At 39.1% G+C, this 121,896-nt stretch overlaps 1 protein-coding gene across 3 annotated transcripts; it reads left to right on the top strand.

Moving 5' to 3' along the window:
• Positions 1 to 21,724: 21,724 nt before the first annotated feature.
• On the top strand, positions 21,725 to 86,099 carry HDAC2 (histone deacetylase 2). Of its 3 annotated transcripts, XR_007519047.1 has the most exons (17): positions 21,725 to 22,024; positions 35,415 to 35,527; positions 36,645 to 36,762; positions 38,237 to 38,311; positions 38,864 to 39,002; positions 40,334 to 40,475; positions 42,906 to 42,998; positions 43,079 to 43,187; positions 49,702 to 49,842; positions 50,078 to 50,186; positions 50,783 to 50,913; positions 51,693 to 51,848; positions 54,453 to 54,510; positions 56,399 to 56,465; positions 59,932 to 60,024; positions 70,718 to 70,791; positions 85,618 to 86,099. XR_007519047.1 is itself a non-coding variant. In XM_049899263.1 (14 exons), exons 1-14 carry the CDS (start codon positions 21,973 to 21,975, stop codon positions 56,427 to 56,429), a joined length of 1,467 nt encoding a protein of 488 aa, XP_049755220.1. In that variant the 5' UTR covers positions 21,725 to 21,972; the 3' UTR covers positions 56,430 to 57,112. The 3 variants fall into 3 exon arrangements, 1 of the variants encoding a protein (XP_049755220.1); XR_007519048.1 differs by lacking the exons at positions 56,399 to 56,465; positions 85,618 to 86,099 and having other exon boundaries at positions 70,718 to 73,207; XM_049899263.1 differs by lacking the exons at positions 59,932 to 60,024; positions 70,718 to 70,791; positions 85,618 to 86,099 and having other exon boundaries at positions 56,399 to 57,112.
• The last annotated feature ends 35,797 nt before the right edge of the window (positions 86,100 to 121,896 follow it).

Raw genomic sequence — 121,896 nt, 5'->3', positions numbered from 1 at the left:
AAAGCTTTGATTTGCTCTATCTTCACCCATTGATCCCTCTTCCTGTTGCACAAATATTACACGCATTTTTCCTCTTCTAATCCTTTCCTCCTACATTAACTCAGTCTAGAATGCTCGACTTCCATCTCCACCTATCAAACTTCTACCAACATTTTAAGGCCCAACTCAGAAGCTATTTCCTCCCATCCTTTTGAAGTAAGTTTTCTCTCCCCTTTCTCTTCCCATTTTACTTTGTGACTCTCTTTGAGCACACGGTCTGCATTGTTTCATGATTATTTATGAATGTTTCATATCTACAATACTCTAAAACCTCCACTGGACACTATTTTTTCTTAATACAGTCTAAAATTGCATTAACTTTTCAGGTAGCTACTTCATATTTTCATCCCAAATTGAGTTCTGTGGTCAATTTAGACTCTAATGTTTTAATCTTTGAGTATTTAGCTCCAGGGCATGCTGGGGCCTCAGAAGCTGGCTGGTGAGGAAATGCAAGGGAGAAGCCAAATGGCAGTGGGCAGAGAAGAATAATGGAGGAAACTTGGTATCATTCTGGCAGTGTTACCCTGGATTGATCTAGTGAGAGGAAAATACTAAACAGTTGTAATATCTTGAGCCACTTGGCTTACTACTCTGTGGTTCAAGGGCCCATTAGAATTGGAGCAAAAACCTAGCCAAGGGGGTTTGGAGAACAAGCCCCAGGACTGGACATCTAAGAAGGGTAATTAAGGGCAGGTTGGGGCCCTTTGGGGCTCAGCAGTCAGATAAGTAAGGCAGGAGAAGCACAGACTTTGGAGACAGACAGCCCTGGGTTCCTATCCTGCCTCTGCCGTTCACTAATTATGATACTTGGTACAAGAGACTTCATTTCTCTAAGCCTCCATTTTCTCACCTGTAAAATGAAGAAACAAATCCCTGCCTTTTGCAGAATTGTTGCGAGATTACCTGAAAGAGGGAATATAGACCTGGCCCATAAAAAGCACTAAACATATATTAATTTCTATTACAGTAAGGGCTAGACAAGGTTTATGTCTGAGCCTGGGCTGTGTTCCAGGCAAAACCCTGCCCAGGGAAGGAACCAGAAATCAGTAAAAGAACCAAGGCTGACAGCCAGACATGTAGACTAAAGCAGCAGGTGTTAGACACTCAAATAGAAAACAGGGTAATTAAATGAATGTCAGTTCCCACCAGCTGTTGAATCATAAATACAAATCCAATGGACACTTTTCAGTACCTTTGGTACATGATCACTCTGTTGTATCTGACACTGCCAACCTCTCCAGGCTCCTCTTGGCTTCGTCGGCTCTTCTGGCACCATGCACTCCTGTGTCCTCCTCCCTCGCTGGCTGCTCCTTCACAGTCTCCTCTGCAGGTGCTTCCTCATCTCCTTCTATAAAAATTGGTGCTCCTCACAGTTCTGTCCTAGGGCTCTTTCTGCTCACTTCACATATTTTCCTCAGGGATCTCATTCTTATGGCTTTGGTTTTCAACTATTCTCTGCTGATTCCCAGATCTTCTTCTTCAGCTAATCACTCTCAGCACAAAACCCTTCCAAGTTCTCTTGGAGCCTTGAGATTAATTTGCATTGGAACTACATTTATCCCTTTATCCTTCTGCCTGCAGTCTCCTTACTTTTCCTGAAGAACTGAAGCTCTGGCTCAGAAATGATTATTGAGCTTGCCAAGTCATCACTGTCTTCACTGTAATCAATCTCAGCACCAGGGTGTTTTAAACTATGGATCATGATCCATTATTAGGATAAGAATTAATTACATATGTCACAACTAGCTTTATAAGGAATAGAATGGAATGGAATGGAATGGAAATAGCAGAATAAATGCCTCCATAGTAAAGGTTAGTATTGTTTTAAGATTTTTTGGTTTTCACTGTGTGTGTACATTGGGTCATAATAAAAAGTTTATGTTTTACTGTGGTTGCCACAGACAAAAAGCTTGATATCCTCCGCGTTAGACCACTATCTGTTCCAGAGCATCCGAAGTCAAACTATGGGAGGAGTGATTTGAGAATTAAATTGCCTGAATTTAGTCACAGACTCCAGTGCTTAGTAGCTGTGTTTTCTCAGGCAAATTACTTAACCTTTCTATTCCTCAACTTCCTCATCGGTAAAATGGGTATAAAAGTAGTACCCCTTCATGACCCTATTGTGAAGAGTAAATGAATTAATATAGTTGTTGCTTGACATAGAGTGAGTACTTTCTAAGAATTAGCTACTCTTAAACAATAAAATATATAGGAAGCCCTGGTGGCATAGTGGTTAAGAGCTACGGCTGCTAACCAAAAGGTCAGCAGTTCAAATCCACTAAGGGCTCCTTGGAAACCCTATGGGGCAGTTCAGCTCTGTTCTATAGGGTCACTATGAGTTGGAATTGACTCGATGTCAACAGGTTTTTTTGTCGTTGTTGTTAAACAATAAAATATCTAAATACTTTATTAAAGGTGTTAAATTTACTGAAGTATGTGAGAGATATTCATACAAAGGCATATTGTATATGAGAATATAAAAATTCATCACATTGTTTCACCTAAAATTTAACCCCACTGTGACAGGTATTGCATTCATTTGGTGTCCTTTTTCTGCTTAGGAATGGAATGGTATGGGATGGCATTTTTAAGATTTTTTTTCAACGAATTATTTTAAGGAGGCTTTAATTTTTATAAAGTCTAATAAATGATTATCAGATTTGAATCATTATTAGCCACATAATTTATGTGTATATACTATATCCTGTGGCTCTGTGGTGAACACTGAGGTTACCTACCCACCATCCACGCCCCCTTCTTCCTTTCTACCAGAAACCTGATATTAGTGAGAGACCTACCCCTGCTCCACACAGCTCTATGCTTTTAGAAAGGGACTCCACCCTTCATCTAAAGACAGGGTGCAGGGGTCCTAACTAGTTTAAACCAGTGCCTTCCACCCTTTTTCATGATGTGGCAAATGTGGAAAATGATAGTGTTTTTATGGCACCATAGGGTAAAGAGAAGAGCCTGCTCTGGCTGGGGATGTTGGCCAGACATGATGGCAGCTTCTGGGCAGGAGTAAACAGCAGCTCCAAGGGCTGAAGGATTCAATTTCTCTCCAGCTGTAACACGTTCTCAGCACAAGGTGGGAAGCTCGGGGCTCTAAGCCAAGGAGGGCATGAATGTCATTCCCAGGGCCACAGTTACCAGTTCAGGGCAGGTCTGTGATCAAGGTTGACCAAGAAGACTGGTAAGAACTTATACTCCATTGTTGTAAGAGAGATTTCTTCTCTCTCTCCTACAAGATGAGAAAAATGAAGCTTATTTCCCAAGTTTGTGCCAGCCTTAGGGTGGGGCTGACTCTGTGGATAGCAGAGAAAACGATCCAAGGAACCTGGTCTCTGAAGACATAGCTGGGCTGCTGAATCAACCAACCCTGAAGCCTGCCTATTCTAAATTCCCTGTTAGAGGGATAATAAATGTCCTTATTGCTAAAGTTATTCTGAGTTATGATTTCAGTTACATTCAGCCTAAAGCATCCTAACTGATTCAGTGTCTTGTTCTATTTTGTAGAGTTTTCAACACCATAACTCATAGAGTAGTACTGGATTATGAAACACTAAGTGTTACACACCACTTCCGTAATCAATACCACAGAACACAGATAATCACAAGTGTTTACGTTTGGGGTTTCAGGTTCTTCTCAGATTGTCATTAACCCTTCCATGGCAAAGACTGCTGCTAACCAATAATCTAATGACTTTTTCCCCACATCTGTATCTCATTTAGATTTTCCCACTTTTTGGTAGGATTGAGGAACTTCCATAAATTTAGATAATTTCAGGGCATAAGCTGATAAAGCCACAGTGCCACCTTTCAGTGTAATTGCTTCTCTTGGTAGCCCATAGGAAACTCTGTCACATCACGGACCTCCTGATATCATGTGATGCAATCAAAAGAACACAAAATCACTTCTGTGGTATTCTTGCCAGCAGTGTAGTCTAATAAAGAAAACAAAAGACAAAGACATTTTACAAAATAACTGTCCCATATTATTAAAAAATGACAAGGCTAGGAAAGACAAAGATGAGAAATTATTGCAGATTAAAAACCTACAATATGAATGAGTTACCTTTGTGTCAACTCCCACTCATGGCAACCGCACATGTGTCAGAGTAGAACTGTGCTCCATAGGTTTTCAGTGGTTGATTTTTTCTGAAGTAGATTGCCAGGCTCTTCTTTCAAGGAGCCTCTGGGTGGACTCAAACCTCCAACGTTTCCTTTAGTAGGCAAGTGTGTTAACTCTTTGTACCACCGAGGGACCAGGAAACTAAAAGATTTGACAATTAAATGTAATGTATGATCCTGAACTGGATCTCAAACTGGGAAAAAGCTCTAAAAGATATTGAAATACTTGATAAAATTTGAATATGGACTGTGGATTAGATAATAGTATTATACGAATATTGTATTTCCTAACTTTGATAATTCTACTACGGTTCACTAAGAGAATGTCATAATAAAAGACCAAACCCATTGCTGTCAAGTCAATTCCAATTCATAGCTACCCTATAGGACAGAGTAGAACTGCCCTATAGGGTTTCCAAGGAGCAGCTGGTGGATTTGAACTGCCAACCTTTTAGCAGCCAAGCTCTTAACCACTACACCACCAGGAATGTCCTAATTGTTAGGAAATGCACTAAAATGTCTTTACTTACTTTCAAATGGTTTTGAAAAAAAGTATGTGTTCGTCTGTACATGTATGTGTGTGTGAATAATGGTTGGATCTAGGAGTATGGCACACATACTATTCTTGCAAATATTTTGAAAGTTTCAAATTATTTTGAAATAAAGTATCTTGTACCTCCCGTTAAAAAAAAAGATAAGGGCCTAAGTGTTCATGGAATGGGCTGGTTTAGGCACAAGCGATATTTGCTGCTAGAAGTTCCTCTGGATCCAGCAATCCTCACAGGCTGGTTGCGCTTTAGGAAACAATGGATGACCCTGGGAGAATAAACGATAGAGGGATGTCCTGGATATCTGAGCAGGGCTTTGGAACAGCAAGCGTCTCCTCATAGCAGAGGGTGGTCAGTTTGTAAAAGCTCTTCCTTCTGTGACACCTCGTGGCAGTAAAGAGCTATTGCAGACTTTAGTGCCATCTCTGCTTGTCAGGATTCATCTCCTTTGAACTAAATGGTCTCCCAGGGTTCTTGAACAATTTGAAAAGAAAGATGTCAAGGAGGTGGCACTAGCCTTCCTAATAATATGGCATGTGAGTGTTCAAACTAAAGAGTAGAAAATTAAGAGACGTAACAGAATTTGTATCCTGAGTTTACGATAAGTGATACCAATCATATTAACTAGCTTCATCTGCTCCTGCACAAAAATTGTGCCAAAAACTATACAAGTGTCTTGGAGTGATGAGAAACTTTTGGAAATAGATAGTGGTGAAGGTTGCACAAGATAGTGAATGCAATTAGTGTCACTGAACTGTACAAAATGGCAAATATTTTTGCTATATGTATTTTACCACCATAATAATAATAATAAAACTATGCAAGTGCTGTGAGAAGATCAGGGAAATGCAACAGGATAAATTCACGCTAATGGGAAAAGTACAACTACAAAACAAAGTTATATATTAATATCTTTGTATAATATTTGTTCCTGAAAAGGTATAATAAAATTGAACTTTTGTAATTGAAACCATATATTTTAATGCACCATGAGAACAATTTTAAAGAATATTACAGAATATGTGAAGTCATACCCACGTGAAAGCATGTTTTTAGCTTTTTTAATCCAAATTTCCAGTTTTTAAAAAAGAAAAAACCATGTTGTTTACAGCACCATATTCCTACAAAGTTGGATGTTTAAATAGGTGGAGGCTAGTGATAAATCATATAAGCTTGAGAGCAGTAATTCCATGTTTTAAAATAGATCGTCTAGCTATTAAAATCATTCATTAATAAGCCTGGTAGATTTATTTTTTTATACCACTTCATGTATTAATCAAGGATGTTTTGGTTATAAGTAACAAAGATCCAAATCGACTAGTATAAGCATATGCAAAAAAGGAATTTATTGGCTTATATAACCAGGGAGTTCAGATGTAGTGCTAACTTTCAAACATGAGCTCTAGAGGCTCAACTGATGTTCTCTCTCTTTCCCTCTTTTTTTTTTTTTTTCACTTTTCTTAATATTTCTCTCAGTTGCCCTTTGTACATACAGCTTTCTCCTTGAGGCCAAGGAAGACAGCCAAGAACAGATAAAATAAGTCTTTCCAATTTGCTCTATGAGCAAAGTCTGGGAGAATACTCTGGTCCAATTTGGACCATAGGCACATACCTGAAGGGGCGTAGGCAGGCCATGTGATTGACAGCCCTGTCAGTATCATGGACGAGGGTGGGAACAGAGTGGAGTGTTGGGAGATACAGTTCATCTAAAGAATTAAAAGATGAAAGAAGTAAAAAAGTGGTAGGCAGGCAAAAACTGTAGCTACCATAGCCCCGATGCTGCATAGATTATGTCCATAACATAATTCTCATGGACCTAAACATGGAGAACTATATATTAAAGCTTTTTAAGGTAAATATTGGACAAGTGTACAAAGATGCATGTATAACAGAGTAAAAGAAAGTGCTGTTTATAACAGTCAAAGAATTTAATAATCTAATAGGGTTTGGTTAAACAATTCTTACTCTAGTCGTAAAATGTTTTGCATTTATTTAAATACAAATTCATTATTGCAAGGGGAAACAAATATAAAACACTATATATAATAAGTCCCTATATTTGTTTTGGAGCCCTGGTGGTACAGTGGTCAAGAGCCTGGCTGCTAACCAAAAGGTCAGCAGTTCGAATCCACCAGCTGCTCCTTGGGAACCCTATGGGGCAGCTCTGCTATGTCCTATAGGGTCGCTATGATCGAATTTGACTCAATGGCAATGGTTTTTTTGTTGTCATTGTTATATTTGCTTTAAATGTATTTTTTTTTTCCTGTTTACATTGATATATATGCATAAAAATATGTAGAGAAGGTTATGTAACAAAATGTTATCACAGGGATCTTGGACTGCAAAAAGACAGACGATAGATGAGTTTTTTCTTCTTGCCTCTTTATGCATTCTTATACTACCAAACTATATATAAAACAAAACTCTAGTCCCATAGAACTCACAAGTGACATGCACTCACCTTTAGTTACAAATCCTCTCCATTCCAAAGTAGCAGGGTGCTTAGTGGCAATTTCACAATGGTGGCAACTGGTAAGGATCTGAACCCACTAGCTTGCCCTAGTTAACATGGGCTAACTGAATCAGTTAATGAGAAAACTTTTTCTGAAAAACTCAGTGAGTGGGCTGCAGCTGACCCACAGGAAATTGTTTGAATGCCGAGCCTTAGTAATGTTTCTCCATGAGTGGATCCTAGGCCACCCGTATCAGAAGTACTTGAGAAGCTTACGAAAAATGAAAATTTCCTGGCTTCATTCCAGACTTTCGGATTTTGAAATTTAGGAAGTAGGCCTAGGAATCAGCATTTTCAAAAAAGTTCACCAGTGGATTTTTATGCACACTGAAGTGTGAGAATTTGTTCAGAGATTGTATGGTAGGAACATACAAGAGGGAAGAGATTGTGCTGCCAAGAGAGGACTGCCATACATCCCAGTGCCTTTGTTTTATGGTTGTATTAAAGCACCGTTCTTCTAACATTTTGACTATGAACATTAACTGAAAAATCATAGGACAGGGTAGAACTGCCCCATTCCAAGGCTGTAAATCTTTGTATGGAAGCAGACTGCCATATCTTTCTCCCACGGAGTGGCTAGTGGGTTCGAACCGTAGACCTTAGCAGCTTGAGTGCTTTAACAACTGTGCCACCAGGGCTCCCCGTCATTATTAATAACAGTTTTTGATTTGAAAAAGTTGAAAAATTTTATTGCATGTAAGATTTAACATTTCTCCCAGTAGAACGATCCCAAAATTTTAAGGATGAAAACCACAAAAAATTCACACTATAGAATCTATTCTAGGATCACCACCATATTTTAAGCTAAAAAAAAAAAAGTTTGAAAGTACAGATAGGTCTGAGAGCAACAGACAAGGATAAAAAGGAGGAAGGGAAGAAAAATTTCCTAGAGTTTTTTCTGGACATCTGCTAAGTACTTAAGGCAAGCACTTTTATAATTAGAAAATTCCATCAAGGTTATTTTCTGAATAAGTTAAGTATAATCCTATATTCCAAAGCTTAAGATGCAGATTAACTCATGAACAGTCTACAGTTTTAGGTGTTTCCCATTATCCTAAAATTCTGGCAGAATGATAATCAAATGAAGAGATAAAAGTAAGATAAGTAATGAACCCTGCTTCAGGCTATCTAGCAAGTATTTTAATGGAAAACAGTGAATGATAAAGGAAACATTTCAATGGAAAACTTTTGTTTAATAGAATAAATGAGCTAAGCTAAATTCTGGCAAATCTTTATTATAAAGACAGTGAATAATTTTCCACTGAGAATAGCAAAAAACTTTATTACCAAAGTCCTTGGAAATACAGCGTAAGGGAAAAGTCAGCAAAATACGTAAATTAAATTACCTATGCAGTTATTTCCTTCTTTAGTTTCTATGGTGTTCTAACAGTTGAAAGAAGGAGAGCTAAACTGCACTAGATTTCACCAGTTTATTCTTAAGCGACATAGTATTCACCCAAGTAATAAGACCAAACACGTTTTTCTAACAGTAATTTTTAAAAATTTTATCTAGAAATAGTTCACTTTCCAACTGAAAAATTATAATCGGAATTAAAGGTTTCAATTTGTTTATGAAAAGAAAGAGAAACTTCCACTATAATAAGATAGAGAAAACCATCAGAGTTAAGCATACCCAACATCTCTATCAAGAGGCTAATACAGTTTTTGGCTGCCTAACATATCAGCCCTCTTGCTTATGTTAGGCAGTCCGCCAATGGTGCGCTTTGATGGGAGCCTGGACCCCATCTCCCTCCTGAAAGGCCAGGTACTTGCTCCTGTTGATTCCAAACAGCTACAGCATATGACCTAAGAACAGCTTATTGGATGTTCCTGCTCCAGACTTTTATCCTGAAGTAAATGACACAGAGAAAGGAGGCAGGTTAGAATTTATCCTGATGCTGTGTGTCATGGATTGAATTATGTCCCCCAAAAACGTGTGTATTAACTTGGTTATGCCATGATTCCCAGTATTGTGTGGTTGTCCTCCATTTTGTGATGGTAATTTTATGCTAAAGAGGGTTAGGGTGGGATTGTAACACTCTTACCAGGTCACATCCCTGTTCCAATACAAAGGGAGTTTCCCTGGGGTGTGGCTTGCACTACCTTTTATCTCTTAAGAGATAAAAGGAAAGGGAAGTAAACAGAGAGTTGGGGACATGATACCACCAAGAAAGCAGCACCGGGAGCAGAGCACGTCCTTTGGACCTGAGGTTTCTGTGCTGTGCTGAGATGCTCCCAGGCCAAGGGAAGACTGATGACAAGGACCTTCCTCCAGGGCCGAAAGAGACAGGGCCCTGAATTCGGACTTCTAGCCTACTGGACTGTGAGAGAATAAGCTTTTCTTTGTTAAAGCCATCCACTTGTGGTATTTCTGTTATAGCAGCACTAGATGATGAAGACAATGTGAGTGGCTGCAGACTCTGGAGTCCAGACCTGGAGGTGGTGGTAATGGTAGTTTCCAGTGCCCCATTGCTGGAGCAGTATCATAACCAAACTCCTCACATGAAGATATTTAGCTATGGTTCAGCCTGCCTTGCAGACTGGTTGGTTCTGTCAGTGTTCCAAGTGTATTACTCTGGCTTTCCTATCAATTTTGTGAGCTACCTACACCATTCTAATATATTCCTTTTATGCTGTGTAACCAGAATTGACAAGCAAGAAGACTCACAAGTACAATACTCTTTTCTAGAAAGTTTCCAGGAAAGTTATTATGATATATTGTATAAAGTAGTGGTAGAAAAGTAGAGTTTTTTGATATCTTACAAAGTTTGGATTAACCTCAGAACATAATGACCTGTGTACATTTATATCAGTCAGCCAAAATCCAAACGTCTACGGGGGCCAGACAGATGAGGTAATTAAGTGAAACAAGCAGGTTGTGTTCTTTTGGGCTACACCCACTTTGGATGCATCTTCAACATATACATATGCTTTAAAAAAATGCTTTACTTCTACTTTACAATATTCTTATCACATGTAACACTGTTTACCATTAATTTACTCACTTTTGACAGAGACGTGGTTCAAGAAATATTTCATTTTCCTCTTAATCCTGCTATCAAAAACAAAACCAAACCGGTTGCTGTTGAGTTGATTCCAACTCATAGCGACCCTATAAGGCACAGTAGAACTGCCCCGTAGAGTTTCCAAGGAGCACCTGGTGGATTCGAACTGCTGACGTTTTGGTTAGCAGCCACAGCACTTAACCACTACACCTCCAGGGTTTCCAATCCTGCTATAGGAACATAGTAGTCCAAGTGTGATGCCAAATGGCAACTGCTGCTCAGTTCAAGTGCCAGGGGTACAACTGAAAGTCATGGGGACTGTGGTAAATTAGAGTTTGTACCATCAGCCCCTGCTCCACTCCAGCTGATTATTCCCCTATGGTAATTAAAGTCTGGGTATGCCCAGATCTTTTTTTTTTTTTTTTTTCAAGACAAGCTGAAAATCTGGACTTTTATAGGAAATTAAGAATTTAAACTAATTAAGAATAATTTTAATAAAAAAACTTATTAGTTACCAACATTTTAAAATTAAGAATTTGAAATGTTGGCAACTAATAAAAAGTTTTTAAACACAGTTTTTAAGAAAGTATATCTGAAGTCTAGACATGGACTGTGAGTTGCCTCTCTATGACCTCTGAATTCACTCTTGCGATACAGATACAGAGAGAGATTACGACCCTTATTAATTTTTGCATTTCCTTAGAAACAGGGTATTTGTGGCAGCATGATATGTGGAAAGAGTGGAAGACCAGAGTCCTATAACCTGGTTTAAGGTCCTGGCTTTGTCACTTTGTAGGGCAAATCACTTAACTTCCTGTTTCCTGAGACTTTTGCTGTACAAAATGCATTTGCTAATAATAACCAAGATATATTGAGCATTTGCTCAGTGCCAGACACTGTGCTGGGCAGTTTATACGCATTGTTTCATCTAATTCTACAGCAGCAGGCCTGTGGTGGCTAAGGTTGTGTGTCATCTTGGCTGAGCCATGACCCTCAGAGGTTTGGCAGTTATGATGTAGTTTGGCTGCTACATAATGATGTAGTCACCTCCATAACAAGACTTGATACAATGTAATCACTTCCATGATGAGATCTGCTATGAGCAGCCAATTAGTTGAAAGGGAGTTTCCTTGGAGGTGTGGTCTGCATTCAATATATGTGGACTTTCTGGTACAGCTCGCTGGCTTTTGCCCACTCTGGATCCCCATCTGACCGCCAGTTCTTGAGACTTGAGCTAGCAGCTTGACTGCTGATCTTGGGATTCGTCAGCTTCCAAAGGCTGTGAGCCAGCAGCCTGCTGTCTTACCTGCTGATCTTGGGTTCATCAGCCCTGCAGCTACATGAGTCAGGAGAAGTTTCCAGCCTCACCTATGGACCTGGGACTTTCCAATCTCTACAACTGCGTGAGCCATATTCTTGATATAAATCTCCCTCTCTGTCTTTTTCTCTTTTTCTCTCTCTCCCCCTCCCACGACATATCACTGTCCCCTTTCTGTCTCTGTATGAACATATACACACTTCACTGGTTTTGCTTCTCTAGAGAGCCCAGCCTAAGATAAGCTCTATGGGTAAATACCTACCTGTTTCAGTTAAGAATGCATTTGTGTACCGATAACAGAAAACTAATAATAAAAAACCTGTTGGCACAAAGAAGCCCTGGTGGTACAAATGGCTAAGTATTCAGCTGCTAACTGAAATGTTGGTGGTTTGAACCCACTCAGTGGCTCCATGGGAGAATGACCTGGCAACCTGCTTCTGTAAAGACTACAGCCAAGAAGACCCTACGGAGAAGTTCTACTCTGTCACATGGAGTTGCTAGGAGTCAAAATTGAATCAACAGCACCTAACAACAACAACAGAAAACCTGACACAAAGTATCTTAAACTACCAAGGCACTTATTTCACTCACGCATCAAGATATCTGAGGTGGGTAATCCAGGGCTGGTGCAGCTGCTCCAGCAAGTCCTCCAGGATGTAAGGTTTCTAGCTTTCTCTGCCATTCTTAGAATGTCGCTTCTTCACGGTCATACTATGGTTGCTGTACCTTCAGGTATCACATCTACCTTCAAAGCAGGAAAAAAGGAAAGACAAAGGAGTAAAGGATGAGATGTCACAAGAGCCTGTCCCTTTTTATCAGGAAAACAATAATTATTTCAGAAGCCTCCTTCAACAGACATTTGCTTACATCTCATTGCCCAGACTAGGCCATCTTTAACTGCAGTGGAGGCTGAATAAGTGAATATTTTTAATAGGGCATATTTCTGTCCTAAACAAAATTAACCAAGGTTCTCTGAGTAAGGAGCACCTGGTGGATTTGAACTGCCAACCTTTCGGTTAACAGCCATAGCACTTAACCACTATGCCACCAGGGTTCCCCTTAGTAAGGAATAAACTCACCATAGGTAAAAGGCAGGTAAGGGTGTCTGTCATAGTGTCATTATGATCAAAATAATTTTATAGATGCAGAAACTGAGATGAAACATAAAGTTGAGAAACTTGCTAAAGATTCTACAGTAGCTACTAAATGACAGATGCAGGATGTGAACCCAGAGCGTCTGAGTCCAGCATTTGGAGTGCTAGCCATTGCAGTACAACTGTCCAACCGACTTCAAATCATGGCTGTAAAATTCCAATGATGGGGAAGAGAAGTCACATTTGTGGAGGGCTTATTGTGAAGAGCCAAACCTTTTGCCATTGAGTTGATTTTGACTCATGCCAACCCTATAGGACAGAGTAGAGCTGCCCCATAGGGTTTCCAAGGAGTGCCTAGTAGATTCGAACTGTCAGCCTTTTGTTTAGCAGCTGAGCTGTTAACCACTGTGCCACCAGGGTTTCTGTGAAGACCAGGTACTGCTGAATTTAGTACTTCGTATTCATCGTTCCATTTAATTCTAACAACAACCCCAGGACACTGGAACTATTTTCCAGACTTTAAAGGTGAGATTCGAATTATTTCCAACAATTTAAATGCTGAATAGCTCACTCAAGCCTAATCAGTGGGTAAGCAAGGATATTCTGGCCCGATGCTCTCTGACCAGAAACCCTGCTGATGTAGTGGTTAAGAGCTATAGCTGCTAACCAAGGGGCTGGCAGTTCAAATTCACCAGGTGCTCATTGTAAACTGCATGGGGGCAGTTCTACACTGTCCTACAGGGTCGCTATGAGTCGAAATTGACTTGACTGCAGGTGGGGGGCTCTCTGACTGCAAAACTTCTACCCTATCCACGATGCCAGCCTGAGCCAAATAAGGTAATGAGGTTTTTCAGATGGAATGTGACAATATAAATGAAGCAACTCTGAGAGTGTGTTCGTTAATTGATAAATTAACTAAAACATTTCTAAGGACCCACCAGATACCAAATACAGTGTCAGTTAGTGTGCCAGGAGTGGCAATAAAAGGACAAATAAGACAAGGTTCCTGCCTTCTAGGATTTTACAAACTTGAAAAAGGAGATAAATATGTGAATAAATAAATATGAAAAAACATATAGGTGCTAAAATATCAGTTGCGTAGGTTTTTTAGAGGGTAGTGGAAGCTAAACTTACAGAGTCATGAAAAAGAGTTTAGGAAATGTTATATAAATTCAGGTATTATTTATGTCTTATTTTTAGGCAAGATCTTTTCTTGAACCTCATGTAAATACTGATTGTCTAAGCTTAAGAGGAAATGGAAATTTTTTTTGCTAATGACCCGATCATCATCACTGAAATGGAAGTCTTTACACAAAATAAAAACAAACTATAAAGGAACTGATAGGAAGAAAATAAAAACAAGCCTCAACAACCTGTTTAAAGTTTTGCCTGAAAAATACTTTCTAACATGCTAACAAACCAACAAATGTGAGCATTCACTATGTCAACATATTGAATATAAAACTAATATCGAATCATCCCATAAAGCAAGGTGGTCGAATTATGATGATACTAGGCTACTATACCGAATATCCTATGAAGAAAGATTGATATTAGCACAGCTAAGGACAGAATCCTCTGTGAAAAGGAAAATGCTTTAGAAAACATGAAAACTTTATTTTAGATGAAGAAAGGAAGAGGCAGTGGCACTAGAGGATGGAGTCTCTATGATTATTCACGCTCAGCTGGAAAGTTATTGGTAACCTTAAAGAAGGTGCTTTAATATTTTGAAGCACAACATTGAAAAATTTGGATACAAAAGAAAAGAAGGTCAGTTAGAAAAGAGAAAGAAAAAAATGAAGAAAAAGTCAGTGGGCATAACCTAGCCTCTAGCGTCGCTGAATAACATCTGTCCTGGGTTAGCAGAACTCCATGTCTATGTTCACACGAAAAAGACGTTGAATCTTCAATAATCTGTGATTTTATTCAGTTTAAGTGCTTTCGATTAATACCTTAACTTCTTTGTATTAAATTAGCACAAATGGGATAAGAACATATCCATTCTTCTCTATTAACTGCCGATAGAAGTGGTCAGAGTATCAGCATTATTTTTTGTGCTGGCGCCCTGAGCCCCAATTTCTACACGCCTGCACGAAGAAGGTCAGATGATATCTGTGCTCACAGTGAGTGGCATTACAGGAGAGGAGTTTATGGAATCTGTATCTTTTATAATGGGTAGGAGCATGCCTTGCCTTTGTTCCAGAGGGAGTTATCTCTGTCTTCCAGAGCTATTTACTATTACAAACACCTTTGAAAAGATAGTTTGGAACAAAGAGCTGTCAGTATCTATCTCTCAAAATATTCAGAAACCCATGGAGAGTTGTTTCACAACAGAAACCTATAGTTTTAGTAGAAATTACCGGAACCCACTACTAATTCCTATTTTGTAGGATTGTATTCAGATCCGTACAACAAAATCCTGACTACAGTGGTTTAATCAAATGTGGTTGTTGTTCTTTCTTTCTTTCTTTTTTTTTTTTTCCTGCATGTAACCAAAAGGCTGGCTGTGGACAGTCCAAGTATGAGGTCATCAAGGACCTAGGTTCCAATCTTTCTGCCTAATTCGCCCTCACCATTTGGGTTTATACTTCATGGCCACAAGTGTACTCCACCTTCAGGCAGCATCCATGTTCCAAAAAGGAAAAAAGGAGAAAGAGCAGAGCACACTGTGCTCATCAGAAAAACAAAAGCTTTTTCTGCAGTCTCACTTCACAGACTTTTGCTTATACCTCATTGGCCAGAATTATCACCAAAAACCCAAACTAAACCCATTGCTGTCAAGTCGATTCCGATTCATAACGACTCTATAGGACAGAGTAGAACTGCCCCCATGGGGTTTCCAAGGAGCAGCTGGTGGATCTGAACTGCCGGCATTTTGGTCACAGACCTCCCCTATTTCAAGAGTGCATTTAACTGGGAACGTTGCCACTCTGAGCAAAAGCAAGTTTGATGGAGACAATGGTTATCGAGTAAGGAACTAGCAGTGATTGTCACAGGGGTTATTTACAAAGATGAAATTTTAGGCCATCTTATAGACTGAGTTGAATATTTGGGTGCCATGATAAAAAATCAATCTGTCATGGCTCTGTCACCTGATCTTTTTTTTTTTCTTTTTTGTGATGAACTATATATAACATTTTCCATTTCAGGCATTTTACATGCACAATGCAGTGACATTAATTATATTCACCATGTTGAGTGTCTATCACGTTAGCTTTACTTCTTTTGGTGATGTAATTAAGTGTTAATCAAGACTCAGAAGAGCAAGTCCTTAATGGAGCTCCTTTATTCTTCCAGGTAGCAAACGTTCTTTGAGTTAGGATACAAAGCTGAATAAAAAGCAGCTTGGACCGGGTAAGAGCTTACAAACTCCAGTCACTGAAGTACCTAAAAATGTAAACAAATTAACACACAGTGTGACAAAGTCAAAAGACAAATGTAGGCAAAGTTGTCAGGGAACAGAATTAAGGAATTCAAGGATGTGTCATCTGAGCTAAAAGGAGGTCCACAAGGAAGAAAAGAGGCAACAGAGGAGAGAAAATTCTAGGCAGAGGGAAGGATAGGCACTAATGTATAAAAAAATATGGATTGTTTGGGTGAGTGCCCAGTTGTTGGTGTGCCTGAAGTTTCCAAATGTTAAAATATGAATTCGAAAAGATGTCCTAAGCATAGGAGTGTTAATTAGATTTAGAAAGTTATTCAGGTGAAGGTGTGTAAGAGTGAATCAGAAGACAGATGTGAAGTTACTGAAATTATCCTAAAGGAGATAAAAAGGGCTTGAATAAAGGCTTTCCTGGTATCTGGTCAGACTCAGGCAGGATGGGTTTGGTGTGGAAATGAGAAGCCCATGAGGAATACGAGGTTTCTACTTCAGCATCTGGGTTGATGGTGTTGCCATTAACTGAAAACAGAATCCAAGGAGAGAGGAGGTTTGAAAGAAGACAATGGATTTGTGTTTTGGTCATATTGACTTTGAGATGACTATGTAATCCAGTTTGAGACATACAGTGGAGAGTGGGCAGAGCATAGAAGAGAGTGAGGGCTGGAGATGGTGATGGAGAGAGTTACCAGTGAACATGCTCATTGAGTGGGTGCGAACATGTAGGGAGAGTGAGCTACAGCATGACAGAAGGGCCGGGGACTTTGGGAAGTAGCATTTAACGTGTAGGTGGAAGAAGACTTGTTATAGGTGAGAGAGAATGAGCAGAGACTGCGAACAGGTGCAGGAGAGATGGTGAGCGGCAGGTTATTGACTCAATTTAACAAGCTTTGAAAAAGCTCTCCACATTAATAGCGCATCTGTAGAGTTCTAGTGCTAGCTGGAGAAGAATGATGACCAGATTTAATAGGAAGTTTTAAAAATTGGAATAAGAAGGAGGAAGAACTAAGACACACATGGTGATGAGGAAACACTGGTGAGTAGATTCTCCCAGGCATAGTCCGAGAGTAGCATTGTATCATAAAATTTGTGCAATTAGGTGGATGGGATCAAAGTGATACTGTGTTTTGAAGGTCACCAGCAAAGCATTAATCAATAACAACAGTAGTGCCTTAGAAAGTTTAAAGTAACTGAATGAATTAGTAGATAATTTATGGTTCAGAAATATATATTGTTTTCTGTAAATGGATAATCATTAAATTTTGTTAAACAAAGGCACAGTTCAAATCACATCATAATCTCTCATGTTTGGCGTGCTGTTCAGGTTTATGAGTTACAACTTGTAGTAAACCAAAAAACCTGTTGCTGTCAAGCTGATTTCAACTTGTAGTGGCCTTAGAGGACAGAGTAGAACTGCGCCACAGAGTTTCCAGGGAGCACCTGGTGTATTGAACTGCCGACTTTTGGTTAGCAGCTATAGCTTTTAACCACTACACCACCAGGGTTTCCAAATAGTCACCGTGCCTCTGAAGTGATCAGAATTCAGCTTGAGACTGTTTTAGTTTGTAACAACACCCAAGCATCAGTCGCTATGCTCCTCTACCTTCTGTATTACTTTATAGAATTACTGCACAGAATTTAACACTAAGAAATCTAAATTTCTTTAGAGTAGAAACAAGATTATATGAAAAGCTCTTTTATAGCAACTAAAAATTAAACTATCTGCTATAGTTGGTAATAGGGTACAATTTTTAGGGAAAGCTCAGGCAATCTGTTTTTAAACAGTCCTGGTTTAAATAATCCCTTTAGGTTTAACAGATCATTTTACTGAATAAGCTCAAAGCACCAAACATCTTTGAGACTGAAAAAATAAGTTTATATAGACAGAGCAGGAACTAAAGCAAAATAGTTTAAGGATGAAGACAATCTTCAATTATGAATTCTATCAATTATTCACACTCTCAGCTTGTTTTCTTTTATTGCATATCATCTTAAACTTTCTGTTTTCTAATGGAAAAAGGGTTGATGGAGATGTTTCAATATGGGAAATGAAGTTTGGAGTTTATCAAAGGGTTCCAATAATGGATCCTTCTTTTGACCTTAGTTCTCATGATCTAAAGTTCAGTATAGATATTTAGGAGCATAATTCTCATGGCCAGCTCTTATCACTGGATCGAACTGCTGCAGTACTGATTCCAAAGGTAAATTCATTTGCTTCTATTTGTTTCAAATAGTTAGATAACAAATAATATAGCAAGGTCCGTGTCGTGGATTGAATTTTGTTCCAAGAATTTGTATACCAATTTGGCTGGGCCATGATTCTCCGGTAGTGTGTGATTTTCCTATATATAGTAAATCCTGCCTCTATGATGTTAATGAGGGAGGATGGGCAGCAGTTGTGTTTCTGAGGCAGGACTCAACCTACAAGACTGGATTGTGTCTTGAGGCAATCTCTTGAGATATAAAAGAAGTAAGCAGAGAGACAGAGGGCCTCATACCACTAAGAAAGCTGTGCCAGGAGCAGAGCATGTCCTTTGGAAACAGGGTTCCTGCGCAGAGAAGCTTCTAGTCCAGGGGAAGATTGATGAGAAGGCTGAGAGAGGAGGACAGTGAAAGCTTTCGCCTGGAGCTGACACCCCGAGTTTGGACTTTTAACCTACTTTACTGTGAGAAAATAAACTTCCCTTTGTTATGCCATCCACTTGTGGTATTTGTTAAAGCAGCACTAGATAACTATTACTGTCCTTAACCAATCAAGATTCATGTTCAGGCTCTTCTCAAAAGGTCAAGGCTAGGTGTTGTGAATGTAAATGACAAAAATTATTATTATAATAATTTGTACTATAAGAATAATCATAGTTGCCCCTTATATTCACATACTTCTTTACAGTTTAAAATGTCTCCATATTAATTCTTATTTGAATCTGTCAATATTCATATAAAAAATTACTCTCCAAGTAATGCTATCATTTTACAGATAAGGCAATTCAGAGTGGAAAAAAAGAAGTTTAAGTGACTTGCCCAAAGTCACACAGGCATTAGAAATGTAATTATGAACAAGACAAACACAGTCCCTCTTCTTACAAAGTTCTGTTCCAAAGGGACATTCTGATAAGTGGGCAACATGGACACTATAACACGGTGAACGTTGAGCTAGAGGGGCTACAGGGCCCTAGGGAGCATGTAAAGGGCACAGAGAATAAACTTAGGAGAGGGGATCTGAAAGAAGTGGAGTCTCATTTCAGACTTCATGAGGTTGCCTATGGGGGAGAACATTAGTTTTCACTAAATTAACTTATTCTGTTCTCAGAATCTACCAAATTGAGTTTGGACTCGTTAGAGCAACACTTAGAAAGTCAATGCCATGTAATTGACTTTACCTCTAAGCCAATGTTTCTCACACTGTGGTTCCTGTATCATGGGCATCAGGCACCTGTGGTACTCGTTAAAAATAAAGATTGAGGGTGGGGAGAAGGTCTACCTTGGACTTACTTTTACTAAACCTCTTGTGTGTGAGGCCCAGGAAAATTGCTGCTGTACAGATGAATACCCTGGGAAGTTTCAAGTCATATAGCAAAACAAAATGCAAGTTTTTGATAGTAGCTCCAAATAGCTCCTGCTTCAGTTAAAGGGTGTGTGGGAGGGAGTGTGCATTGTGGGGACAATTGCAAATGATATAGTTGGGATAAGAGTGTTATACGGGGCTCTTTTAGAGTAGGTCCCTGATACATGTTAACTTAATGACCTGGGGACAGAGGTATTTATAACTTATATGAGTTTGTAAAGTCCTTTCTCTTAGGTTGCTGCTCCAATCTTCCAGTATCCAGCCAGCAACAGAATTGGTATAGTGTAGCAGCTAGGGGATGTGGATCTTAGAGAAAGACTGTTGTTGGGTGTCATCAAGTGGATTCTGACTCATAGCGACCCCATGGGATAGAGTAGAACTGGCCCATAGCATTTTCTTGGTTGTAATCTTTACAGACGCAAACCATCAGGTCTTTCTCCGGAAAAATGCCAGGTCTTTCTCTAGCAGAGCTGGAGATTTGAACTGCCAACCTTTTGGTCATCAGCCAAGCGTTTATCCTTTGCATCACCAGGGCTCCTTGGTGAAAAACTAAACTAACCCCCCCCCCCAAAAAACACAAAAAACGAAAAACCAACCCCCTTGCTGCCCAGTCAATTCTGACTCATAGCAACCCTAAAGGACAGAGTAGAACTGCCCCATAGGGTTTCCAAGGAGCAGCTGGTTAATGTGAGCTGCCCACTCTTTGGGTAAGCAACCTGAGCTCTTTCCACTGCACCACCAGGGCAACTACCTGAGTCCAAATCCCCAGACCACCAGTTAGCAGTTGTGAGGATCAGGTTCCTTAATCTGCCTCCGTCTTAAATAACAGAAATAGTATTTACATCCTAGCGTTGTTGGGAGTCTTAAATGATATAATAAGCCCAAAACCAAACCCATTGTCTTTAAGTCGGTTCCTAGTGTCACTTTTTTTTTTTTAGTGTCATAGTGACTCTATAGGACAGAGTACAATTGCCCCATAGTGTTTTCAAGGCTGAAATTTTTACTGAAGTGGACTGCCGTATCTTTCTCCGGCAGAGCAGCTGGTGAGTTCAATGAGAACATAGACAATTAGGTTGGCAGCCGAGCACTTTAACCACTGCACCACCAGGGTTCCTATAATGATATAACATGTATCTATTGGTGGAGCAAAGCCCTAGTGGCACGGTGGTTAAGCCTTCAGCTGCTAAACAAAAAGTCACAGTTCAAATCCACCAGCCACTCCTCGGAAACCCTATGGGGCGGTTCTACCCTGTTCTATAGCGTCGCTAGGAGTTGAAATCAACTGACGGTAACAGGTTTGGTTTGTTTTATTGGTGGCGCAGTGGTTAAAGCCCTCAGCTGCTAACCGAAAGGTTGGTGATCTCATGGAACCCACCAGCTGCTCTGCAGGAGAAAGAAGTGGCAGCCCGCTTCCGTAAAGTTTAAAGACTTAGAAACCCTATGTGGCAGTTCTACTCTGTCCTACTGGAATGGACTTGATGGCAGTGGATTTGGTTCTTGGTTATTATAGGCAGAGATGAAATATAAACACAACTGCTTAGAACCGTGCCTTACACGTAAACGTTCCCTAAATGCTTATTCAAACCCAGCCAGTACACTGTTCTTGACATTTTTATTGGATTCTTAACAGGCCAGTACCTCAGACCAATTAACAGCAAAAAATGAAAGAATGAATGAACAAATGAGGAAATCAAGAGGACCAAGTACATCGGCCGTGGGCAGCACTTCTCTTCCCGCCGGGCTCACGGCACGTGGTCGGCTCGAGCGGGAGCTTCGCGACAGTGGGGGAGGGCAGCGGCGTGGGACAACACCGAGGGGGTCTAGGCGGCGAAGGCTACGGTTGGGAAGGCGGCGACTGCGCAGGCTCGGGACAGGCGCAACGACTGTGCTAAGATCCGAGGGGGAGAACGGCAACCTGTCTCCAGGCTCCCTTTATCCACCTGCGGAAAAAAAGCCTGCCTTTTTTTCCTCGTTTCGTGACGGTACTTGGCTCCGCCCTCCGCAAATAGTTTGTTCAGGGTTAGGGCTCTTAACGTAAGAGTGAGTGGACCATCTTTCTCTAATCGTGCTCCTTGCTCCCCTCTAGAGGCCACAGTGGACGCGTCCCACCTCCCCACGGCCCCCGGAGGTGGTTTAGCTGCCTCCGCCCCCTCCCCAGTGTCGCTAGTTGGCGCCTCTGCCACCCCCTTCTCGGAGTGCCTGGCCCCTCGGCTGGGTGGTACCGACCCCTCCCGACACCCCCTCCTATCCTCCCTCCGGCCTGCCCTTCCCTGAGGGACTGCCACCTCCACCTTCGCCCCTGCTCTGTTCTCTATCCGCCGAGCCGCGGCGGCAGCAGCAAGAGGAGGAGCCGGTGCCCGGAGGCGGCGGTGGCTGAGGAGCCCATGGCGTACAGTCAGGGAGGCGGCAAAAAGAAAGTCTGCTACTACTACGATGGTGAGAGGCCGGGAGGGTGGGCGGGCAGAGCTGAGGCTGCAAGTCCGGGCCGCGCCAGGCCCGGCACGGTGGCCGCGGTCGCCAGTGGGCGCCGGTGCTGGGGGTGTGAAGGAGGAGGGACAGACGTTTGACTGAATCTTAACCCGTTCCCGACCTGGCGCTGCCAGTGGGAGATCTCTCCGCCGCGACCGGCCCCGCGGACGGGAGCTGGAGGGACGCCCCACTTCCCTTCTGCTCCCCTTTCTCTGGCAGTGCGGCCCACTGCCCCGAAGGTGGCTGCTTCTGCGGATGGCGCCGGCCTACCGCGGCTTAGTGGTAGTGGGGAAGGGGACAGCCCTCCCTCGCGCCTCTCACGCTTGCCACTCGTGGGAGCGGAGGTTTGGGGTCCCTTGCTCTGGCCGTCTGCACCCGATCCCTCTCCCGTCCCCCCCAGGTCAAACTGTCTACCCCGGTCCTGACTGCACACAAAGCCCTGCGGCCGCGGGAGCCCCGCCCCTCCAGCCCCCTCTCTGTCTGCAGTCCCCGCCCGCCTTCCCCTCCCCTCCCCAACCTCCCCTCTTGCCCCCGCGGTGTCAGCCCGGTGCGTCTTCTCCTTTCTCCTCCTCCAGCCTCCCCCCCGACCCGCCGACCCGGGGGTTGCTCCTGAAGAGCAGTGAGTGAGGATGTGGCCCCTAGTACGGCTTGTGGCACACTCCCACCTGTGTTATGCGTGGGCTCAATCCCTCTCCTTTGTTCACTGGGCTCTTTGAGCGCCACTTTCGCGGGATTCCAATGAAAGGGCTCCACTTCTGCAGGAAAAATTAGGGTTTTCGAGTTTGAGGCAGTTAGCCTTCCCGGGAAATAAGAGGAGGTGGTGGGGAAACGTGGAGCTGTTAATGCTTGCGTTGTAGCTCAGCCTCGTTGGGTCCTGGCTTGCCTCTGTGAGAGGTGGTTCCCACCCACTCTTTGTTGCTCTTTGTTCGATCAAGAATTATACCGTGCTTTGGGGTTTTGGAGAGCTTTGGCATCTGGCTTGAGAAGGCTGTCCTAGGTGAAAGGAATCCTGGTGTAGGAACACTTGGAGGAGTAGTGCAGAAGTACTAAAATTTTTCATCAGGTAAACTGGAACTCACAGTACAGTGAATTATAAAAGTTGGATAATTCAGTAGTTTCTGAATCCTATTTCCTGTGTCACTCTAAAGTATACTAAATGGAGTAGCAACTTATTTTACAGATTTAAGCAAAAACGTTAACTTGATAGTTTCTAGTACATGACGCTTGAGAAGAAATTTCAAAATTTAACAGAGGTGAGCCTCAATCGCCAGAAAACCCTTCCTGATTTGTGTGAGGCACAAATTTTGGATGCTGCTTCCTCCATTTGGTGTATTGTAAATCACAAAATCTTACAGTTGGAAAAGACCCTAGAGGATTAAAAAAAAAAAAAAATTAGAGGATTAGGTGAGAATAAATCTGACCTTAACTTGAAAAGAGCCATATCATGTATCTTCAGTGAGCAAGGATTAAGTAGTCTTTATGCCTGTTCAATGTAAAATAACCTCCTTTGTTGTCTGCAGAAAGATCTGATATCAAAAATCTAAATTGTCTGATGTATGGTAGCTAGTTGGTTTTATGGTGGGTAGTACAAAACAGAAACAGCCATATTTAAAAAAAAATTGTTGAGAGGATTGCATACATGTGTAACATAAATTGATGTGAAATTATGCAATGTCGTAGGGGTGGAGATGGGAGTACCTTTTAATTTTATCACAAATTACATTTCTGAAAGTTTGTTGTTTAAGAATCATGCATATTTAGGTTACTGGTGAAATCCAGGCTCTGCCTTCCCTGGTCAAATTGAAAAGTAAGTTAATTTTTAAATGATTTTGTTTCTGATGTTCTTCTCAAGGCTTTGGGGAATGGGGAAAACTTTAAAAGGACAGAGAACCTGAGGTAAGGCTCCTCCTGCAGCTGTTAGTTACTGTTGGCAGTGGTGGGCTCTGATGGAGCAAGCTGACTTACGACTTCTGGTCACCGGGCTTGAACTGTAGAACCAGGAGGTTCACTTGAGTAGCAGTTTTCTGAACAGCTGTTTGTTCCTGGGTCCATCTGTGATGAACCTTTGTTGAAGGAGCAGGGACAAGATGGGTCCTAGGGCAGGGTGCAGACTTGATAGGCTGAGAATATCTGAGAGTCTCATGATTGTGGCTTAATACTTTATTGTAGATCATTCAACTGCTTTACCTGAAAGGCCAACAACCAGGTGTTTAACTGACAGAGTTTGGAAAAATCTTTGGTGGGTCATCTGTCTTTTGTCTGTGGCTCTTACGTGACTCTTCATTTTTAGAAGGGGATATTTAGTTGCTTACACTTTAAATATTTGTGGAAAAGAGTTCCTTTTGTGTGTATGTGTCTGATACAATATTTTGCAGTTTTTTTTAATCGGATAAAAGCCATTATGCTAATTATTAATATGAGCGTATGCTAAATGGCACAATTCCAGAAGCTTACATTTTCATTACCAAAAAACTCTATTTAGTCAACTTATAAAGGTAGTAAATAATACTTTTTTCTTTTCTTTAAATTATAAAGAAATAGTATACAAGTAAAACAGCTTCCGCTCCAAAGAATTATATGACCTGAAAGTATGAACGTGTATAGAATTGTGGGTGGGGAGTTATCAGTAGTAATAAGCCTGAATAATCTTCTAGCCTAATTTATCTAGTTTTAACTTATTTGTAAAAAAAAAAGTAGAAAAAAGAACGATAAAGAGGAAAGCAGAGAAGTGACACATTCTATGACTATAGGATGCCTACCTTTAGATTTTACAGGGGACGTTATGCAAGCTCTGTGAGCCTCTTGGAAACCCTGGTGGCTTGGCGGTTAAGAGCTATGGCCGCTAACCAAAAAGTCGGCAGTTTGAATCCAACAGGCACTCCTTGGAAACTCTGTGGGGCAGTTCTACTCTGTCCTATAGGGTAGCTGTGAGTCGGAATGGACTCGATGGCAACAGGTTTGGTTTTTTTTTTTTTTTTTTTTGATGAGCATCTTGAGGATATAGAGAGAATGTCTCCCGTTGAGACTGTGTGCATCTCAGTGAAAGGAACCTCTAAAGACAGTGCATTTTTTGTTGTACACTTTAAACCCTTTAGATCACTTGGATACTGGTTCCAAGTGAACCTTTCTTTAGGCATTGATGGATGAGGTATCCTTAAACCTTTGAAGAAAAGTAAGAGATGTTCTTCTCTGTTAACTCATGCCTCCAAAGTTTCCAAAAACCTTTCTAAAAAATTAATCATTCTTGTACATAACTGCAAGGTTATCAGGTAATTGTAAAATGATGTGGCTAGTTCGTCACTGAGGTTCATTATGGCCTTAAAACTATGATTGCTGTACCTAAATCTGGAAACCCTGGTAGTGTAGTGGTTAAGAACTAAGGTTGCTAACCAGAAGGTCAGCAGTTCAAATCCAGCAGGCACTCCATGGAAATCATATGGGGCAGTTCTACTCTGTGCTATAGGGTTGCTATCAGTGGGAATTGACTTGACGGCAGCGGGTTTATGGGACCTAAATCTAATTAGCAAAGCAGGTATGTTTGGTGTAAGCTTTGATTACAGTAGTCACATACTGTTTTAAATTAAGCTTGAGGACTACCACATTTAGTGTGTTTAATGATGTATACAATATAGTAAGTAGGGTTGTGTGTGTATATATATCTACATAGATATCTATATATTAAAAAATATGTGTATAATTTATGGAATTATAGTGTATTGCTCTGTACTCCATGTTTTCCTCCTTTGATAGGGATACATAATCAGAATGTTTAGAGACCAGTGGTCTACAGAAAAGCACTGGACACTGCACAAAGATAGAATATAAAAATTACCAAGACTGTGGCACTTAGTATACTCCTAACTTACTCTAGCAAATTATAAGGATTCTACTTGGCAGCCAACTATAGTCAGATTTTCCTAGACTTTGTAACAGTTGTGCCAAAGTTTTTCTTTTGCTAGATAGCATTTAATACAACCACATGTTATTAGCTGTAGTATAAATCTTTATTATACCAAAAAAAGGTGGCAGAGGTAATCATTTATCTGGGGAAAATCAGAGTGCTGAGTGAATTACAGAAATAGAAATGGTATTAATTCATAAATAGAAATGGTATTAATTGCACATAGATATTTGAATATATTAGAACATCACTATAAATTAGACTGATGTTTTCCTATCCCTGGAACATCTTTTCCCAGATATCCTTTGCTTCTTACTTCCCTCAAATTTCACCTTATTTGAGAGACTTTTTCCAGCTACTTTAGGTAAAACATCAATCCCCATTATTGCTTTTTTTCCCTGTCACTTACACCACCTCTCTTTTGTTTATCTCTTTCCCCACTGGAATATAACCTTCACAGGGACAGGGGCTCTATGTCTATCCCCACCATCTTAAAAAGCTTCTATATGTTTTGTGTTATTGGTGAATAAATAATTATAGCATATATTTTTATACATTAAGCACTTAGATGTATCATTCTCTATAATTCTTACATCCAATCTGAGTTAGAGAGGTGTAGGATAAGTAGCATTTTGTGTATTTTGTAGATATAAACAGATTAGTGTTTCTGTTTGACTTAGTCCACAATGTCCTTTTCCATGTTGACTCTAGTGTTTCTTCTCTAAGAGAGAGCAACACCTGAGACCTAAAGATTTTTTTCTACTTTCATAGGGAAGTGTTTTCTGCTGCTACCAAAAAAGTATTAGTAATTTTTTTCTTTTCCTTAGCAAAAACTTTAAATGCTTTTGTTGACAAAACCTAAAAGGAAAAACAGTTGGAATGTGGGGGTGAGGAGTGACCTCTTAGGGAATGTTAATAGCACTGTTGTACATGTTAGTAACACTAAACATGAATCGGATCAGATTTTAAAGCTCACATGTAAGCATGTTGTTTCTACTGGTGAGTCTTATTTTTCTCTGTATCCACAGAAGTCTGCTTACACTTGTGTACCTGTTCATGAAGTCATCTCTGGGTTCAGTAATATTAAATGTGCTTAATGTTCCTCCTGTGTGCCAAGTATACAAAAGATTGCTTCAGTCTTAAGAATGAAGTAATAGACTATGTTAGAGAGTAATGGAGAGGACCTTTGATATGATAATCAGGGAAGCCCTGAAGGAACAGAATGGGCCAGCCTTAACAGTGCACAAACAGAAGATAAACTAGAAAACTGGGAGCTCCTAAAAATTAAACACTTATGCTCATAAAAATAGAACCTACAGACTGGGGAAAAAAAATTGGATACGACATATCTGGCAAAGGTCTAATTTCAAAAATCTATAGAATAATTCAACACCTCAAGAGCAAAAAGACAACTCAATTTAAAAATGGGTGAAGGATATGAACAGACACTTCACCAAAGATGACAGTCAGGTGGCTGACAGACATATGAGATAATGCCCGTGATCGTTAGCCGTTAGAGAAATACAAATCAAAACTACAATGAGATATCATCTCACTCTGACATTACTGGCACTAATGAAAAAAAAAAAAAACAACGTTGAAGAGGTTGCAGGGAGATTGGAACTCATACACTGCTGGTGGGAATGTAAAATGTTACAACCACTATAGAAAACAATATGACGCTTCCTTAAGAAGCTAGAAATAGAAATACCGTATAATCCAGCAATCCTACTCCTAGGAATGTATGCTAAAGAAATAAGAGCCATCATGCAAATAGACATATGCATGCCCATGTTCACTGCAGCATTGTTCATAATAGCCAAAAGATGCAAACAACCTAAGTGCCTATCAACAGATGAATGGATAAACATTATGGTGCATACACACAATGGAATACTATGCAGCAATAAAGAACAATGATGAATCTGCAAAACATCTCACAACATGGATGAATCTGGAGAGCATTATGCTGAATGAAATAAGCCAATCACAAAGGAATAAATATTGTATGAGGCCATTATTATAAAAACCTAAGAAAAGGTTTACACATAGAAAAAATAATCTTTGATAATTATGAGGGAGGGGTTGGGAAGGGAAACCGCTGACTAGATAGCAGATAAGTTAACTTAGGTGAAGGGAAAGACAACTTACAATATAGGGGAAGTACGCACAACTTGACCAAGCTGAAGTCATAGAAACTTCCTGGACATGTCAAAACACCTTGAGGGACAGAGTTAACTGGGGCTGAGGGCTGGGGACCATGGTCTCGGGGGACAGCTAGGTCAATTGGCATAGCATAGTTAATACAATGTTCTGCATCCTATTTTGTCGAGTAGTGTTTGAGGCCTTAAAAGCTTAGGAGTGGCCATCTAAGATATATCTATTGATCCCGTCTCATCCTAAGCAAAGGAAGATGAAGAAAACCAAAGGCATAAGGAAAATATTAATCCAGAGGATAAAGGGACCACATGAACCATAGCCACCACCAGCCTGAGCCCAGAACTAGATGGTGCCTAGCTATCACCACCGACTGTTCTGACAAGGAACACAATACAGGTTTCTGGACAGAGCAGGAGAAAAATGTAGAACAAAATTAAAATTCACAAAAAAAGACCAGACTTAGTGTTCTGACAGAGACTGGAGGAATCCTGAGATTATGGCCTCCGGACACCCTACTAACTCAGAACTGAAGCCACTCCTGAAGTCCACCTTTCAGCCAAAGATTAGACAGGCCTATAAAACAAAAAATAAGACTTGTGAGGAATGTGCTTCTTAGTTCAATCAAGTATATGAAACCACATGGCAACACCTGCCCAAAAATAGAGACGAGAAGGCAGGAAGGGACAGGAAAACCAGATGAATGGATACTGAGTAAGAGTAAGGGGGAGAAACTGACACATTGCAGGGATTGCAATCAGTGTCACAAAACAATTTGTTTATAAATTTTTGAATGAAAGACTAATTTACACTGTAGACTTTCACCTAAAACACAATAAAAGAACTCAGTGCACTTAACAGAAAATCAAAAACCCATTGCCATCGAGTTGATTCCAACTCACGGCAACACTGTAGAACAGAGAACTGCCCCGTGGGGTTTCCAAGGCTTTAATCTTTGCGGAAGCCGATTGCCACGTCTTTCTCTTGAGGAACAGCTGGCAGGTTCAAACCGCTGACCTTTCGGTTAGCATCATTTAACAGAAAGGCCCAGAGAAAGGCATGGAGGGATAATGGGGTGCTAAACTGTATAATCTAGGGCCTGATCACACAAGACTTTGTGGTAAGAGATGTAGAATTAAATTGAGAGAGTGGGAAGACGGTGAAGGGTTAGTGGAAAAAGGATTGGGAGGGGGTAATGGAAGGAGCTCTGGTGGTGCAGTGGTTAAGTGTCCTGAGCCGCTAACTGAAAGGTTGGAAATTCGAACCCACTAGCCGCTCCATGGGAGAAAGCTGTGGCAGTCTGCTTCTCTAAAATTAAACCAAAAAAACCCAAACCTATTGCTGTTGAGTCCATTCCAACTCATAGCGACCTTATAGTTTACAGCCTTGGAAACATCACGGGGCAGTTTTACTTGAAAGTAAAACCAGTGGAAGGTGTTGCTGGGTTGGAAATAGAGCTGAGGGATGGTAGTGATAACTCCTAAGTTTCTGGAATCCACTTGTATTTGGAAGAAGCAATTAGGTGAGCAATGATAACCACTCACTGAGCTTGGAAGGACTGATCAAGAGCTCTGTTTCATATATATTTGAAACACTTATTTCAGTTGAAATGGAAATATTAATAAAAGAATTGGCTCTCAGAATCTGGAGTCCAGGGAGGAGAGGCTAGACATAGGAATTTGGGATTCATCGGCTTATATAGCTGATAATATTGAGACTGAGAAAAGGAGATGTTATAGAGAGACAAAACGGCCCAGGATTCATTCCTGAGAGAAGAGGGTTTAGGACAGAACTCCTGTTTACGGAGGTACCCAAGAACCGAAAAATGTGCCTGGCACATGTTCATTTGTTAAATAAATGAATGAACTTGAAAATCACCTAGTGTTTAAATAAGGTTGCAGGAGGAATGGCCATGAATGAAATCCTGGAGTGCAGGAATCTAGAGTTGCTGGGTAGTGTCAGTAGTTGAACATGCTTGAGTGTTAATCATTAGAGGTGGAGGTCCACCCAGAGGTGGCTCGGAAGAAAGGCCTGGTGATCTGCTTCCAAAACATCAGCCCTTGACCCCTACGGAGCACGTTGCTACTGTGGTACACATGGGGTCGCTGCGAGTCGGAGTCGACTCCACGGCAACTTTCTTTTCTTTTTTTTTCAGTATTATGGAAGCCAAGACTCAGTGTTTCAAGGAAGTCAGTATTGTTAAATACTACCAGGGGACTCAGTATGACCTTTGTAAAATCTGAAACACATCTAGTTTCAAGGGTCTTGGATAAGAGATTGTGTACCTTAGCGGCCACTTCTGTTCTGAGGGCTTCTAGAAGAGTGAGCAATTTCTCAAGTTTTGCGGGTTACTGATTCTTTGTGGTAATTTCTTCACATTGACTAAGTTTGCTGTGTTCATCCAAGGAACCACCTTGAACTGGTTTTCCTGGATGTCTGCTTCGTTGGTAAAGTATTTCTAAGTATTTTGATGAAAATGACGATGACATTTAAAATGCTCACGTCATCACTGACCATTTAAATTAAATAAATAAAACCTATAAAAAACTAAGAAAAGACGTTTTATCTTTTTTAAAAATTAAATGATTACAAAGCGTCCCATCCAGAGAATTTTGTGACATGAGATTAAAACCAATGTAGCGTGTACATATGTGTGTGTGTATGTCTGTATATAAACAGAGGGAGGTTCATCCCATGCCATAGAAGTTGGAGATGGTTCTCTTATAATCCCCTTACATTTGAATATCGGCTATCCTTAGCTTGGTTGCCCTTGTATACGTGTGCCACTTAGGCAGGGACTGGGGCCCCTACATAGTGGCAGAGAAACTAGTCAACTGTTAAACATACATTCATATAAAATCTGAGGTCCCTGTGAATAAGAAGTAAAATATTTTGGAGGATTAGGTAGGTAGTTTCATCTGTTTTTTTTTTCCCCCCTTTAAATTAAGACCTTAAGCCTTTATTAAAAAATATTTGTATTCCATATTACACCCATTTGTTGTCAAACCTTCTCCCCACCCCTGTTTCTTCATAGTGATTATCAGTGCCATTCCTCTCCCAGTAGCTTCTACTTAAAAGCATTGAATGTGAGTTGCCCTGTCTGTATTTCAGTCCAGCCCCCCTCCCCCTTGCTAGCTGTATGACTTTGGTAAAATTATCTGACTTGTTTGTGTCTTATTTTCTTCAACTATGAAATAGGAATAATAATAACTTGTATCATACAGTTAGTCTTAGACTGGTTTCTCTAGAGAAGCAAAACCAATGAAGTGTGTATATATGTATGTGTATATGTCTGTATATAGACAGAGGTTTATATCAAGGAAATGGCTTGCACGGTTGTAGAGGCTGGAAAGTCAGAAGTCCTTGGTTCAGTACTTCTCCTGACTCATATAGCTGCAGGACTGATGAACCCAAGATCAGGAGGTTAGACAGCAGGCCTCTGGCTCACAGGCTGCAGAGGCTGATGAATCCCAAGATTGGCAGGTAAGCTGCTAGCTCAGGTCCTAAGAACCTGATGAGCCAGATGCAGGATCCAGAGTGAGCAAAAGCCAGCGAGCTTTACCGGAAAGACCATGTATAATGGATGCAGGCCACATATCCAAGGAAACTCCCTTTCAACTGATTGGCTGCTTGTAGCAGATCTCACCATGGAGGTGATTGCATTATATCGTATCTCATTATGGAGGTGATTACATCATTACATAGCTGTCATACTACATCATAACTGCCAAACCACTGAGAATCATGGTCTGTCTAGCCAAGTTGATACACAGCCTTAACCGACACAGGGTTGTTGAGGAGGTTAAAAGATAATATATATAAAGTACTTAAAACACTGCCTCTTAAAATGAAATGGAATACTTGAAGATAGTCTAGGTATTAGTGAGCCAAAATAGGTTACTTTTGGCCATTTTGAATCAGACTGTCATAAACCGTCTACAGATTGAAGAGGAATGGTGTCTCATTCGTTGTCAGAAAGAACATTTCAAAATGTATCCTGAAGTACAACACTGCCAGTGATAGGATAGTAGCCATACCTCTACAAGGAAAATCAGTTAATACGACCGTTATTCAAATTTATGTACCAACCACTAATGCTAGAGATGAAGACATTGAAGATTTTTATCAACTTCTGCAGTCTGAGATTGATCAAACATGCAGTCAGGATGCAATGGTGTCTTAGTCATCTAGTGCTGCTATAACAGAAGTACCACAAGTAGATGGCTTTAACAAAGAGAAATTTATTTCTTCACAGTAAAGTAAGCTAAAAGTCCAAATTCAGGGTATCAGCTCCAGGGGAGGGCTTTCTCTTGGCCTTTTCATCAATCTTTCCCTGGACTGGAAGCTTCTTTGTGTAGGACCCCCAGGTCCAACGGACACACTCTGCTTCTGGCACTGCTTTGTTGGTGGTATTAGGTTCCCCTGTCTCTCTTCTTGCTTCTTTCTTTTATATCTCAAGAGATTGCCTCAAGATACAATCCAAACTTGTAGGTTGAGTCCTGCCTCGCTAACACAACTGCCGTCCATCCTCCCTCATTAACATCATAGAGGCAGCATTTATAACATGTAGGAAAGTCACACAATACCTGGAATCATGGCCTACCCAAGTTAGTGCACACATTTTTGGGGGGACATGATTCAGTCCATGACAATTGGTAATTACTGGTGATTGGAATGTGAAAGTTGGAAACAAAGAAGGATTGGTAGTTGGAAAATATGGCCTTAGTTTTAGGTTTTTAGAGGGTTTCCGTAAAATCAGCTTGGCTTTACTAACAAAGTTTTGGAATGCTTGTTCAAATAGTATAATCAGTACAAAAAGTAATTTATAACTTAATAAAAACCAAACCTGTTGCCATCAGTCAGTTTCAACTCAGCAACCCTGTAGGACAGTATAGAACTGCCCCATAGAGTTACCAAGGAGTAGCTGGTGGATTCAAACTGCTGACCATTTGGTTAGCAACTGAAACCTAAACCACTGCACCATCAGGGCACCAACTTAATAAAGGCTACTGTAAAGTGTGCAATGCCATTGCATTAGAAAACATTGTATCCATTTAAGAGACTTGTTTATTACCACTTTTCATTTTACCTTTACTTGAAACTGCTGATTTTATTGAAATTTGTTGTTTGTTGGAATTGACTTGACGGCAGTGGGTGTGGTTTGGTTGTTGTTTGTTGTTAGGTGCCGTACAGTTGGTTCTGACTCACAGCGACCCTGTGTATAACAGAAGGAAACACTACCTAGTCTTGTGCCATCCTCAAAATCATTCTTATGCTTGAGCCCATTTTTGCAGCCACTGCGTTAATCCATCTCATTGAGGTCTTTCTCTTTTTCATTGACCCTCTACTTAACCAAGCATGATGGATGTCCTCCAGGGATTGGTCCCTCCTGATAACATGTCCAAAGTATGTGAGATGAAGTCTCGCCATCCTTGCTTCTAATGAGCATTCTGGCTGTACTTCTTCCAAGAAAGATTTGTTTGTTCTTCTGGCAGTCCATGGTATATTCAATATTCTTTACCAACACCATAATTAAACGGCATCAATTCTTCTTCAGTCTTCTTTATTTGTTATCCAGCTTTCACATGCATATGAGCAATGGAAAACACCATGACTTGGGTCAGGCCACCTTAGTCTTAAAAGTGACATCTTTGCTTGTTAACACTTCAAAGAGGCCTGTTGCAGCAGATTTGCCTGACGCAGTGAGTCATTTGATTCCTTGACTACTGCTTCTGTGGTCGTTTATTGTGGATCCAAGTAAAATGAAATCCTTGACAACTTCAATCTTTTCTCCATTTATCATGATGTTGCTTATTAGTCCAGTTGAGAGCAGTTTTTTTTTCTCTATGTTGAGGTGTAATCCATACTGAAGGCTGCAGGCTTTGATCTTCATCAGTTAAGTGCTTCAACTCCTCTTCACTTCCAGCAAGCAAGGTTGTGTTATCTGCATATCACAGGTTGTTAATGAGTATTGTTCCAATCCCGATGGCCAGTTCTTCATATAGTCCAGCTTCTCGGATTATTTGCTCAGCATGCAGATTGAATAAGTACAATGAAAGGATACAACCCTGACACACACCTTTCTTTAAACTGTGTAATCCATACTGAAGGCTGCAGGCTTTGATCTTCATCAGTTAAGTGCTTCAACTCCTCTTCACTTCCAGCAAGCAAGGTTGTGTCATCTGCATATCACAGGTTGTTAATAAGTCTTGTTCCAATCCCGATGGCCAGTTCTTCATATAGTCCAGCTTCTCGGATTATTTGCTCAGCATGCAGATTGAATAAGTACAATGAAAGGATACAACCCTGACACACACCTTTCTTTAAACTACGTAGTATCCGCTTGTTCTGTTTGAATGACTGCCTCTCGATCTATGTATAGGTTCCTCATGAACACAATTAAGTGTTCTGAAATTTGGAAATCTGGAAAATTGACATTTGGTGAATGAAAATCATTGATGTTGGTATTATTTGCTTATTTTAAAATAAGTCTTGTGCGTAAGTTTTGAGACATTGGGATATAAGTTGTTAAAATTAGGAATTATAGCTATTTAATGATGAATGAAACCATATTCCTTATCAACTTGAAAATATCATGCATGTATTGTTTAAGCTCTCAAAGACTTCCCTTATAGACTACGATATGAACATTTTAACCCACATCATGTCAGCTATAAAGGATTTTGGGGATGCTGGTAAGTTACTGGAAACCTTGGTGGCATAGCGATTAAGTGTTACGGCTGCTAACCAAAGAGTCGGCAGTTCGAATCCGCCAGGTGCTCCTTGGAAACTCTATGGGGCAGTTCTTACTGTCCTATAGGGTCGCTATGAGTCGGAATCGACTCGACGGCGCTGAGTTTGGTTCTGTTTTTGGTTTGGTAAGTTACTGAAGAAGAAATGTTTGTTGATGAAAATTCATGCCATACGTTAAAGAGTTTGAATTTACCAGAGAATACTAAAAGCGAGCATCATTTTAAACAACAAAAACTACTTTTGCAAGTGAATGAAGATTATTTTATTTGGGCTATTTCTAAAATAAAATTGGAGGAATTAGAAATTAGAAAAGCTTAATTTCCCTAATCTACAAATAAATATGATGTAATAATAGAATTATCAGTATGCAAAAGTATGCATAGGATCTTCTCCTTTTCTGATGTTTGAAGGTTGCAAAATAAATCTAAAATCAGAGGGTAAGTGGTAAATGCCTTTTAATGATGAATGTACTTGCATTCACAGATAATTGATGAAGATTGTTTTGTCTGTATTTAGCTTGTCTCTTTTTGGGTTTTCCTATTTTAGGTGATATTGGAAATTACTATTATGGACAGGGCCATCCTATGAAACCTCACAGAATCCGCATGACCCATAACTTGCTCCTAAATTATGGCTTATATAGAAAAATGGAAATATATGTAAGTATACCTTTTCATGATTGATATTTAGCCCCGATTTTTTTTTTTTAACTATTATTTTGAAACTTTGTTGGTTTGTTTAATAGTTGCTCTTGGAATAGTAATAATTTAGCAGGTAAAAAAGTCTAGAAAAAGACTCCTGTTTTTGTTGTATTCATCAGAGAAAACCGAGTAAGAGAGTTGTAGCCTCTTTTTCACCCTTCCCGAATCATTTTCAAAAGAGTTTCTTAACCCCAGACTTTGACATTTCTTGAAAATAACTCATTTAGCTGTCACGATATTTGTTACAATACTTGGTGATTTGCCTACACTGCTGAAAAGAGTTGACCTGAAACAACTAAGAAAGAATTATTCAGGAAATCAATCCTACAGGTATTTATTGGGCATACAATATGTACAGAATACTGTGTTAGGGGCCAAGCAGGATACAGATAACATGCAAGATACAACAGCTGCCTTAGATGTTTTGGACATAAGGATGGAGTGTGTTTAAAATATAAGAGACAACATTTCTTGTCTAGTTGTGACTTGAAGCAGTTAACAATCTTAGGTAATATATGTATCCTACATTCTTTCAGATACAGACGTTTAGAAAAGAGCGGGAAATGGTAAGACTAGTAATCTGTGGGAGAAGTGTCAAATAAAATTGAGCTCTTAAAAATAAGGATGATTAGGATAGGCAAAGGAAAAAAAAGGAAGATTGTGAACAAAGACTTAGAATTGAGAATGAACCTCTTCCTGGGAGGCCAGGGATGAAATCACTGGATATAGAACAGAAAGTGTATAATGGAAAATGAGAGAAAGTAAAATTTATGAGCGTGGATTTGACTTTAAAAGAATTCACTCATTTCTACTAAAATATAAGTAGTGATTAATTGATAGTTGGTATTAGGCCTGGCTAATGCTTTAGAAGTGTTTGAAATTAGCTTTGGAATTGATTACTCTTTTCTAAAATGCACATGTATAAATTTGGATTAGTTTGGGAACTTAACTATTTTGTTCAGGAGGACGTAGGTTTTTTAAGAGGACCATTAGAGGAAATTGTATATTTTGTGTTTGATAATTCTGCCATAGCCAATTGTAATTTCACAATTTTGACATTTATTTCTCTTCACAGAGACCCCATAAAGCAACTGCTGAAGAAATGACAAAATACCACAGTGATGAGTACATCAAATTTCTGCGTTCAATAAGACCAGATAACATGTCTGAGTATAGTAAACAGATGCAGAGATGTATGTTTGTATTAAAGTATTAATTAGTATTGATAAATACGAATGAGTATTTTTAGAAACTCGTAATTAGAGTTATCGAAACCTGGGCATTTTTCTTGTTGATCTAAAATATCACAATTATTTGTTGATTGGATAAGTAGGCGTAATAATATTAAAAAGCTAAAAGTCCTACTTAATTTGGTCTGCCAAAGAACTGTTCAGATGTTCTTCTACTCTTTATTTTAACCCCATGTTAACTTCTGGATAATGGATATTGGTAGGGGAGCCCTAATTCCCTTACTTTGAAAAAAAAAAATTTTTTTTTTCTTTAAATTATTTTTTGATTAGCCTTAGCTTGATGTATACCACTTTTTTTCTATTTGTGTGCCTTAATTAATCTAACTGTGATACATATAATCTGTTTTTCCCCTTTATGGTAGTATTAGTGAAGCTTTCGATTGTCTGCATAGTGGTTGTCTTTGGTAAGATTACAAATGCTGTTTTGTTACAGAGATTGGTAACAAATTGGTGTGAAGATGGAATACCAAATGTCATCCTAAAAGGATCTGCAAGTGATTTTTAAAGCTTTGTACCAAAGCTCATTCTCATTGAAGTTTTTATTGTTAAAATACAGTGATGGTCGCCCCCCCAACCAAAAAAAAAAACAAAAACAGTTTCAATAATACTGAAGTATAGTTGCCAGACATTTCACATATTCCTAGAACTTTATAATATATTCCCCCATTGATTGTTTCATTTGATTCAGTAAAATGCTGTGATATGGATAGAAGAGGTATTATCCTTTTTTTTTTTTTTTTATGTAGAGTCAGGCTTAGATTGAAGGGTCATGGGTAGTCTTAGAACAAATGAATTAACAGAACTGAAAACCTACGTAATACTGAGTTGTATTATCATCATATCTGAGCTGTAAGCAGCTAAGATTTATTTATTACTTTGTGTAGTACTAAATACTTGAAAATTAAGAGTGTGCAAAGCTATATAAAACAGTGACCCTTCTGATCTGAAGAGTAAAAGGAAACTGCTAATGGGTTATAAACATCTGTGTTCCCTTCATTCTTTCAATACTAAGCAACTTCATTTAAATATATCATGCTATGGCATGTATCGGTATGTATTTTAGAAACTTGATTAATTTATTGTGTATATTTGAGGAGATATACTTAAAAAATTAAGCCCATGTTTTAATTAAAAGCAAGGACCTTTTATATTTTGATGATTATTGATTGAGCAGAATTATGCCACATATAATTCCGGTAAGAATTTAGAGGTATTATTTCACAGGTAATGTTTTATCTTAGGTAAAATAAGATATTATATTTTAATTGCAAACCTCACATTACTTTTGTAAAGGTTATGTTTTGATGATTGCATCAAACTCAAAAAAGTATTTGTAGGAAATAGTTTTTGTAAGAAAAAGCTTTTGTTAATTACAGAATGAGTCGAAATTAATGAAATCTATTTTTATTTTCCATAGTTAATGTTGGAGAAGATTGCCCAGTGTTTGATGGACTCTTTGAGTTTTGTCAGCTCTCAACTGGTGGCTCAGTTGGTAAGTGTTCTGATTTGATCAGATTTAAAAGTTGATTTAAACTTGATATGTATGTTTTGGGTTTTTTGTTTAAAGCAGAATTTTTAATGGTGGTGGATTTTGTTAACAAAAAGGAATTAGTATGTTTATACCAGAGTACAATTGTCTTTAAAACCTCCATGTTTTATGAACATAATGATGCAAACATTTTTCTTGAACCTTTTAGTTTCTTTCATTGTCTTTTCACTTAGACACTTCTCCCCTCCCCTGCCCTTCCAGTTATCATTATTACCATTTATTTTTCCATGAATACCATTATTTAATAATTTTTTTTTTTAGAGGAGGGGGCCACAGCTATGGGAAAATATTTATCTAAGGAAAAACTGCTTTCTGTTAGTGACCTAGACAATGAGCCATACCTTTTCTTATGACCTTTTTACTTAAGATCTAAAAAGAGCAAATTTTAAACTGTTTGCTTACGCATGGCATACTCTAATCTATAGTATTTATTTATACTAAATTTTTATCTTAAGCATTTTAAAAGTGTACCTGGACTTGTTTCTGTTTCTTTAGCTGGGGCTGTGAAGTTAAACCGACAACAAACTGATATGGCTGTTAACTGGGCTGGAGGATTACATCATGCTAAGAAATCAGAAGCGTCAGGATTCTGTTATGTTAATGATATTGTGCTTGCCATCCTTGAATTGCTAAAGTAAGTCAATTTGTATTGATACTTTCTACTTTCCCTGTGATAAAATGTTTTAATAAAAACGTGTGTGTGTTTTAATAGTTAATGGTGCCTTTTCTATGAATTCATTATAAATCAATGTAGAAATACAGGAATTTCGCCAATTATTGGATTATTAAGAGTGAGAAATGTATGTAAATGTCTAAAATTTCCTTTAAACTCATTGCCGTCGAGTTGATTCCAACTCATAGTGACCCTATAGGACAGGGTAGAACTGCCCTTTAGGGTATCCAAGGCTGTAAAAATTTACAGAAGCAGACTGCCACATCTTTCTTCCTCTGAGTGGCTGGTGGATTCAAACCACCAACTTTTCAGTTAGTAGCCAAGCACTTTAAACACTACACTACTGGGGCTTCTTAAAAATTCTCCTTAAGTACTCTTTTTAAAAATGTATTAGTTTGACAGTTCAGATTTGATTTACAGTTTCAACTCAGGAAAAATGACTGTGCCATAAAAGGATGACATTCAGAGTCCCCTTTTCTTGTTTTGACATTGTGGATATGTACTGATAATAAAATAAAATGTTACAGTACAGTGATAAACGTGTGATTCTTAAAACGCGTTCAAGTTATAACTACAACACTGCTATTTGTGAAGTGATGAAAATACCACATGTGGTATCTGTCACAACTACTGAATTCTGCAGTTGGAGCACAAAAGAAGTCAGAGAGCTGTAGAAACAAGTGAGCATGTCCGTGTTTCAATAAAACTGTATTTGTGGACACAAATGTGAATTTCATTTATTGTCACATGCCACAAAATAATTCTTTTTTAACACAAAATGGTGGACACATTTTTATTTCATGTAGTTGTCACATGCCACAAAATATTCTTATTTGATTTCATTTATTAACTATTATTAGCTTGTGAGCTATTACTAGCTGTACAAAAAGGCAGCTTGCCAAATTTGTTGTGTGGGCAGAAATTTGTCAACCACTGTTTTATAATACTCAGAAATAACTAGAGGGTTGTTTTGATTGAAGTAATAATCTTTAGTATGATGTAATTTTCAGTCATTAGTATATAGAAACTTGTTAAAGCATGTCGAATATGGCACATTTCACAGAGAGTGTAAATAATATTTGCCCACCTAGATTGGGCCCAAAGAGGGTATTTAAAGGTCTGAGATTAATATGTAGCTGAATGGTTTCTTAGGCTGGAAGTAAAAAGAGTATTAACCATTCTGGAATACAAGAGCTTAAAAGAATATTTTTCCTGAATCCGTGGTGATTCTTCCCGTCTTATAACCTTAAAAGAAAAAAAAAACGAAAAACATACTATGACTTTATTTTCAGGTATCATCAGAGAGTCTTATATATTGATATTGATATCCATCATGGTGATGGTGTTGAAGAAGCTTTTTATACAACAGATCGTGTAATGACTGTATCATTCCATAAATACGGGGAATACTTTCCTGGCACTGGAGATTTGAGGGTAAGACTAAACTCTGAATGATATTACCCTAAGAGGTTAGTAATCCTGTACTTAAATGTATATTGAACTAATATTTTTCTTGTCATTAATTTGAAGCGTGTATGCTTAATAGAATCACTTTATATGAACTATAACATCTGTTAGAATTCTGTTTTGTTGAGTATAAGCAAAAACTAATGAGAACTTAAGGAACTGTTCTTTTGCTCAACTGTTTTCTTTGTTTGAGTAAATATTTTTGAATATCTATGAAGTATGAAGCACTTCGTGTTCAGTTTGAATCTTCAAAATGTACTTGAAGGCAGTCTCCGTTGCTATCGTAAAGATTGGTAGAATAAAATAATTGACTGGGTCTTTATCAAAGTCTTCTGTTCTTCTTTATGACTGATCTTGAATTAAAAGGTCTAATTTTAGCCTTTTTCCCCCTTATGTATCTGAAATTTATAGTGTATACAAGTTGGGGAGAGAAAGAATACCATAGCTCAGTCTTGCCTGCGTATTACGTTAAGTGCATTTATTTCTATTGTATTTCTGTTATCTTGCTCTGTTTGGAGCTCTTATAGTTTATAAATATGTAAACTACCAGTGAAATCCTGTTTCTGCAGGTTATTTTGCTTCCGTAGAGTTTTTTTGAACCAAACTATGCATGTTGAAGTTTATTCAGAAGTTTAAGCAGCTTTTTTTAGTTTGCCCTAGATTATGGAGATTTCTCTCAGTATGCCATTCAGCATTAGTTCTGAGTTATTTTATTAAGGCAATTTTGTTATTTTTCAAAGCTATGGTTTGTTGTTACAGTTGTTTACTAACCAAAAGTTTATAAAAAATTACCTTATTTTTCACATCCGGCTTTTCTATATTTGACCACAAGGTGATACTCTTTCAGTAAACCAAGAGTTATAATGGTTAAACCTTTTCCTTATAAATGGATAGGTCAAATGTATAGTTTATTCTTTGAGTTTAAATTGTTAGGCTTTTAAAATTGCAGATTAACAGTTTGAGTTCCTTACCGGTTAGCTCCTTCTATGTACTTCTCTCACCTTCTTGCTCTTATCTTACAAATCAGTGGTTCTCAAAGTATAATCCCTGAATTAGCAGTATGACCATCACCTGGGAACTTGTCGGAAGTACATATTCTTCGAATCCAGAAACTCTGGATAATTCTGCACTCTGCAGTTCAATGAACACTGCTAAAAACCAGTAGAATATAAATTTGTCTTCAACCACTATATATCCCAGTAGAAATCAAACAGAAACCTACTTCGCTTTAAGCTTAAAGAACAAAATAGTCTTTACAATGTAAACCTAATTAGTCTCAGAAATGACCAATGGAGGCCTTCATTTTAATTTCAAACAGTAGATGGATGTCACTGTGTTCTATTAGTGCTCATAAATTGTTGTGGCCCTTTGAAGTAGTTGGAAAAATGCTGTAGAGAGATTTTAGAATGGCTTTCAACATCTGATTTCCTCACTTCAGAGCTTATAACCACTGTATAAAATGCCATTCTAAAAATAAGTGTTTTGCTTTGAATATTATAAGTATGTCCCTAAAATTTTGTGAAGAAACTAAAATCAGTCATTATATGTATAACTGCATTTGGATTCTCTGAAACTCATGTGTATCTTGGGTTGTTGTTAAATTTATAGCAACAAACATTCCTTTTTCTGCCTCACAATTCATTTCAAAACAGAGAAGAAGGCGATTCAGAGCTCAGATCATTTTTTTAAACCTCCACTTGCTTTAATTAGGTAGAAGAAAAAAATAGAGGTGTGATGAAGTAACAGTTGTGGGATAAGAAATGGAAAGGATAAAGTTGGTCTGACTGACAGGGGAGCAGCTTTGAGTTGTCAGCTATTAGCTAGAGTGAGAAGTGTGACCAGTTTTCTGGTCAATACTTTCTAAAATCTTACAGTCAGAGTATATTCATCCATGTTTTTAGTAAAAGAATCTTAGGGATTCTTAGTTTATCCATATTTACATAGTAGTTTGTATTTAGTGATAAAAAAAAACTTAGATCTCTTTTAAGAAAAATTTCCAGAAGAGAGGTGCACAGTTCCGCTTGCTTTTTCATCAGAAGTTGGATCATGATAACTAATGTTGAAGGTAAACTAATTTTAAAAAATGGATTCAACCTAACATCAAGCTAAGCTTATACCTCATCATGTATAACTTCATACTGCCTTTAACTGTTAGTGTTAAATTTCTTTTCTTCCAAAAAATAATTGTTGCAAATTAATTGGAAATGGTTCTTTTAGATTTTATAAGCAATCCATAAATATCGAAACATGTACTTCTTCATTCTGTATTATTTTCCTTTCTAAGTTCCTTTCTCAATCTATAAGAAATTCAGAATTGAGACTTGTTACATATTTTAATAAATATATCAAACTTTTTATTGTAACATATTTTCTAAGGTCTTTTGAACTGTCTTTTAGGATATTGGTGCAGGAAAAGGCAAATACTATGCTGTTAATTTTCCAATGAGAGATGGTATAGATGATGAGTCATACGGGCAGATATTTAAGCCAGTAAGTAGTATTATTTTCAAAATTGAAATGCAATTTTAAAATGTTACCTGAGATATTAACATCTATTATCTTCTACATAGATTATCTCAAAAGTGATGGAGATGTATCAACCTAGTGCTGTGGTATTACAGTGTGGTGCAGACTCATTATCTGGTGATAGACTTGGCTGCTTCAATCTAACAGTCAAAGGTAGGCAGTGTAAAGTGTGAGTGAGTCCCCATGTGGTGCAAACGGTTAAACACTTGCCTACTTCCTGAGAGATTTGTGGTTCTAGCCCACTCTGAGGTGTGCTGCAGAAGAAAGGCTTGGCGATCTGCTTCTGAAAGGTCATAGCCATGAAAACCCTATGGAATGCATTTCTAGTCTGCAACACATGGGGTCACTACGAGTTGGAATCGCTTCAGTGGTGACTGGTTTGAGTTTTTTTTGATTCCCAGGTTTTTTCTTTCCAAGAACTTCCCATAAATGTTCTCATTATAATTTTTTGGTTGCTGTTTTAACACTGAAGCATATGCTTCATATTTTTCTTGGGTTTTTGTCTGTTGTTTAAAGTGGAATTATTTGAAATTGATTTTTATAACCACAAGTAATCTTGATTCAATAAATTGGGTATTTTTTATTTTGTCAAATTTATATGTACCTGTATAACAAATAGTTTTATATTTTTAGCTCTTTAGGTTGATTCTTTTTGGTGTTTCTCTTTCTCCAAATAATATGCATATTTTGTACTTAATTGGATTTTTAATTTTTGCATTATCTTTCAGTTCCCGTCATAGAAAATGAGAATTTTAACTCTCCACTTTATCCCCAAAACACACACTCTTGCCGTATCTCCGTTTTCACAGTACATTTATATGAGCATTGTGGTTGTAGTATTCAGTGTTTACAGCAGCATCAGTAGAATTCAGCATTTACAGCAGCATCATCGTTAAAAATAGTTTTTAGCTTAACAAACTTTTCTTTCCTACATGGCTTGTTTTTCTTATCTAGTAATTTCATTTGCTTAGTTTTCTCTTTACTCATTACTAAACTTCCAGTTGGCTAAATGTCTTCATATGTTCGTATACATCCACTCTTCTCGTCAGTTTTACCTTCTTGAAAAACAGCTTTATGACCTGCTCCTGTTTGAACTGAGTATTTTCTGTAAACCTGGCAGAACATAGAGCTTTTCTTTGCTTCTCTGTTGTGTTGGATCCCCTTGATTAATTTCGTCTTTCATTTTCGTTGAGCACATTTCCAAGAAGCTTCCTGAAAAAAAGTGGAGATAGGAGTGCACGGAATTTTGATCAAGTGTTAAAATCATGTGATTGTTGTTGTTAGGTGCTATCGAGTTGGTTCTGACTCACAGCGACCCTATGTACAACAGAACGAGACACTGCCCAGTTCTGTGCCATTCTCACAGTCGTACTTTTGCTTGAGCCCATTGTTGCTGCAGCCACTGTGTCAACCCATCTCATTGAGGGTCTTCCTCTTTTTTGCTGACCCTCTATTTTACCAAGTATGATGTACTTCCCCAGGGTCTGATCCCTCCTGATAGCATGTCCAACGTATGTGAGACATAGTCTCACCGTCCTTGCTTCTACAGAGCATTCTGGCTGTACTTTTTGCAAGACAGATTGTTAGATCTTTTCACAGTCTGTGGTTTATTCAGTATTCTTTGCCAACATCATAATTCAAAGGCGTCAGTTCTTCTTCAGTTTTCCTTATTCATTGTCCACCTTTCACATGCATATGAGGCAATTGAAAACACTGTGGATTGGGTCAGGTGCACCTTAGTTCTTAAAGTAACATCTTTACTTTTTAACACTGTAAAGAGGTCTTTTGCAGCAGATTTACCAAATGTAGTGCGTTGTTTGATTTCTTGACTGGTGCTTCATGGGTGTTGATTGTGGATCCAAGTAAAATGAAATGCTTGACAACCTCAATCTTTTCTCCATTTATCATGATTTTGTTTATATGGAAACTCTGCAGGCGTAGTGGTTGAGTGCTACGGCTGCTAACCAAAAGGTCGGCAGTTTGAATCCACCAGGCCCTCCTTGGAAACTCTATGGGGCAGTTCTACTCTGTCCTATTGGGTCACTGTGAGTCGGCATCGACTCGATGACAAGGGGTTTGTTTTTTTTTTTTTTGGTTTGGTTTATTGGTCCACTTGTGAAGATTTGTGTTTTCTCTATGTTAAGGTGTAATCCATACCGAAGGCTGTGGTCTTTGATCTTCATCAGTAACTGCTTCAAGTCCTCTTCACATTCAGCAAGCAAGGTTGTGTCATCTGCATATTGAAGGTTGTAAATGAGTCTTTCTCCCATCCAGATGCCCCATTCTTCTTCATATAATCCAGTTCCTCAGATTATTTGCTCAGCATAAAGATTGAATAGGTATGGTGAAAGGATACAGCCCTGAGGCACACGTTTCCTGACTTTAAACCACACAGTATCCCCTTGTTCTATTTGAACGACTGCCTCTTGGTCTAAGTATAGGTGCCTCATCAGCACTATTAAGTGTCCTGGAATTACGAGAACATATATTTATGATTGTAGTCTAGGCCAAAGCAGAATATCACCATTACGGAATGAACTTCTAGCATATATGAATAGATGAGAAATTTTATTTGCTAGTTTTTAAAAAATTGTACGTGTATCAGAAGTAATTTATCAAAGATGTTATGCATTATTTTGACATTTTTTCCTTGTGAACTTTTGAGGTTGCAAGTCAGTGTTCTACTTTTAGTTCTTTTTCATATGATATGAAGAATTCTCAAATAAAACTTCGTCCAGAACAACTGTTGGCCTAAGTGGGATTGAATAACTAAATGCATATTTTAAAGGCTGTCTGACTTAATGAGTGATTGTTACTCTACCAGAGAGCATTAGAATCATGATACAATGTGTCCTTCTGCTTGGGATTAGGTTGAACCATATGAAATTACCCCCCTTTTTTGGTAATCAGAAATGACCAAACTGCGGCAACTTCATATTGTTCATCTTAGTGTGTTGATAACTATCTGTTGGCTCAAAATTGGTATGATCTTCTTAAAATGCTCTAATGTAGTCTTAAAATGTATTGTCAGCCTGCTTTCTTGTTTGACTCTTTGAAAGCTCTTAATATTTTTATACTTCAAAATAACAGCTTTCATAATCATAAACCATACCATTTTATTCTTATAATAATCTACATTTATATTTCAACTGACTGATAAAATTTCAGTTGTATGAGACATAAGTATTATTTACAGTTCCAAATTACCTTTACAATGTTTACCTGTATTTCAAAGTGAATGGTCAGGTATTAAAAATACAAATGATATACCTTGCTCATGTTACCAGCAGTGTTACTGATGAGATATGATAGTAATCTACATGATCATAATGCCAGAAATGTTGTAGTCATTCAGCCATTCAGTGTTTTTTCTTTATTTTTAATTTTGGGGGCCTAATAAAAAATCTTTTTTTTTTTTTTAGTAAATAAATAAAAAATTTTAAAATTTATTTTAAGACCAGAGCCAAACTTTGAAACATCATAATAATGGCAAGTAAATTTGAAACCTTGCATCTCTGAAAAAGCTTTTATTCTACCCTCATATTTGACTAAACTCTGACTATGTATAGTATTCTAAGCTTGAAATAATTTTCTTTGAAATTCAGAATTTTGAAGGCATTGCTCCATTGTCCTCTTGCTTAAGAAATCTGTAGCCTTCTGACTCCTGATCCCTGTTTTGTTTCTCTGGAACTTTGTGGGATCTTCTTTTTTGATCCTTGTATTCTGAAATTTCATGACAGCGTGGGTTTCTGTTCATCCACGGTGTTTGGCACTCTATGTATACTCATTCAGGAAACTCATTTCCTTTTTCATTTAGTTCTGGGAAAATTTCTTGAACTATTTTATTGATTTCCTCTCTCGTTTTGTTTATTTGTCTTTAACCATTGTCAGATTTTTGGGTGTTTTGGTCTGGTTCTTTGATTCTTTTTGGGATCCTATTTTCTGTCTCCTTTTTCCTCTACTTGGGGATTTCTTAAATTTATCTTTTAGCCCTTCTGTTGTCTTTCCTTTCCCATATTTTTAATTTCCAAGTATTCTCTCAATGTTTCTTTTTATAGCATCCTATAATTTGAATCCGCCAGACACTCCTTGGAAACTCTATGGGGCAATTCTACTCTGTCCTATAGGGTCGCTATGAATTGGAATCGACTCGATGGCACTGGGTCACTGGGGTTATTGTTTCAGTGATAGAATATCTTTTCTCACCCCCCTGAGGATATGCATGAGGGTTGTTTTTTAAATTTTCTTTTCCTTGCATAGAGTGTTTTCTTCAAGTTCGTTTTTCTGTTTATTTTCCTCTGTATCATTTTTATCAGAGCCTTTAGACTTTTGGTGATCCTGATTGTCATTGAAAACTCTGAGCCTATGTATGCGGTATGTCAATTGTGGGCTTTACTCTAGAACAGGATTTTTCAGCCTTGGCACTAATGGCATTTTGGACCAGCTAATTCTTTGTTATAGAGGCTATCCTGTGTATTGTAGGACATACAGCAGCATCCCTAGTCTCTATCCACTAGATGCCAGTCCTCCCCGTCCTTCACTTGTGACAACCAAAAATGCCAAACATCCCCTGGGAGGTAGACTTGTCCCCAGTTGAGCGCCGCTGCTCTAAGATGATTTGTAAGGGCCATTTCATGGGGAGCCACTCCATATCAGTATATGTAGATCTTTCTTCACAAACTGGTCCAGCTTCCCCAAAATAGGTTTTCATTCTCCTGCTTTAAGGCTATCTAGCTGTTGCAGAATTCTAAGCTTAAGTGGAGGTAGTGTTTTCAGTGTAGAACCCCTGCCTTCAGTTGTGCCTGGTGTCTCACAGTCTGGAAACCCTCTCGTTTTCACTCTATCCAGAGAATAATCTTGAGCCTTTTGTGAGAGCAGAGAAGAGGTAGTCTTCCTGTTGTGTAGATGTGGAAAGGCGATCTGGGGATCTAGCTGGTACTTAGCACACCTTTTAATTTTAGCTCTACCTTCTTCTTCATTTCAGGGATATTTAGTGCCACCAAATTTTAGAAGACCTGTGTTTATAAATCTTAAACTTGATTCTGTTCTTTCTTCCCTGCCAGCTTTGATTGAGATTTCTCTTGCATATCTGCTTTCCATCTTCAGTTATTTTGTTGCTCTGCTGTTGTTCTCTTCCATTCTGCTTTCCTGGATTTTAGCCTTAAAAAATCCTTTTACTGTCATTTTTGTGAGATTTTGGGGAAAAGGAAAGGTTTGTCTTTAGCCAGCTATCTTTCCTTGGAAGTTTGTAACTTAATTTTTTGTTATTTGTTTTTTCTCTTTAAAAATATCCAAACTTTTTCTTTATCCAAATGTATTTTACGGCTCAGTTTTGTCTAACAAACCATTTTTTTAATCCAGACTTTATGGAGCTATGGAACCTGGATGAACCCTGGAAACTGTTGCCCTGAGACAGTCTTTACACCTTAAACCAAAAATATTGCCTAAAGTCTTAAAACCAAATAATAGTTTAGCTTAACTGGTAAAGAATGTCTTCCGTGAGCATTATGCTCTTTTAAGATCTGTCTATATGGGATCAAAGTGACAATAGAAAGATTGGATAGGATCCTGACGAGGCAGTCAGTTTATGTTAATGGGGAAGAGACAGCTCAGAAAAGGAGAGTGAGAATGGTTGTACAACTCGAAGGTTGTAATCGGTGTCGCTGAATTGTACGTACAGAAACAGTTGAATTGGTATATGTTCTGCTGTGTATATTTTCAACAGGAAAAAGAAAATATTTTTAAAAACAATGTGTTTTTCTAATAGTAGCAGTTGTAATGAAAATGGGGTTGTAAATCATATAATACAGCCATGTAAACTCTTTTTTGAAGAATAGTTAAGGAAAATGCTCACAATGTGCAATTACATGAAGAGAACAGATAATTAAGCTTTATGAAATTAATGCATGGAAGGAATTGGGAGGGAATATAAAAAACTATCTTTCGACGATGGGGTTCTGGTTTTTTAAATTTAGTTTTTTAAATATTCTTCTACAAACATGGATTTCTTCTATAATTAAGGGATTTTTTTTTTCTTTTTTAAAGATTGAGTTATGTACCTAAATGATTATATTTGAAGAAGTTACTTGTGACTTAATTGATTTTGTACTGTGACATTTATCCAGAGGGAATAATTGTTTTTATGTTAGGTTTGATTTTATATTCAAATTTCTACATGTGCAAGATTTTTGAAGTTTTTTTGGTAGTAACAGATACTATTTTTTAGAATCTTCAATGTTAAGAAAAATATCCATAATATCACTACCTAAAGATACCCTCCTGTTAAAACTTTGTTACTTGGTCTTCCATGTGAGAACAGAAAATGAGTTTAGATTGTGCATAATGTTTCATTGGAAACTGATTTATTTCCCACTTAATCTGACATGAATATCTTCCTGTGTTAATAATAATATCAGTTTGTATTTATATTTTAATCTTAATTTAGTTGTATATTTGACTATTCTATCAGACACACTTGCCAATTATATTTTATGTAAAGTATATTGTGTACAAAGTGTTTAATTTTAGCATATTCTTTGCTTTAAAAATAGAAAAATCATTTTGTTTTGAGTAAAATTTTGTTTGCATTTTTATCTTATGAAAATTGATTTTTGAAAACTATTTGCAGTGTGCAGATTTCTTGTTACCTAAATCTTCTTTGTGTTAGGTCATGCTAAGTGTGTAGAAGTTGTAAAAACTTTCAACTTACCATTGCTGATGCTTGGGGGAGGCGGATACACAATCCGTAACGTTGCTCGATGTTGGACGTATGAGACTGCGGTTGCCCTTGATTGTGAGATTCCTAATGGTAAGTGTTGTTATTATGATACCTTTGTTTTATGAACTATCAATATATAGAAATAGGTGGATGGAGATTAGAATTTCAAAGCCGTATAAAAGAGCATTTGTTCAGTGAATCACTGGTGTTCACTGTTAAAATTTTTCTTTGGAAATAGTTCATAACCTGAATCCGTGGTTTGTTCATTGATTTGTGTAAAAACTGAGCTTTTAATATGTAACTTGTATTTCATTGTTTTTAATAGAGTTGCCATATAATGATTACTTTGAGTATTTCGGACCAGACTTCAAACTGCATATTAGTCCATCAAACATGACAAACCAGAACACTCCAGAATATATGGAAAAAATAAAGTAAGAAAGCATTGAATTGTTTTGATAAACGTTTCATCTTCAGGGAGGAGGGTTTAGAGGGCTAGATACAGTAGATTATTTTAGCTTTAAATTAATGGAAATGTATGGGCTTCATAGATCCAATGTTTCTGTTTTCTGTTATTGAAATGAATTTAAAATTTGCAGGAGACTATAAATTTTACACTTTTCTCGATTTATACAAAAATGAAATTTTTCATTGAAACATTTTGGTAAATAAAACCCTGTCTCCACACGCAGTGTTGGAGGGACATAGTGTGCATCCACGCCTAGTTTCCTGGGTTTGTCTTCTGTACTGCAGACCAGTTTTACGACATTTGACAAGTTAATTTGTCTTTGTGCTTAAGTTTCCTCATCATTGAAATGGGGGATAATACTAGTACCTCTCGTAAGTTTTGAGCATCAAATGAGTTAATAGGCATAATGTATCAGTGCTCAATAAATGTTAGTGTTATTGTTTTAATTTATAGATTTAGCTGGATAAAAAGTGAAATTTCTTGTTTGATGTTTCCTCCTACATAGAAGAGGAACTTCAAAGAAAATAAATTTTGTCTAATAGCTTTTCTTGTGTAATTTAGACAGCGTTTATTTGAAAATTTACGCATGTTACCTCATGCACCGGGTGTCCAAATGCAAGCTATTCCGGAAGATGCTGTTCATGAAGATAGTGGAGACGAAGATGGAGAAGATCCAGACAAGAGAATTTCTAGTAAGATAAAGCTTTGATATGTGTCGTGCTACATTTTCCTGGTTTGTTAAAGCAACTCTAACGAGTTGAAGAACTTCACTGTAGGTTAAATTTCATGAGCTCACTATTATTGTAACTTTTTCCATTTTTAATCTGAGGTAGATTAGCTTGTTTATCTCAAAGCCCAATTTGAGTGTCAACAATTACACTTTATATGAATCTACATATATAATTGAAAGTACATTTCCACAAATTAACAATTTGTGAATATTTGGGAATAAATTGGAAAACGTCCCATTTATCCAAAGTAGCATGTGTTGAATAGCATTAAGCATCTTCAATTTAATTCTGCAAGCTTGCATTCCACTTAATGTAGTTGCTAGGTTTGTAGCGTGTTGGTATGCTGTAGTGGTGTGGAACGATTCTAACATATTTGCCATTAGTGGCTTTCTTTGTTTTTTTTGTGGGGGGAGGGGCCTTTTCTTTCTCAGCTCTGAACTAAAAGGCTGCTTTTTACGTAAAGACATTATTCCCATCCCCAGTGAGAAAAATACAATGTTTTTCCTCCAAAGTTTTGTTTTTTGCTTTTCTAATGAGATCCCCAAATGTGTTTCGTGTTTCTTTGAGCTATTTCTTCCTAAATCAAAGCTAAGTTTCTAGTACTGAACAGACTGTCCATTCAGTTCAGATCTTAAAATTATTAAGCATCTGCTTGTTGGTACATTTGTGTGAGTGCACTGTAACAGTCGTAAAGCCTATGGCTATTCTTGTCAAAGAGTGTTAAAATCTTTATATCTTAGTTCGAGCATCAGATAAGCGGATAGCTTGTGATGAAGAATTCTCAGATTCTGAGGATGAAGGAGAAGGAGGTCGTAGAAATGTGGCTGATCATAAGAAAGGAGCAAAGAAAGCTAGACTTGAAGAAGACAAGAAGGAGACAGAGGACAAAAAAGCAGGTCAGACTTGTATTTTGGTCAATGTGTTTTCATTGTAAGCTTTTTAAAATGAGCTACATTGCAATTTTTATGACATCCTAAAGTCAGTTATACAAGTATAGGAGGGGTGGGTATACTCGGTAGATGACTTACTGTTGTTGTTTTTTTTTTTTAAATTGGTGCTTAGCAGTTAAATATTTTTTATTTAGAGATTTTTAAATATTATTACATTTGCTTTTATAATGTAAGAAACCTTACCTTCTCTTGATGACATAGGCATAAAATAGTGAGCATTATGCTGTGATACAGATTGGATGAGAGAGAGGTCAAAGTGGTTGTAGATCCATTTGTAGTCTGTGAGCAGATCTGAAATTTTAAGCTAATTCTTAACTACCTAAACTTTATTTATGGGAATAAAGCAAAAAACAAGAGTTACATTATCCTTAGACCAGTTTCACCATTTTTAAAAAAAAAAGTCAGATGATAGACTTGGTTCAAAAATTATTTGAAGAAAATAACCTGGGGAAAATGTCAGGGAAAGATAGAAGGGGATTTGGAAACTGGGCTGGGGAAGAGATACTGTTTTCTGATACCTTATCTTAAAAATGCTATGTAAACCTGTCTAATGAGAAAATAGACATTTCAGGTTAGGAACCTGTTATCTTTTATCTGAGTTCCCAGAGCACATACACATACTTCTGTCATTTTATTTAACACATCCTATTTCAGCACTTCATTGTAGGATTTTTTATATCTCCCTGCTACACTGAGCTCCTCACAGTTAGGGAACACAATATCTGAAATATCTCTATTCTCAGCACTTGGTGCATTTCCTGATAGATGCCTCATACCTGTATGCAGAAAATGGTGATGAGTCCAAGTTTTAATTGACCTGTGAAGTTTGATCCTATAGCATGTGGAAAAACCAGTCCAACATCCTTTTTCTGTATCTGTCATGTTGCAGTTATGTGAGTAACTGGCTCTCTTGTTCTTTTTCCTATTTCACTAGAGAGTTAGGAATCTGTAGCATCTCTGTTGCATCTAGTTTTGTTCTTTTACTTGTAGATTTGCTCCTCTATTGGCTACAGTTCTCTACCATTTTATGCTTAAATTCCCATCGTATTACAATGGTGGCTTCACAATCTGCTCTGATGTACTGATTGGCATCCAAAAATTCTCCCTACCCCCTAGCTATGATTGAGGTAAGGAGGACTTAGCTTTTTAGGGTAGGATTTTTATAGTATTGTTCTTTTCTCTCACTCTCAGTATGTCTTCTTGTCTGTCTTTTTTGATGATGCTTCTAATTTTTAAAATTCTTTTCTGTGCTTTTCCTTCCAGGTAGGTTGCTTGTCTTTCATTGATATTTCAGCTAAAAAAATGAGAGTGCCCTTTAATCTAGGTTAACGGCCCAGAGGTGGAACAATTTCCCAGCATTTAGCTCTTCAGTGTTTTTGTTGCTGATTTTAATAGATAGTTTTTTTTTTTTTTTCTTTAACTCTTTTAAATGGTGCTGGAGCTCATTAAAAAAAGCAAACCCCTTGCTGTCAAGTCGATTCTAACTCACAGCAACCCTATAGGCCAGAGCGCAACTGTCCCATAGGGTTTGTAAGGAGCATCTGGTGGATTTGAACTGCCTACCTTTTTGTTAGCTCATAGGGCCTTGTAATTGTTAAAATCCCCCAGACTATAGATTAAAAAAAAGAAAAGTATTACCATAGAAACCTTTTTATAAAAATGTATAGGCCAAGACCTAGCATGGGAGCTGTTTCTTTATTCTTCTTCCCTTCCCCATCCCATTTTCGTATTTAGGTTATTAAGTGTATATAGTCAAAATGAAGCAAAAAGTTGAAATAATATGATATAATCCAGATTGTTAACATGTGTGTTTATTATAGGTCTGACCAGTCCCTGAAATGTCTGTGTAGAATACTGAGCAATATTGATATTTCACTCTGTGTGATTAGGTCATTACCTCTTAACTTTGGTTCGTTTGCTTATTTAAGGAAACTTGGCACATTTAGAATAAATTGTTTTGGTGATCTTGAAGTTTATAGTAGTACTGTTATTCTGTTAAAATTATAAAGTTTCAATGTTTAATTATATAGTGAAAGTTAAAAACTAAAGGTGTAAGCAACAGGATTTGTCTGCTTATTGTATCTCTGGTCTTATCTTAACTTCCCCCTTTTCTCACAGTACTCCAGCCGCATTGGCCTTCTTTTTATCTCTCCATTTCTTCTTAGTTTTCCTTCTGTTTGAGATACTTCTCTTTTTTTCCCCACTCAAAATGTATCATTCTTCAGGACACCTCTCAAGTGTTACTTTTCATGGTACTTTCCCAGCCTCCCACAGCACTGTGTTAATGACTGTACTGAACTTCACAGCGTATATCCCAACTCTAATGCTGTAATCCCAAAGAACCAGAAGTTCCAAAAGAGCAAGGACTGTGTTGCTGCGTTAACAGCTTGAACCTCTATCATAGCAGAGCACCTAACATAGAAAGTGTGTTTCATTATTGAATTCATAGTTGGTAAGATTGTACCGAAAACTTTTTATATTATAAAAGTAAAGTTTTTGTCTTTTATATTTCAAAATAAGGTTTTATTTGTCTTCTAAATTTGTTTTTAGATGTTAAAGAAGAAGATAAATCCAAGGACAGTAGCGGTGAAAAAACAGATTCCAAAGGGTAAATGATATTATCTAGTAATTTTTATATACTATACCTGTATGCAGGTAATGGTGATGAGCCCAAGTTTTAATTGACATGTGAAGTCAGTCTTTCCCTATAAAAGTAATAAACATATGCGGGGAAATTGAAACCATTATCCATTGCTGGTGGGAATGTAAAATGGTACAGCTGATGTAGAAAACAATGTGGCGGTTTTTCAAAAAACTAAAAATAGAACGACCATATGACCCAGCATTTCTATTGCTAGGTATATACCAAAAGGAATTAAAAGCAGGGACTCAAACAGATACTTGTACACCAGTGTCATTGCAGCATTAGTCACAATAGCAAAAAGCTGGAAACAACATAAATGCCCATCAGTGGATGAAGTGTAAACAAAATGTGGTATATACACGCAATGGAATACTATTCAGCCAGTGAGAGAAATGAAGTCTTGATACATGCTACAATATGGATGGAGCTAGAAGACGTTATACTGAGTGAAATAAGTCAACCACAAGAGGACAAACATTGTATGATCTCACTTACATAAAAAGAAAGAACAGGCAAATGTATAGAGACCAAAGTTTAATAGTGGTTACTAGGCGTGGGAGGAAAGGGGGGAGGGTATTGCTTATGGGGTACTGAGTTTCTCTTTGCAGCAGTGAAAAATCTCATTGATTAAGTGTAGGGCTGCACAGCTGATTATTTTAATTGATGTCAATAAGTTATACACCTGTACAAAGTTGAATTGGCAAAAGTTGCATGATATATTTACAACAACAAACAAAAAAATCAGCTGCTGAGACAACTTACATACAACCAAACACCTCATGGGATTTGGTCCTTAGTTTGGAGGTTTAGGGTCATGGTTTCATGGGACATCCCAGTTAATTGGCCTAATACTGAGCTTAGTGCTTCTGTTCTACCTCCCAGTTCATTACATAGTTTCTGCGGTCTTAAAAGCTTGCAAGCAGCCACCCAAGGCACAACAGTTGGTCTTTATTCACCTGGAGCAACAGAGGAAGGAGACTCAGGAATAGGAGGAGGAAATGGAATGTGTAGCTAATTTTCTCCAAGGAACAACTTCCTCAGTTGCCATGAGACTAGAAGAACTGGATGGTGCCTGGCTACCATTACTGAATGTTTTGCTCAAAGATTCCTATAGAATAATCCTGTTCAAAAGGAACAGAATTTGAAATTCTCATGGAATCCAGACTTTCTGGAACCGTGGAGGCTGGATGAACCTCTGAAACTATTGCCCTGAGATAATCTTGAAACCTTAAACCAGAAGAAATATCCCTTGATGTCTTCTTAAAACCAAACCATAGTTTAGGCTAGTAAAGAATGTCTACCTTGAGCATTGTGCTCTTTTAAGATCTGTCTGTATGGGATCAAATTGACAATAGCAACTCAAAAGATTAGGTAGGAAACTTAGAGGCAGTGAGTTTATGTTAATGGAGGAACAACTCGGAAAAGGAGGGTGAGAACTGTTGCACAATTCGAAGAATGTAATCAGTGTCACTGAATTGTACATGTAGAAATGGTTGAATTTTGTGTATGCTCTGTGTATATTCTCAGCAGTAATAACAAAAGTAAAATAAATTGTTAAAAGAAAACACAGGACTAAGAAACACAATTATTAAGTAAAAACATAGGTTTTTACTGTCAGAAAGCACATAAATGCTTGGCCACACATAACTGTGTGCTAGCCTTTGCAGGTTATCTTGGAATAGATTGGGAAACCACTAGAAAAAGATTAAGGCATTCAGTGCTCCAAAAACACGTAAAGGCATTATCAGCTTACGCTTTTCTTGGCATAAGCCTGTGGGACTTGATCAATAGGTCAGTGCATTTAAACTGAGATTGTGCCATTTTTAATATTTCATGTTGCATCTTTTAACAGAACCAAATCGGAACAGCTCAGCAACCCTTGATTTTGAGTCGTACCAATTTCAGGAAACCATAAAAAAGTGAGAAAATATTGGGAAGAAAAGCGTTTTCTTTTTGAAGGGGACTTCTGGCTTCATTTTATACTACTTTGGCATGGACCGTATTTATTTTCAAAAAGGCTTTTTTCATTTTTTGTTTTTCTTGGCAAGTTTTATTGTGAGTTTTTCTAATTATGAAGCAGATTTTTTTTTCCTCCACCATGCTTTATGTGATAGTATTTAAAATTGATGTGTTATTATGTCAAAAACTGATCTATTAAAGAAGTAATTGGCCTTTCTGAGCTGATTTTTTCCATCTTTTGTAATTATCTTTATTAAAAAATTGTACTTGGATTGTCTTTTGTCTGTTATTATAGCATAAAATCCTGTTTGAGGCTAATGACATGATCCTTTCTGTAGAATTATGACACACTGGGGGTGGAAGGGAGCTCTGGTGTCGCAGTGGTTAAGTGATACTGCTGCTAACCAGAAGGTCAGCAGTTTGAATCCACCAGCCGCTCCTTGGAAACTCTAGGGGACAGCTCTGCTCTGTCCCAGAGGGTCGCTATGAGTTGGACTTGATGGCAACGGGATATTAGGGGTGAAAGACGTTGATTATAACTTGAAAGATATTCATTTACTATTTCTTTTCAGTTCGCATCACACCCTGGATTATGTAAGGTATACTTACAGATTTAAAGCTTGCCTTAGAATTAATTTTTAGCTGTGTTATTAAGTGTTCTTTTCAAATATAATGGAGTTTTTATAAAATACTGATCCTATCAGAATACAGTATTAATCCTTATGTGCCATCAGTTTTATATAGTAGTCTATCTGCTGTCTCATGCACTGTCAATTTATATAATTTTATCTTCAACATATATGGATCTAGATTATTATATATATATGGATCTAGATTATTATTAGATTAGCTCTGTTAACAGCTGTAAAATATTAAATATATTGGGTTAAGAGCCTTTTCACCGAAGTTTGAAATAAAGGTTATCAGTGAACAGTGAGAAAAGGGCATTTGGATGGAGAATTAAGGAATTCAATTATTTGTGCCAGGGACAGAGTGAAATGCAGATAGGACAGTAGCATGTAAAAAAAAAATTTTCTCCCCACACCCAATATTTCCGTTATCAAATACATATACTTCATAAATTGTTAAAATTACCCACATTCTGTATTTAGCCATTACATGTTTGATTCTAATTTAACCCCCAAGGATGTTGCCATAATATAATTCAGTCCAGATTACCTGTGTAAATGCATACCAATCAGAGCCCAGCTAGGAGAAAAGAGTATGTCCAGTACTTATTATTTCTAACTGCAATAGGAATAAATGAAAATAATGAAGAAATCCATAATCAGGAAAAAAAAAAAAAAAACTATAGCTTCCATATCTTTGGGTTTGTTTTGTTTTTGCCAACTTCCTCTATGTACCAAATAGACAAGGAACTCGGTATGGTTATGTTTGACCTGGTAACTAGATAAATTAGAACTTTCCTGTATTCATACTAAGTCAGTCTAAAATGAAATATACTACTTACACAAAACTTGGCTCTTAAATATTTACATGGTATTCAAGGCCCACAGTTATACCCAGGATTCCAAACCAAGGAAATAAAGAAGTGGTTTCTCATTCAACTATTTGTTGTGTCTACTCATTTTAAGACTTTAGGGATGCAACTGTGACAAAACAAAAATGGCTGCTCACAGTGATTACATTCTAGCTAGAGGAAGCAGAGAAGCAGACATGTAACGTCTATGAAGGTGTGTCCAAGCTGCACTGAAGGCATTGGTGAAAAACAAGTCTCCAGGAATTGATGGAATACCAACTGAGATGTTCCAACAAACAGATGCAGTGCTGGAAGTGCTCACTCTTCTATGCCAAGAAATTTGGAAGACAGCTACCTGCCCAATCGACCGAAAGAGATCCCTATTTATGTCTATTCCCAGGAAAGGTGGTCCAACTGTATGTGGAAATTATCAAACAATATCATTAATTCAGAAGAGGATGTGGAACCAGGGATATCATTGCTGATGTCAGATGGGTCCTGGCTGAAAGCAGAGAACACCTGTTTTATTGATTATGCGAAGGCATTCGACTATGTGGATCATAGCAAATTACAGATAACATTGTGAAGAATGGGAATACCAGAACGTTTAATTGTACTCACGAGGAACCTGTACATGGAGTTGTTCAAACAAGGGGATGCTGCATGGTTTAAAGTCAGGAAAGATGTGTAACAGGGTTGTATCGTTTAACCGTACTTATTCAATCTGTATGCTGAGCAAACAATTTGAGAAGCTGGACTATATGAAAAAGAATGGCGCATCAGGTTTGGAGGAGGACTAATTAACAACCTGCATTATGCAGATGACACAACCTTGTTTGCTGAAGGTAAAGAGGATTTAAAGCACTTACTGATAAAGATCAAAGACCATAACCTTCAGTATGGATTACACCTCAACATAAAACAAAAATCCTCATAACTGGATCAATAAGCATCATCATGATAAATAGAAAAGGTGGAAGTTGTCAAGGATTTTGTTTTACTTGGATCCACAGTCAACACCCATAGAAGCAGCAGTCAGGAAGTCAAATGATGCATCACATTGGGCAAATCTGCTGCAAAAGACCTCTTTAAAGTGTTGCAAAGCAAAGAAGTCACCTTAAAGAGTAAGGTGCACCTGACCCAAGCCATGGTGTTTTCAGTAGTCTCATATGCATGCAAAAGCTGGACAGTGAATAGGGAAGACCAAAGAAGAATCAGCGCCTTTGAAGTGTGACGTTGGTGAAGAATATTGAATATTCCATGGACTGCCAAAAAAGCAAACAAACATGCCTTGGAAGAAGTCAACCAGAATGCCCTTTAGAAGCAAGGATGGCGAGACTATGTCTCATCCTTTTGGACGTGTTACCAGGAGTGGCCAATCCCTGGTGAAGGACATCACGCTTGGTGGATTCAAACTGCTGGTCTTTTGGTTAGCAGCGGTAGCACTTCACCATTAGACCACCAGGGTTTCCAGTAGAGGGTCACTGAAAACGAGGAAGACCCTTAATGAGATGGATTGACACTGTGGCTGCAACAATGGGCTCAAGCATAACAAGGATTGTGAGGATGGCACAGGACAGGGTATTGTTTCCTTCTGTTGTACACAGGGTCACTATGAGTAGGAATTGACTCGACGGCACCTGACAACAACAACAACACAAAGATGTGTGAAGGAGAAAATAAAGCATTTTAGGAGTTTGTCAAAATCAGGGAAATCTTCCTTATTTTTGCCAGATTCAAATTGATTCTTTTGAAATAAAAATTATGGAATGCCAGAAGACAGATCAGTCAAAAATGTTTCTCTACAACTGTTTGCTATTTTGAAATATTTCTGATTATTGCAAAAGTACCTAGACTGAACACCCATGCACCTTCCCAGATTTACAAATGTTCAATTTTTGTCATATTCGCTTCAAGTTCAGTTTTTTTTTTTTTTTTGCACTTAGGTGATGAAGAATTTGAAGATGCCCTGTTCATGCACTTTGCCATTTCATTTTCCTCCCTCCCACTCTTCAAAAGGAACCAGTATTCTGAAATTTGTATGTATTTTACTTATTCATGTTTTTATTCTTTTACTGTATATCTGTTGGAGCCCTGCTGGCACGGTGATTAAGAATTAGGGCTGCGAACCCAAAAGTCAGCAGTTAGAATCCACAAGCTGCTCCTTGGAACCCCTGAGGGCAGTTCTACTCTGTCCTGTAGTGGTTGCTGGAGTCAGAATCGACTGGTTGGCAGTGGGTTTGGTTTGGTATTCCTATCAGCAATCCATGAACCTTTAAAACATTAGGTATTACAGAACTGGTTTCCATCATTAGGTCAATAGTGAAATGTACTTAGTGTGTGGAACTTGTTCGCAAATGGTATCACATATACTTTTGTAACTTGCTTTTTTTCATTCTTTGTTGTGATCACTATTGCCATCTCACTGTAGTTTAACTACCATGTAATTATATTCCAGTATAAAAACAAAAAAGAAGATAATGAGAAATGTTTAAAATAACCCATCTCTTCATTGACATACTCTTATTTCCTTTTCTAAAAAATTATTTTTTCTGTACAGTTTTTAACAGTGCTGTAGTGAACCTTCTTGGGCACATTTGGGAGGTTTTCTTTGTTTTCCTATATACAAATAGACACATTTATGTATGTAAAACTAAAACCTGGAGAATTATCTGAAATTTATAAGCCAGCAGATTCATCAAGGTGACTTGGTATGACATTAACATGTAAAAATCAATGATTATTATATATTCAAGCAACAACCAGAAAATCTATGGGGAGAATGAAGACCCCATTTACAGTAGCAACTACAAACATTTCTAGAAATAGAAATGGGAATAAGCTATGGTTCTGGTGTTTAGTGAGAAAGACCAGTGTAGGATATCCAGAAAAATACCCTAATACCTTTAGAAATTAATAGTAAGATAAAAGTACTGTTTCAAATCCAGAAAGGATGGATTCTTCCATAAGTGGTGTTGGGATATAGGTAGTCAAAAGGAAAAGTTTTATGCCTTATATCCGTAGAATCAAATATTTCAATTGGAAAAGAAAGTGAAACTGTATGTGTTATAAACCATAGGAGACATTTAAAAGTAATTCGAGTGGGTAAGGCCTTTCTGTGTATGTCAAACCCAATCTAAAAGAAATGATACACTTGCCAAGTTATGCAGGCTAAAAACTAATGAGCCAAGTCAAAAGGAAAATGATAAATTGGAAGGATGGGAAGGGATTGCAGCTTGTCAGTTAAAAGGCTAATATTATTATTATTATTATTATTGAACTTTAAATGAAGGTTTACAGAATAAACTAGTTTCTCATCAAACAGTACACACATTGTTGTATGACATTGGTTAATAACCCCACGACATGTCAACACTCTCCCGTCTCAACCCTGGGTTCCCTATTACCAGCTGTCCTGTGCCCTCCTACCTTTCAGTCCCTTCCCTAGGGCTGGTGTGCCCCTTTAGTCTTGTTTTGTTCCATGGGACTGTTCAATCTTTGGCTGAAGGGTGAACCTCAGGAGTGGCCTCATTACTGAGCTGAAAGGGTGCCTGGGTGCCATATTCTGAGGGTTTGTCCAGCCTGTGTCAGGCCAGCAAATCTGGTCTTTTTGAGTTAGAATTTTGTTCTACCTTTTTTTCCATCTCCGTCCAGGACGCTCTATTGTGATCCCTGTCAGAGTAGTCAGTGGTAGTAGCCGGGCACCATCTAGTTGTACTCTACTCAGTCTGGTGGAGGCTGTGGTACATGTGGTCCATTAGTCCTTTGGACTAGTCTTTCCCTTGTGTCTTTAGTTTTCTTCATTCTTCCTTGCTCCCAAAGGGGTGAGGCCAGTGGAGTATCCTAGATGGCGGCTCACAGGCTCTTAAGACGCCAGATGCTACTCACCAAAGTAGAATGTAGAACAATAAACTTTGTTATGCCAACTGAGCTTATGTTCCCTGAGACCATGGTCCCCACAGCCCTCAGCCCAGCAATTTGGTCCCTCAGGGAGTTTGGATGTGTCTATGGAGCTTCCATGGCCTTGCCTTATACAGGTTGTACCGGCTTCCCAGTATTGTGCACTGTCTTACCCTTCACCAGAGTAACCACTTATCTATAAAAGGCTAATATTTAAAGATAGAAAAATATTTTAATAAAAATGCACAAAGAATGTGAACAGTTAACTGAGAAAGGTACAAATGGTTCTTAAATATGAAAATCTTTAAGCTCACCTCACATAGGAAATGCAAATTAAAAGCTATGGAGATAATTTTTAACCTAATTTTTAAAACTCATTAAAGATTGGAAAAAACAATCGGCAAAAGTTTGAGGAAACATTTTGCCAGGGTGTGTAAGTCAATACAGTCTCGAACTTAATTTGACATTCTGTATCTAAATTACCTTTTGATTCAAAATTCCACTTTGAGAAATTTAACATAAACCTGTTCATGTGTAAAATGACTTTTAGCAGCCTTCATTATGCAACGTTGTTTAGAATAGTAAATGTTTAAAAAGACTTAAACGTTCCATAGGGAATGGGTTAAATGATACATCTGTATGAAAGGATATTATCAACCAAAAAAATTAAAAAAAAAAATTGCTGTTGACCTACAGCAACCCTATAGGGCAGAGTAGAAGTTCCCTGTAGGGTTTCCAAGGAGCAGCTGGTAGATGTGAACTGCCAGCCTTTTGGGCTCCATACAACCATAAAAACCCAGTGCCGTCAAGTCGGTCCTAACTTACAGAGACCCTATAGGACAGAGTAGAACTGCCCCATACAGTTTCCAAGGAGCACCTGACAGATTCGAACTGCTGACCCTTTGGTTAGCAGCCGTAGCTCAACCTTTACGCCACCAGGGTTTCCCCATACAACCATAGAGTACTATTTGGAAAGATCTTCAAGACATATTACATGAAAAAGCAAGGAAGGTGCAGAACCACATGTCATTCACATACTATCTGCAAAAAAAAATACACAGAGTTACTTGATTACGTACTATTTAGGAAAGCTCATCATGAAACTGGTAGCATTGGAGAATTGGCTGCCTTCATGGGAACAGACTTTGCACTGTATATTCCCTTTGTGCCATTTGAATGTTGGACCATGTGAAATTTTCCTATAGAAAAATTTTAACTGAAAAACATTTTTGAAAAGCAGTTGGGGACAGAGGGGCAGAAATTTTACACAACGTTAGAGCTGCCTTCTTTTTGCGAATTATTACTGCAGATCCGTGCTTTCAGGTTCATGCAGTTTAGTGTCGCTGAAACAATAGTACTGATCTGAATTTCATTTCTTCCCAGGGGGAGGAAGACTTGTTAGGTGGCTAAAAGTGCCAAAACAGAAGACAGGATTTTGTTAAGTGATAGGGTGCTAACTGAAAGGCAGGCTGTTCGAACCCTCCAACTGCTCCTGGGGAGAAAGATGTGGCAACCTGCTTCCATAAAGATTACAGCCTTGGAAACCCTATGGGGCAGTTTACTCTGTCCTATAAGGTCGCTATGAGTCAAAATCGACTTGGCAGTGGGTTTTTCTGGAAGAATCATGTGATCTGTGGTGGGGAAAAGTAACTACTATCATTTTTAGCTTTTAAAATGGTATTTTAAAAGAAAAAATTCTAAAAAACAAAAGGGAGGGGGGCATGTTTTAATTTCGTGAAGAGGTTGCTGTATTGTCCTTGTTTTTTTCTAATTTCCCTGTTGTATGAGTGAATGTTTGTTCCAAATCAGATTAGTACTACAAAGTTGTTATTTAAATAATATTTGTTCTTCTACCACAGCTACTAGCATTCTGTCAATGGGAGAGTCTTTGAAGTTTTTATATTGAAGTCATTCATTTGCATCTTCTGGCTTGTATGGCTTTGGCAGAAATACTCTGATTTCTGGGATTGATAAAATTCCTTATTCTATATTGTGATATAAATGACACAGGTTTTTTTTTTTTAAATAATTTTTATTGTGCTTTAAGTGAAAGTTTACAAATCAAGTCAGTGTCTCACACAAAAACCCATATACACCTTGCTACGCACTCCCAAATACTCTCTCCCTAATGAGAGAGTCTGCTCTCTCCCTCCACTCTCTCTTTTTGTGTCCTTTTCGCCAGTTTCTAACCCCCTCCACCCTCTCATCTCCCCTCCAGGCAGGAGATGCCAACATAGTCTCAAGTGTACAGCTGATCCAAGAAGCTCACTCCTCACCGCATCCCTCTCCAACCCAATCCATGTCTGAAGAGTTGGCTTCAGGAATGGTTCCTGTCCTGGGGCAACAGAAGGTCTGGGGGCCATGACCACCAGGGTCCTTACAGCCTCAATCAGACCATTAAGTCTGGTCTTATGAGAATTTGGGGTCTGCATCCCACTGCTCTCCTGCTCCCTCAGGGGTTCTGTGTTGTGTTCCCTGTCAGGGCAGTCATCAGTTGTAGCCGGGCACCATCTAGTTCTTCTGGTCTCAGGATGATGTATTCGCTGGTTCATATGGCCCTTCCTGTCTCTTGGGCACGTAATCACCTTGTGTCCTTGGTGTTCTTCATTCTCCTTTGATCCAGGTGGGTTGAGACCAATTGATGCATCTCTTAGTTGGCTGCTTGCTAGCATTTAAGACCCCAGACGCCACTCTTCAAAGTGGGATACAGAATGTTTTCTTAATAGATTTTATTATGCCAATCGACTTAGATGTCCGCTGAAACCATGGTCTCCAGAACCCTGCCCCTGCTACGCTGGCCTTCAAAGCATTCAGTTTATTCAGGAAACTTCTTTGCTTTTGGTTTAGTCCAATTGTGCTGACCTCCCCTGTATTGTGTGCTGTCTTTCCCTTCACCTAAAGTAGTTCTTATCTACTATCTAATTAGTGGATACCCCTCTCCCACCATCCCTCCCTCCCCCCCCATAACCACAAAACAGTGTTTTCTTCTCTGTTTAAACTATTTCTCAAATTCGTATAATAGTGGTCTTATACAATATTTGTCCTCTTGCAACTGACTAATTTCACTCAGCATAATGCCTTCCAGGTTCCTCCATGTTATGAAGTGTTTCACAGATTCCTCACTGTTCTTTATCGATGCGTAGTATTCCATTGTGTGAATATACCATAATTTATTTATCCATCCATCCGTTGATGGGCACCTTGGTTGCTTCCATGTTTTTGCTGTTGTAATCAGTGCTGCAATAAACATGGGTGTGCATATTATCTGTTTGTGTAAAGGCTCTTATTTCTCTAGGATATATTCCAAGGAGTGGGATTGCTGGATCTATGGTAGTTCTATTTCTAGCTTTTTAAGGAAGCGCCAAATCGATTTCCAAAGTGGTTGTACCATTTGACATTCCCACCAGCAGTGTAGAAGTGTTCCAATCTCTCCACAGCCTCTCCAACATTTATTATTTTGTGTTTTTTGGATTAATGTCAGCCTTGTTGGAGTGAGATGAAATCTCATTATAGTTTTGATCTGCATTTCTCTAATGGCTAACGATCGTGAACATTTCCTCATATATCTGTTAGCTACCTGAATGTCTTCTTTAGTGAAGTGTCTATTCATATCTTTTGCCCATTTTTTAATTGAGTTATTTGTCTTTTTGCAGTATTTTGTAAATTTTAGAGATCAGGTGATGATCAGAAATGTCATAGCTAAAAACTTTTTCCCAGTCTGTAGGTACTTTTTAAACTTTTGGTGAAGTCTTTGGATAAGCATAAGTGTTTGATTTTTAGGAGTTCCCAGTTGTCTAGTTTTTCTTCTGCATTCTTTATAATGTTTTGTGTACTGTTTATGCCATGTATTAGGGCTCCTAACATTGCCCCTATTTTTTCTTCCATGATCTTTATCGTTTCAGATTTTTGATCTTTATCGTTTTAGGTCTTTGGCCCATTTTGAGTTAGTTTTTGTGCATGGAGTGAGGTATGGGTCTTGTTTCATTTTTTTGCAGATGGATATGCAGTTATGCCAGCACCATTTGTTAAAAAGACTGTCTTTTCCTCATTTAACTGTTTTGGGGTCTTTGTCAAATATCAACTGCTCATATGTGGATGGATTTATGTCTAGATTCTCAATTCTGTCCCATTGGTCCATGTATCTTTTGTTGTACCAGTACCAGGATGTTTTGACTACTGTGGAGGTATAATAGGTTCTAAAATCAGGTAAAGTAAGGCCTCCCACTTTGTTCTTTTTCAGTAATGCCTTGTTTATCTGGGGCCTCACTTTCCCTTCCATATGAAATTGGTGATTTGTTTCTCCATCTCGTTAAAGAATGTCGTTGGGATTTGGATCGGAATTACATTAAATGTATAGATCGCTTTTGGTAGAACAGACATTTTTATCATGTTAAGTCTTCCTATCCACGAGCAAGGTATGTTCTTCCACTTATGTAAGTCTCTTTTGGTTTCTTGCAGAAGTGTATTGTAGTTTTCTTTGTATAAGTCTTTTACGTCTCTGGTAAGATTTATTCCTAAGTATTTTATCTTCTTGGGGGCTACTGTAAATGGCATTGATTTGGTGATTTCCTCTTCGATGTTCTTTTTGTTGGTGTATAGGAGTCCAACTGATTTTTGTATGTTTATCTTGCATCCCAGTACTCTGCTGAACTCTTCTATTAGTTTCAGTAGTTTTCTGGAGGATTCCTTAGGGTTTTCTGTGTATAGGATCATGTCAACTGCAAATAGAGATACTTTTACTTCTTCCTTGCCAATCCGGATGCACTTTATTTCTTTATCTAGCCTAATTGCTCTGGCTAGGACTTCCAGCACGATGTTGAATAAGAGTGGTGATAAAGGGCATCCTTGTCTGGTGGGAATGTGTTCAGGCTCTCTCCATTTAGGGTGATGTTGGCTGTTGGCTTTGTATCCCAAAACCCATATAAATGCCCTTGATTATGTTGAGAAATTTTCCTTCTATTCCTATTTTGCTGAGAGTTTCTATCATGAATGAGTGTTGAACTTTGTCAAATGCCTTTTCTGCAGCAATTGATAAAATCATGTGATTCTTGTCTTTTGTTTTATTTATGTGGTGGATTACATTGTTTTTCTAATGTTGAACCATCCCTGCATACCTGGTATGAATCCCTCTTGGTCGTGGTGAATTCTTTTTTTGATATGTTGTTGAATTCTGTTGGCAGGATTTTGTTGAGGATTTTTGCATCTACATTCATGAGGGATATAGGTCTATAATTTTCTTTTCTTGTGGTGTCTTTACCTGGCTTTGGTATCAGGGATATGGTGGCTTCATAGAATGAATTGGGTAGTGTTCCATCCTTTTCCATGCTCTGAAATACCTTTAGTAGTAGTGGTGTTAACTCTTCTCTGAAAGTTTGGTAGAACTCTGCAGTGAAGCCGTCTGGACTAGGGCTTTTTTTCGTTGGGAGTTTTTTTATTACCTTTTCAATCTTTTCTTTAGTTATGGGTCTATTTAATTGTTCTACCTCTGTTTGTGTTAGTTTAGTTAGGTAGTGTGTTTCTAGGAATTCATCCACTTCTTCTAGGTTTTCAAATTTGAGTATAGTTTTTCATAGTAATCTGATATGATTCTTTTAATTTCAGTTGGATCTGTTGTAATATCACCCATCTCATTTCTTATTTGGGTTTTTTGCTTCCTCTCCTGTTTTTCTTTTGTCAGTTTGGCCAATGGTTTATCAATTTTTTTTGAGTTTTTCAAAAAACCAGCTTTTGGTCTTGTTAATTGTTTCAATTGTTTTTCTGTTTTCTATTTCATTTAGTTCAGCTCTAATTTTTATTATTCGTTTTCTTCTGGTGCCTGTGGGTTTCTTTCGTTGCTGTCTTTCTATTTGTTCAAGTCATAGGGATAGTTCTTTGATTTTGGCCCTTTCTTCTTTTTGGATGTGTGCGTTTATTGATATAAATTGGGCTCTGAGCACCGCTTTTGCTGTGTCCCTAAGGTTCTGATAGGAAGTGTTTTCATTCTCACTGGATTCTATGAATTTCTTTATTCCATCCTTAATGTCTTCTGTAATCCGGAATGACACAAGTTTTTGACATTTTAAATGAAAACTTCGATCTGTGTGCTATCAAGTCACAGTTTCAATAGCTTAAGATCTTTTTTCACCATAATCTTGTATGTTACTAGCCTCTCTGCGTTAGTTGCTTCTGAATTTAAAATGAGGAAGATAGTAATAGTTCCTATCTCACAGCATTGTAAGGATTAGTTAGTGCTCAGTACGTGTTAGCTAGAGTCCCTGGGTGGTATACACAGTAAAGTGCTTGGCTACCAGCTGAAAGGGTGGAGGTTCAAGTCCACCCAGAGGTGTCTCAGAAGAAAGGCCTAGTGGTCTGCTTCTTGAAAGAGGAGCCATTGAAAGCCCTATGGAGCGCGGGGCTCACCATCAGCACATGGGGTGACTATCAGTCAGAATCGACGGCAACTGTTTTTTTTTTTTTTTTTTTTAAAGTGTTAGCTGCTGCTGTTTTAAGGGCAGGTAAAGGAGGACCAAAAGCATGCTACAGGAGAAGTCTTAAATCCTACGGTGTAGTTGTACACACTGAATGGGCTACATTAGTATCAAACTACTAGGGCATTGTTGATAGAGAAGTAATCTTTTGAGACCTCATTTTTTCAGGGAGGCTAATGAGATGGACAAGTTGGGTGGAATATTAATGCCACTGGGACTTACTCAGGATAATATGTCAATCAAAATGGTTGTGAGTGATTGAATAAAAATAAAGCTATTGATGTCTTAGTTACCTAGTGCTACTATAACAAATACAACTGGATGGCTTTAACAGAAGTTTATTCTCTCACAGTTAAGGAGGTTAGAAGTCTGAATTCAGGGCACTAGGTCCAGGGGTAGCCTATCTCTCCCTGTTGGCTATGGGGGAAGAGCCTTGTCGTCAATCTTCCCCTGCTCTAGGAGCTTCTCAGCATGGGGACTCTGGGTCCAAAGGACATGCTGCACTCCGGCTCTTCATTCTTGTGGCATGAGGTCCCTAGCTCTTTGCTTCCTTAGCTCTCCTTTTATCTGTCAAAAGAGATTGATTTAAGATGTAGCCTATCCTGTAGACTGAGTACTGCCTCATTAATATAACTGCCTCTAATCCTGCCTCATTAACATCATAGAGGTTAGGCTTTACAACACATAGGATAGTCACATCTGATCACCAAATGGTGGACAACCACTCAATACTGGGAATCATGACCTAGCCAAGTTGACACACGTTTTTCTGGAATGCAACTTAATTCATGATAATTGGTGTTACTGGTTATTCAAATGAGTAGCAATGCTATATGGAGAAATAATACTCAGGAGGGTTTATAGTATTTAGAAGCTGCTTAACAATCACTGTATTTCCCTCACTTCACCACAAGATGGCAGATATTCCACTGTTTACATTTTTTCTATTATTATTTGTGCATTTTCTCCTGTATTCACTTGGTGGTCCATTTAACAAGCAGAGTAACAAATATTAATAGTATTCAATATTATCTGAATTAAAATACTATAATTTTATGTACTGAAATAGGTTTTTCTTTAAAATAGAACAATTATAACACTAATCCCTGGTCCCTAAAACACACAGTAGACTGTTCCTAGTAGTAATTGATTACTTGTGACTTTCTTGTCAAAACTACAATGAAATGAATGCTAGTGCTGAACTAGTTTTCTGTCATTGAAAAGGAGAATTTCTTCCGCAATCAACATTTCAGTCACCTCCAGTCACGTGGCGTACACTTAATAGACTGATGGACTGATAAAACTTCCAGTAAACAGAAGGTACAGAAAAGCAATTTCTAAGGTAAAAAAGAACACATTATCCAAACTGTTGCTGCTTAACAAATGCCAACAACAGGTCATCATGTTTCTAGCAACTGATAAACTGAACATTTAAAGAGACAAGAATCAAGAATTTTTTTTTTTTTTATACTGACACTATGTCCTTAAGTGAGAAAGGCACTTCAAAAATCTCCTAATTCCAAAGTCTAGCAGGAAAATAATCTCTATGTGGTGTAGTGATTAAGTGCTTGGCTGCTAACCGAAAGGTTGGCAGTTTGAACCCAGTGAGCAGCTCTTCAGGAGAAAGACCCGGCGATCTGCTCCGATAAAGATTCCCACCTAGAGAACCCTATGGGGCATTTCTGCTCTGGCACATGGGGTCACTATAGTTGGAATCAACCCAACGGCACCTAACAACAACAGCAGCAGGGAAGTTCGGGACTGTGCTGCCTTTGATTAGATTCTAGGTGAGCTTGAGTATCTGAACACACCCTCATGTGCTCTGGTGATGGATAACTAAGCCCTCATGGGCGAGAATGGGAGGCCTGCATCTCATTGGCGTTTCAGACGTTATACTCTTTTAAGTGGTTTGAATTTCTGGTTTCCATAGGCTCAAGGTAGGCTCTTTTCCACTCAGCATCTGAATAAGAAAGTTTGTGCAAGTAGGTGCAATAAACATGCTCTAATTACCTGAAGTGGACAAACAATATTTTCCAAGAAAAAATGTTGTCTGTATTCTAAAGTTAAAACCATTATTAACTATTATCCTCTTTACCATCTAATGTAAAGATAAAACTTCTTTTCTGTGAATTAAAAAAGTATTATTCTCAGACACATTTATTTGTATAAAGTTTATATGTAATGGACTTAGGTACTGTATCTGTTCTGTCCCCTTTTGATGCTGAGTAGTCTCTTGAAACCTGTTAAGATGTGAACCCTTTTTAAAACTGACTTGTTTGAAAACCAAATTAACATATGCTATTAAATCATTGACTTTCTATTTTTAGAGTTAGGCTTAAAATTGTATACGTCCATTTTATTTCAGGTCTACTGTGGCTATGGTGGGCAATATATCCGATTGCCCAGATATACACACCTGGACCCTCATAGCTGTGTAAGGTAACAGCCTCATCTTACACTCGTTTGTACCGTCTTCTTACCTAATCTCCTCAAAACATCATCACTTAGAGCAGCAACATGTAATGGGCTGTGTACTGTACTGGAAATCATAAATATGGATGTAGCCCAGCTTTTACATTATGAAATTTTCACTTTGGGCAAGTCATTTAGGTCCCTGCACCTCCGTTTCTTTGTAATCTGTGAAACTGGCTTGGTAACAGCTAACAAATAACCTTGCTTTTCCCACCATTCCCTCTCTTTTACCTGTGGCAGACATCACAGACCAGTCCTTGCTTTCTGGCCTTAAGAGCCTTCTCAACCCAGATGGGGCACTACAGTTAATCAGAGTTGTTCTTAAAGATGAAATGCTTTTACCATCCTTGAGTGGCAAGATCTTTAAGGTCCAAACAATAGTGTGCCTTAAGCCTCGTTTATAAAAAGTTTGAAATATGTTCCTTGGTTGCTAAATAAGATACACTTACTAGAGATCCTTTCCTAATGTCGATCTTTTCCATACAGATTCATTTACAAAAAATAGTTTTAAATCAGTTCATCATACCAAGAATTGCTATTGGAAAAATATAAAAGTCACAGAGCCCAGAGTTTCTCTTTATCAAACACAGAAACCACACTAATTAGAACAGGAAAAATTAAGGTATGCATTAATCATAACGGGGCTGTAGTAATGAGGGATGGCTGGTAAAAAGTAAAGAGAACTCTTTAAAAAAACAGAAATAACAGATGAAAGAGCAGCCGCTACCCCTAGGGCTGAGCTAGTTAGTGCCTGAGGAAGAGCCCCCATGTAAACCAGGACGAGATCCAGACCTTGGAGAGGGCAGATTCATGGCAGAGAATCACTGCAGTGCTGCATGGGTGGAACTTGCTGGGAATCTGCCCTCTAGAATGCCAGGGAAAACTGTTCACAGGGAGGTGTCTTGCCGGTGTCACTCTGCCATGAAAGCCTGAGCGGTGCAGGGGAAGCTGCCGGCCGCTGGGTGCTGCTGCTGCTCATGCACTGCAGGGCCCGGCTGCTAGAAATCAGGTATGGGGCTCCGCGGAAGCTCTGTGCGCTGCCAGGGCCTGCTGAGAAGAGCACACCAAAACCAGGAGAAGAGAAGCCCCTTCCTCCTGCACTGCTCCTCCATCACCCTCTACCAACAAAGCTTAACATCATGCCACTTGGCAAAGTACAAATATTTAAAGGGCTCAACCCCATTTTTGCATTGCAGGCAGTGAAGAGTGTATTTGTTGCTGAGAGGTAAAAAATTGACAACTGGCCTCATTCCGCTTTCCAGACAGCTCTTTGGTGTTACCTAGAGTGTGTGGTGGGGTAGTAAGCCATAAACCATTCTGTCCATGGGGTCAGATTGCTAAATTATCAAAGAAATAGAACAGTAGACTCCCAGAACTGGAAGGATGTGAATTGCCAGATAAAAAAGAGCCACCTAAAGACCCACCCAAAACACATCTTCTGGAGCTTCAGAGCATTGTAGATGGAGGTAAGATCCCAGAAGCTTCCAGAGAGAAAAATAATCCAGTACAGGGACTGGGGATCAGAATAGTAGCAGAGCAAAACTGGAAGCCAGAATTCAATAGAAAAATGTCTAAAAGTCAAATTTCGAAGAAAATGATTTCCAGCTTAGAATTCTATGTCCAATCAGAATATTGATTTAACAGGAGGGTAGGATAAAGATGTTTTTAGACATGCAAAGCAGTTTTTTTTTTTTTCTCTCCAATGTACCCTTTCTACTAAAGGATGAGCTCTCACCAAACCAAAGAGTAAGCCAAAAAAGGAAAGAAGTAGAAATAGTAACAGGGACTCCACCACAGGAGATGGGCAAAGGCAGTTCCCATCTTAGAAAGCAGCTAGTCCAAAAGGAAGCAGGAAGGCAGAAGGCTGCAGAAGGGAGGTCTCTGTGAAGAAAACAAGTAACAGCTCACCCAGTGAATTTGAATATATTCAGAGGAGAATTTCAGCTCTGCCAGTGGGTTTGGGGGTTAGTGATTGCTACATGGGAAACAAAAAGCAAAATGAAGAGGCAATTACTAACTCCAAAGGAAAGCAAAACATTGTATGAGAAAAAATATAATCAAAGTGTGTCACATGGTTCAATTTTGAATAATTGATGTATATCAGTGTAAACACTATATTAATATCACAAAAGTGATGTAACTATGTTGAAAGAATAGGAGGTGGGCAAGCATACGATGTGTTTGATCAAAATGGGAAAAAATCAAGAAATAGCGAAATAATTTATTTAGAACTCTGGAGGTAAGTAAATGCTAGAAGAAAACCAAAAGAGTTGACAATGTTTGCATGAGGGGAGCAAGAAATTAAGAGTGGGGAGATAGGGTAGCAGGGAACTGTTGCCTTCACTGTAAGCCTAGTAACTATGTGAGTAATAAAAATATGTACATAGTAATTTGATAAAATTATACATACATATAATACACACATCTTTTTAATTATTACTTAAATGAAATAACATGTAAAGCTTCTAGAATAGTCCTTGATGAGTGGTAAGTGCTAAATAAACATTTATTCCTTTACCTCAAACCCCAAAGCTGAATTTGACCATAAGATGTGTTCTAAGTAGCTTTCAAAATGTGTTTTACAAAATTACATTAGTTGTCAACATTTAAAACTTTAAGTTTTCTAGAGAAGCCAGAAATTCAGATTTTTGAAATATCCTACGACTGACAGTATTGGGACCTTGTTCCCACAGGGTAAAATTCTGCTGGAACCCAGGAGCAGTTGACTTTTTCTGATGGGCATCCCAACCCAGCTCCCTCCAGTTCCCGTAAGAATGCATCCTTGCTTTACTGTACTTTCTGCTCCCACAGCATTTGAGTTTGCAACTCCTGTCTTCAGCCTTCATTGGTAGAAAGGCATGGGAAGCTCTTTCATGGACAGACATAAGTAGTAAAAAGAAGAGCAACCAGGAAAATGCACTAGCTAAGGAAACAACTGGGGTTTAACTTAGAGAGCATTGAATCCTGTATTTCATTGTGGGACCTTGGACAAGTCAAGGTGAATGGTTTGTCTAAGGTGATCTACAAGGCCACTTTCAATTATGATGCCAGGGTGTCTCTAATTGGAACTCTAAGCCACTTATTTAGGCTTTTAAGCACATGACTGCCACTTGGGTTTTTTAAAAATTATTTTAACTAGTTAATGTACTTTTTATTTTTCTTCTCTTTAAAGTAATTTTTAAATGCATCATTTCTTGCAGTATATCTCCACTGGGTAGCACCCAAGTGGTCTTTAACAGGTCCAGCATGCAGTAGAATAGTATGCATCATAAACAAATATGTTTTAGAAGAATATTTATTGGCAGAAAAAAAAAAAAAACTTGTGAATTAATGGTTCGTTCCTTCATTCAACAAAATCTATGTGCCTATTTTATGTGAAGCCGTGTCATAGATGGTGCCTTGATACTGGTGTTCATATCACTGGTCCTCAGTACCTTGAGTCTAGTGAAGAAGACAGACATTAAACAAGCAAACATGTGGACAAGTATACAGTTTCAGTTCTGTTGAGTTCTCTATGAAGGAAAAGGAGGAGTGCTATGAAGAGAACAGTGACAGAATTAACTTAGATTGGAATGTGGAGGGGGGGACGTAGGTGAAGAAGGTATCAGGAAGGTCTCTCAGAGGAAGTGACTTTTCAGCTGGAACCTAAAAAATGAGTAGGAGTTTGTCCAGTGAAGAGCGGGGTATCGTGTCCTGTGTATTAGATTCCTAGGGCTGCCAGGAGAATATACCACACACTGGGTGGCTTATAAGAATAGACGGTGTTTGTCTCACAGCTCTGGAGGCTGAGAGTCTGAGATCAGGATGTTGGTCATATTGATCCTTTCTGAAGCTCTGAGGAAGAATCTCTTTGATGCTTCTCTCCCAGCTTCTGGTAGTCCTAGGCATTCTTTGGCTTGCAGCTGCAGCGTCACATGGCACCCTTCCTCTGTCTCCTCTGTGCATTTTCTCTTTTATAAGGACACTAGTCATATAGGATTAGGATCTACCTTACTCCATTATAACCTCATGTTAACCTTACTGATAACATCTTCAAAGATCCTATTTCTGAACAAGGTTACATTCACAGGTACAGGGGCTAGGACTTCAACATATCTTCTTTGCGGGGGACACCAATCCATCACACCCCAGATAGAGGGAACAGCATACAACAGACCCTGAGATGGGAAAGAACTCTGAAGTTAGGGCTCAGGGAACAAAGGGAAAGTGACCCCACTTGGCCTCTAACATAAAATAACCTACATAGTTACCTAGTGCTGCTGTAACAGAAATTCCACAGTTGGGTGGCTTTAACAAACAAATTTATTTTCTCACAGTTCAGGAGGCTAGAAGTTCAAATTCAGGGTGCCTGCTCTAGGGGAGGCATTCTCTCTCTGTTAGCTCTGGGGGAAGGTCCTTGTCTCTTTTCAGCTTCTGTTTCTAGGTTCCTTGGAGATCTCATGTGGTGTGGCATCTGTCCTCCCCCAGTGGTACTTGCTTGCTTTGTTGCTTGCTCAGTCTGCTCTTTTTATATCTCAAACAAGGGTGATTTAAGACATACCCTACATGAATACTGCCTCATTAACATAATAAAGGAAACCCATTCCCAAATGAGATTATAACCACAACTATAGGTGTTAGGTTTTACAACATGTATTTTGGGGGGGACACAATTAAATCCATAACACCTAGTCACACACACTTTGTGTAGATGCTCCCTTCAACTTGTACTGACTATGATCCTCATTTTGGCCTGCCCCCCAAGTTCTTTGCCCTCTCTGACTTTGATGTTCTGCTTTTATGCTCCTCCAGGAGCTGGCACCTACCTTGAATTGCTTTAACTAAAAGTTTTTTTGATCAAATTGTTCAGAAAGGGAAGGAGAGCAAAAGACTAAAACTGGAGTCCTCTCTGCCACTGTTAATGTGTGATTTAAGGCATAATGATTTAGTCTCACCATTCCTTAATTACCTAATCTGTTGTCTTAGTTTTCTAGTGTGGCTATAACAGAAATATCACAGGGGACGGCTTTAACAAAGAGAAATTTGGCTAGAAGTCCTAATTCAGGGTGCCAGCTCCAGGGGAAGGCTTTCTCCCTCTGTTGGCTCTGAGGGGAGGTCCTAGTCATCAATCTTCCCCTCGTCTAGGAGCTTCTCAGTGCAGAGACCCTGGGTCCAAAGGCCGCTCTCCCTTCCTTGTTCTTCATTCTTGGCGGCATGAGGTCCCATGTCTTTCTGCTTGCTTCTGTCTTTAATATCTCAAAAGAGATTGGCTCAAGATACAGCCCAATCTTGTAGATTGAATCCTGGTTTATAAACATAATTGCCTCTTATCCAGCTTCATTAACATTATAGAAGTAGGATTTACAATACGTAGGAAAGTCACAACAGATAACAAAATGATGAAAAATCACACAGTACTGGAAATCATGGCCTAGCCAAATTAACCCACATTTTGGGGGGGACACAATTAAATCCATAACATGTGTACAAAGAGGATGCTAAAATGATGGTGCTGATCCCATAGTTGATTGTGAGAATGATATAAGATAATGCATATAAAAGGGCTTAGTGAGTGCCTGGCATATTGCAAGTGCTCATTTTACATTTGTTGTTATGTTGTAAGGTGCCATTGAGTCAATTCTGACTCATAGGCACCCTGTGTACAACAGATTAAAACACTACCCAGTCCTGTGCCATCCTCACAATCATTGTTATGGTTGAGCCCATTGTTGTAGCCACTGTATCAATCCATCTTGTTGAGGGTCTTCTTCTTTTTTGCTGACCCTCTACTTTACCAAGCATGATGTCCTTCTCCAGGAACTGGTCCCTCCCAATAACATGTCCAAAGTTTGTGAGATGAAGTCTTGTTGTTCATGTTTCTAATGAGCATTCTGGCTGCACCTCTTCCAAGACAGACTTGTTAGCTCTTCTGGCAGTCCATGGTATACTCAATATGCGTTGACAATACCATAATTCAAAGGCATCAATTCTTTAGTCTTCCTTATTCATTGTCCAGCTTTCACATGCATATGAGATGATTGAAAACACCATGGCTTGGGTCAGGTGCACCCTAGTCCTTAAAGTGACATCTTTGCTTTTTAACACTTCAAAGAAGTCTTTTGCAGCAGATTTGCCCAATGCAATATGTTGTTTGATTTCTTGACTGCTCCTTCCATGGATGTTGATTGTGGATCCAGGTAAAATGAAATCCTTGATAACTTTGATCTTTTCTCCATTTGTCATGATGTTGCTTATTGGTCCAGTTGTGAAGCTTAGTGTTTTCATTATGTTGTGGTGTAATCCATACTGATGTCCATGGTCTTTGATCTTCATCAGTACAGTAAGTGCTTCAAGTGCTCTTCACTTTCAGCAAGCAAGGTTGTGTCATCTGCATAACGCAGGTTGTTAATGAGTGTTCCTCCAATCCTGATGCCATGTTCTTCTTCCTATAGTCCAGCTTCTCGGATTATTCACTCAGCATACAAATTGAATAAGTATGGTGAAAGGATACAACCCTGATGTACATCTTTCTTGACTTTAAGTCACTCAGTATCTCCTTGTTCTGTTTGAACGACTGCCTCTTGGTCTAAGTACAGGTTCCTCATGAGCACAATTAGTGTTCCAGAATTCCCATTCTTCTCAATGTTATCCATAATTTGTTATGATCCACATAGTCTAACGCTTCAGCATAGTCAGTAAAACATAGGTAGACATCTTTCTGATATTTTCTGCTTTCAGCCAGGATCCATCTGACATTAGCAATGATATTCCTTGTTCCTTGTCCTCTTCTGAATCCGACTTGAATTTCTGGCAGTTCACTGTCGATGTACTATTGTAACTGCTTTTGAATGATCTTCAGAAAAATTTTACTTGTGTGTGATATTAATGATATTGTTCGATAATTTCTGCATTCTCTTGGATCACCTTTCTTTGGAATGGGTACCAGTGTGGATGTCTTCCAGTCAGTTGGCCAGGTAGCTGTCTTTCAAATTTCTTGGCATAGAGGAGTGAGCACTTCCAGTGCTGCATCTGTTTGTTGAAAAATCCCAATTGGTATTCTGTCAATTCCTGGAGTCTTGTTTTTTGCTGATGCCTTCAGTGCAGCTTGAACCTCTTCCTTCAGTACCATTGGTTCTTAATCACATGCTGTCTCCTGAAAGGGTCCAACGTCAGTGACTGTGTATTCCTTCCATCTTTTTTTGATGTTTCCTGTGTCATTTAATATTTTCCCTGTAGAACCCTTCACTATTGCAATTAAAGGCTTGAATTTTTAGTTCTTTCAGCTTGAGAAATGCCAAGTGTGTTCTTCCTTTTTGGTTTTCTATCTCCAGGTCTTTGCACATGTCATTATAATACTTTACTTTGTCTTCTCCAGCTGCCCTGTAAAATATTCTGTTCAGCTCTTTTACTTCATCATTTCTTCCTTTCAATTTAGTTACTCTGGTATCCATTTTGATCTTTTCTTTCTTTCCTGTCTTTTTAATGACCTCTTGCTTTCTTCATGTGTGATGTCCTTGATGTCAGTTCACAACTTGTCTTCAGTTATTAGTGTTCAATGAGTCAAATCTATTCTTGAGATGGTCTCTAAATTCAGGTGGGATACTCAAGGTCATACTTTGGCTCTCGTAGACCTGTTCTAATTTTCTTCAACTTCAACTTGAACTTGCATATAAGCAATTAATGGTCTATTCTGCAATTGGCCCCTGTGTTGTGACTGATGATGTCAAGCTTTTCCATCACCTTTTTCCACAGATGTAGTTGATTTGATTCCTGTGTGTTCCATCCAGTGAGGTCCATGTGTATAGTCATCGTTTATGTTGTTGAAAAAAGGCATTTGCAATGAATAACTTGCTGGTCTTGCAAGGTTCTGTCATGTGATCTCCAGTGTCATTTCTGTCACCAAGGCCATATTTTCCAACTACTGATCCTCCTTCTTTGTTTGCAGCTTTTGCATTCCGATTGTCAGTAGTTAACAATGCATCTTGATTACGTGTTTGCCCAATTTCAGACTGCAGAAGTTGGTAAAAATCTTCAATTTCTTCATCTTCGGCCTTATATTAGTTCTTTTTTTTTATTATTAACTTTTATTGAGCTTCAAGTGAACGTTTACAAATCAAGTCAGTCTGTCACATATAAGTTAATATACATCTTATTCCTTACTCCCACTTGCTCTTCCCCTAATGAGTCAGCCCTTCCAGTCTCTCCTTTCATGAAAACTTTGCCAGCCTCCAACTCTCTCTATCCTCCCATCCCCCCTCCAGACAGGAGATTCCAACACACTCTCAAGTGTCCTCCTGATATAATTAGCTCACTCTTCATCAGCATCTCTCTTCTACCCACTGTCCAGTCCCTTTCATGTCTGATGAGTTGTCTTCAGGAATGGTTCCTGTCCTGTGCCAACAGAAGGTTTGGGGACCATGAACGCCGGGATTCCTCTAGTCACAGCCAGACCATTAAGTATGGTCTTTTTATAAGAATTTGGGGTCTGCATCCCACTGATCTCCTGCTCCCTCAGGGGTTCTCTATTGTGCTCCCTGTGGGGGCAGTCATCGATTGTGGCCGGGCACCAACTAGTTCTTCTGGTCTCAGGATGATGTAGGTCTCTGGTTCATGTGGCCCTTTCTGTCTCTTGGGCTCTTAGTTGTCGTGTGGCCTTGGTGTTCTTCATTCTCCTTTGCTCCAGGTGGGTTGAGACCAATTGATGCATCTTAGATGGCCGCTTGTTAGCATTTAAGACCCCAGATGCCACATTTCAAAGTGGGATGCAGAATGTTTTCATAATAGAATTATTTTGCCAATTGACTTGGAAGTCCCCTTAAACCATGGTTCCCAAACCCCCGCCCTTGCTTCGCTGACCTTTGAAGTATTCAGTTTATCCCGGAAACTTCTTTGCTTTTGGTCCAGTCCTGTCCAGTTGAGCTGACCTTCCATGTATTGACTGTTGTCCTTCCCTTCACCTAAAGCAGTTCTTATCTGCTAATTAATCAGTAAAAAACCCTCTCCCTCCCTTCCTCCCTCCCCCCCTCGTAACCACAAAAGTATGTGTTCTTCTCAGTTTATACTATTTCTCAAGATCTTATAATAGTGGTCTTATACAATATTTGTCCTTTTGCCTCTGACTGATTTCGCTCAGCATAAAATATTAGTTCTTATTAATGCCTAATTCCACTCTACAGAGCAGATCAAAATTTGGCATTTTGAGTTACTCTGTGATTTTTGGATTGTCTTAATTTTTTGAATATTGTATCAATGGAAAGATTCATTGTAGTTAGAACATACTTTAGAAAGTTAAATTCAGCGTAATTTGGAAATTGGCACATACCATCATAAATTATCTTTGTTTGCAAACATTTTACAGATACACAAATGATCGACTAGAAATTTATATCTGAGTGAAAGACAGAGTTAGTGAATGAGCATCTTTTGAAAGCAAGCTGCAAGCCTTTGATGATAACATTTTACCAGTTATGTATGCCTTCTGTTTATCTCTATTTTCAACTTAACTACAATGAAAATATATATTAGATAAAATAATTTCTTAAAATGACGCTCTGAGAGCACAATCTGTTTAATTTTCTATCACAGAAATATTAACTTTTTCTAGCTTTCAAATAATGAAAGAAAAAATGGGGGTGAAAAAAATCTTATAGAGGAGCAAACTTTTGGAATTTCCATTGCTTTATTTTCAAACAGAAGCTTGAAGAAACCCGAAAGTGTAACTGTAGAACACTTGCTAAAAATCTAGAACCTGTTGTCAGCAGACCATTATGACGGAGACCTACCACAGAACAAAGGAAAATGACAGATACTGACCTGTCCCTTGGAAAGACTCTAAAGGAGTCTTTAGGTATTGCATATATCAGTTAATTTGAATTTCATTCAGAAAAAAACTGAAAATCCATAACAAAGCAGTGGATCAACATTTAAGCCAGTACCTTTCATAGTCTCCAAAGACACTATTTCCATGGTATATTAATAGTTGATAAAACAAGAAAAGGGTTCTGTGTTCAAGTAATTTTAGTAAATATTGGATTAAATAGGTTTATTTTCAAGTGGAGTTTCACAGAACTCTGAATCTGAAGATATACTTGGGAATCTTCCACAAAGAAGTATGATGTTCACATTTCTCTAAATTATTGAACACAGAATACTTTTTCTCCACAAAGCATTTCAGAGGACACTGCTGACCTGGATTAACGCTAACTAAACAGCTATGGAAAGAAAACAAAAATGGGAAGAAAACGCTCAGCATGTCTCTAGCTGAAAGAGCTGAAGAAAAAATGCAAGCCTTGAGTTGCAATAGTAAAGTGTTCTATGGGCAAAAAGTTGAATGTCACAGGAAGCATCAAAAGATGAGAGAAGGAATACATAGAGTCACTATATCAAAAAGAATTAGTCGACATTCAGACATTTCAGGAGGTAGTATATGATCAAGAACCAGTGGCACTGAAGGAGAATGTACAAGCTGCACTGAAGGCACTGGCAAAAAACAAGACTCCAGAAATTGAGAGAATACCAATTGAGATGTTTCAACAAAAAAAAAATGCAAGGCTGGAAGTGCTCACTTCCTATGACAAGAAATTTGGAAAACAGCTACCTGGCTAACCAGCTGGAAGAGATCTATATACATGCCCATTCCAAAGAAAAGTGATTCAATAGAATGAGGAAGTTATTGAACAATATCATTAATGTCACACACAAGCAAAATTTTGCTGAAGATCACTCAAAAGTGGTTACAGCAGTACATCGACAGGGAACTGCCAGAAACTCAAGCCAGACTCAGAAGAGGACATGGAACAAAGGCTATGTCAGATGGATCTTGGCTGAAAGCAGAGAATACTAGAAAGATGTTTACCTGTGTTTTACTGACAATGCAAAGATATTGGACTTTGTGGATCATAGCAAACTATGAATAACATTGTGAAGATTAGAATTTCCAGAACACTTAATTGTGCTCATGAGGAACTTGGACATAGACCAAGAGGCAGTCATTTGAAGAGAACAAGGGGATACTACGTGGTTTAGAATCGAAAAAGGTGTACATCAGCGTGGTATTTTTTCACCTTATCCAATTTATATGCTGAGCAAATAATCCGAGAAATTGGATTATATGAAGGATATATAATAATTCATATTATATGAAGAAGAATGTAACATCAGGATTGGAGGAACACTCATTAACAACCTGCATTTTGCAGATGACACAGCCTTGCTTGCTGAAAGTGAAGAGGACTTGAAGCACGTACTGTACTGATGAAGATCAAAGACCACAGCCTTCAGTATGGATTACACTGCAACATAAAGAAAACACAAATCCTCACGACTGGACCAATAAGCAACATCATGATAAATGAAGGAAAGATCGAAGTTGTCCAGGATTTCATTTTACTTGTATCCACAATCAACATCTATGGAAGGAGCAGTCAAGAAGTCAAACAACACATTGCATTGGGCAAATCTGCTGCAAAAGACTTCTTTAAAGTGTTAAAAAAAAAGAGAAGATGTCACTTTAAGGACTAGGGTGCGCCTGACCCAAGCCAGGTGTTTTCAATCACCTTATATGCATGTGAAAGGTGGACAAGGAATAAGGAAGACTGAAGAAGAAATGACTCATTTAAACTATGGTGTTGGCAAAGAATATTGAATATATGATGGACTGCCAGAATAAATAAGAAATCTGCCTTGGAAGAAGTATAGCCAGGATACTACTTAGAAGCAAGGATGGTGAGACTTCATCTCACTTACTTTGGACATGTTGTCAGGAGTACTAGTCCCTGGAGAAGGACATCATGCTTGGTAAAGTAGAGGGTCAGCAAAAATGAGGAAGACCCTCAACGAGATAGTTTGACACAGTGGCTGCAACAATGGGCTCAAACATAGCAATGATTGTCAGGACGGGCAGTGTTTCTCTGTGTCCCTCTGAGTCAAAACTGGCACACTGGAAAGGACTCAATGGCACCTAAGAACAACAACAAAGAGTTAGGGAGGTCCAGCCAATGGGAATAAACTGTAGGAAGACACCCTAGGGCTAAATAAATGACCAGGAAGTGGTACGTGGGATTCAATGTTGTCCAGCAGATAATTCAAGAATATAAAGTCACAATACTCTCTTCTGTGCTGAGTAGTAGAATCGTTCTTTTGTAAAAACACTTTATTTCTGTAAGAGTGATAAATGCTTACCATAGAAAATAATTTTTTCATGTGTATTTGTACAGTAATGCATCACTTATCGTCCAGTGATATGTTCTGTGAACTAGGACGTTAAGTGATATGGATGTTGTGCCAATGTGCCTAAATCATGAGCAATAGCATTCACTGATTTTCCTCCTTTATGTTGTTTAATAATCTTTTGTTTTACTTCCAAATGTGTACTTCTACTTTGCCTCTTGCTGCTGGTATCACTGGCACTGGTTTTGCTGTGTTTGGGAGCATAACACATTTCACGGTAATATTTTCAAAAGAAAATTAAACATTGAGATAGTGCTGCAACACTCAAGAGACATAAGATAAATGAGATGGGTTGTTGCTGCCTACAGGTCAAAGCACACACTGTTATACAGTAAACTTTTTATCTGTAACTGAAGGAAGTTCACATTAAAATAATGATAGGAAGTACAGTACATACATAAGCTAATATAGGCATTAGTTATGAGCAGGACAGATGTATTACAGATTACATATATACTGTATCATTATACAGAGCCCTGGTGGTGCCGTGGTTAAGAGCTTGCCTGCTAGCCAAAACGTCAGTAGTTCTAATCCACCAGCCACTCCTTGCAAACCTTACGGGGCAGTTCCACTCTGTCCTGTAGGGTCGCTATGAATCGGAATAGACTTGACAGAAGCAGATTTTTTGTTTGTTTGTTTTTGTACCATTATACCCCTGGCAGGGCAGTTTCTTTGTATACAAGAGACATGAGATACACGTGTTGCATGTGGGAACCTATTGCGTTTGCTACGTCTAGTTAAGTCCACTACGTTCCGTTCTGGAATAGGGATTTCTGAACTCTGTTATGACTTTATGGGACCACGGACATACATGCAGTTGAATGTTGCCTAAACAGACCTTATGCAGTGCATAACTGTTCTGTGGTAAAAAAAAAAAAAAAAAAAATTCTGGAAATATACAAAGAAAACAGTAAAAATCATCTTTGGTCTTATCATAGGTAATCAGAAAATATCATTTCAAGCACCTACTATACATTATATATTTATGTGTTCTTTTTTTTTTTTAATAGGATCGCATTCTACACATGGTGTTCTTTAACCTGATTTTTGTTGTTGTTTTTAAATAAGTTGTTCTAAAATATTTTTCATGTCAGTTTAGAGGAGGCTGAGCTTCTGTAAAACTGATGGAAAAAACTGGAGATGGAGGGTGGTGATGGTTGCACAACATGAAGAGCGTAATTAGACATCACTGAACTGTACACATTAAAAATGTTGAAAACCCTCTGACACCACCACCAGACCCTGCTTTGCTGCACCGAATCTGAGGTGCAATGCAGCAATTCTGCAGTGTACTCTCATGTTATCCCCAATTTCAAGATAGCCAGGAGGCCTAAAGAAGCCAGTGGGGAGAGGAGTGGAGAAAACCATGGCCGCCTAGCTTGTCCGAAGGACTGCCTCGTCACAAATACTTAAATGCCGATGGAATGAATACAGGACATGAAAGAGAAAGAAGGTATCTAGCTCACTGACACAAATAATGCGCTTGGGAAGGGGAGTCAGTCTGGAGTTGTTGGGTGCTGTCAGGTCATTTTCCAACTCATAGCAACCCCACGTGACTGTAGAACTGCCCCATAGAATTTTCTGTGGTTGTAATCTTTCTGGGAGGAGATCTCCCACAGACCTGCTGGGTGGGTCTGAACCTCCAGTTTTTAGGTTAGCAGTTGAGCGCTTAACTGTTGTGCCACCAGGGCTCCTTCTGTTTGGAGTAAAATTGATGAATTTAGTAGTGAAGTTTAGTGCCGGGCTAGATTCTTTCTCCTTTTTCTCCTCAATTTTCTTGTATTCAATCCATCGGCACTTGTTTCTTCCTTCATAAGTGTCTTTTGAATATGCTCATTTTAAATCACATTTCAACAGTGAGCTTCTAAATATTAGGTATTTAAAAAGCTTTACAATTTAGTCTTTACAATAATTAAGTACGCTAATTTCACACTTGTTTTATAAGTAGAGAAACGTAGGTTTAGAGCAGTTTGGCACCTTGCGTGGGGTCACACAACTGAGAAGTGACTGAGCTGAGATTTAAACCCAGCTCTTTCTGACTGTGAAGCCTGTGCTTTCCCGGTAACAAATGGTTGTTTTCGTCCAGGTCTTCAGTAATGACTGTCCCCATTTCCCCTATGGGTGACTGCAACAGCCTCTTACTCTGTCTGCCTATTCTCCAGCCTCTCTGTGCTCCAATCCACCCTGCTCCACTGTATCCGTGCTGCGAGGCTTGTTCTTGTTGTCGTTAGTTGCTTAATCTCCCTTAAACACGTATGTCCTAAAGATCAAGGCCCCATAAAAGCTTTTGCCTGAATTTGGCAGCAGCAGAAGCCATGAGTTTCCACTGGCTTCACAGAACTTGGCCTGTGGGAAAAATTCTTCTGCTCCCATTAAGATTTTCAAGGAAAAAGGAAAAATAGGCGGGGTGTGGGGGGAGAAGGGGGAATATAAATTATCAGAAGAGGACGAAAGTTAAAATTTTCAAGAGTACTTGAATGTGAGAACTCGAATCGGGTGGGATAAGAAAGGGAACGGGGAGAAGATGGGAAGAGCCAAGGCCCGGATGTTAACTCCGTCCCCCTCTGTTCCCTCACACTCATCAAGGAGAGCGGGTCCCTCGGTGCTGCACAGGAGAACAGGACTGGGAAATCTACCAACAGCCCACGATGGAAACTGGAAAGGAAACTGATGTTTTGATTAAGCGAATATTTGAGATTATTTCATTCCAAGGAAAAATATCCCAATTAAAGTGCCAAGCATTCAATATTCACAAACAGAAAACAGATGCGACATGTGTTCAGTTTGAAACCAACTTGGAAATAACTCTCCTGAAAGTGAGTGTGGACATATTTAAACAATATAATTCATAACAGAGTGTAGAGAGGTTTCTACGAGGAGACAAAGGGGTACTGTACACACGTTTAGCTATCCCTAGGGCACGTGCACGTACCAAACACAATAAATACAAGTCCGCTATTTAGCTCTGCGATTTCCGCATGCTTTGTAAGTGACTGCATTGCTGATCACGTAAGACACTAAAATCTTCTTTGAAATACAGAGAGGTAATGTTTTTAGAATCGAATTATAAAAATAGTTAACCAGTGAAATTTTTTTTTTAACTCCACAAGTTCAATGCTTTCCTGAAAAAATTTTCTGTTTACTGATTTGCAAAGAAACCTTCAACAAAGTTTTCTTGCCCTTTGATCCTCTTAGAAGAATGAAGCTTATCACACTTCGGAAAATAAAATTCTCTGACAATTTTTCAATTCCTTTTGTATAAGCATAGGAGTGTTTTTGGAGTGAAAATGTAGGATGGCAGTTTAAAAATAGCTTGATATCAGGATGATTAAATTCTAGACAATGTTTTATCCAAATGGGTCAAAAAGTTTTAACAAGCCCATAAAGTGTTTCCATATGTTTCTAACCAGAGTAATGATGGTGGATACCAAATTGTGATATTTTATAGTTAATACCATCATCAACATTCTATATATATTTTGTTGTTCTTTGTTTCAACAAGGAAAATTTCTCACATTTTGAATGTGTTGTTTTAACAATTTTTACATTAAAAAAATTTACATAGAATCTATTCAAAGCATATAATAAGCACTTACATGTACAAAACATTAAACTACATGTGGTTATAAACTTTATATTTGAATTAAACTTTTTATATTGGTTCATTTATGTGTTAATTTTATTGACTGACTTTTAGAAGCAAAGTTTCAATCTGATTTTCTCTATTCTAGCTTCTCACTAAACTACTGTGCAATTGAGTGAGTTTAATATAGTATATTATGCATCCAATAAAAATTAAAATTAGGAGTCTGGGTGGCACAAACAGTTAAGAACTCTACTACTAGCCAAAATGTTGGTGGTGTGAAGCCACCCAGAGGCCCCTCGGATGACAGGCCTACCAATCTGCTCCAGAAAGGTCACAGCCTTGAAAACTCTATGTAACAGTTCTATTCTGCACACATGAGGTCACCATGAGTCGAAATCAACTCTGTGGCAACTAACAACAATTTAAAAACGTAGTATATGATTATTAAGGAAAATTAGAAATATATAGATATAGTTTATGGTCTAAGACAGCTGCAATGTGAAAATATATGTGGACGTCTAAGGTGTTGTAGGAGCCCTGGAGGCACAGTGGTTAAGCTTTTGGCTGCTATCCAAAACGTCAGCAGTTTGAATCCATCAGCAGCTCCTTGAAAACCCCATGGGGCAGTTATACTCTGTCCTATGGGGCTGCTATGAATCGGGATCGACTCAATGGCGATGAGTTAGTTGAAGGTGTTGTAATAGATTGCATACTCATGTATGTTTTTACAAAAAGGCATAATATTTTACATGTTTTGACCTGCTTTTATTTGTTTATATGGAGCGCTGGTGATACAGTGGTTAAAGTGCTCAGCTGCTAACCAAAAAGTTGGCGGTTCAAACCCACCAGCCACTCCAGAGGAGAAAGATGTGGAGATCTGCTTCCATAAAGATTACAGCATTGACAACCCCGTGGGGCAGTTCTACTCTGTCCTGCAGGGCCATTATGAGTCGGAATCAACGGCAGTGGGTTTGGGTTATTCATAAATTTTTCCCAAGGATATCTTTCCATATTAATAAATACAGAGCTACATCATAATTTTAAGGGCCCCATAGTATGCCATTTTATGGATTACCGTAATTTACTAAATTTTATTGACTGTCATTTAGGTTTTCATCTTTCATGATTATCTTGATCTTTTTCATTAAAAATAGATGCAATTTCTTCCTAAAATGCTTTGAGATTTGGGGTTGAAATGGTAAGATACATGTGGAGATTATTATAGCTTGAATTTACTGTAATAGTTCTGCCAACTTCACATAGATGGCTTTAACAAAGTGTAAAGATGATAATGTATTTGGCCTTCATGTAAATAAAGGTCAGTGAATTGAAATAAAGATGATAACAGCAGAGCTGATGTTTTATATTAGTAAACATTAATTCCATCAATATTTATTGAGCACCTACAAAATACATGACAGTGTGCTGCCCACCGCGGAGATGAGGTGGGTGCAAACATGGCTGCAGATATATACTGCCTAGCAGGTGGAACCAGGTCGGGGTGTGCACCGGTGATTCTAAAAACGTGCACGCCACCTTATAGCCACAAGTTTGCATAGGCGATGATGAAAGAAGTTCAAGGTAAATGCTCAAATAAAATGTGTTTACTTTCCAGGTTTATCTAATTGAAAAACTATACTTTTCTTAAGAAAGAGCCTTGGTGGTGCAACAGCTAAATGCTCAGTTCCTACCTGAAAGGTTGGTGGTTTGAACTCACCCAGTGGCTGTCTGGGAGAAAGGCCAGGAGGGCTGCTTCCATGAAGATTACACCCTAGAAAATACCCTATGGGGCAGTTCTGCTCTGTCACGTGGGATTGCTATGAGTGGGCATTGACTCCGTAGCACTGAACAATGACACCTTTCTTAAGAGCAAAGAAAACTAAAAATCTCACTTTCCTAACAACGGGATGTATTTAACAACTCTGAATATCCTTCCAAAGAGCCTCCCAAATAAGTTTTCTCTGAGAAGCTCTTAAGGTAGTTACTTTCTCCCTTGAGCTTTGGCGAGCCATCTGTCAATTGCAAGTCTGGTTTCTTTCCTGCCTTCTGCCACCCCATCTCAGTCGGCCTGGCAAAGACAGGAAGTCAACCCCAATCACACAAGGCCACCTCTACCGCCCGACCCCATGAAGGCTGGCTGCACCACAGTGCCAATTGTCTGCAAAGATGGAACCCCACGTTGGTGGTGACTCGGTGCCATAGAATCGTTACTCTTGGAGAAAGTGGTGGAAATGTTCTTGTATAATTTGTCCTCCAGAATGCAAGGCCATTCATTGTGTCAAGTAATGTACTAAACAGAAGGTATTTTTCTCTGCAAAACTGGAAACCTCATGGGAGGAAATAATATTTTTAACTGAACACACTGTTTGAATTCAGATTAGTGAGATCCACACATTGTACAAACTCCATGCCAAGCCACTTTCTTCACTTTCATCAGTAAATTTAAAAGGCACAGATTAGCAGAGCTATATCGAATATTTTGTTGACTGCTTTTAGCAATGCTATGCATTTTCAATATTAGGTTTCTAGAAACAAGTACTCATGCTGTCAGATAATGTAAATGACAAGTATATTCATCACATAGTTATCTCCAGATACACACACAGCCAAAGGCCTGAGATGCAGAAGAGTGAGGCGGGAAACCGACAAATACACGTATTTTCAGTCAAGATGACTGAGGTGTGGGCCAAGGAGGAGGATCAGATTTTATATTGAAAGAGTTGTTAACAGACTAAGTATAGAAGTAGAAGGTAAGGCTAAACCAAAAAAAAAAAAAAAAAAAAAAAAAAACCTGTTGCCATCGAGCCAATTCCGACTCATAGCAAAGGAAAGAAAGCCTAGCATAATAATAATAGTAACAAATGATAGTAATAACAGCAACAATATCGACAAGTAGGGCTTTCTGAAAGCTTCATATTGCCTGGCATCATGCTAAGCCCATTATATACATTACCTTATTTCTTTTCCATAACAAAATTATGGAGGAAAATACTACTATTATTATTTCGATTTTTCAGATGAGAAAATTGAGGTACACAGAAATTAAGTGACTTGCCCATCACCTCACAGGTAGAATGTGACAGAGTTAGGATTTGTACCAGAGCCTTTACTCTTAATTTCAATGTATTACCTATAGACATTTTTTTTCTTTGCTCTTTTCTGTACTGTCCAATTTATCACTTTTATAAGATAATAACGATAAACACCACTTATTTAAGGGTGTGGGAAGAAAGCTGTTCAAGGCTTTTAGTTTGAAAAGAATCACCATTGCCAGCATCTAAGACCCAGGTCTGCCAGCGAAATTTATTATACGCATTAAAGCTGTCACCATATTTCCATGTTTGTCATCATCGTTGTTAGGTGCCGTCCAGTCGGTTCTGACTCATAGTGACCCTATGTACTACAGAATGAAACACCGCCTGGTCCTGTGCCAAGCTCACAATCATTGTTATGCTTGAACCCACTGTTGCAGTCTGTCAATCTATCACACTAAGGGTCTTCCTCTTCTTCACTGACCCTGTACTTTACCAAGGTTTACCAACTTTCCATGTTAAGAATTTTTAAGGAATTGCTTTGGGACTTTGCATGGAGCTTCCTATTGAAAAAAATGTATTGCACCCTCTAGGAATGAAGTGCACTCTCTACAGTGTAGGCCCCTGGTTTGTGCTAGGTGCAGTGCTCACCACATATAAGCAGAGTGCCCTCTACACTAGCCATACACCCTACATAGGTAATCCTCTACCCTTCCTCCTACACCCATTCTAAAAGCTTTCGTCTTGTCTCATCTCCTCGTGACTCTAGAAGTGTCACTGGTACTGGTTGTGGCATTGTATACCTGTGCATTGCCCTCCTGGATAATGGTACCACCTTCAGTCCTCAGATGACAGATACGGTGAACCAGGCAGCCAGGAGCTGGAGGCAGAGGATATAAGACAAGTTGCTACTCTTTTACCTGCTCTTTTGGGTCAGCGGGAGCTGCTTTCTTGGGAGTAGAGCCAGATGTCAACCAACCAGCCACATGGGGGTGTGCCTTCTGTTACAGCTTTAATAAAACTTCTGGGTAACGAAGAGCTTCAACATTTCTTATTGATGCCATGTCCACGCTTATCTACATCCACACTGGCTCTTGCACGTTGGGAATCTAACAGAGCATTTGGTCTAAGCACTGCATGGCACAGTCATTACTCATCTTGGGCTCCTCATTTGGCCACTGAGGTCTGCCATACCTTGTGTTTTCATTGACTGTGGAGGGTTCTTTCAAAATACAGTGTGATTTGTCCTGTGAATCTGGGCAGCAGTCAACCACAAGTAGAAATTCTATATAATAACCCAAAGTTTTAAACAGTAATTGACCCTTTGCCTCCTGAAGCCCACAGCCTGGACAGGTAGATGGACTTGGCTGCCTCACATCAGAATGGATACACTGAATGAAAATGGAAATTCTAAAGCCAGGGTGACTGGCTCCTGGCCTGGATCTGTGTGTGTGTCTAGAGTGAAATGCAGGGCCTTTGGATTTCAACATGCCCTAAGAAACCCTCTACTCTGAAGAAACAAAAATCCAATGGTTCCTCTCTCTCTCATCAAATAATTCCTCAATAAAACGTGCATATTATTTTTCTCTCTGTTTCTAATATACACCATTGTCCTAAATATAGGGCTTTATTTTTCTTTTTAGTTAATATTTTGAATATAGTACATAATACTTCCACATGGTCCAAAAATAAAAAATATAGAAATATATTAAGTTTCTTTCCTGCTCCAGCCTCCCAATTAACTTCCCACCATGGATAACCATCATTTTCAGTTCCTTGTATTGTTGCAAGTTTTTTAATGCAAAAATGAATACTTATATTTAAAGCCAGCCCACTGCCTATTGCTATAAATAAAGTTTTATTGGAATACAGCCATGCTAATTCTTTTACATAATGTCGCTGGCTGCAATTAATGTCTAGTCCTTTGCAGAAAAATTTGCTGACTCCTGCTTTAGAAGAAGTGACCTGCCAGACTCTTCAGAAGGTAGAAAACTCTTCTCTCCACCAAACTTCTTAACTGAGAACCCATACTTAACTGCTTCTCATCAAAATTCTTGTATAAATTTTTTTTTAATTACATTTAAAAGCTTAAGGTCAGAATTGTGGACATAATTTGCTAGTTTTATAAATAGAATCACACCTTGGCTAGTTTTTTTTTTTTTTTTTGCCCAGTGGTATGCTTGTAGAGTTCATTCATGTTGTGGTATGTATCCGTAATTTGTTAATTTCATTGTTTTGTAGTATTCCATTGTTAAATACTCCACAATTTGTTTATCTGTACTACTGTTACATAAATTATAGATAATATGACTAAGCACATTCTTGTATGTGTATTTTGGTATACATAAATGTGTGTCTTTAGGATATATCTTTAGGAGTGGAATTGCTAGCCGTAAGTTATGTATGTACTCAACTACACAAAATAAATATCACAGTTTTTCAAGGAGTTGTCCTGTTTTTTGTTCTCACTAGGATGATATGAGAATGTCCGTTTGTCTGCCTCCTCACTAGCAATAGGTATTTCTAAACTTTTTACTTTGTGTAATTAAGACCATATAGAATTGGCACAGAAATTTAAAAATTAAAACAATGGAACAGAATAGATTTATGATGACAGTGTACTGCATAGCAAGCTGGAGAAAAGGGTGAACTTTTCAGTAAATGATGCTGAAATGATTGGATATCCTTATGGGGAAAAAAATGCAATCAGACCCCAATCTTACATCATGCACAAAAATCAATTTCAGGTGGATTAACGACTTAAACAGGAAAAGCAAAGCCATAAACTTTTTAGAAATGAATACAAAAGAATATTTTTACATCTTGAAAAAAGCGAAGGAAATGATTAACAAATTTTACTCTTTTTAAAATATCAAACTTCTTCTTCTAGCCAAGATGGTGTCACCAGATTTATCCCCCTCCTAAAACAACTAAACGACTGGGTAAATCATATAAAACTATAGTTTTTAGTTACTGGACATCAGACAGTGCAAGACAGTGATCCATGGGAGAAATGAGACATACTCAGTGGTTTCCCAGAGTTCAGGAGATGGATCTGGGAGTCTGGGGAGGTCAAGATGGCTAGAGTTCACAGGAAGGAGTACTGCAGAGGAAAACACAGCACAGAGAAAGAGCTTTAGAGATCTGCTGAGGGCTCCCTCAAGTTTTCAACTGATGAATATATAAAAAGTATAAAAATCTTCTTAGTTGTCAGAGAATTGCAAATTTACAACCATACCATTAAACACTTCACACATTGGCCAAAAATTTTTAAGGTATATATTTTATCATGTTTTCTCAGATTTGTAAAAATAGAGGAAAAGCATTATTTCTTAATGCTACCTTTCTATTCAATAAAGATAGACTCTCATCCCCCGGCCCCATCCTGATTTAGGAATAACATTGTACACCTACTCTTCTCTTACTGACCATTTCATCATCTGACATTTTGCATTTGCGATAATAGTAAAAAATCTGCTATCCAACTATTTTGCACATTAAGGACATTGGCAGTAACAAAGGCAGAGGTGTGAGGCAAGAGTAATGCTGGCAGTGAAGGTTGTGTGTCAGCTTGGCTGGGCCATGATTCTCAGTGGTTCAGCAGTTAAGTAATGATATAATTTGGCAGTTATATAATGATGTAATTTGGCAGTTATGTAATGATGTAATTTGGTGGTCTGATGTGGTCATCTTCCGTTTTCGCATAATGCTGATTTTCGCATAACGACCTGGTCTTTGGAGCCTAACCATGTTGGTGAGGAATGGGTTACTGAAATGCTTGAGGTAGTTTATCTAAAAATGCTTACAGATTGATTTCCTTATTAGTGAGCTGTCAACTGCCTTAAATTAGAAATGATAATTTATAACATTGGATAAAATATAATTTGTCTTGGTTATCTAGTGCTACTGTAACAGAAACACAAGTGGATGGCTTGAGCAAACACAAGTTTATTCTCTCACAGTTTAGGAGGCTAGCAGTCCAAATTCAGGGCACCCGCTCCAGGGGAAAGCTTTTTCTCCCCGTTGATTTGGGGGAAAGGTCCTTAGCATCAATCTTCCCCTAGTCTAGGAGTTTCTCAGAGCAGGTACCCTGGGTCTTAAGGACGCACTCTGCTCCGAGCTTTGCTTTCTTGGTAGTAGGAGGTCCCCTGTCTCTGTGCTTGCTTCTCTCTTTTGTCTCTCAAAAGAGATTGACTCAAGATACAACCTAATCTTGTGGATTGAGTCCTGACTCATTAACATAATTGTCTCTAATCTGGCCTCATTAACATCATACCGAAACCAAACCCACTGCCCTCGAGTCGATTCTGACTCATAGCGACCCTATACGGCAGAGTAGAACTGTCCTATAGAGTTTCCAAGGAGCACCTGGCGGGTTTGAACTGCTGACCTTTTGGTTAGCAGCCATAGCTCTTAGCCACTGTGCCACCTGGGTTTCCCATTAATATCATAGAGGTAGGATTTGCAACACAAAGGAAAATCACATCAAATGACCAAACCGTAGACAGTCACGCAATGCTGGGGATCATGGCCTAGTCAAGTTGACATACATTTTCTGGGGACTCAATTCAATCCATAACACAATTAAAATATTAACTTTTATTAACACTGTTAGCAATCATGCAGCTAGAATAGCAAAAGGAATATCCTTAATCTGTTAATTAAATTTAAAAGATTTTTTAGAAAAATTCTTTTGTATTTTTTCCAGCTAATTAATTTTATGAGATAAGGAGATTGTGGTTTTATCGTATGATTTCATCTTATCAAAAGTAACTTTTTATGTTTAAAAGGGGGAAACTTAAAAAATATTCTTTAGGATAAAAACCCATATTATTCATTTATCTGTCCCTTGTTTTGCTTCGGTGAGTACTTGGAACTTAGAATCAAAAACCAAAACCAAACCTGTTGCCGTCGAGTTGATTCCAACTCATAGTGACCCTACAGAACAGAGTAGAACTGCTCCATAGGGTTTCCAAGAAGTGCCTGGTAGATTTGAACTGCTGACCTTTAGGTTAGCATCTGTAACTCTTAACCACAACGCCAGAATATAGAAAGTTGTCCACAAATATTTGTTGGATAGGATTTGACATGTTGAGGTGTTTTTAGTTACCTTTATAAAAAGTAGTTGTTGTGTGCTGTCAAGTTGATTTTGACTCATAGTGACCCTGTATGATACAGTAGAACTGCTCCACAGGGTTGCCAATCTTTATGGGAGTATCAGACCCCCCATTAGAGAATGAGATTCTCTGTCCTTTCCCTTACATGACCTATTGTGTTTATCAACATTGATCAAATATATAGCTAGATGATTGCCCTCAAAATTCAAAGAAATAAAACTACAGGTAAAGTCCATCCTGTGTGCCTTTATCTTGAGGCTGACTTTAGACCACTGTTCAAATAGATGCAACTCTGCTTGTGGGTCTGCTTAGGAAGCCAAAAAAGCAATGCCCAAGGGGATAAGGTTAATAGCTCTTCAATGGAATCACCCTCAAAATGCCAGCTTGGAAAGCAGAAAGAAGTTGGCCAAATCTTATCTGCAACTTTTCAAAGACTATGTGACTATGAGCCCAATGAAGCAAGATTCGGATTCAAACCCAACAAACATTTATTGAGCATCTACTCTGTGACAGATACTGTGCAACGTATATTCCCCTGAAATACCTGGTTTGATCCTTAAAATAGCAACACATCTGTCCTAAATTAGAAGTGATGAATTAGAACATTGGATAAAATGATATGCTAATTTAAACAAGGTTTATGTTAACACAGGATGGAGTAAACTCCCCAGTTGGCGGGAATATTTAGAATTCTCCACTGACTGACCATTAACTCTTAGGGATTTGACAGCTGTCTTAAAGGTCGCATGGATTGGGTACTCAGACATCTGCATATCTAGTCTTGTGCTCCCTATAGTGTGCCTTGGTGGTGCTCACACTTCTAGGTTTGTAAGAGTCACAGTGCTGGGTTGTACCATTTATGACATTTTCAAGAGTAATTTTGACTACACACAATTTCTTTCTGACTTTGGGATTTACCTAGCAATAAGATTTAATTCTAGTGAGTAATACTGCCAGGATAGACAGTGGGATGGATTTTAAGGTCAAGATCTGGGAAAGCTGCCCACTGTGCCCACTCCTGAAGCTAGCTGTATTATTTTCATCATAATTGATTACCAAACCCCTTCTGGTGTTCACGCTTTTGATTAAAATAAAAGACACTCATGTTTTCAGCTCCAAATATGGTGGCATTTTCAGAGCTGGGATCATAATTAAAGATTTAGGTTAACTTCAACTACTCCTGGGTCAGCCTTGATCAGAGTTGTCATCTTTTCCCCAATAAATAAGGTAGAACTGAAAACAAAGCAGCAATGCAGTCACTGAGGCCACACTTTTGTCTTGGAGGCAGGATGCTTGACTAATTTCTCTGAGTACCATTTCAGTTATCTCGGAAATGAGGGTATTAATAATTCACCCCCTTCTTAAGTTAGCCAACCTGAACTATTGCTCTTTCATGACTTTGGGCCTTTGCACATACTGTTCCTTTGCTGGCCAACCCCATCATCCTTCAAGATTCAACTTAGGATCCCCTTCTCTGAGAAGGCAAGTCTTCCCTGCCACTGCCACCTCCTCCACCACAGTTGGGGTGAACAGCTGCTCTCAGGTGTTCTCACGGTGCTTGGGTTTTCACCTGCCCAGTGAGCTACCTGCACCTGTTTATTTATTGGTACCACCACTGGGCTCTAAGCACGACCTCATTCTGTATCTTATTACAGTTTGTAAGTGTTTGGTAAATTTTTACTGGATAAAAGAGGAATGGAACGACATCCTTCAAGCTTCAAACAAACAAAACAATGGATGTAAAGTATAAAGCATAACGAATGCCCAGCACCTAGCAGGCCTCAGTACAAGTCTTTCTTTCACTTGCCTCAGCCGCTGCCACTGCCCTCCTGGCAATGACTTTTGCCTGACCTTAACCCTTAGTGTGAGAGGTGACCTCAGTGGACTCTGCTGAGAATGACCCCTTTCTGTAAGGAGTGATGTCTTTATTTGGATAGAAAATATAAACTTTTGAAATAGCGTCAAATTCAACTAGTTTTATAAGGACATACATTCATCAACGAGGGCATTTTATAGAGTGGTAAGTGATGGCCTCATGTCTATAAAACATTTATAGTAGATTTTCTTATACATTAATTAGGAGATAATTGCATTTTGGTACGGTCTGGAACTCAATTCTAGACATGATTGAAAACTGATAATTAAAAATTATAACAATAATAGTAGAGGTTGACATTCACTATGAATTTTATGGAGCCTATTTAGTACCAGGCAAAGAAAGAATTTAAAAGTGAAAATTCAATCTACTAGAGTTTAAACTTCACTCATCAAAATTATTTAAATACGTGTAACTGCATCATAGATTTGATCAAGCTGTAAAGATCGCTTTGGCCACTAGAGGGAGCTCATACTTTAAAAAATGTTCAGAGCGACCTTACTGATTCAACCACTGGCGCTGTGGATTTTTTAAATCAGCAATAATTTTGCCCTAAAATTTGTGAAGGGCTCTTACACTACCAACATTCCGGAGTGATGGGTAAGTAATGAATATCGTTAATCAATGTGAGTGTATTAAAACAGGCTGTAAATGTTCAAAAGGGTAATCTCTGATTAGAGAAATTTAAGGTTATGGATTTAATTTACTTTCTGTTTTTCCAGAATATAAAGTATTTTTAAAAGGTATTTTATTTCAAAAGCTACATTCCCCCCAAAATAAAAACTGTGGAATTATTTATTTTGTGTTCACTTACTTAAGAAATGGGAGAATTAGTGTCATAATTTATCATTACCTGTATGTGAAAAGTGTAAAGTTTCAGAGTTCTATCTCTGAAATGTCTCTTAAAGCCACACTCTTTCCCTTATTCCCACTGCTACACTCCTGGCTCAAGGGATCACTGCTTCTCCCCTGGATTGTCATCATAGTTTCTTCATCAGCCTTCCCACCTTCACTGATCACCTGGTGTTTAATGGCTCCCCAAAACAATTAACTGTATACATCACTTTCAAAAAAATTTTCATGAAACATATTTTTGATCACATCAAATTTCTGCTCAGAAATCTTTCATAACTCCCTGCTTCTACTGAATAAATTCGCGAACTGCCACTTGGCATTCAAGATCCAATTCAATACCACCTCCTCTTCAGGACAACCAGCTCCAACTGGACTAACTCCCTCTCTTTTCTGAATTCTCATTGGCACTTTTCTCTGTACTGATCTTGTGGCACAGCTCCTTTCTCATTTACTTTAGAGTTGCTTATGAGTATGTCATATATCGTCTCCCTTGTCAACTTCTGTAAAGGCAGGAGTCCTTGCCCTGAAACCGGAGAGAAAGTTTTGCCTCAATAAGTTGGTTCAGAAGCCCTGCAGGAACTGGGAAACGTTTCTGAGGTGGGATTGACAGAACTTGGTGGTCTGGTTATCACTTGCTACTTAACAAGCTACCCCAAAACTTAGTGGCTTAATCAATAATCTATTGTTATCTCTCAAAATCTGAGGGTTGATTAGATTCAGCTGGGTGGTTCTTGCTTGGCGCCTCAGATGCGCTTGAATTCAGGTGGTAGCTGGGCTGGAGCCACCTGAATGCTCAATCTGGGCTGGAAATCCAAGAGGGGTTTTCACTCACACATCTGTCCCTCTGACCTGGGGTGGCTGAAACTGCTGCGCCTGGCCAAGCATTTTACTCCCTTCACATGACCCCTTCATGTGGCTAGCTTGGGCTTCCGCAAAACCTACTCTTGTTGTGGCTTTCTGTAAACCACAGGGACCCGTACACAGAACTGCAGGCCCATAGAGGACCAACCTTTGAGCATAGCAGTAGGTGAGAGATTGAAGGAAATGCTAATAGTGAGACAAGAGGAGCAGAGGACAAAGGGGGAGAAGCTGAGGCTGGGAGACTAGATACTTCAGTGTGAGAGACTAGGAGTTCTGCCTACAGGTGATGTGGGGGCAACACTAAGAACGTATAGGAATGAGGCAGGGGCAAGAATATTGAACATACTCTGTCATTAATTTATTGTCATTATTTGGATTTCATGTAAGGTGGGGACAGGGTAAGGAGCCCTGGTGGTACAGCAGTTAAGCACTTGGCTGCTAACTGAAAGTTCGGCAGTTTGAACCCGCTAGCTGCTCTGCGGGAGAAAGATGTGGAAGTCTGCTTCCGTAAACATTTACAGCCTTGGAAACCCTATGGGCAGTTCTTCTCTGTCTTCAGGGTTGTATGATTTGGAATTGACTCAGTGCAATGGGTTTGGTTTGGGTTTTGGGGCCAGGGTGGGAATTCCTGGTTTACCTGCTCTGGGAGATGTTTGGATTGTCTTAGACAGTTAAGAGAGGGCCATAGGAGTTGCTTGGTGGCACTAGAGGGCTGACTTTTTGGTGGTTCAGTGGTAGAATTCTCACCTTCCATGCGGGAGACCTCCGTTTGATTCTGGCTGATGTACTTCATGTGCAGCTACCACCTGTCAGTGGAGGCCTGTATGTTGCTGTGATGCTGAACAGCTTTCAGTGGAGCTTCCAGACTAAAATACACTAGGAAGAAAGGCCTGGAGACTGCTTCCAAAAATCAGTGAGTGAAAACCCCAAAGATCACAGTGGTCTGATCTGTACTCAGTCACGGTGCAGGACTGAGCAGCCTATTTTCGTGTTGTGTTTGGGTCTCCGAGAGTCAGGGGTGATTCACTAGCAGTTAAGAACAACAACAATGATCCTTTTAAGATGAGACTGGAGGCAAGATTAAGACTTGAGTTGGGCAAGTATAAAGTTGTAAGCAGGTACGAAGCAGAACAGCCATGTGAAAACACCAGACCATTTGCCTTTTCATTCTTGTCTTAGGCTGAGTGCTCAGGGCCTGTTGTTTCCTTTAGTTCAGCCTTTAAGGCTTTTCTTTCTTTGCTTTTTTTTTTCAAAAACTCAGTTAAATGTTAAAGAATTGAGATGGGCCCTGTAACTGCAAAAAGTTTGGAAGAAAATGGTGTTGGCATGTTTGGGTAAAGCCAAGACTGGAGGGACATGAGTGCCGATTCCTTTTGTACTTCAGTCTTTCTAAATATGGCTTTGAAGCACAGTAGAACATTCTTAGGGAAAACAATGTCCACTGACCTCATTCCAAGAAAACCAGTAACAACAACCAGTCGTCTTTGAGAAGGAAAGAAGACAACACTGGGAGACGTGGCAGTTAGAGAAAAGGAGCACGAACCACTGGTCACTCTTTCAGACTTCACAGTAGGATTTTGGCGCCTGGGATAAACAAAGGCACTGGCAGGAAGTAAAGCTAAAAAGCAGTGGAGCAGGCTGGCAGGCCACAGTCAAAGCAAGGGGCAGTCAGGAGAGAAAGCCCTTGGCCGGGTCATCCCTGGTCCTCATCTCCAACAACCTTTGGACCCCTCTTTCTGAAACATGGTTGAGAGGGCTCCCTTTGGCCTGAAGCTCCCCAGGTGGTAGTGTTGGCAGGTGTTGCTCTTGTAATTGGGAGAAGAAATGGGTTGAAGGCAGTCAAGCTTGAGGGTACAAGAGACTGGCTTGCCAAACCCATTCCCAGGCTCTCTGGCTCTCTAGGAATAGGGAGAGAGTGCCTTTGCCAGTTTCCTGTAATTCAGTCAGTGGAGCCATGGGGCCGGGTGAGCGCTCGCTCTGAGAAAACAAATGCACAAGAGAAAAGGACAAGAAGGAGGAAATGCCAGCTCTGAAACTCAAAAGGGATCAGCTGCTAAGCTCACGAGCACACTGCTTCATGCAGGAAGTAAGTAAGGCACAAACAGGATCTGAGCAAGGTCATTTGTTTTAGAGGAGAGGGAGGAGGCAGGAGGGCACCAGTGTGAATATGCAGTTATGTCAGAGCCCTCCAGATCCCAGTGGGGCCGAAAAATCCCTTCCTGCTCATAAGCAGTGGGAGAGCCAGTCCTCACTGAATTTATATCAGAATAATTAAAAAAAAAAAATTAATATCCCTCTAATCAGAAGATCAACATGAAGGTTACCTTCCTGGAGGAGCTGCTTGGAGGGAGTATGGTTTCCTGAGAGAGCTTTTGTGATCTACTCAGAAGAGTTTTGCTCATTCTTAGACATGTCCCCTTTTTGTGAAAATGTCATTCTCAGAACAGATTGTCTTCTGATTTGCTGGAGTAACTTCTTCAATACCCTCCTACGTTATGAATTTTAATAGTAAACCTTCTGACTCAGTGCTTAGGGGACACTGAGCTTCTGTTAACAGTGGTGGTATATTTTGGGAATGGTGATGGTGAGGGTTGAACAACACGGTGAGTGTAATTAATGTCACTGAGCTATATATGTGAAGATTGTTGAAATGTCAGATATTCTATTACATGTATATTTACCACAATAAAAAATATATATAATGTAAAAAAAAAAAAAAGAAAGAAAGAAACCTGTGTGATGTTATTTTGGCTGAAAAATAGATGACCAGAACTTTCTCATGGGCCTGTATTCTTTAAGTGAAAGTTTACAGTTCAAGTTAATTTCTCATACTAAAATTTATACACACATTGTTACGTGACCCTAGTTGCTCTCCGTATAATGTGACGGCACACTCCTCCTTTCCACCCCAGATTTCCCGCATCCATTCTACCAGTTCCTGTCCCTTTTTGCCTTCTCGTCTCGCCTCCAAACAGGAGCTGCCCATTCAGTCTCACGCATCTACTTGAGGTAAGAATCACTCCCTTCATGAGTATCACTTTATGTCTTATAGTCCATTCAAATCTCTGTCTGAAGAGTTGACTTTGGGAATGGTTTCAGTTCTGGGCTAACAGAGAGTCCAGGGGCCATGTCTTCCGGGACCCCTCCAGTCTCAGTTAGACCATTAAGTCTAGTCTTTTTACTAGAATTTTAGTTCTACAGCCCACTTTTCTCCTGCTCCGTCAGGGACTCTCTGCTGTGTTCCCTGACAGGGTGGTCACTGGTGGTAGCCAGGCACCATCTAGTTCTTCTGGTCTCAGGCTGATGGAGTCTCTGGTTTATGTGGCTCTTTCTGACTCTTGCGCTAATATTTTCCTCGTGTCTTTGGTGTTCTTCATTCTCCTTTGTCCCAAGTGGGTTGGGACCAACTGACGCATCTCAGATGGCCGCTTGCTAGCTTTTAAGACCCCAGATGCCACTCATCAAAGTGGGATGCAGGACAATGTCTTAATAAACTTTGTTATGCCAGTTGACCTAGAAGTCCTCTGAAACCATGGTTCCTAGAACCCTACCCCTGCTACTCTGTCCCTTGAAGTGTTTGGTTGTATTCAGGAAACTTCTTAGCTTTTGATTTAGTCCAGTTGTGCTGACTTCCCCTGTATTGTGTGTTGTCCTTCCCTTCACCTAAGATAATTTATATCTACTATCTAATTAGTGCTGGGATCTAATTAGCGAATACCCATCTCCCTCCCTCCCTACCCTGGTAACCATCAAAAGTGTTTAAACTTTCTCTTGAGTTCTTATAATTGTGGTCTCATACAATATTTGACCTTTTGTTGCTGACTAATTTCACTCCGTGTAATGACTCCAGATTCATCTGTGTTATGAGAAGTTTTGAGGATTCATCATTTTTTATTGTTGCGTAGTATTCCATTGTGTGAATATACTATAATTTGTTTATGCACTTGTCCATTGATGGGCACCTAGGTTGTTTCCATCTTTTTGCTATTGTGAACAGTACATGGGTGTGTGTATATCTGTTAATGTGAAGGCTCTTATTTCTCTAGGGTATATTCCGATGAGTGGGATTGCTGGATCCTATGGTACTTCTATTTCTGGCTTTTTAAGGAAGCACCAAATCAAATTCCAAAGTGGTTGTACCATTTTACACTCCCACCAGCAGTGTGTAAGTGTTCCAGTCTCTCCACATCCTCTCCAACATATATTATTTTGTGTTTTTTGCATTAATGCTAGCCTTGTTGGGGTGAGATGGTATCTCATTGTAGTGTTGATTTGCATTTCTCTAATGGCTAATGATTGTGAGCATTTCCTCATGTAATTTGTAGCCTCCTGAATGTCTTCTTTAGTGAAGTTCCTGTTTATACCCTTTGCCCATTTTTTAATTGAGTTATTTGTCTTTTTGTTGTTTAGGTTTTGCAGTAGATTTTAGAGATTAGACACTGATTGGATTTGTCATAGCCAAAATTTTTTTCTCAGTCTGTAGGTTGTCTTTTTACTCTTTTGATGAAGTCTTTTGATGAGCATAAGTGTTTGATTTTTAGGAGCTCCTGGTTGTCTAGTTTCTCTTCTGGTGTTTGTGCATTGTTAGTAACGTTTTGTATTCTGTTTATGCCACATATTAGGGCTCCTAGCTTTGTCCCTATTTTTTCTTCCATGATCTTTATCATTTCAGATTTATATTTAGGTATTTGATCCACTTTAATTTAGTTTTTGTGCATGGTGTGAGGTATGGGTCTTGTTTCATTTTTTCGTAGATGGTATTCAGTTATGCCAGCACCACTTGTTAAAGAGACTGTCTTTTCCTCATTTAACAGACTTTGAGCCTTTGTCAACTATCAGCAGCTAACAGGTGGATGAGTTAACATCTGGATTCTCAGTTCTTTTCCATTGGCCTATGTATCTGTTATTGTACCAGTACTAGGCTGTTTTGACTACTGTGGTGGTATAATAGGTTCTAAAATCAGGTAATGTGAGGCCTCCCACTTTGTTCTTCTTCTCCAGTAATGCTTTACTTATCCAGAGCCTCTTCCCTTTCCATATGAAGTTGGTGATTTGCTTCTCCATCTCATTAAAAAATGCCATTGGAATTTGGATCAGGATTGTATTGTATCTGTAGGTCACTTTGAGTAGAACAGACATTTTCAGTGTTGAGTCTTCCTATCCTCTCATGGGCCGCTTTAACGGTTGCCTTTCTAGAGAATATTTTAGAAGATTTAGGGTACTTAAAAAATATCTGCAAGGCCTTATCACATGGTATTCAGTACTAGAAAATTACTGAATTTAAGTATTATGGATAAACAAATAAATATAGCACAGCTCAAAAATCCAAAAACGTGTATAGCTCATGATCTTCGAAGAAATGGGGACTCCTTTGATTGTAGGTAATACTTTCCACTCTTCCACATATTTTCCAGACTCCCAATGTGAACAGTGTATAGAATTCATGGACCAGACAGTGAAAAGAAAAAAAAAGTCAAATGCACTGATTAAAAAATAGCCTCTCCTAAGAACTTTGTAAGTGGATTCAGCTGCTCTCATCCCATAACTGCTACCCACTCTGGCACTTTCTGCTCTATGGGCCCTGACAAGTCACCCCAGTGCATTTCAGCTTAGTTGTTACCTCCTGGCCCTGGAAGAGATCTGCTGGGAACACCTTTATATGACAATGGGCCTGAGATGGAGGGGCAGAGGAATGGGCAGCTGGCCAAGTTCAACACAGGCAGTTTTATATCCCAGGGAATTGAAGGGCTGCTTCCCTGTCTGAATAAGATGCAACACAATGATTTCTCTGCAGGCTCCCTGTTCATTCCACAGAGAGAGCCCCAACTTGGGCCAGCCTGTTTGACATTTTCCTTTACACATTTTTTTTTTTTCCACTTGATACTCTAACTTGAATTTTTCTGCAAACAATCACCTGGCAAGGATTAGTCCTAGATATCACTGGGGAGTCACTAGACGCAGCTGGATTCTTCCATGGGTAGGAATGTATCTTTTAAATGGACTGTCCTGAAATGATTCATGGGGAATTCAGTGAACTATTTGTGGTAGAAGCCTTTGTTGCATAGCTGTTGGTCATTGCAGTACCTTTTCGAAATTACAATAGAAATTTAAGACAATTTAAGAAATACCATTTATAAAACTGAAAAACAAATGTACGCATTTGTTTTACACAGCTGCCTAAGAGAAATGTAGTTTTAATGTGTCCAATGTGACCGAATTTCCCTCTTTTAAATACCCGTATTTGACTTCAATGGATCCTCAAAATATGTGCATTTAAGTTAGCCTAATTCAACATTAGAGAGAAGAGCTGACAATGTCTAGTTCACTCAATGGCAAATGATCTGGACTGAGTTTCTAATAAGAGACTGACTCTTCATTTGGTGCATGGCCAACCGTGATAGGTTCTAATATTGGAGTAGAAAATAACTGCATTTGACTCCTGGGAAATGGTATGTTAATCTCTAACATAGTGCCTTCTGAAGAATAAATAAGACTATTTATTGGAGCACCATTTTTAATAGTAAAAGATTAGAAGCAACTCAAATACCCATCATTAGCAGAGAGAAGGAGGGGGAAGAGAAAGGGTGAGGGGAAGGAGGATGAGGAGAAAAGAAAGAGGTGAGGAGGAGGAGGGGAAGGGAAAGAAGACCAGACACTGTGTCTAGGGGTCCCCTGCCTCTTCCTTTCATGGGTCTGCAGGGGAAGGAGTATCAGGACTCCCGAGCAACTTGGACCACTTTTCTTTTTCTCTCTCTCTCTTTTTTTTTGTGGATGCTCTTTCTCTTTCTATCTGTTAATGGTACCAGGGTACCTACCCTGGTCTAGGAAGACTCGAGTTGGATGGCCACTAAGCACCAGGATTCATGTGCTGAGTCTGTCATATGAGCTGAGAGTTGGGGGCTTTGCCTGGGCTTGTTGGATGGGTGCCTAAGCTCCAGCCTAGCTCACTGGAAGCCAGAGCGCCAGTTAACAAGAGTTTTACTTTGCTTCCCTTCATATTCTGTGATTATATCTCCCTTGAGGACCTCACAAAGAGTCATCATTGGACGGAGATTTGGGTACTCCTAAATTGCCTTGCCAAATGTCACATTAACATGGCCCCTCAGTATCACCCCTTCTCTCATCCCTCACACCAATGATTAGATAGAGTGAAGGCAAAGGCAGCCCAGGGGTGAAGAGATGGAACAAATATGGGCACAGAGGCCATATAAGCACTAAGCAGGAAGACAATTCACCAGAGCCAGGAAAAGGGGAACCACCAGGGAGGGTTGCTGCTTTGGAAAATACTTTGGCTACCACATTAACATGCAAATATCTATGACATTTGCATTGTCTTCAAAAATTGACTCCTCAAGATGTTGTGTTGCACACAATGTAAGTTCCACAAAAATGTAAGCTGCTGGAAAATAATGGAGCAAGACAAACGATCCACTTATAACAGAAATGGTAAGCTATCATGTAGTCGGTGACTCCCACTTTGGAGCCTAATGAAAGAACTCACTGGTGAAAGGCTGGCTTTCCCTGTGTCATAGGAAGTAGAGGGATTTTTAGGACCCTATCTGTTTGTGTCAGGATGTGGACAGGAGAGGGGAAAAGGGTGGACAGAATGCTGTCAGTGGAGAAGGCCAGTGGTAATGGTCAGGTCAGAAAGGAAGTTCCCCGGGAAGTGATTTCAGGGTGGCAGTGACAAATCCCAAGGACAAGTAAAGGGTACCTCAGGGTGCCAAGGGCAATAGCATCACTACATTAGTGATAGTGACAAGGCAGCAGAGCAGGGATAGGAGTCTGAAGGCTGAAAGGAGAATGGGTGTGCCATGGTGGGGCCCCACCAGGGGACAGGTGGGGCTAGGCTCCAGTGGCAACTCATGGAGCCTGGACTCCACAGTGGCTTTCACCACTACATTTGCCTCCTAGTTGTCTCACGTTCCTGATGTTACGTCCCAGAAAATTACTCTTAAAATTGTTAACATTAAGGACATTGCATTCTGTTACCCTGAGAATCTGCACTTTATTGTAGCAAAATCTAAACACAGAATTTTATTATTAAAATCAATCAATTTTATTAGAAGCCAGTTCTTCTGCTCTTATTTCAAGCAGCAAATTTTTTGGAAAAACTAAGATCTGCGGTCATCTCTCTGGGAGTCATACCTGAGAGGGGGTGGTTGTCTCTCTCAATTTCAACTCCCCACAGTCCACCAATAATTCCTCTTCACTTCTGCTCTGCAACATTAGTGACTCAGTTCAGTTTGGCTTTATTTGTCTGTAGATCCTATCAGATTTTTCCACGAGGGGGATGTCTGCACAGTGACTGGGGCTAAGCTTGCTTGGCTTGTAAGATCTGATGCTTTTCCTGCCTGAGGTGCTGTGACTGAATTTATATATTTTTATGACTGCAGGCTTATTTCTTGGTTTTTTTTTTTTTTTTTTTTTAAGATTTAAAGAAACTATTTGAAATAACAAACTTCCTCATTCTCTTGTGATTGAATCTATGGTGGTAAAAAAAAAAGAACAGCAGAAATTTATTTTCTCACAATTTAGGACGCTAGAAGTCCGAATTCAGGGTGCCATCTCTTCAGGGTGCTTTCTCCCTCTGTTGGCTCTGGAGCAAGGTCTTCATCTCTTTTGAGCTTCAGCTCCTTCATGTGGCTTGGCATATCTCTCCCCCATCTCTGCTTGTTAGCTTTCATTTAATCCCTTTTATATCTCAAAAGAGATTGACTCAAGATACACCATACACTACTCCTGTGTCATTTACACAACAAAGACAACCCATCCCCAGATAGGATTATAACCACAGGCATAGAGGTTAGGGTTTACAACACATGTGTTTTGAGGGACATAGTTCAATTCATAACAGCTTCCATAATTTCCAGCCAACTTTTTTTTTGGATAACACCAAAGGCCTGCAATGCAAGAAAATGAAACCCTTCCTTGGGGCAAACATCCTTGGTAACCCTAACTGTAACCCTTGCAGTATCCGTAATGTGCCATGATTGGTAGGAAGAAGTGATCCACAGACTTTTAAGCCTGGAGACCCAGAAGCTGGGGAAGCAATTTGGTAGCATTTCCTTTTAGTTACCTGGTCTCACATACTGATAAACCTGAAACTCATCATTTCTCCCTCTTCTTCCTCTCTCCAGATATCCTCCTGGAGGTTTTCAACAGCTGGCCTTATCTCAAAAAAAAAAAAAAAAAAAAAAAACTGTTGCCATCGAGTCAATTCCAACTCATATCGACGCTATGTTGTTGTTGTTGTTAGGTGCCATCGAGTCGGTTCAGACTCAGAGCAACCCTAGTACAACAGAATGAAATACTGCCTGGTCCTGCACCATCCTCACAATCCTTATTATGCTTAAGCCCATTGTTTCAGCCACTGTGTCAGTCCATCTCATTGAGGATCTTCCTCTTTTTGCTGACTTTCTACTTTACCGAGCATAATGTCTTTCTCCAGGGACTGATCCCTCTTGACAACACGTCTAAAGTATGTGAGACATAGTCTTGCCATCGTTGCTTCTAAGGAGCATTCTGGTTGTACTTCTAAGACAGATTTGTTCCTTCTTTTGGCCGTCCATGGTATAGTCAATATTATTTTCCAAAACCACAATTCAAATGTGTCTTCCTTATTCATCTTCCAGCTTTCACACTCATAGGAGGGGACCGTGGCTTGGATCAGGCACATCTTAGTCTTCAAGGTAACATCTTTGTTTTTAAACACTTTAAAGAGGTCCTTTACAGCAGATTTGCCCAATGCAATGTGTCTTTTGATTTCTTGACTACTGCTTCCATGGCCGTTGATTGTGGCTCCAAGTAAAATGAAATCCTTGACAGCTTCAATCTTTTCTCCATTTATCATGATGTTGCTTATTGGACCAGTTGTAAGGATTTTTGTTTTCTTTATGTTAAGGTGTAATCTATACTGAAGGCTGTGGTCTTTGATCTTCATCAGTAAGTGCTTCAAGTCCTCTTCAGTTTCAGCAAGCAAGGTTGTATCATCTGCATAACGCAGGTTGTTAATGAGCCTTTCTCCAATTCTGATGCCACATTCTCCTGCACATAGTCCAGCTTCTCATATTATTTGCTCAGCATACAGATTCAATAGGTATGGTGAAAGGATACAACCCTGAGGCACACCTTTCCTGACTTTAAATCACACAGTATCCCCTTGTTCTCTTTGAACAGCAGCCTCTTGATCTATGTACAGGTTCCTCATGAGCACAATGAAGTGTTCTGGAATTCCCATTCTTTGCAGCGTTATCCATAGTTTGTTATGATCCACACAGTCGAATGCCTTTGCATAGTCGATAAAACACAGGTAAACATCTTTCTCATATTCTCTGCTTTCAGCCAATATCCATCTGACATCAGCAATGATATCCCTGGTTCCACGTACTCTTCTGAATCCAGCTTGAATTTCTGGCAGTTCCCTGTGGATATACTGCTGCAGACACTTTTGAATGATCTCCAGCAAAAATTTACTTACGTGTGATTTTGATGATATTGTTCGATAATTCCTGCATTCAGTACGATCGCCCTTTTTGGGAATAGGCATAAATATAGATCTCTACCAGTAGTTCAATTGATATTCCAACAATTCCTAGAGCCTTGTTTTTCACCAATGCCTTCAGAGCAGCTTGGACTTCTTCCTTCAGTATCATCAGTTCCTGATCATATGCCACCTCTTGATATGGTTGAACATCGACTAATTCTTTTGGTATAATGACTCTGTGTATTCCTTCCATCTTCTTTTGATGCTTCCTGCATCGTTTAATATTTTCCCCATGGAATCCTTCACTATTGCAACTTGAGGCTTGAATTTTTTCTTCAGCTCTTTCAGCTTGAGAAACGCCGAGTGTGTTCTTCCATTTTGGTTTTCCATCTCCAGCTCTTTGCACATGTCATTATAATACTGTATTTGAGATTTTCAATTGAAATGTTTCAACAAACGGAGGCAGCGCTGGAGGTGCTCACTCATCTATGGTAAGAAATATGGAAGACTGTTTCCTGGCCAACTCACTGGAAGAGATCGTATTTATGCCTATTCCCAAGAAAGGTGATGCAACTGAATGTGGAAATTATAGAACAGTATCATTAATCTCACATGCAAGCAAAATTTTGCTGAAAGATCATTCAAAAACAGCTGCAGCAGTATATCGACAGGGAACTGCCAGAAATTCAGGCTGTGAAACCAGGGATATCATTGCTGATGTCGGATCCTGGTTGAAAGCAGAGAATACCAGGAGGATGTTTACCTGTGTTTTATTGACTATGAAAAGGCATTTGACTGTGTGGATCATAACAAATTATGGATAACACTGCGAAGAATGGGAATTCCAGAACACTTAATTGTGCTCATGAGGAACCTTTATATAGATCAAGAGGCAGTTGTTCAAAGAGAACAAGGGGATACTGATTGGTTTAGTGTCAGGAAAGGTATGCCTCAGGGTTGTATCCTTTCACCATACCTATTCAATCTGTATGCTGGCAAATAATATGAGAAGCTGGACTATATGAAGAAGAGTGGGGCATCAGGATTGGAGGAGGACTCATTACCAACCTGCATTATGCAGATGACACAACCTTGCTTGCTGAAAGTGGAGAGGACTTGAAGCACTTACTGATGAAGATCAAAGACCACAGCCTTCAGTTAGGATTGCACCTCAACATAAAGAAAACAAAAATCCTCACAACTGGACCAATGAACAACATCATGATAAATGGAGAAAAGATTGAAGTTGTCAAGGATTTCATTTTACTTGGATTACAATCAACAGCCATGGAAGGAGCAGTCACAAAATCAAAAGACGCATTGCATTGAGTAAATCTGCTGCAAAGGACCTCTTCAAAGTGTTGAAGAGCAAAGATGTCACATTGAAGACTAAGGTGCGCCTGACCCAAACCATGGTATTTTCAATCACAATATATGCATGTGAAAGCTGGACAATGAATAAGGAAGACCGAAGAAGAATTGACCCCTTTGAATTGTGGTGCTGGTGAATAGTATTGACTATACCATGGACTGCCAAAAGAAGGAACAAATCTGTCTTGGACGAAGTACAACCAGAATGTTCCTTAGAAGCAAGGATGGCGAGACTGCGTCTTACATACTTTGGCATGTTGTCAGGAGGGATCAGTCCCTGGAGAAGGACATCATGCTTGGTAGAGTACAGGGTCAGTGGAAAAGAGGAAAACTGTAATGAGGTGCATTGACACAGTGGCTGCAACAATGAGCTCAAGCATAACAACGATTGTGAGGATGGCTCAGGACTGGTTAGTGTTTTGTTCTGTTGTGCATAGGGTTGCTATGAGCCAGAACCAACTTGATGGCACCTAACAACAACAACAACCAGTCAGTTGGCGAGGTAGCTATCTTCCAAATTTCTTGGCATAGATGAGTGAGTACTTCTGGCACTGCATCCATTTGCTGACACATCTCAGTTGCTATTCCGTCAGTTCCTGGAGCCGTGTTTTTCACTAATGCCTTCAGAGCAGCTTGAACTTCTTCCTTCAGTACCATTGGTTCCTGCTTATGTGGTACCTCCTGAAATGCTTGAAAGTTGACCAGTTCTTTTTGGTACAGTGTCTGTGTATTCCTTCCATCTTCTTTTGATTCTTTCTGAGTTGTTTGATATTTTCCCCATAGAATCCTTCAATACTGCAACTCGAGGCTTGAACTTTTTCTTCAGTTCTTTCAGCTTGAGAAATGCAGAGAGTGTTTTCTCTTTTGGTTTTCCATCTCCAGGTCTTTGCACATGTCATTATAATACTTTATTTTGTCTTCTTGAGGGGCCCTTTGAAATCTTCTGTTCAACTCTTTTACTTCATCGTTTCTTCCTTTTGCTTTAGCTACTCGACTTTCAAGAGCAAGTTTCAGAGTCTCTTCTGACATTTATTTAGGCCTTTTCTTTCTCTCCTGTCTTTTTAATGACTTCTTACTTTCTTCATGGATGATATCCTTGATGTCATTCCACAACTCCTCTGGTCTTCTGTCATTAGTGTTCAACGTGTCAAATCTATTTTTGAGACGGTCTCTAAATTCAGGTGGGGTATACTCAAGATCATACTTTGGCTCTTGTAGACTTGTTCTAATTTTTTTCAGTTTCATCTTGAACTGGCATAGGAGCAATTGATAGTCTGTTCTGCTGTGGGCCCTTGGCCTTTTTCTGACTAGTGATATTGAGCATTTCCATTGTCTCTTCCCACAGATATAGTCAATTTGATTCCTGTGTATTCTATGTGGTAAGGTGCACATGTGTAGTTGCCATTTATGGTGGTTAAAAAAGGTATTTGCAACAAAGAAGACATTGGTCTTGCAAAATTGTATCATGCAATCTCTGGCATTATTTCTGTCACCAAGACTATATTTTCCAGCTACCGATCCTTCCTCTTTGTTTCCATCTTTTGCATTCCAAGCTGCAGTAATTATCAGTGCATCCTGATTGCATGTTCGATCAATTTCAGACTGTATAAGTTGGTAAAAATCTTCAGTTCTTCATCTTTGGCCTTAGTGGTTGGTGCATAAATTTGAATAATAGTTGTTTTAACTGGCCTTCCTTGTAGGCATATGGGTATTATTCTATCACTGACAGCATTGTACTTCAGGATAGCTTTTGAAATGTTCTTTTCAACTATGAATCAAAGCCATTCCTCTTCAAGCTGTCATTCCCGGCATAGTAGACCACATGATAGTCCAATTCAAAATGGCCAAAACCAGTCCATTTCAGCTCACTGATGCCTAGGATATAAATGTTTATGCGTTCCATTTCATTTTTGAAAACTTCCAATTTTTCTAGGTTAGTACATTACACATTCCAATTATTAATGGATGTTTGCGCTGTTTCTTCTCATTTTGAGTCGTGCCGTATCATTAAATGAAGGTCCCAAAAGCTTGACTGCATCATGTCATTAAGGTCAATTCTACTTTGAGGAGGCAGCTCTTCCCCAGTTGTCTTTTGAGAGCCTTCCAGCCTGAGGGGTTCATCTTCCGGCACTATACGAACAGTGTTCCACTGCTATTGACAAGGTTTTCACTGGCTAAATCTTTTCAAAAGTAGACTTCTGGGTCCTTCTTCCTTGACTGTCTTACTCTGAAAGCTCAGGGGAAACCCGTCCGCCATGGGTGACCCTGCTCGTATTTGAATACTGGTGGCATAGCTTCCAGCATCACAGCAACATATAAGCCCCCACAATAGACAAACTGATAGACATGTGGGGGAACAACCCTAAAGAATAGTGTAAAACTGCCCTATAGGGTTTCCAAGGAGTGGCCAGTGAATTTGAACAGCCGACCTTTTGGATAGCAGCCGTAGCTCACCATAACTCTTAACAATTGCACCACCAGGGCTCCTCAAACCAAAAGCAGGAAAGAACTAAATACTGAAAATCTGTATACAAATTCCTTTTCTTATACAGGGAGATGTAAAGCACATTAAAAACGAACTTTTATGATCGGATATAAATATTTAATTTGACCTGCATCTAGTGGTGTGCTTTGATATTATACTTGCACCTGAGTCTTAAAAACAAGGTTCTAGAATGCCATTCTGGCCTGCATATTTGATTCTGTGAAAGGTGTTTAAGAAAGAAAATTCTGACTTATATCCCCACTAACCTCACACTGGTTATACATGATTATCCAAAATTGAGCAGGGCCAATTTCTGATTTCTGGAAATGCTTCCTATTTACTCAAGAGATTACTAAAGTGGTTGTACCTTTAAAAAGCTTTGTAAGAAAGATGATTCATGAGATGTGTTTGAAGAAGAAAAAGGACAGATAGGTAGAGAGGAGAGGCAACGGGAAAGAGCCGAGAAAAATAGAGTGTTTGGAATTGTGAGAATAGATCTCTAGTCATAGAGAGGGGAAAGTAGAATTTGCAGCCTAAAACAGAGATCTAGTCTACAAAGTTAGGCCAAGGGATGCCATGGAAGTGGTGATTGATAACAAGCTTTAAACTCGTGCTTCTTGGTGGTGTTGTTGTTATGAGTTACTGTTGAGTCAATTCAGACTTATGGCAATCTCACATGTGCACAGTAGAAACTGCTCCACAGGGTTTTCAAGGCTGTAAACTTTTGGAAGCAGATCACAGGCCTGTCTTCTGAGGCACCTCTTGGTGGGTTCAAACCACCAACCTTTACGGCTAGTAGTAGAGCACTTCACCATTTTTACTACCCACGGACTAAACTCATGCTTAGCCAAAAAAAAAAAAACCAAGCCCATTGCCATTGAGTTGATTCTAACTCATAGGAACCCTATAGGACAGAGTAGAACTGCCCCATATGGTTCCCTAAGAGTGCTGGTGGATTCAAACTGCAGCCATTTTGGTTAGCTACCAAGCTCTTAACCACTGTGTCACCAGGGCTCCAAACTCATGCTTACGAGCTCTAATTTAAAGCAGTGGAATATCAGCAACTCAGATCTATTACATGAATGAGTGATATCTGTTGGTAAGTTTCTGGATGGGAATGATATCAGTAAAAAAGACATTGAGAAAGATTATTCTTATTCTTTACAAGATAATCTGGTGGGTGGGGGGGATCTACAGAAGGTTGAGGAAAGTACAATGGGACCAAAGGGGCCATGATCTGAGTCAGCTCACAAGCAAGGGTAGGATTCAGAGTATTGTATGAAGGAGAAATGTGTATCGTGAGAATGCAACTCTAAAGTTAGGTACTGGGCAAAAAGTTATATTTTGATTGATGGCAAACCCAAAGTAATAAGTTAGGGAAATGAGAGGATAGTAATGCCATTGATGGCAGTGGAGAAAGTGGGAAGAAAGAGGGATTGCTGCAATACAAAGAATGGTCACTGGGTGTAAAATATAGCATATGGCATCTTTCTGAGAGATAGAAATTAATAGTCAGTTGTTGTACATAAAACGTTTTGTAGATATCTAAAAAGCATGTTTAAATTTTATGTAGATGATATAAGAGGCTTTTCAGAAGGATATTTACTTTGGTGTTTGCCTTACTGATGGCAGTTTGTCTCACAGATATGTCTTAGCAGTGGTGGTTTCTTCCAGGCTTCCTTGGACCTGGGAATCACAAGGAGTCCTATGTGAGGGCACCAGGGCGAAAAAGTAGGAGATGAAACTGGGAAAGCAGGCAAGTTAAAACACACTGAGTATAACATGTCAGGAGGTTTAGATTTTAGGCAACAAGTAATAAGAGAATCATTTTTCAAGCCAGGGAATGACACTATCAAATGTACATATTAGAAAAACCCAGTTGGTAGCAGCAAAAATGATAGGCTGAAGGGGAAGTGATCCTACATGTGAGACTGTTACCTACAAGAGAGTTATTTAAAGAAGCACCAGAAATCCCATTTACAGAAAATAATAGTTACAAAAATGCCAAGACAGAGACAACTAAAGAGCATGGACAAAATCCCCATGATATTTAGACTTAACGTAATGATACCTAGTGTATGGCTAGAATATTGAGGGCCATAAGACTCCTAGGGGTTAATTTGCTCCAGAAATTGCTAAGAAAAAAGCACAGAAAGCATTTGAGTTAGTGGAGCATTAAATGGAGAAAGAGAAGCAGATCTGGTAAGAGATTATGTGTATATGTACAGGTATAGGTCTGGGCTGTCCCTTTCCTGATTTGCTCCAAGCTCTCAGCAATGGTAAGAACCAATATAAATTAGTGACCATTATTCTCCTGGGGAGAATGAAGTTCACAACTAATATTTTGACAACCACCATGATCAGGGGTTCCCGTTGAAAGAGTTTACATGAGCAAAGAAAGTGCTTTTTTGTTTTGTTTTTTCTTGTTTCTGTACAAGGGGGCCATTTGTTAGGGAGTATCATCATCAGCATGCTCCTAGGACAAGCTCCCAAGTTTGATGAGAACAACTCAAAGGTCTGAGTATTCTGAGAGAAGATTTTATCAAGCTGTTGCCTCCAGTTTTGATGGGAAAAAACATGAATGAGACCAAAATAGTGGTGATTTATCATTCTTTTCAATCTAAATCTATATTTTTAAAAAGAAAATTAATGTGGAATACCAGATCAGACAACATATTGTTGTTGTTAGGTGCCATCAAGTCAGTTCCAGCTCATAACGACCCTGTGCACAACAGAATGAAACAGTGCCTGGTCCTGCACCATACTTAACAATCATCGTTATGCTTGAGCCCATTGTTGCAGCCACTGTGTCAGTTCATCTCGTCGAGGGTCCTCCTCTTTTCCACTGACCCTGTACTCTACCAAGCGTGATGTCCTTCTCCAGGGACTGATCCCTCCTGACAACATGTCCAAAGTATGTAAGATGCAGTCTTGCCATCCTTGCTTCTAAGGAACATTCTGGTTGTACTTCTTCCAAGACGATTTGTTTGTTCTTTTCGCAGTCCATGGTATATTCAGTGTCCTCCCCCAGCACCACAATTCAAAGGCATCAATTCTTCCTCGGTCTTCCTTATTCACTGTCCAGCTTTCACATGCATATGATGTGATTGAAAATACCATGGCTTGGGTCAGGCACACCTTAGTCTTCAAGGTGACATCTTTGCTTTTCAACTCTTTAAAGAGGTTCTTTGCAGCAGATTTACCCAACGCAATGTGTGTTTTGATTTCTTGACTGCTGCTTCCATGGGTGTTGATTGTATATCCAAGTAAAATGAAATCCTTGACAACTTCAATCTTTTCTCCGTTTATCATGATGTTGCTTATTGGTCCAGTTGTGAGGATTTTTGCTTTCCTTATGCTTTTATGCTAAGGTATAAACCATACTGAAGGCTGTGGTCTTTGATCTTCATTAGTAAGTGCCTGTCAGCTTGTCTGTGGGGGCTTGCATGTTGCTGTGATGCTGGAAGCTATGCCACTGGAATTCAGATGCCAGTAGGGTCACCCATGGAAAACAGGTTTCAGCTGAGCTTCCAGTCTAAGACAGACTAGGAAGAAGGACCTGGCAGTGTACTTCTGAAAAGAATTAGCCAGTGAAAACCTTAGGAGTAGCAGCAAAACAGATGACATATTAAAGCTCTCAAAAGACTAAGAAAAATATAAATAAGGAGATAGAAACAGTGAGGTTGATGAAATAAAGAGGAGGGAAGAAAGAGGAAGGAGGAAAGGGGAGAAGAAAGCATCCAGGATCTCATCTGAAATAGACATCCAGTTAGAATTAGCTACAGTAAAACCTGTGAGAGCCTGAACTCCATGGGACTGCCTTGTTTTTCTGGGTCTCTCAAGTTTTCCGCTGTCATGGATTGAATTATGTCCCCCCCACCCCACAACAAAATGTGTGTATCAACTTGGTTAGGCCATGATTCCCAGTATTGTGTGGTTGTCCTCCATTTTGTGATTGTAATTTTATGTTAAGAGGATTAGGGTGGGATTTTAATGCCACCCTTACTCAGGTCACCTCCCTGATCCAATGTAAAGGGAGTTTCCCTGGGGGTGTAGCCTGCACCACCTTTTATCTTAAGAGATAAAAGGAAAGAGAAGCAAGCAGAGAGTTGGGGACCTCATACAACCAAGGAAGCAGCACCAGAAGCAGAGAGCATCCTTTGGACCCCAGGTCCCTGGACCTGAGAAGCTCCTCCATCAAGGAGAAGATTGAGAACAAGAACCTTCCTCCAGAGCCAACAAAGAGAGAAAGCCTTCCCCTGGAGCTGACACCCTGAATTTGGACTTGTAACCTACTAGACTGTGAGAGAATGAATTTCTCTTTGTTAAAGCCACCCACTTGTGGTATTTCTGTTATAGCAGTACTAGATGACTATGACATCCGCCTTTGACAGAATACGGTCTTACCACTTTCCTATCACTTGTTTTAGTGGAAAATATTTGAGTTTTCCTTCTCGGATGAACAGATTTCCACCTTACACAGGTTCCAGTTTTTGCAGGTTTTACTGCAACGGGATTTTATTCCAACAACCAAGTTGTGAGTTCTGACATAAGTTGAATCTCTCTCTCTTTTTTTCTTAAGTTTTCATTATTGCCTTTTATTCTGCGTATCTTCATAAATACCATCTTTATTTGTCTTTGGCGGTTGGAAATATTATATATAAACTTACAGGTATTTTTAATACATAAAAAATACACAAATCGTAAAAATTTACTCCAACAATGAAGAAGAGTTGGACAACGTTGGCATTTTGTCAGTTATAGCCATAACCCCATTATTGGAAGGTTCTGGATCATCTGGATTAACCCTGGGAACGGGCATGGTGTTTCTAGTCAGAGAATTAGTGAGAGTTGTCTGTATGGTCTTTTTCTTTTTGTTATTCATATATTTCACTGTAGCATCTCACTGCTTCCCAAATGTGCCTATCTACTTTACCAAAGCTATCAGCATTTTGGTCTATGTTTTCAAGCAACTGAAGCCCCTGATTTAGTTTAGAAAAAACTCCAGCTAATCATTTCACTGTAAAAATGTTCTGACAACTTCTCTCCTTCCTCTTCCTCATTATCTTTCTTCTTCCACATTTCTTTCCTCTTCAGAATCCATTAAGTCCTGATCTGTCAGTTTCCGTTCTTCATGATCTTTGAGCTCTCCCACATTGGTGATAGCAAGTTCTAAATTCAGTGTTCTTGACATATGAACAATTTTTCCACTGATCTCCCCCATCATATTATCCTCATCAAGTGCCTGGAGCGTGTTAACGTAACTCAGCAATTTTTCCCATATTCCCTGCAAGTATTTTCCCATATCTTCCTCCCAGGAAAATGCAATGTTCCAGATACACTGACAGTCGTAACTGCAGTTCGTCGTAACTTGAATACTTCCTAAGTCGGGGACTACCTGTATATTGTTACCATCAAATTGATTGGACTCTTTATTAAAGAGTTGAAAATAAAAATGATAAGAAGAACTTGCCTTACATTTCTGAAGTTATTCATTCAACAAATATTTATTGAGCCTCCGCTATATGCCGGGTACTCTCCCAGGAACAGGGAAACAAAAATGAACCAAGAAAGAATTTTTTGTGGTCAATTGCTCTTATTGTGTCTTTTCTAGACCATGTGCGCAATCTAAGTAGAAATAGATATTTGAAGCGTGACATACTTTGGCCTCCTAGGGTAAAATCAGAGGATTAAGTAAAAGAAAGCACAAAAATTCCATTTCTCTGGGGCTCCTGTTCTGTGTTTTTATTTTTATAGTAGGAAATTATGGCTATAACTCTTTGTAGACATCTCTAATCAGACAGTATATGCTTTGTCCAAAATTAAGCTTGTCCTAAAAGAGAAAAAGAATCTTAATGTTGATAACAAAGATAAAAATCCAGGAATGCTATGATTTTTCCCATGTCAAAATTTGGCCACCAATAATTTCCCTATGGCCTTCAGGAACGAGCTTGTTTAAAAGTTCGTAATTATTTTTAGCGGGGCCTTAACTTTTAAGTATATAGACTGAAATATTTATAGATGAAATAATGTGATGTCTGGAATTTGCTTTAAAATAATCTGGGCAAGAGAAAGCATGTAATAGATGAAACAGGACTAGCCAGAAGCTGGTAAAATTAGTAAAGCTGGTTGATGGATACGTGGACATACCTTATACTATTCTGTCTGCTTTATGTATGTTTGAAAGTAAAGCATTTATAAATTATTATGTATTATATAATACATACTATATTTTATTACTTCCCTGAGTGCTTAGAATGTGAATGACAGGTAAATTTAATCTACAGAATAAGAACACTCTTTGCCTCAAAGGTCCCTAAAAGGTGTTTTTCACCAGCTGAATAAATAAGCCAATGTAATTTTAACAATAAAATCAATGGCCTTCATAAAAATATTTCATGTGTGATATCCTTGAGGGTAAGGTTCTTTAAAAATAATTAACTTAAAAAAAAAGAAAGAAAAGGAAAACCTGTAATATCTCAACTGTTTAACTAATTTGAGTAGAAAATAAACAAAAATCTTTCACGAGCCAGATTGAACATTTGGTGTCCACGAAGGAATGAAAACACTGTGTGAACGGAGATCATAGACACAAGACAAGCAATGTTTCTTACCAAATGGAAAGCTGGGACTGTGAATTGTCACGTTTCGTGTTTGGTAAGTGTTCTCTCTGGGTGCTCTCACAGACCATATGTTTAATAAAGTATTTATGTCAAGCGATTATATAAACACAGAGTATGTGAAGAACTGTGGCTTATGAGACAGCGTCTACACAATGACAAGTATCTGATTAGAAGGTTTAGATTATAATAAAATTGGATGTTTTAGAACATCTGGACTTTGGTTACTTTACATTCATTCAACACATATTTATTGGACGCCTACTATGCCCCAGGAGCTGTTTTGAGAGCTGAACATACAGCAAGAAGCAAAAGTAGGCAAAAATCCTGCCCTCGTGAAGCTTATATTCTAGTGGAAGAAGTCAGACAATAAACATAAGAAATAAGCTCGAGATGGAAGTCTGGAGGAAAAAAGAAAGATAGGAATGGTCAACAATGAGTACGAGAATTGGGGAGAGGGAGGTATTATAATTTTTCAAAAGGGTGATCAGAGCAGGGCTCAGTGAACAGTGACTTTGGAGTCAAGCTGTGATGGGAACAAGGAAGCCAGCACACAGATACTTGGGAAAAAGCTTTCCACGCAGAAGAGTATAAAGGGCCTGAGGCAGGAGCGTGCCTGTGGTGTTAAAGATACACAAAGGGGGTCAGTGTGGCTGGATCAAAGTGAGTACCAGGAAGCGACTACTAGGTCAGAGAGGGCAGGAAGTGTTGGGGTTATAGGCCGTTTCAGAGAAAGCGTTCAGAGGATGACTGAGTTCTTTATTATTTATTTTATTTACTTATTTCATTTACATATAATTTTTTACTCGAATGCTTTGGTATCCTAGAACCCTGCTCAAGCTTCACCGGCTCACTCTAAGCAGAGGATTGCACCCTCCTTTTCACTGCAAAAATGCAAACCATGGGGCCCCAGCATCTCCTCTGTGAATAAGGACAATTCCATAAAACTGGTTTCTCAGCCCCTGTCTCATTCTACCCAACCCATCTGCCTCTCTGTGCCCTAACTGATTTAGCTAAAACCCAAGTATGATCATGTGCCCCTGCTTAGTATCCATCCAGGGTCTGCCAGCACCTCCAGGATGGAATAGGAGACACTTTATGGTCTGGCTCCTGGCTAACCTACGTTTCCAAGAGCTTCCGTAGGCATCACCATTTATCCTGGTAACCTCTGTATTGGATGACCAGCCTCCATCGAGGACAGATATAGAGCAACTCAATTCTTTCTCTCATTGCAGACTTTCTCTGGGCAACTTCTTTCCCTGATACTGGGTGAAATTTTAGACAGGGTTCATTGCTTTTTATGTCTCTTTCTGTGCCCCTTTGGGTTTTCCTGGCAGCAGAAGCTAAGATAGATTCAGGGGGCAAAGGTTAGGGGGAGGAATGCCTACAACATAAAAAGGGAGGAAGCAGGATTGGGTGGGCGGGTGGGGGCAGCAGACCACAGTGCAGGGTACCTGGTGCCTGGCAGATACTCCCCCTGCACTCGCTGGGTGAGCTAATACATGTGCACCATCTTCTTTTGCTTCTCACAGATTTGGCCGATCTGTTATGAGTTGATGTGTTGTAGTACCTATTTTTTTCTTCAGTGTATGACTTTTCATAAACTGATAAACTTTCATTCTGGGACTCCTAAACCTAAGTTCTTAAGCTTTTAAAATAATTCTCCACCGGAGAGTAATCTTTATAGTAGTATTAAAAGCAGTTATTGGGGGAATTAGTTGACCACAAAATATGGGCCTGCAAAATATCTTGGTTATTAAAAAAAAAAAAAAAGATTTTTCTTCTATGTTTGCTTTGCCTCCAAAAGCAAACCGAAAGAGCTTTATCAAAAAACTATTGCCTGAGACAATAGGGTGGAGCCAAGATGGCGGACTAGGCAGACGCTACCTCGGATCCCTCTTACAACAAAGACACGGAAAAACAAGTGAATCGATCACATACATAACAATCTACGAACCCTGAACAACAAACACAGATTTAGAGACGGAGAACGAACTAATACGGGGAAGCAGCGATTGTTTCCAGAGCCTGGAGCCAGCGTACCAGTCAGGTACGGCACAAGCACAGAGAGCGGCTCCACCCCCCTGAACTAACCCCGGGAGGGGGACCAGCCGGTTCCACGGGCAGTGTGGGATGCAGCCGGTAGGAGAAGTCCCCGGGGGGCAGTGACTGGTCTCGGAGCAGAAAGAGCAGCATCCGAGCCAGGGAACCGTCCCGCAGGGATTTGGACTGGACGCAGGTACGGCATAAACACGGAGAGTTGCTCCACCCCCCTGAACTAACCCCGGGAAGGGGACCAGCCGGGTCGCGCGGGCGGCGTGGGACGCAGCCGGTAGGAGAAGTCCCTGGGAGGCAGCGGCTGGTATTGGAGAGGGGAGAACAGCGTCCCAGCCGGGACACTCGGTCACGGCACAAGCACGGGGACCTGCTCCACCCATCTGAACTAACCCCGGGAGGAGGCCCAACTAGTTCTCGGGGGCGGCAGGGCCACGTGGCTGGAGGGACGAGAAGTCCCCGGGAGGCAGCGACTGATTTTGGAGTCGAGAGTGCACCGTCCCAGTAGGGGAGCCTCGACG

This window comes from Elephas maximus, chromosome 1 (assembly GCF_024166365.1).
Source record: "Elephas maximus indicus isolate mEleMax1 chromosome 1, mEleMax1 primary haplotype, whole genome shotgun sequence".
Taxonomy (NCBI): domain Eukaryota; kingdom Metazoa; phylum Chordata; class Mammalia; order Proboscidea; family Elephantidae; genus Elephas; species Elephas maximus.
Note: the sequence above shows the minus strand (reverse complement) of the source record. Positions and strands in the feature narration are given on the sequence as shown.

Bases quoted from the DNA above. Each gene is read 5' to 3' on its own strand.
- HDAC2 (XM_049899263.1), top strand. From the start codon at position 21,973: ATGGCGTACAGTCAGGGAGGCGGCAAAAAGAAAGTCTGCTACTACTAC. The intron at 42,999-43,078 runs GTAAGTAGTATT...TCTTCTACATAG, and splicing joins ACGGGCAGATATTTAAGCCA to ATTATCTCAAAAGTGATGGA. The intron at 50,914-51,692 runs GTAAGATAAAGC...TTTATATCTTAG, and splicing joins TCCAGACAAGAGAATTTCTA to TTCGAGCATCAGATAAGCGG.